This window comes from Phasianus colchicus, chromosome 30, assembly GCF_987193195.1.
Source record: "Phasianus colchicus chromosome 30, bPhaCol1.hap1.1, whole genome shotgun sequence".
Classification (NCBI taxonomy): Eukaryota; Metazoa; Chordata; class Aves; order Galliformes; family Phasianidae; genus Phasianus; species Phasianus colchicus.
Window position 1 is genome coordinate 925,503 of NC_143465.1, and position 135,824 is coordinate 1,061,326.

The 135,824-nt window shown below is 56.9% G+C and overlaps 11 protein-coding genes across 16 annotated transcripts in view; 5 read left to right on the forward strand and 6 right to left on the reverse strand.

Moving 5' to 3' along the window:
• Positions 1 to 4,582: 4,582 nt before the first annotated feature.
• On the forward strand, positions 4,583 to 19,236 carry MEX3A (mex-3 RNA binding family member A). Its single transcript, XM_031609169.2, has 2 exons — positions 4,583 to 5,086; positions 18,091 to 19,236. Exons 1-2 carry the CDS (start codon positions 4,606 to 4,608, stop codon positions 19,194 to 19,196), a joined length of 1,587 nt encoding a protein of 528 aa, XP_031465029.1. The 5' UTR covers positions 4,583 to 4,605; the 3' UTR covers positions 19,197 to 19,236.
• A 10,645-nt stretch (positions 19,237 to 29,881) lies between these two features.
• LOC116239138 (ras-related protein Rab-11A-like) lies at positions 29,882 to 36,149 on the reverse strand. The gene is made up of 5 exons (XM_031609162.2): positions 35,908 to 36,149; positions 33,444 to 33,639; positions 33,172 to 33,365; positions 32,262 to 32,342; positions 29,882 to 30,287 (listed from the first exon to the last, which is right to left on the reverse strand). Exons 1-5 carry the CDS (start codon positions 36,026 to 36,028, stop codon positions 30,151 to 30,153), a joined length of 729 nt encoding a protein of 242 aa, XP_031465022.2. The 5' UTR covers positions 36,029 to 36,149; the 3' UTR covers positions 29,882 to 30,150.
• A 119-nt stretch (positions 36,150 to 36,268) lies between these two features.
• Positions 36,269 to 42,484, reverse strand: RAB25 (RAB25, member RAS oncogene family). Its single transcript, XM_031609160.2, has 5 exons — positions 41,980 to 42,484; positions 40,534 to 40,729; positions 38,594 to 38,787; positions 38,428 to 38,508; positions 36,269 to 37,134 (listed from the first exon to the last, which is right to left on the reverse strand). The coding sequence occupies exons 1-5, from the start codon at positions 42,017 to 42,019 to the stop codon at positions 37,004 to 37,006; spliced, it is 642 nt and encodes a 213-aa protein (XP_031465020.1). The 5' UTR covers positions 42,020 to 42,484; the 3' UTR covers positions 36,269 to 37,003.
• Positions 42,485 to 42,609: 125 nt separating this feature from the next.
• On the reverse strand, positions 42,610 to 46,825 carry LAMTOR2 (late endosomal/lysosomal adaptor, MAPK and MTOR activator 2). Its single transcript, XM_031609161.2, has 4 exons — positions 46,668 to 46,825; positions 46,368 to 46,530; positions 43,161 to 43,250; positions 42,610 to 42,817 (listed from the first exon to the last, which is right to left on the reverse strand). The coding sequence occupies exons 1-4, from the start codon at positions 46,733 to 46,735 to the stop codon at positions 42,761 to 42,763; spliced, it is 378 nt and encodes a 125-aa protein (XP_031465021.1). The 5' UTR covers positions 46,736 to 46,825; the 3' UTR covers positions 42,610 to 42,760.
• A 127-nt stretch (positions 46,826 to 46,952) lies between these two features.
• Positions 46,953 to 58,264, forward strand: UBQLN4 (ubiquilin 4). Its single transcript, XM_031609159.2, has 11 exons — positions 46,953 to 47,125; positions 49,096 to 49,247; positions 50,899 to 51,104; positions 51,424 to 51,686; positions 52,912 to 53,070; positions 53,692 to 53,917; positions 54,240 to 54,379; positions 54,843 to 54,926; positions 55,444 to 55,559; positions 56,153 to 56,330; positions 57,048 to 58,264. Exons 1-11 carry the CDS (start codon positions 46,976 to 46,978, stop codon positions 57,198 to 57,200), a joined length of 1,827 nt encoding a protein of 608 aa, XP_031465019.2. The 5' UTR covers positions 46,953 to 46,975; the 3' UTR covers positions 57,201 to 58,264.
• A 10,579-nt stretch (positions 58,265 to 68,843) lies between these two features.
• GPATCH4 (G-patch domain containing 4) lies at positions 68,844 to 75,897 on the forward strand. 2 transcript variants are annotated; one of them, XM_090126936.1, is made up of 7 exons: positions 68,844 to 69,002; positions 69,070 to 69,143; positions 69,224 to 69,316; positions 70,825 to 70,932; positions 71,965 to 72,089; positions 72,165 to 72,215; positions 72,316 to 75,897. In XM_090126936.1, exons 1-7 carry the CDS (start codon positions 68,927 to 68,929, stop codon positions 72,731 to 72,733), a joined length of 945 nt encoding a protein of 314 aa, XP_089983062.1. In that variant the 5' UTR covers positions 68,844 to 68,926; the 3' UTR covers positions 72,734 to 75,897. The 2 variants fall into 2 exon arrangements, with proteins under 2 accessions (XP_089983062.1, XP_031465024.2); XM_031609164.2 differs by having other exon boundaries at positions 71,965 to 72,071.
• Positions 73,086 to 77,080, reverse strand: NAXE (NAD(P)HX epimerase). The gene is made up of 6 exons (XM_031609165.2): positions 76,893 to 77,080; positions 76,175 to 76,283; positions 75,976 to 76,086; positions 75,784 to 75,897; positions 73,390 to 73,537; positions 73,086 to 73,288 (listed from the first exon to the last, which is right to left on the reverse strand). The coding sequence occupies exons 1-6, from the start codon at positions 77,063 to 77,065 to the stop codon at positions 73,086 to 73,088; spliced, it is 858 nt and encodes a 285-aa protein (XP_031465025.2). The 5' UTR covers positions 77,066 to 77,080.
• A 3,879-nt stretch (positions 77,081 to 80,959) lies between these two features.
• TTC24 (tetratricopeptide repeat domain 24) lies at positions 80,960 to 83,679 on the reverse strand (the record flags this gene model as incomplete). The annotated part of the gene is made up of 7 exons (XM_090126857.1): positions 80,960 to 81,224; positions 81,472 to 81,536; positions 81,618 to 81,688; positions 81,869 to 82,086; positions 82,216 to 82,344; positions 82,417 to 82,629; positions 83,064 to 83,679. Coding segments are annotated over 7 exons (1,464 nt in total), but the record flags the coding sequence as incomplete, so codon positions are not given.
• A 10,830-nt stretch (positions 83,680 to 94,509) lies between these two features.
• SV2A (synaptic vesicle glycoprotein 2A) lies at positions 94,510 to 119,554 on the forward strand. Its single transcript, XM_090126983.1, has 13 exons — positions 94,510 to 94,704; positions 97,554 to 98,268; positions 100,859 to 101,039; positions 101,117 to 101,268; positions 105,091 to 105,224; positions 105,679 to 105,768; positions 106,316 to 106,426; positions 106,506 to 106,594; positions 108,239 to 108,403; positions 109,763 to 109,896; positions 109,994 to 110,197; positions 111,453 to 111,612; positions 119,227 to 119,554. Exons 2-13 carry the CDS (start codon positions 97,689 to 97,691, stop codon positions 119,408 to 119,410), a joined length of 2,184 nt encoding a protein of 727 aa, XP_089983109.1. The 5' UTR covers positions 94,510 to 94,704; positions 97,554 to 97,688; the 3' UTR covers positions 119,411 to 119,554.
• A 2,282-nt stretch (positions 119,555 to 121,836) lies between these two features.
• On the reverse strand, positions 121,837 to 127,389 carry BOLA1 (bolA family member 1). 4 transcript variants are annotated; one of them, XM_031609158.2, is made up of 2 exons: positions 127,321 to 127,389; positions 121,837 to 123,285 (listed from the first exon to the last, which is right to left on the reverse strand). In XM_031609158.2, exon 2 carries the CDS (start codon positions 123,278 to 123,280, stop codon positions 122,897 to 122,899), a length of 384 nt encoding a protein of 127 aa, XP_031465018.1. In that variant the 5' UTR covers positions 123,281 to 123,285; positions 127,321 to 127,389; the 3' UTR covers positions 121,837 to 122,896. The 4 variants fall into 4 exon arrangements, with proteins under 4 accessions (XP_031465018.1, XP_031465017.1, XP_031465016.1 ...); XM_031609157.2 differs by having other exon boundaries at positions 127,318 to 127,388; XM_031609156.2 differs by having other exon boundaries at positions 127,289 to 127,373.
• A 5,474-nt stretch (positions 127,390 to 132,863) lies between these two features.
• The window catches only part of LOC116241893 (COUP transcription factor 2-like), an 11,463-nt gene continuing 8,502 nt past the window's right edge, over positions 132,864 to 135,824 (forward strand). Inside the window, exon 1 of one of the 2 annotated variants that reach the window (XM_090127037.1) lies at positions 132,864 to 133,170. In XM_090127037.1, coding sequence (XP_089983163.1) covers positions 132,864 to 133,170 — 307 coding nt within the window. The remainder of the gene's footprint in view (positions 133,171 to 135,824) is intronic. The other variant, XM_090127038.1, reaches the window with a different exon arrangement.

Consider the following 135,824-nt stretch of genomic DNA (forward strand, 5'->3'; position numbering starts at 1 on the left):
CAACAAACCCACTCCACTGGATTTGCAATGTCACAAAGTGCAAAGGGCTGCCCCACACGTGCCCTACAGACCCAAACCCTCCCCAGTGGCTTTGCAATGCAACACCCAAAGGGCTGACGCAACAAACCCACCCCGCTGGCACTGCATGGTGCAAAACCCAAGGCCCAACACAGCAAACCCACCCCGTTGGCTTTGCAACGGTGCAAAATGCAGAGGGCTGATCCACCCCTGTCCTACAGCTGCACCGAGGGCAGCAAACCCAAACCACTGGCTCTGCAATGGTGCAGCACCCAAAGGGCCGACCCACCCGTGCCCTACAGCCACACTGGGTGCAGCAAACCCACCCCACTGACGTTGCAGTGGTGCAAAACCCAAAGGGCCGACGCAACAAATCCGCCCCAGTGGCATTGCAAAGGTGCAGAACCCAAAGGGCTGATGCAACAAACCCAAATTATTGGCTTTGCAGTTTAGGATGGAGAGAATAAAGCAGGCGGGGCAGACAGCGACCTGCTCAGCCCCACATCTATGGGGCTGCCAACGTCCCAGCACCAGCACTATGGGGCCGGATCGTTCCTATGGCGCTGATGTCCCCATTCAGGCTGCCACAGGGGGCAGCTCCCACACTGCAACTCGCAGCCATTGGGATCCACACCTATTTGGGATGTGAACCCCTTTGGGATCTGCACCCATTGGGATCCACACCTATTTGGGATGTGAACCCCTTTGGGATCTGCACCCATTGGGATCCACACCTATTTGGGATGTGCACCCATCTGGTAGCTGAATCCATTGGGATCCATACTGATTTGGGATGTGAACCCATCCGAGAGCTGAATCCATTGCGATCCACACCTATTTGGGACCTGCACCCACTGGGATCCACATCTATTAAGGACCCACATCAGTTTGGGATCCACATCTACTTCAGATCCACACCTATTTGGGACGTACATCTATTTGGGATCCACACCTATTTGGGATGGGCACCCATTTGGGAGCTGCACCCACTGGGATCCACACCTATTTGGGATGTGCACCCATCTGGGACATGAACCCGCTTGGGACCTGCACCCATTTGGGATCCACCCCCATCTGGAATGTGCACCCATGCAGGATTTGAACTCATTTTGGACCTGAACCCTTTTGGGACCTGAATCCATTTGGGACCCACACCCACTTGGGGTGTGCATTCATTTGGGACCTGCACCCATATGGGGCCTGCACCCTTTCAGGACCTGCACCCATTTGGGGCCTGCACCTTTCAGGACCTGCTCTGCAGCAGAGGGAACTCCCCTTTTTCTGTCCCACAGTGGGGTGAGGGGATGTGGGGGCTGGGCTATGGGGCTGTGGGGCGCAGGATATGGGATGTGGGGTTTGGGATGTGGGGTTTGGGATTTTCAGTGCCCTCGATCACTCATTTCAATGCAAAGAGCCACACGGAGGGGTGGGGCTGTGCTGTCCCCCCCCCCCCCCACGAGCAGCCCCACTTTGTGTGGGGCACTGCACGGCCTCGGGGTGTGGGGACCCCCCCCACTGCTGGGTCCCATCTCCATCCTTTGTGTCCCCATTTCCTCCCTGTCCCACGAGTGACCCCCTCCCACCCCCCCCCAAGCACCCACGTGGGTGGGAGCGCCCCACACACCCCCTCCCACCCGGGGGGCACTCAGTGGGGGTCCCCACATGACTCCTTCCATGGGGGACCCCTAATGACCCCCACCCGTGTCCCAGACCCCCAAACCACTCCCATAACACACGGCGCCCCCCACTCGTGTCCCAGACGACCCCACACGATCCCCTCCACCCACACAGCAGGGACCCCACGCTGTGCCCCACCCATGGCCCACAGGGACCCCCACAGCCCCCTCCACTCATGACACAGCAGCCCCCCCTCCCCCCATGCCACCCCCACTTGTTTTCCAGCTTCCCCACTCCATCCCCATAACCCGTGCTCCAAAGTCCCCACTGCATCCCCCCACCCGTGTCCCTGCTCCCCACTTTATCCACCCACCCGTGTCCCACGTTCCCCACTTTATCACCCCACTCGTGTCCACTGCTCCCCACTTTATCCCACCCCCCCCTCCCCCACACTGTCCCCCCACCTGTGCCCCAGAGTCCCCACACTGTCCCCCCACTCATGTCCCAGCTCCCCACGGCATCCTCCCACCTGTGTCCCCCACCCCCCACTTACACCATTCCACTCCCCCCACCCGTGTCCCATTTCCCCACTCGTGTCTGTGCCTCCCCACTCTATCACCCAAACCTGTGCCACAGTCCCCACTTTGTCCCCCCACCCGTGTCCCACGTTCCCCACTGCATTCCCCCCACTCGTGTCCACTGCTCCCCACTTTATCCCAGCCCCACCTCCCCCACGCTGTCCCCCCGCCCTTCCCCACTTTAACCCCCCCCTCGTGTCGCAGCTCCCCACTGCATCCTCCCACCACGCCCCCAAATCCCACCCGTGTCCCACCCCCCACTTACTCCATTCCACTCCCCCCACCCGTGTCCCATTCCCCCACTCGTGTCCCAGGCTCCCCACTCTATCCCCCTAACCCGTGCACCAGAGTCCCCACTCCATTCCCCCACCCGTGTCCACTCCTCCCCACGCTCTCCTCCTGCCCCACACCGCCACCCATCCGTGTCCCTGCTCCCCACGCTGTTCCCTCACCCGTGTCCCACGTTCCCCACTTTATCCCCCCACTCGTGTCCACTGCTCCCCACTTTATCCCACCCCCACCTCCCCCACGCTGTCCCCCCACCTGTGCCCCAGAGTCCCCACTCTGTTCCCCCACTCGTGTCCCAGGCTCCCCATGCAGCCCACCCCACCAGTGTCCCTGCTCCCCACTCCACCCCCCCACCCGTGTCCCACATTCCCCACTTTATCACCCCACTTGTGTCCATTGTTCCCCACTTTATCCCACCTCCCCCACACTGTCTCCCCACCCGTATCCCAGCTGCCCCACTTTATCCCCCCACTCGTGTCCCAAGTCCCCACTGCATCCTCCCACCCACGTCCCCCACCCCCCACTTACACCATTTCACCCCCCACCCGTGTCCCATTTCCCCACTCATGTCTGCGCCTCCCCATGCTCCTCCCCTGCCCAACACTGCCACCCACCCATGTCCCTGCTCCCAACACTGTCCCACCCACCCATGTCCCACGTTCCCCACTGCATCCCCCCACCCGTGTCCCCACCTCTCCATGCTGTTCCCCCACTCGTGTCCCAGCTCCCCACTGCATCCTCCCCCCACACCCCCCACTCCCACCCGTGTCCCTCCCCCACTTACCCCATTCCACTCCCCCCACCCGTGTCCCATTTCCCCACTCGTGTCCACGCCTCCCCACTCTATCCCCCTAACCCGTGCCCCAGAGTCCCCACGCTGTCCCCCCACCCGTGTCCCACGTTCCCCACTGCATCCCCCCACTCGTGTCCACCACTCCCCACTTTATCCCACCCCCCACCTCCCCCACACTGTCCCCCTGCCCCTCCCCACTTTATCCCCCCACTCGTGTCCCAGGCTCCCCGTGCAGCCCATCCCACCCGTGTCCCAGGTTCCCCACTCCATCCCCCCACCCGTGTCCCTGCTTCCCACTTTATCCCCCCACCCGTGTCCCACGTTCCCCACTTTATCACCCCACTCGTGTCCACTGCTCCCCACTTATTCCTGCCTCCCACCTCCCTCACGCTGTCCCCCCACCCATGTCCCAGGTTCCCCATGCAGCCCATCCCACCCGTGTCCCACGTTCCCCACTTTATCCTCCCACTCGTGTCCACTGCTCCCCACTTTATCCCATCCCCCCTCTCCCCCACGCTGTCCCCCCACCCGTGTCCCAGGCTCCCCATGCAGCCCATCCCACCCGTGTCCCACATTCCCCACTTTATCTCCCCACCCGTGTCCCACATTCCCCACTTTATCTCCTCACCCGTGTCCCACATTCCTCACTTTATCCCCCCACTCGTGTCCCATGTCTCCCCCCACACCCCCACTCCCACCCGTGTCCCACCCCCACTTACTCCATTCCACTCCCCCCACCCGCGTCCCCCTCCCCACTCCGTTCCCCCCCTCCCCGCCCCGTTCCCACGCGTGTCCGCTCTCGGGGGGCGGTGCGGGCCGGCGGACTACATCCCCCAGCATCCCACGGCCGCGCAGCGCGGTGTGGGGGGGGTTGGGGGGGGGGGAGGTTTGGGGGCCGCCTCCCACCTTCAAACAAAAGAGTTTTTCCCCCCGCGGCGCTGCGCTCCGTTCCGCGCCCTCCGGGGGCTCCGCGCGGCGCTCCGGGCGCTGGGAGAGGAGTCGGGGGGGGGGGGGGGTCGGGTGCGGGGTGGGTGGGTGGGGGGGGTCGGACCCCGCGGGTGGGGAGGGGGTGTGCGGGGGGGGGTCGGGTTACAGCGGGAGGGGCGGGGTGAGGTGGGCGGAGGGTCCTTTTCTCTCTGTCTGTTCCTTTTTTTTTTTTCCCTTTTTTTTTTTCCCTCCCTCCTCCCGAGCTCTTTGTGTCCCCCCCCACTCACACACACTCGCACACTCACACCCCCCCCCCATCCCCTCCTCTCCCCGCTCGCCCCCCCCCGGCCCCCCCCCCGGCCCCCTCCCAGCTCTTTGTGAGCCATGCCGAGCCTGCTCGTCCCAGGGATAATGGAAAGGAACGGCGGCTTCGGCGATTTAGGCTGTTTCGGTGGGAGCGGCAAAGACAGAGCTCTGCTGGAAGATGACCGGGCGCTGCAGCTCGCCCTGGACCAGCTCTGCCTGCTGGGGCTCGGAGAGCCTTCCTCCTCCTCCTCTTCCTCCGCCGCGGTGTTGGTGGAGGACAGCAACAACAACAACAATAACCCTCCGCCGCCTCCTCCTCCGCAGCAGCCGCCGCCGCCGAACCCACCGCCGCCGCCGCAGCCGCAGCAGCAGCCGCCGCCGCCGCCTCCGCCTCCCCCGGCCCCGAAGGGTCCGTCCGCCGCGGGCGGAGGGGCGGCGGAGCCCAAGTTGTGCGCGCTGTACAAAGAGGCCGAGCTGCGGCTGAAGAGCAGCTCCAACACCACCGAGTGCGTGCCCGTGCCGAGCTCCGAGCACGTGGCCGAGATCGTGGGGCGCCAAGGTGAGCGGCGCGCGTGGGGGGGTGTGGGGGTCGCGCGTGGGGGGGGAGACGGGTTGGCGGGGGGCGAAGAGGGAGCGGGGGGGGGTTCTTTTGTCGCTCGGAGCCGCCGGCCGGCCCGCGTCGTTCGGAGCGTGGGGGGAGGGGGTCGCGCGTGGGTGTGGGGCCCGTGCGGGGGGGTGGGTGCGTGTAGGGGGGTCGCGAGTGGGTGTGGGGCCGTGCGGGGGTCGCTCCGTCGCGACGCGCTCGGGACTGCCCCGCGCCGCTCCGCCCGTCGAAGCGTGGGGATGGGGGGCGTGTGGGGGGGTCGCGCGTGGGGTGGGAGTGACGGCTGGCTGCGGGGGGTCTCTTTGTCGAGCGCTCCGAACTGCCCCGAGCCGTCGCTCCGCTCGCATTGTTCGGACCCCCAAAGGGGGGTACGGCGCCGGGGCGCGGTTCGGGTGGGGATCGCGCGTGGATGGGTCGCGAGTGGGCTGGGTGTCGCGGGTGGGCGCTGGGGATCGCCGGTGGGTGCGGGGGTTCCTTTGTCGAGAGGGTGCTCGGAACTTCCTCGCGCCGCCACTCCCCCTCGCATTGTTCGGGCCCTCAAACGGGGCGCGAGGAGGGTCGTGCGTGGGGTGGGGGGGTCACGGATGGGATGGAAGCTCACGTGTGGGTGTGGGGTCACGGGTGGGTGCGGGGGGTCCCTTTGTCGGGGGGTGCTCGGAACTTCCCCGCGCCGCCGCCCCCATCGCATTGTTTCTCTGCCGGGGAAGGGGGTACGGGAGGGGGGGAGGGGGGCCACCGCTCCCGGACTTTCATTGTGGGGTCGTGATGGGGGGGAGGAGGGGGTTGTCTGTGGGGTCTCCGTGGATCAGCATCCATAGGAATGTCTGCGTGGGTCCGGCCGCCGAGCTTCCCCACCCCCCACGCCCCCCGGCCCCGTTTTGTGCCCCCCTCACCCCCACCGCCCGCCACCCTTAAAGACCCGCAGAGGGCCGCGGTGGGGGCAGCGGGGCCGGGGGCTGCCGACCCCCCCTCCCCCCCCATCTCCCTCCGGAACGGCGACGGAGCGGGGGAGAAAAATCCCCTTTGTGTCGGGAGCGGCGTGGAAGCGAGGGGGGTGTGGTTGGGGCTCCGGATCGAGGATCGGATCCGAGCGAGCGGAACTCAGTTCTGAGCAACGCGTGGGTCCCCGTCCCCGCTTCGGTCCCCGTCCCCTCCTGGGTCTCCATCCCCTCGTGGGTCCCCGTCCCGCGTGGGTGACGGCACCGCTTTGTTCTCCTCGCGGCTCCGCGCGGAGCGAGGTGGGATGGAGGAGGGCTTTAAAAAATTATATATATATATCTGTAGTGAGAGAGAGAGAGAGACGCGCACACCACACCCACCCCTCGGTCACCCCACGCCCACCCCCACCCTTCCACGAGTGGGGTCCGCGGGAGGCGCAGGGCTGGGGGGGATATGGGGGGGTTGGGGGGTGCGCGCACACACTTTGTGGGGTTGGTGGAGGGGGAAAATGGAGCGGGGGGAGGGGGAGGATGGATGAGTGAGCGGAAAGTCGGAGTGCGGTGGGTGCAGAGTGCGGCTCCTGGGATCGGGGGAGGTGGGGGGCTAAGGGGGGGTTATGGGGGGGGGGCCGTGGGGTGGGGGAGGCCGCTGTCAGTGGGGGACAGACAGAGGATGGGGGACGGGAACGGCCGTGCATCGCTGTGCTCAGAACAATGGGGCTGGGGTGCATTTAGGGCACGGGGGGGGGGGGGTTGGGGTTCGGTTCGTCCTCCACCCTGAGAGCTCAGCGCCGCTGGGGGGGCACCGTGCGGGGCTTCCCTTTGTTTGGGAAAGTTCAGAAGGAGAGGAGGAGCCGTGGAGGTGAGGGTGGGGATGCTGACTGGCGGTCCCGACTCGTTCCCCCCCCATTGGGTCCTGCTGCCACCCCACGGCGGGGGCCGCGTTTGGTGTCAGCCTGCGATGCGTGGAGGTTCCTTCCACCATCTTTTGTGTGCGTGAGGGTTTTCCCACATCTGGGAAGCGTTAGTGGTCGGGTCAGGCCGTGCCCCACACCGGGGGCTGCATCCCGTGCTGCCCCTGGCAGAGGGGGACCCCCCTCCGCACCCTGGCCATCTGGCGATGGGCAGAGCATGGGTGGGGGGTACCGATTTCTTACCCCCCCCCGTTGGAAAAGGGGAAAGGGGGGGAGAGAGGAAGCGCCACCAAAATGAAAGTTGGGTGAAGGCTTTCGGCGGTGGCACGGCGGAGTTTTCTTCGTGCTTTTGGTGCTTTGTGGTCTGACGGAGCGCTCCGTTCCTTCCTGGTGGGGCGGCGTGGCTCCCACCTCTGGAGGTGGAACTGGGGGAGAGCTCTGGGCGTGGGGACTCTCCCCTGTGCCCCCATTTGTGTGGTGCCATCGACGAAGATGCCCTTGGCGGTGCTGGAGGGGTCTGTGGGCACTTGGGGCACAGCTTGGCTCCAGATATTTGGGTCAGTGCGGCTGTAAAGTGTGGGTGGTGGGGAGGTTGGGTTGTGGGGGGGCTCTGTTTTGTCTGAAGGCGCTGCACGACTCAGCTTGAGCTCGGTGCCTTCAGCTTGGGTTGGCCGGAGACCCGTCGACCGTAGGCCGTGTTGGCTCTCGACCTTCGACTGCATCGACCTTGGAGCCCATGGGCCACGTCCACCACGTCCATCATATCCATCACCTCCGCCACATCCACCACGTCCGTCACATCCACCACCTCCACCACATCTACCATGTCCATCACCTCCACCACGTCCACCGTCATCCACCATCATCCACCACATCCATCACATCCACCACCTCCACCGCCTCCATCACGTCCACCACATCCACAGAATCACAGAATGACAGAATTGTAGGGGTTAGAAGGGACCTCCAGAGATCATCGAGTCCAACCCCCCTGCCAAAGCAGGTTCCCTACACCAGGTTGCACAAGTAGGCGTCCAGGCGGGTCTCATCCACCACCTCCACCACGTCCACCACCTCCACCATATCCATCATATCCATCACCTCCAGCACATCCACCATGTCCACCACATCCACCACATCCACCACCACCTCCACTATGTCCATCACATCCACCACCTCCTCCACATCTATCACGTCCACCACGTCCACCACGTCCACCACATGCATATCCACTGCATCCACCACATACAGCACATCCATCGCATCGACCACATCCACCATCATCCACCACATCCACCATCATCCACCACATCCACCACTCCACCACATCCACCATCATCCACCACGTCCACCACGTCCACCACGTCCACCACGTCCACCACGTCCACCATCATCCACCATCATCCACCACCTCCACCACCTCCACCACCTCCACCACATCCACCATGTCCACCACCTCCATGTCCACCACGTCCACCACGTGCATATCCACTACATCCACCAAATCCACCACATACAGCACATCCATCGCATCGACCACATCCACCATCATCCACCACATCCACCACCTCCATGTCCACCACCTCCACCACTCCACCACTCCACCACATCCCCCACATCACCACGGGTTGCACTGGGCCTGGCCCACGTTCACCATGGACCGTGTTGGCTGTAAACTTGCGACTGTGCGTCACGTTGACCGTAGACCACATTAACCATGAACTGCATTGGCTGTAGCCCACATTGACTGTAGTCCTCATGGGCCATAGGTTACGTTGACCATAGACTGCGTTAAACATAAATTACGTTGGCTGTAGGCCGTGTTGACAGTAGACCATATCTGACTGTAGAGCACGTTGGGTTGGCCATAGGCTTTGTTGACTGTGGACCACGTTGGTTGTAGACCACATTGCCCAGAGCACTCGTGGAGCTGTGTGGTAGCACTGGGACGGGCGCTGATCTCAAACGGTGCTTCTGCCTCTCCCAGCCTCCGTGATTTTATGGTTCCCAGTGCTGCTGGGTGCTGTGGGGTCTGCACTGGGACAGCGTGGAGTCCTGACCCGGGGCGGCTCGGGGGATTCGGTTGGAGGCATCTGGAGCTGCTCCGCCGTGGTGCTGCTGCCAGAGTGGGGGGCTGGAGGGAAGGAATGAGGAGGGGGCGGTCGGAGCAGCGCCGTTGTGTGATGTGTGACCTCTTCCCTCTGCTCTGGCCGAGGTGAGTGATGGCTGAAGGGAATTTCACCTCCACGTGTGCCCTCTTCTTCCTCGGATGTCGGCTGCAGGCTGGTCTCGGAGGTGACGTGAGCTCCAAAGCCTGCAGGGCACTCCGTGTTTCCATCCCTTCCAGTTGGGCACCGACCCCTCCCCAGCACCCGGAGCTGAGCGGTGGGTTTGTCAAAATGCAGCACCGAAGCACCTGAGCGCCTCGCAGGTGGTTTGGGCTGTGGTTTGGGATGAGGTTCCGGGGCAGAAGAGGTGGTGAGACCCTCCTCCATCGCACCCCGAGGGTGTGGTTGTGCTGCCGGTGCCGGGAAGGGTCACAGCGGTGTCACACGGGGAGATCCCCAAAGCAAAGGAGGTGCGGGTGGGCGCGAGGGCGGCTCTGCTCTCACTTTGCTGCTGGGCTGCGCTCCGCTCCCTCTGACCCATAGAGCTGGGATGGCCGTGGGGCTCCACGGGGAGGGCTGGGGTGGGGGTTCCTTTGTGCGTGGGGAGAGGGCAGCGGCCCCTTCGGCTTTCTGCTGCTGGGAGCGCGGCGGGGCCCGCAGAGCCTTCCCACCGGGTGGTGATGCTGCTGTCACCAGCGGCCGCGTCCATTGTCACCCGGAGCCGGAGCCGCCCTTCGGAGGAGCGTCTCCCAACCCATTGTCAGTGGGAAGGAGCTCCGCATCGGGAGCATCGCTCCTTCTTGGCAAGGTGAAGCCCAGCAGAAGCCCCGCTGACCCCGCTCTGGGGGCTCTTTGTGTCCCCCCAGCCCCACTCCGAAACTCCCAGGGAATGCCGGGGGGGGGGTCCGAGCGCAGCTCCCACCCCCGTGGGGATGGGCGGAGGGGACGGAGGGCGCTCAGAGGGGCGCATCGCAGCGGGTGCGTGGCGGGGCCGATGGCCAACGCCGACACTCGCTGCGCTCCGACGGTTGGGGATGGGTGAGCGGAACCGCGCTCGGTGTCGGGCCGTGGCTGGGAAGAGATGCTGAGGGATCTGTCCGAATTTCCACCGGGGAAAAGTGCGGCGCCGCGGGAGCGACTTCGAGCCGCTCCGACCGGAGGTGGGAGGAGAAAATGGGGCTGGGAGGGAAACAAAGGGAACGCTGCAGGGAGACGGCGCGGAGCGGAGCCGGGCTCGGGATGCCGGAGCCCAAATGTAGGGCAGTGGGGGAACGTGCCCCCCGCCCCCACCCCCACCCCCCGCCCCTTCCGCCGCCTTTGTCTGGCGGTTTCCCCCCCTCCCAGCCCCCCTCCCAGCCCCACTCGTGTGCGGCGGTCGCGTCGCATCGCATCGCATGGCGTGGCATCGCATGGGGCCGTGGGCACACCCACCCGGTGCGGGGCGATGCGGGGCGATGCGGTGGGACGCTCGCATCCCCCCCCCCCCTCCCCCCGGCACAAACAAGGCGCCGATTGTCTGCGGGGTCGCGTTCTGTTGGGTTCTGCGTTGGTTTTTTTTTTTGGTTTCTCGTTTTTAACACAACTTTCATCCAACTCCCGGCGCCGCCGCACCGCGATCAGCGCTCCCTCATTTTCCTGCCGTGTCGATTCAATTTTTTCCGATTGTTTTCCCTCTCTAACTTTTTCTTCCCCCCCCCCCCCCGGTCCACCCCCCTCGTAAGCACAACTCATGGCATCATCAGCACCGCGGACCCCGAGCAGAGGGCTATCAGTGGCCTCACCCCGCACGCCTCCGCTGGGGTCTTTGTGTTGCCTTCGATGGCAGAAGCGCACCCACCTCGCTGGGGACGTGGGGTGGCTGTTTGTGTTGGGGCCCTCTTTCATTTCATGACATAACAGCAAAAAAAGAGTGAACCCTGGTCCCTAGAGGTCCCTGGAGGTGTTCAAGGCCAGGTTGGATGGGGCCCTGGGCAGCCTGGGCTGCTGTGAAATGCGGAGGTTGGTGGCCCTGCGTGTGGTGGGGGGTTGGAGATTCATCATCCTTGAGGTCCACTATGACCCAAACCATTCTGTGATTCTGTGATTCTGATGTGCCCACAGGCTCCTTTTTACCACCCAGCGACGTCAGAGCGCCGTCTGTGGGATCCTACAGGCAGAGTGGTGGGAAGGAGCCCCGGTGTAAATGAGAACCCCAAACCTTTTGTCTGTACGGATGGTTTTCTATCCCACAAAAGGAAGAAATCCACCATCCTGCAGTGATTTGTGCGATAGGAAGAGTGGGGGGGGCTGTGCCTGCTGCTCACCGCTGGGACCCACCAGGGGGGTGCGGACCCTCCAGCTGTGCCACCTGCCTGGGTTCTGCCCCTCCAGCACCAGGAGGGATGGGCTCAATGGCTTGGAGCTGAATTGGCACCCAGTGGAAACGTCTGCTGGAAACACTCCGTGGGAATGTCCGTGTTTCTCACTGCGCCGTCCTTCTGCTGGCACTGGTGTTGTGTGTTCCCACTGGTGTTGTGTTGTGTGTTCCTATTGGTGTTGTGTTGTGTGTTCCCACTGGTGTTGTGTTGTGTGTTCCTATTTCCCATTGGCATTGTGTGTTCCCACTGGCATTTTGTGTTCCCACTGGCGTTGTGTGTTCCCATTGGTGTTGTGTGTTCCCATTTCCCATTGGTGTTGTTGTCCCTATTGGTGTTGTGTGTTCCCATTTCCCATTGGCATTGTTGTCCCTATTGATGTTGTGTGTTCCCATTTCCCATTGGCGTTGTTGTCCCTATTGGTGTTGTGTGTTCCCATTTCCCATTGGCATTGTTGTCCCTATTGGTGTTGTTGTCCCTATTGGCATTGTGTGTTCCCATTGATGTTGTGTGTTCCCATTTCCCATTGGCGTTGTTGTCCCTATTGGTGTTGTGTGTTCCCATTTCCCATTGGCGTTGTTGTCCCTATTGGCGTTGTGTGTTCCCATTTCCCTCTGGCGCTGTGCGTTCCCATTGCACTGCACATCCCCGTTGGCTCAGTCCTGTTGGTGCTGCCTGTTCCTGTTGCACACGTCCGCACTCAGGATGTGCTCGGGGGCCTTTCCCCACCTCATTGCAAACGAGGTCCTGTGGAATCCTGTTGGCTTTGTGGTGCTCTGAGCATGGAAGGGTTTGGGATGGGACACGTCCCACACCCACGTCACCCTGTGAAGCAGAGAGGGCTCCTCGATCCTTCTCTGTTACCTTCGATGGATTTGTTCACTCCTCATTCAGGGGCAGAGTTTGGCTCTGTGTCCCAGTTGCCCCATTCTGCCCTTTCCCAGTTTCCTAGGACTTTGGCATTTGGGAGGGAACCACGGGGATCTTCACATCCGACTCCACTTTGGTGATGTCTCCACCAGGTTTATCCACTTCTAGACGGGTTTGGTCATTTCCAGACAAGATTTATCCATTTCAAGACCAGATTTGATCATTTCTAGCCCAAATTTATCTATTTCTAGACCAGACTGAGTTGTTTCTAGTCCAAATTTCTGCATTTCTAAGGCAGATTTCTGCATTTCTATGTAAGATTTGCCCATTTCTAGATCAGGTTTCTGCATTTCTTTGTTACCGGTGCTGCTCAGGTCCTGGTCCCGGTTGGGTCGCTGTGTTTCAGGTTGGAGTGTTTGTGGATCTCTATGGGAAGTGAGCAAACACGTTCACTTGGAGTCTGTTGGCCAAAGTCAAAAAAGAAAAAAGAAATCACACGAAACGTGAACCAGTTTGGGACCTGTGCTGCCAGCAAGGAGAAAAAAGGGAACAGAACAGAAGGGAAGGATCTGGGCAGTGGAAACACCACTCTTCTCCTCTTTGCTTCGTGTTTCTGTGCCGGCCCCGAGCAAAACCGCTCCGCTGTGTTGGTTTCAGCTCCGCACAAAGAAACGTTTGCTGGGGAAAAAACACGGACGGATGTGGGGGGAAGCAGGGAGCTGGGAGGAGGGGGCTGGTTTCATTCGGATGGAGCACCGAGGGGCCCTCGTCTGCTCTGCTGGGGATGGGGGGGGTGAGGGAGGGGGGGCTCAGCACTTGGGGTTTTATGATGGGGGCTGCGATGCGGAGCAGTGGGTCAGATCAGGGAGGGTGGATCAGATTGGGACGGGTGGATCAGATCAGGGTGGGTGGATCAGATCAGGGAGGGTGGATCAGATCGGGGAGGGTGGATCAGATTGGGGTGGGTGGATCAGATCAGGGTGGGTGGATCAGATTGGGGCAGGTGGATCAGATCGAGGAGGGTGGATCAAATCAGGAAGGGTGGATCAGATTGAGGAGGGTGGATCAGATCAGAGTGGGTGGATCAGATTGGGGAGGGTGGATCAGATCAGGGTGGGTGGATCAGATTGGGGAGGGTGGATCAGATCAGGGTGGGTGGATCAGATTGGGGTGGGGATTCAGATTGGGGCAGGTGGATCAGACTGGGGAGGGTGGATCAGATTGGGACGGGTGGATCAGATCAGGGTGGGTGGATCAGATCGAGGAGGGTGGATCAAATCAGGAAGGGTGGATCAGATCGGGCTGGATGGAAATCAGTGCAGCCCTGTGGAAGTTGTGCTGTGCGTTGCCCACCTGTGCTGTGGCTGTGCCGGAGCAGCGCGCTGCTCCCCATCCCCACGGGGTCATTCTCCTGCACAGCACGGCGCAGGATCCCCATCTGTCTGCCTGCACAAAGCCGCCTTTCCTGTCTGCAGGGCCGCGCCGACCCTCCCTCCTCCTCCTCCTCCTCCTCCTCCTCCTCCTCCCCCCTCCCCGCTCCTCACACCACCGCTGCACCACGCGTCCTTTTGTCCGCCGCTCCATCTTCCCTCTCTCCTCTCACCAAGCTCTCTCCCTCTCGTTCCCTTTTTGGGGTCCCCCGTTGCCCCCCGCTCCCCCCATCCTCTCCCATTTGCTCTGGCCCTCCTCCCCCTCATTCCCACCACCATTCCTCCATCCTTCCCACCGTCGCCCTCACTCATGTGTGTTCCCACCGCTCCCCATCTGTCCCCAGCTCGGAGCCCCCGTCCTTTGTCACCGCTCTGACCCTCAGCGTCACCTCCACGATTGTTCCCCATGCTGCTGAGCTCAGATTCCTCTTCCCCCGACATGGGCATTGTCCCACGGCTTTGAAACCCCCCCCCCCAACCCCAACAGCGCGTACCTGCAGCCCTCAGAAGAGGGATTCGTGCAAACCCTCCACCCTGGGGAGAGCAAACGGGGGTCACCCCCAGCACAGTGATCTCCCCTTCTGTCCCCATGCAGTGCTTTGGTGCTGCCCTGCGGGGAAATGGTGGCATTTGGTTCATCTCCCTAAGACAGATCTCCATCCTCGGAGCCGGCACTGCAGGTGTGGGGCTGATGTGCATCCCCCTACCTGGGCATTGCAGACCCCAAACCTCCCCAGGGCAGCCTTTGCACTGTGAGTTTGCTCGGTGTTTGCATCGCAGGTGGTGTCAGGCCTGATGTGTGCCGTTCTCTGCTGGAGTTTCCCAAGTCCCAGCAGCACAGTGCTGCAGATAACCGCCGGTCCGCAGCAGCTGCTGCAAAACTTTCGTAGAGAAAACAGCACAGATGGATTTTGGAGTGTGAGCTCAGTGTGGAGCAACGCGTCGGCTGCGTGGGGTTGGGTTGGGTTGGGCTTTGGGATCGTCTTCCTAAGATGCATCTCCATCCTTGGATCCAGCATTGCAGCCGTGGGGCTGACACATGTCTCCCTGTGTCCTGTATGAGGTTGCAGTGGCCATAGATGGCCCCATCCCATTTTTCCTGCTCCCTGTTGGAGCCATTCCTCCATGATTTTGCCCTCACTGCACAGCTGTGTCGCACGCAGCGCTGCTCTTTGCTGGAGTTTCCCAAGTCCCAGCAGCAGAACACTGCAGATAACCGCCGGTCTGCAGCAGCTGCAAAACTTCCCTGAAGAAAACAATGCAGATGGATTTTGGGGTGTGAGCTCAGTGCGGAGCAACGCGTCGGCTGCGTGGGGTTGGGGCTGACTTGGGTTTTGGGATCGTCTTCCTAAGATGCATCTCCATCCTCAGATCCAGCAATCCTAAAGAAAACAGCATTGATGGATTTTGGGGTGTGAGCTCAGTGTGGAGCGACGCATTGGCTGCGTGGGGTTGGGGTTGGGTTGGGCTTTGGGCTTTGCTCTTTCTCTGCAGCAAATCCCACATTTCCAAGCCCCAGCAGTGTGAGATCAGTGCCCCGGAGATGCGCTGAGTGCAGCAGTGTCACCGCGTTTGGTATTGCGGCTTTTGGCACAGCTCAGGGCCGTCCTCTCCATCGTGCAGCAAAGGAACGGGCACTCAGTGCATGGAGATAACTGCCAGGAGTTAAAGTCGTGCCGGGATTCACCCACACGTATCGTGCGTTCCCCACCTGTGCCAGAGCTCCATGAAGGCATTTTGGAGCGGAGTGCCATCACTGCAGTGCCCTCCTGCAGTCGACGCGGCGTTGTGAGTGCGATGTGACCCGTGGGGCTGTGCACCGTGTGGCCGGAGCTCTCGGCTGTGCCCCGTGTGGGGGACGATTCCTGCTGGCTGTAACGGCGCGGGGTTCTGATTTTATCCCCAAAGGATTTCTTTTTGGTCGTGATAATCGATGGGATCGTTGTGTTCCTGCACAGTGTCACAAATTGCACCCCAGGAGATGAATGCTGAGCGAGCATCAGCCCCGGACAGCCATCGGGGAGAGGTGGTGTTGTTAATTGGGGTCTGGGTAATATTGGGGTGTGCGATAACCCCATGGCCCACCAGATGAGGAATCCAATTTTCTTGGTTGTAGAAGCATCGTTGGTGGATATCTTTTGTGGTAGAAGTGTGGTGGTAGCGTGCTGTTGGGTGGGTGGAGGAGAGAGAAGATGGGCTGCTTCTGGGGAGAGGATAACCAGAGAATTGTTCAGGTTGGAGAAGATATCCAAGATCATCAAGTCCAACCCAACCCATCCCTGCCGTGCCCATGACCCAAAGAATCATCGAGTCATTCAGGTTGGAGAAAAGCTCTGAGATCATTAAGTCCAACCCAACCCATCCCTACTGTGTCCATGACCCAAAGAATCATCAAATCATTCAGGTTGGAGAAAAGCTCTGAGATCATCAAGTCCAACCCAACCCATCCCTACTGTGTCCATGACCCAAAGAATCATTGAATCATTCAGGTTGGAGAAAAGCTCTGAGATCTTAAAGTCCAACCCAACCCATCCCTACTGTGTCCATGACCCAAAGAATCATCGAATCATTCAGGTTGGAGAAAAGCTCTGAGATCTTAAAGTCCAACCCAACCCATCCCTACTGTGTCCATGACCCAAAGAATCATCGAATCATTCAAGTTGGAGAAAAGCTCTGAGATTTTACAGTCCAACCCCAGACCGTCCCCAGTCCTGTGCCCACTCAAGGATCACAGAATAGTTATGGGGGGAAAGACGCCCAACATCATCTGCTCCAACTGCTCAATCCCCCAGAGTCACCCCAACCCCACGTCCCTCAGTGCCACATCTGCCTTTTCCTTGAACCCCTCAGGGACAGTGAACCCACACCCCTCTGCAGCCGTTCCAATGCCTCACCGCTCTGGTTGTCACTCAGGAACTGGTAGTTGTGTAGGAATGGGCAGTTGTGTACAGACCAGTAGTTGTGTACAGACCAGTAGTTGTGTACAGACCAGTAGCTGTGTACAAACCAGTAGCTGTGTTGGGACTGATAGTCATGTAGGAAATGGTAATTGTGTAGGGACTGGTAGTCATGTAGGGACCGGTAGTCACTCAGGAACCAGTAGTCGTGTGGGAACGAGTAGTTGTGTAGGAACAAGTAGTTGTGTAGGAACAAGTAGTTGTGTAGGAACAAGTAGTTGTGTAGGGACTGGTAGTCACTCGTGTAGGGGCTGGTAGTTGTGTAGGAACTGGTTGCCATTTAGGGACCAGTAGTTGTGTAGGAACTCGTATTTGTGTAGGGACCGGTAGTCACTTAGGAACCAGTAGTCATGTAGGAACTGGTAGTTGTGTAGGAACAAGTAGTCGTGTAGGGATTGGTAGTCACTCCTGTAGGAGCTGGTAGTTGTGTAGGAACTGGTTGCCATTTAGGGACCAGTAGTTGTGTAGGAACCAGTGGTCATGTAGGGACCAGTAGTTGTGTAGGAACAAGTAGTCGTGTAGGGACCAGTAGTCACTCGTGTAGGGGCTGGTAGTTGTGTAGGAACTGGTAGCCATTTAGGGACCAGTAGTCACAGAGGGACTGATTGTCACTCAGGAACCAGTAGTTGTGTAGGAACTGGTAGTTGTGTAGGGACTGGTAGTCATATAAGGACTGGTAGTGGTGTAGAGACTGGTTGTCACTCAGGAACCAGTAGGTCTGTAGGAACCAGTAGTTGTGTAGCAACTGACAGTCTTGTAGGAACCCATAGTTGTGTAGGAACCAGTAGTTGTGTAGGAACCCGTAGCTGTGTAGGAACTGGTGGTTGTATAGGAACTGGTAGACGCACTGCTGCCCTCAGGGAAAGCACCACAGCACACTGCACAGCCCTGTTTGGGGGAGCAGAAGGACGTTTGCAGGGCTGTCAGGAGCAGAGGGAATAGTGTTGGTGGGCTCCAGGGGGTCAGCAAGTGGACAACGTGGTGAGCGGCCATCAGTGCTCAGTGCCCAAAAATGGGGGACACCCTCCATCCTCAGCAGCTGCCATAGGGCCTTCAGCAAACAGTGGGGTCTGGAGGGAGGCAACACAGTGAGCAGCGGGGTTTTGTATGGTTTGGTGGGAGGGGACACGTCGTGTGTTGAGGGGCAGTGCACAAAATGGCAGCGCCTTCTGGGGACAGTGGGGATGGCGATGGGAAAACCTTCCTCCGGCATTTGGCTACGTGTTTTGCTGCCGGGCATTCACCCATCGGTGTTGGGGGGACCGAAACCTCTCTGCCACGCTCCGTGCCCCTGAGCCACGGCTGCTTTATGCTGATTCCCCGTGGCGGAGGGCTGGCGTTGGTCAGCCGTCCTGACCCTTCTTTTCTCTTTTCCTCTCTCCTCCAAGGCTGCAAGATCAAAGCCCTGCGGGCCAAGACCAACACGTACATCAAGACGCCGGTGCGGGGCGAGGAGCCGGTCTTCATGGTGACGGGGCGGCGCGAGGACGTGGCCATGGCACGGAGGGAGATCATCTCGGCGGCCGAGCATTTCTCCATGATCCGCGCATCGCGCAACAAGGCGGGCACCACGTTCGGCAGCGCGCCCACCTTGCCGGGCCAGGTCACCATCCGCGTTCGCGTCCCTTACCGCGTGGTGGGATTGGTGGTGGGCCCGAAAGGAGCCACCATTAAGAGGATCCAACAGCAAACCAACACCTACATCATCACGCCCAGCCGGGACCGAGATCCCGTCTTCGAGATCACCGGCGCGCCGGGCAACGTGGAACGCGCGCGGGAGGAGATCGAGACCCACATCGCGGTGAGGACGGGGAAGATCTTGGAGTACAACAACGAGAACGATTTCCTGTCCAGCAGCCCCGACTCCAGCATGGAGAACCGCTACTCGGAGGCCTGGCGGGTGCACACGCCGGCGCCGGGCTGCAAGCCGCTCTCCACCTTCCGGCAGAACAGCCTGGGCTGCATCGGGGACTGCTCGGTGGACCCGGTCTACGAGACGCCGCGGCTGAACGACCAAAACGACTTCAATTACGGTTACCTCTTCCCCAACTACGGCGTCAACAAGCAAGATCTGTACTACGGAGTGCCAGAATCGGGCGCCCCGATGTGGGCCGGGCAGGAGAACACCAACCCGGTCTCGGTGCTCTTCTCCAAGCAGCAGCGCTCCAGCAGCACCGGTGCCATCCACCCCAACTCCCACCGCTCGCCGTCCTCTTCCATCCAGGAGCCCAACCTCTCCGCCCTCCCCCGGCGATCCCAGGGGGAGCCGCTCCAGGGATTTTCCAAACTGGGGAGCACCGCCGCTGCCCGGACGTCCGTCTCCAGCAGCCGCGAGTGCATGGTGTGCTTCGAGAGCGAAGTGACGGCGGCGCTGGTGCCGTGCGGCCATAACCTCTTCTGCATGGAGTGCGCCGTGAGGATCTGCGAGAGGACTGACCCGGAGTGCCCGGTGTGCCACGCTGCAGCCACTCAGGCCATTAGAATATTTTCCTAAAGAGACAGAGCCAGGGCGGGGGGTGGGGGTGGGAGCGTGGGGAGGAGGGGTCGTAGGATGGGGGGGGAGCCAGGAGAGAGAAACGAAGGTAATAATAATTAATAATAATAATAATAATAACGAGACCTGAAGAACAAACGAAGGAAAGGATAAATTAATTTAAAGGAGAAGAAGTAAGGGAAAAGGAAAAAAAAGAAAAAAAAAAAAGATTATTTTACGAGCGACGTACGTTATTTTTTACAAAAAAAAAAGCTAAAGAAAAAAGAGAAAGTGAATGATACAGTGGAAGCGAATAGCAAAGCCAGAAATCGGGGAGGGCAGAGGATGCTCCACCTGCAATGTCTTCTCTGAGGACAAAAGCTCGGAACGCACACTCGCATCTCGGAAGCAAAGCGCATTTCGGTCGGTTCCTTGGGGGTGGGATCGGGGCTCATCAGCGTTGGCCATTGGATGATGGAGGACGGGGGGGGGTCCCGCCGACCCTTCCCCACCACTCGAAGCCCCCACTGTCCTCCCTGTGCCACCCCTGAGGGACTCAGCTCAACCGGGAGCTCAGAAACGGAGAGAGAGGGAGAGAGAGATGAGAACAGCCGTCGGGGATTGGAAGAGAAAAAGGAAACAAACAAACAAACAAAATAATAATAATAATATTAAAAAAAAAAAAAAAAAAAAAAAAGAAACCACCGACCTCTGGGAACCTGTTCGAACGAGGGCACAACTGTATTACCTCAAAGATTTAAACAAAAAAAAAAAACACAAAACCACAGCAGCTAAAGAGAACTTTGATCGTTTTCCTTCTTTCTTTTCTTTTTTTTTTTTTTATTTGTCACTTTTCTAAAAAAAAAAAAAAAAAAAAGCGAAAAAGAAAAAAAGGCAAAAAAAAAAATTTTTTTTTTTTTTTTTTTAAACGATAAAAAAATAATAAGAGTGAGAAGAACAGCGTCACGCCGGTGATACTGAAGAAAGGTTGGAAGGAGCCCTCGGGCCGATCCGCCTCTTCTGTTCCTCTGAGCCACCGCGGAGCGCGGCCGCCTTGCTCCTCCTCTTCCTCCTCCGCGCAGGGACGGATCCGTCCGACGGAGCCGGAGTTGCTCACAGGGTATTTCCACACACGGTGCTTTCCTTTCCCTTTCCCTGCGCCGGAACCGAAGAGAGACGATGGCGCGGGAGAGCGGCGCATCCCGACGGTAAAGCAAAAACAAAAATAAAACACAACGACCGAGTGCAAAACCCGGGTTTTACAGAGATATAATTTTGTTGTCGTCGTTTTTAAGCCGGACCAAAAGTTTCGTTACCCGACGCCGAGTTCGGGGTGGGGGGGAATAAAAAGAAGAAAAAAAAAAAAAAATACAAAAGTATTTCTTTATGGACCAAAACCTCTTCAGCTGTCCGTTGCGTGGATCTTCCTGAGGTTGGCCGCTTTTATATATTCTATTTTTTTCAGAACGAAACAGAAAAAAAGAAAAAAAAAAAAAAAAGAAAAAAAGAATTGCCTTGTTGAACATCCTTTGGTCATTTCAAGACTGCTGGTTCCGTTCGCTCCGATCCTTTGGTTGGCCGTTGGGAAGTGGGGGAGGATGGGCGTCGCTGGGCGTCCATTCCGGTTCGGTGCCCAGCGATGGACGGCTGGCAGCGTTGGGTTGGTTCAGCTGCTCTCCGGACACCAAAATGCCTCAGTGGTAAAGATGTGTGTTGGACTGACCCAGCAAACACCCGAACCCTCACCGCCGACACCGCGTATATGTATATATAGGCACTTTGCTCAGCGAGCACCTATATGTATGTATATATCAGTGGTATCTCTCGTTTTCTCCCACCCCGTTTCCTGCCCCTCACAGATCCCAGACCCCAATTTAGAGCTGAACCAACAAGTTGCACAACTTGGCTGAGACAGTTCTACAGCAAAAAAAAAAAAAATAATAATAATTGTCGTTATCGACATCGCCCACGATTCTTTTCTTTCCCTTGGGTTTCAGGAGACTTTCATTCCATCGTAACGATGTTCCTGGGAACGTTCCCTCTTTGCTCAGTTTCGCCCTCCGGATGTGGGTGGATGGGCACCAAGTGGTTTACCTCCACCATTTGGCATCAGTGGTAAAATTATGACCGTAGGCGGCGAGAGCTGGACGGAGGGGTGGGCTCTGCTCCTGGGTTCTGCAGTGGATGCTGATATTATGGAAAAAAAAGAAAAGAAATGCTGTGCTGAAGGGATGCTGTCAGGTCGGATGTGTGCTCGCCTCCTCCCCAGAGCTTTCAGAACCCTTTGGTTCCCCACGTGCTGCGCTGTGTGCCCGGAGCAGATCGGGATGTGAACATGTGCTGGGGTGGGCACAGCCTTGGCCACGTCCTTCCTAAACCTGGTTCTTGTTCCAAGTCTGGCTTTGGTTTAGTCCCCACAAGGGGGTTTTGGACACTTGGGGGCATTATGGTGCTCTGAGCCCTCCGCGCCAGCACCTGCATTGCATCTGTGCCCCCGGGTTGCTTTGGAGCCCAATGGTTGCATTGAAACCCCATGGTTGCGTCGGAGCCCCAGTGGTTGTGTCAGAGCTCCATGGTTGCATTGAAGTCTAATGGTTTGTTGGAGCCCCATGGTTGCATTGGAGCCCCAGTGATTGCGTTGGAGCTCCAGATGTTGTGTTGGAGCCCCAATGGTTTCATCAGAGCTCCACAGTTGCGTTGGAATCTCATGGTTCATTGGAGCCCCATGGTTGCATTGGAGCCTGGTGATTGCATTGGAGCTCCAATGGTTTCATCAGAGCTCCATGGTTGCATTGAAGTCTAATGATTTGTTGGAGCCCCATGGCTGCATTGGAGCCCCAATGACTGCGTTGGAGCTCCAATTGTTGCATTGCAGCCTGATGATTGCTTTGGAGCTCCAATGGTTTCATCAGAGCTCCACAGTTGCATTGAAGTCTCATGGTTTGCTGGAGCCCCAATGGTTTCATCAGAGCTCCACAGTTGCGTTGAAGTCTCACGGTTCATTGGAGCCCATGGTTGTGCTGGAGCCCCATGGTTGCATAGGAGCCCCAATGATTGCGTTGGAGCTCCAATTGTTGCATTGAAGCCTGATGATTGCGTTGGAGCCCCAATGGTTTCATCAGAGCTCCACAGTTGCGTTGAAGTCTCACAGTTCATTGGAGCCCCATGGTTGCATTGGAGCCCATGGTTTGTTGGAGCCCCATGGTTGCACTGGAGCCCCAATGATTGCGTTGGAGCTCCAGTTGTTGTGTTGGAGCCCCAATGGTTTCATCAGAGCTCCACAGTTGCGTTGAAGTCTCATGGTTTGCTGGAGTCCCATGGTTGCATTGGAGCCCCAATGATTGCGTTGGAGCTCCAGTTGTTGCATTGGAGCCTGATGGTTGCGTTGAAGCTCCAATGGTTTCATCAGAGCTCCACAGTTGCATTGAAGTCTCATGGTTTGCTGGAGCCCCAATGGTTTCATCAGAGCTCCACAGTTGCGTTGAAGTCTCACGGTTCATTGGAGCCCCATGGTTGCGTTGGAGCCCGTGCTTTGTTGGAGCCGCATGGTTGCACTGGAGCTCCAAGGGTTGTGTTGAAGCCCAGTGGTTGTGTTGGAGTTCAGTGGTTGCATTCGAGCCCCAGTGGTTGTGCTGGAGCCCAGCAGCGCGTTGGAGCCCAATGGTTGCGAAGAAGCCCAGTGGTTGCACTGGAGCTGCACGTTGCGCCACGCTCTCCTGCTGATGGGAATAGAGTGGTTGGGCTGTGGGGCTCCAGCCACCGTTCCGAGGGGCGTTCGGACCTGTTCTCTTTGGCAGCAGAGGGGCTGGAGCAGGAAATGTGATGATGGCTGAAGTGCTTCCCCGGCCGAGCACCCGGAGGCCGTGCTGTTAGTTGAGTGACTATAGTCGTTATTGGCTGAGTGAAGTCTGTTCGTGGTAATGTGAGCAAGTTTTTGGTCAATGTCTTTCTTTGATGCCAGGTTGTGAAGAGGTGGGTGGGAGTGGGGAGGGGGGAAGGAGAGATCTGGGGCGGGGGGGACCCGTGCTAGCACTGACCCTGGGGAATGGGGCGGGGGGAGGTGAGGGGCTCCTTGGCTGCTCCTTTTGTCGCCCCCCTTCCCATAGCAAGCAAAAGCGATGTAAAAGCCTCCTGCATGCTGGAAAAAATAAATGGTAGAGAAAAGGAAAAAAAAAAAAAAAAGGAAAAAAAAAAGAAAAAAAAAAAAGAAAAAGACTTTAAAAAAAAAAATTAAAATTAAAATGTAATGATAAAATAAAATATGTAAAGGAATGAGGACCCAAACAAACATCCACGCTTGCTGGTGGGAACCGGGGGCTCCGTCTGTCCGGGGGGGTTCCTGCTCCAGTCTCCAAGTTGGCCTTGAATAAAACCTTCAGTTCCAGTAACCTTTATATATATATATATATATGCATATCTATATACATATACATATATATCGAAAGAAAGCTTGATGTAGCAGCTCTAGTTTGAAACGAATAGAAGCCGTTGGGCCCCCAGTTTTGTGTTGGGTGTCCCCACCCCCCCCCCCCCCCCCCAACCCCTCACCTCCACCCCCTCCCCCTTTTCGATGTAGCAGCTGTGCAAGAAAGGAATCCAGGCGCTGTAGTGCACCGCAATACCTCTGACCCCGGGGGGGGAGGGGAGGGGGGGGAGGGGAGGGGAGGGGACACCCCAATTGCGGGGGGCTTCGACAACAAAAATTTGCCTACTTTTTTTTTTTTTTTTTTTTAAATATATGTATATATATATATATATATATATATCGAAAAAAAAAATTAAAAAAATCTAAAAAAAAAAAAAAGAAGAAGGGGAAAAAAAAAAAAAAAAAAAAAATTGCCCATGACCTTAATGAAGCATCTGCTCTGAGTTGGATCTCGGCGGAGAGGCGAGGCGGCGGCTCGCTGGGCTCTGTTCACCAGCAATAACGTTCCCACCAGCTCAGCCCTCTGCCGCCCCACCCCCTGGGTGCTGCGGGTCCCGGTGGTGGCAATGGGTGCTGGAGGGGGGGTTGGATTTGGGGGGGGGGGGCTCATCCTGCCCGCGATGATCCGGGTGATGGGAATGGGTGCAGAGGGCTGGGGTGGTGGCGGGGGGCCGGGGGTCCCACGCCGTCGCCATCCGTGTGAACCGTGGAGTCGTGCGTGTCGCAATGCACAGCAAAAAGAGAACCAAAATTGGAGTTACACGTAACGGGGAGACCCGATGGGGAACATCTCCCCCCCTCCCCTCCCTTCCCTTCCCTTCACCCCCCCCAGCTCCCAGACGTATTTTGCAGCTCGGAGGGGAAGCCGTGATTTTTCTTTTATTTTATTTTTTTTTCTCTTTTCTTCCTTTCTGAACAAAGAAAATCTCCGTACGTCCAAAGGCTCAGACTGTTATATCCATGGACCGGAACGCTCCGCCGCCGCTTCGGCGTCCGAAAGGGTTTATTTTGGTGTTTTTTAAAGAGAGGGAGAGAGAGGAGGGGAAAAAAAAATAAAAATAAAATAATAAAAAATAATAATAATAATAATAAGATGAAGATTTTAAAAAATTAGAACATTTCTTTATAATTTAATATTCTATTTTAATAAAGGCATTTATTACGTGTAAATGTAGCAAGGAACTGGGCTCATAAAAATACTTTTTATTAGGTAATTTATTATGAGAAAAGAAAAAAAAAAAAAAAAAAAGGATATTTTATTTTATGATAAAAGTGATCCTTAAAAGTTTAGAAGGTTTAGAATATATGTAGGTTAAAAAAAAAATAAAATAATGATAATAATAATACGTTTGTATCCAGAGTATCGCTTACAAAGTGTTTCTAATATATGTTTCCTTTGGTTGTGTGCGTGAGTCGCGGCGGCGGTGCAGGCAGCCCTTGCAGGAGTCATCGACACCCGTGGATGAGTCGGAGGGATCCAGAAGAAAGAAGTGAAAAAGGCCATTCCCAACCGCAGGAGCGAAACCGCCGTTTTGGGGAGAAAAAGGGGAGAAAAAGGGTTGTTTTCTTTTCTTTGTGGAGGAGAGCAGAACGAAAGAAGACCTCTTTGGTTTTGTTTTTTTTCTTGTTTTTTTTGTTGCCACCTCCACTGCGGCTTCGGCCCCGCGGCCGCTTCTGCTCTTTGCCTTTTAGAGAAGGATTGGATACGAAAAGGTGATTTCTTTTTTTTTTTTTTCTTTCCGTTTGTTTTGAACCAAAAAAAAAAAAAGGAAAAAAAAAAAAAGGAAAAAAAAAAAAAGGAAAAAAAAAAAGTTTTGAGTTGATGGGTATTAAAAAAAAAAGAAAAAGTTAAAATAATAAGAATAATAATAAGAAGAATAAACGCTCAAATTTATTTCATATAATCTTAGAGTAAAGAGTGAAATGAAATGAACTAGTCGGAATAGTAGATGTTACCCTTATTGTTTGGTCTATGGTAGATCCGGGCGGTCCCGGGCAGAGCAGAATGTAACAGAACCCACTGATGAGATCACGCCGCGCTGCGCCGGGAGCTCCGTCCTTTTTGCTTTGTTTGGGTTTTTTTTTTTTTGGTGCTGTTTTTCGGAGCGCATTGAGGGACCGTTACCTTCCCACAAACCCTGAGGTTATTCTTATAGAGGGGGAAAAAGTATTAATAATTAATAATGGGATCTAGTCATATGTATTTTTTTAATAAGATGCATTTTGCGTTGATGGCGGTCTTCTTTTTGTTGTTTTTGTTGTTGTTGTTGGTTTTTTTTTTAAGAAAAAAAATCGGAGGATTTGGCTTGTTGCTGAGCAGAAATGAGAAGGTTTGAGGCCATTCTTTGTTGCCTTATTCCCACCTCCAGCCCTGAGCAGCAGAGCTTTCAGTGGAACGTTCTGAGTGGGAATTCCTTTACCATTCCATCCGTGTGCTCTGCAGTGCCGCCGGCTCCCCCGTGGTGTTGGGAATCATTTGGGTTGGATGAAACTCTAAGATCATCCATTCCAACCCCAACTCGTCACCACCGTGCCCATGTGTTGAGTCACTGAGGTTGGAGGAGACCTGTAGGGTCATCAAGTCTGACCAACCCATCCCCATTGTGCCCAAGGTTGAGTCATTGAGGTTGGAGGACACCTGTAGGGTCATCAAGCCCAACCAACCCGTCCCCATTGTGCCCACATGTTGAGTCATTGAGGTTGGAGGAGACCTGTAGGGTCTTCAAGTCCGACCAACCCATCCCACTGTGCCCACAGGTTGAGTTAATGAGGTTGGAGGAGACCTGTAGGGTCATCAAGCCCAACCAACCCATCCCCACTGTGCCCACAGGTTGAGTTAATGAGGTTGGAGGAGACCTGTAGGGTCATCAAGCCCAACCAACCCATCCCATCTCTGTGCCCACTCGTGGGATCACAGCACCATAGAGGGCAATCTTAGAGGTCTCCTCCAAACCTTAATGATTCTAGGACTTAATGACTTAATGACTCCTAGGAGTCACGGTGGCCGTGGCGTGGGGTCAGACTGGATGAGCTTGGAGGTCTTTTCCAACAAATCCAACCATCCACCTACTGCCAGTATCGCCCATTGCGCCGTGTCTGTTGGAAGGGTCCGACTGGAAGGCTCCGTCTAATGGGAAGGACTGTTGGGTGCAGTTGGTCCCTCAGAGTCATCGACTCATAAAATCCTTTGGGTCTGAAAGGACCCTTGGGGGTCACCTTGTCCAACTCACAGAGTTGGATGTGGGCCACGCGTCGGCATCCCACCCCGTGCTTGGGGGTGAGTTAGGGCGAGTTCGTTCCCTTCGCTTTTGGGGTTTGGATTTATGGCACTGTGGGTTTTGGATTTGTGGCACTGGGGTCACGTTGTGGGGAAGGACCTCCGAACCCTCTCGGTGTGTTTCTTCAGGGCTGCGTTCCGCCGCACTGCGCTCGGTGTAATGCCGCACCCATGCCTGCTGTCATCCCGTGGTTCTGGGGGGGTCACACCCGGTGTCATCCCGTGGTTCGGGGGGGTCACACCCGGTGTCATCCCATGGTTCTGGGGGGGTCACACCCGGTGTCATCCCGTGGTTCTGGGGGGGTCACACCGGCCCGGTGCTCACCTCTTGCCCCGACCCATTGCGTCATGGCGCGGCGGGCGCTGTCCCCCATTTCAGGAGGTTCCCTTCGTTTCCCCCCCCGGGGGTCCCAAACTTTTCCCCAACCTCTGTCATCGTCGGGGGGGGAGGGAAGGGGGGGAGACGGGGCGGCCGCTCCCAGCACTCAGCAAAGCCATGCAGTAGGGTTAGGGCAGGAAGCGAAGGCGCTTCTCCTTCGGTTTCTGCAGATAGCACTGTGAATTGGACACCCCTCGCTGCGCCCGCCCTGCCAGCCCCCTCCCCCCCCCCCCCCCCCGGGGCAGCGAGCGGCCTGTTTCCTCTTTTCCTTTTCGTTTTACCTCATTTTGGGTTGTTTTTAAATTTTGTTGTTGGTTGTTTTTTTTTTTTGGGGGGGGGGGAGGGGACGGGGTTTGATACTTGAAGAAAAGCCAGTGCTTGACATTGGGCAGCTGGGCCGGAGGGCGGATGCACTTCATGGGTATTTGGGTACAAATGGGGGGGGTCGCATCCTTCAGGAGCCACATTGCACAGTGAAGGTCACCCCCAGGAGAGTGACACCGATGGGAAATCTGGAGTCATCCCATTGGATTGGGGGCAAGAAAGGAAATCACTCCAGTGGTGGCACCAGGTCTTTGGGTGGCTGATGGCAGAATGCAGCCCGCTCTGTGGCACTGCTTCTGGGCCACCATCCCCCTCCTGTGCCACCTTCCTTCTGCATCACCTGTGCCACCTTCCTTCCATGCCACCCCCCTGTGCCACCATCTTTCTGTATCACTTCCTGTCCCACCTTCCTTCCATGCCACCCCGTGCTGCCGTCCTTCCACGTCACAGCAGTTCTGTGCCACCGTGCTTAGGAGCAGGCAGAGCGTGGTGGATGGGGGAGGTTGCGGCCCTTTAGCCGTGGGACCACCAGCATTCCTTTTTCCTCTTTCCTCATGAATTCTGCTCAAGAATCATTAAAAAAGGGGGGAAAAAAACCCAAAAACCCAACCACGGTAGGGTCAGCACCCACCCCGTGGCGTTGTGCATCCGCTCTCCGGTGGCTCCGCACGCCCTCCTGCCCCACGGTGCTGCCCCTCCGCTCACAACCCATTCCTCGTTTCCTTGGGTTGTGTTTTCCTTATTTTATTTTATTTTATTTTTAATTACCGTTTCTTTTAACGTCATAGGAAGCCTGTAGTCGGGATTGTTACTATTGGAAACCGATCGCGCGTTCCATCCAGGTATTCCCATCTCTCTGGCATTACGCAAAAAAATAAAGGCCTGAGAGAGGTATAACCGAAGCTAGAAGTAGAGGTAGGCTCGTTGTCTGAGTTTTGAGGCATATAGTATAAGGGGAGAAGGAAAAAAAAAAAATTAATAATAATAATTAAAAAAAAAAATTAAAATAATGATGTTGCACAACTTGTAGAAAACAAAGAAGGGAAAGGGTTAATGTATTAAATGTGCTAAAATTACATTAAGAACTTAATTTTATTAAAGTATTATTACTTAAGAAAGTCGGCGTCTGCTCTCGTCTGTCTGTCTGTCTGTCTCTCTGTTTTTGGGGGGGTTCTGTCTGCTTCCTGCCCTGGGTGCCACAGCCACGCTGCTCTGCTCTTCCTCCCACCCTCCTCCTCCTCGTGCCCTGCTCCTGTGTGGGCACGGAGCTGATGTGATGCCCACGCTCTAACGAGGACCATAATGACCAGAAAGAGCCTCCAGAAAAACGGACCAGCAGGAGGAACCTCCAGGACCGTAACGACCAGCAGGAGTCTCCATAACCAAAATGACCAGAAGTCTCCATAACCAAAATGACCAGGAGTCTCCATAACCGAAATGACCAGAAGTCTCCATAACCATAACGACCAGGACCGTAAAAACCAGCAGGAGTCTGCAGGACTGTAAAACTAGGAGGAGCCTCCAGAAGCACAGTGAGCAGGACCGTAACGACCAGCAGGAGTCACCAGGATTGTAACGACCTGAAGGGATGTCCAGGACCGTAACCACCAGCAGGATCCCCCAGGACCATGATGACCTGAAAGAGCCTCCAGGACCGTAACGACCAGGACCATAATGACCAGCAGGAGCTTCCAGGACCAGACTGACCAGGACCGTAACAACCAGGACCGTGACGACCAGCAGGAGTGAGTCTCCAGGACCATAACGACCAGCAGCAACCCCCACACTAACTTCACACTGGGCTTCGTCCCACATTCCCACGTCACCCACTTCATCACACCCAGCCCAGATGTCAGCAGGGACAGAGGGACCTCCCAACTCCCCCTACCCACAGCCCACAATGGGGATGCACTCCTGGGTCCCCCCTGCCCCCCCTGGTGGGGAAGAAACCCAGCAAGTGGTTCCATCCAGGTATTCCCATCTCTCTGGTTCCTTTGTAGGGACTGCTGGAACTGCTGTGACTGTAGCAGAAGGACACGAGGACATGGGGGTGACATGGGGCATAGGGGGGTGACATGGGGGGTGATGCGGCCCAAACCCCAGCAGGAGGGTGTAGATCCCACAGAAACACAGGGATGTTTCTCCCGCCCCTTTTGTGTAGGTCCTACATAAATGCAGGGACAAATTAGAGATGTTTCTCCCCTCCCTTAGTGTAAGTCCTACATAAACGCAGGGATGAGGAAGAGATGCTCTCCTGTTCTCTTTTGTGCAGGTCCTACATAAATATGGATATAAATAGGGATGCTTCTCCCTTCCCTTGGTATAGGTCCTACATAAGCACAGGGACAAAGTAGGGATACTTCTCCCCTCCTTTTGTGTGGGTCCTACATAAATACGAGTACAAAATAGGGATGCTTCTCCCTTCCCTTGGTGTAGGTCCTACATAAACACAGGGACAGAACAGGGATGCTTCTCCCTTCCTTCGCTGCAGGTCCTACATAAACACGGGGAGGAAGGCAGCACACAGCAGCGTCCCGCAGTGTCGGTGTGGAAGGTGCTGAGCAGAGGCTCAGATGCTCTGACAGCACTGCGTCTGGTGGCCGTCCTGCGTGGGCAGCACCTGGATGGGCTCCACGGAGCTGCTGGGGCTGAGCTGCGCCTCGGGCTGCGCCGCGATCTGCCGCTGTGCCGCACTGCGATAGATCTCTGCCGGCAAAGGGAGGGGAACAGCAGCACTGCTTAAATGTCTGATTCCCAGCGAGGGGTCTGCCAGACCCACAGTGTGCAGCTCAGGGCTGGCGTTGGGGTTGGGATTAGGTTGAGGTTGGATTGGGGTTGGGTTGGGTTAGGTTGGGGTTCAGGTTGGAGTTGTGTTAGGGTGAGGTTGGGTTAGGTTGAGGTTGGATTGGGATTGGGTTGGGGTTGGGTTAGGCTGAGGTTGGGATTAGGTTGAGGTTGGGTTGGGGTTGGGTTAGATTGAAGTTGGGATTAGGTTGAGGTTGGGTTGGGGTTGGGTTGGGGTTGGGTTAGATTGAAGATGGGATTAGGTTGAGGTTGGGTTGGGGTTGGGTTAGATTGAGGTTGGATTGAGGTTGGGTTGGGTTAGGTTGGGGTTGGGGTTGGAGTTGTGTTAGGGTGAGGCTGGGTTAGGTTGAGGTTGGGTTGGGATTGGGTTGGGATTGAGGTTGGGTTGAGGTTGGGTTAGATTGAAGTTGGGATAAGGTTGAGATTGGGTTGGGGTTGGGTTAGGTTGGGGTTGGAGTTGTGTTAGGGTGAGGTTGGGTTAGGTTGAGATTGGGGTTGGGGTTGGGTTGGGATTGAGGTTGGGTTGGGTTGAGATTGGGGTTGGGGTTGGGTTGGGATTGAGGTTGGGTTGGGGTTGGGTTAGGTTGAGGTTGGGGTTGAGGTTGGGTTGGGGTTGGAGTCAGGTTGATGTTGGGTTGATGTTGGGTTGAGGTTGGGTTAGGCCGAGGTTGGGTTGGGATTGGGGTTGGGTTGGGGTTGTGTTGGGTTGAGGTTGGGTTGGGGTTGAGGTTGGGGTTGGGTTGAGATTGGGTTAGGGTGGGGTTGGGCTTCGGTTGGGTTTGGGTTAGGTTGAGGTTGGATTGAGGTTGGGTTCGGTTGGGTTAGGTTGGGGTTGGGTTGGGGTTGGGTTAGGTTGAAGTTGGGGTTGAGGTTGGGGTTATGATTTGGTTTGGGGCAGGGTTAGGGTAGGGTAGAGGTTGGGGTTAAGATTGGGTTTGGGATTAGAATTAGGTTACGGGTTGGGGTTGAGATTAGGTTAGGGTTGGGTTAAGGTTAGAGTTAGGGGGAGGGTTGGGTTGGGTGAGGGTTGGGTTTATGATTGAGTTTATGATTGGGTTTGGGGTTAGATTTAGGTTAGAGTAGGAGGTGGGTTAGGGTTAGAATTAGGTTAGGGGAGGGGTTAGAGTTAGGGTTGGATTTGGGGTTAGAATTAGGTTAGGATTGGGTTTGGGGTTGGGTTTGGCGTTAGAGGTAGGTTAGGTTTGGGATTAGGTTAAGGTAAGGGATTGGGGAGAGGGTTGTGTTGGGGTTAGAGTTAGTTTAGGGCAGAGTTTGGGGTTAGGGTTGGGTTTGGGGTTAGAGTTAGGTTAGGATTGCGATTGTGGTTAGAGTTAGGTTATGGTGGGGTCTAGGGCTGGGTTTGGGGTTACAGTTAGGGTAGGGGTTGGAGTTGGGGTTAGAGTTAGGTTGGGGAGGGGTTGGTGTTAGGGTTGGGTTTGGGGTGAGAATTAGGGCAGGGCAGGTGTTGGAGTTCCCATAGCATTACTGTTGGGATTGAGAGTAGGGTTAGGTTTAAGGTTAGGGTTCAGGTTAGGGCTGGGATTCAGGTTGAGGTTAAGGTTGGGATTCGGGTTAGAGTTATTGTTGGGTTTGAGGTTGGAGTTAGGATTAGGATTAAAGATTGAGTTGGGGGTAGGGTTGGGGCTGGGTTAGGTTTGGGGTTAAGGTTGGGGTTAGGATTAGGGTTGGGATTAAGGTTGGGCTTGGGTTGGAGTTTGGTTAAGGATTATTGTTAGGATTAAGGTTGAGTTAGGTTCGGTGGGCTGGGAGAGCCCACATCTCCCCATGGCAGTGTGCAGGACCCAACCCCACAGCTCACAGAATAGATTCCGGGGGGACACGACCCCAAACCCACCTCACCCCCCCCATCCTTACCGGAGAGGATGTTGTGGAACGCCATCTCCACGTTGGTGGAGTCCAGAGCCGACGTCTCAAGGAAGGAGAGCCCATTCTTCTCTGCAACAACGGGGAGAGCTCATGGGGTGCAACCATTGAAGGGCTGAGGTTGGGGGGCACCTTAAAGCCCACCAGAGCTCATGGGATGCAACTATGGAACAGCTGACGCTGGAGGGCACCTTAAAGCCCACCCAGCTCAAACGTGAGCTGATTGTTCCCCAAAGATCAGGCCACCCATCACCCCATCCAACCCAATGACGGCACTGCCACACGTGCTGGGATCAATGGGGAGATGAATTTACAGAATCACAGAATTGCCAGGGTTGGAAGGAATCCCAAGGATCATGAATCTCCAACCCCCTGCCACACGCAGGGCCACCAACCTTCCCACCTAATGCCAGACCAGGCTGCCCAGGGCCCCATCCAACCTGGCCCTGAACACCTCCAGGGACGGGGCATCCACAGCCTCTGGGCAGCTGTTCCAGCACCTCACCGCTCTCATAGTAAAGAACTTCCCCCTGATGTCCAACCTAAATCTCCCCTCCCTCAACTTAAAACCATTTCCCCTCGTCCTGCTGTCATCTCCCCTTTCAAAGAGTTGATTCCCCTCCTGTTTTTGGGCTCCCTTTAGTACTGCAGGCTGCAGTGATTCACCCCGCAGCTTCTCTTCTCCATGCTGAACAAGCCCAGCTCCCTCAGCCTGTCCTCACAGGGGAGGTGCTGCAGCCCCTGCTCATCTCTGTGGCTCCTCTGGCCCCTCTCCAACAGCTCCCTGTCTTTCTTGTCCTGGGGCTCCACACTTGGGCGCAGTGCTGCAGATGGGGCTCACAAGAGCAGAGCAGAGGGGAACAATCCCCTGCCTGTCCCTGCTGGCCACCCCTCCTTTTACCTGCAAAGCTCCGGGCCTCGTCGGTGGGCACGGCGCGCAGGTGCCGCAGGTCGCTCTTATTGCCCACCAACATGACGACGATGTTGGCGTCGGCGTGGTCCTGCAGCTCCGTCAGCCAGCGCTCGGCGTTCTCATACGTCAGATACTTGGCGATGTCGTACACCAGCAGCGCTCCCACCGCCCCGCGGTAGTACCTGGGGGGCAGCGATGGGGTGGAGGGGGGGTCAGAGCCCAGGTTATGGGGCGCGGGAGCGGGGCGGGGGGGCACTCACGCGGAGGTGATGGCGCGGTACCGCTCCTGCCCGGCCGTGTCCCAGATCTGCGCCTTCACCGTCTTGTTGTCCACCTGGATGCTCCGGGTGGCGAACTCCACCCCGATGGTGCTCTTGCTCTCCAGGTTGAACTCGTTGCGGGTGAAGCGGGACAGCAGGTTGCTCTTCCCCACGCCGGAGTCCCCGATGAGCACCACTGGGGTGTAAGGAGCGCAGCGTCAGTCCCCCCCCAGAGCATCGCCATCCAACTTGAGTGGGGAACCGCCAGAGCCCAACACGAGTGGGGACCCATCAACCAGCAGGGTGGGTTATTGGGATCAGCCCAACAAGGGGCTGCAGGGGAGAACCCCATAAACACAGAAGGGGCTTCAGGGGGGAATCCCATAAACACAGTGGGGGGCTCCAGGTGGGAACCCCATAAACACAGCGGGGGGGCTCCAGGTGGGCACCCTATTAACGCAACAGAGGGCTCCAAGTGGGAACCCCATTAACACAAAAGGGGCTTCAGGTGGGAACCCCATAAACACAGCAGGGGGCTTCAGGGGGGAATCCCATAAACACAGTGGGGGGCTCCAGGTGGGAACCCCATAAACACAGCGGGGGGGCTCCAGGTGGGCACCCTATTAACGCAACAGAGGGCTCCAGGTGGGAACCCCATTAATACAGCAGGGGGACTCCGGGGGGGAACCCTATTAACACAGCAGGGGGCTTCAGGTGGGAACCTTATTAACACAGCACCACTGGGGTGTAAGGAGCGCAGTGTCAGTCCCCCCCCAGAGCATCACCATCCAACTTGAGTGGGGAACCACCAGAGCACAACACGAGTGGGGACCCATCAACCAGCAGGGTGGGTTATTGGGATCAGCCCAACAAGGGGCTGCAGGGGAGAACCCCATAAACACAGAAGGGGCTTCAGGGGGGAATCCCATAAACACAGCAGGGGGCTCCAGGTGGGAACCCCATAAACACAGCGGGGGGCTCCAGGTGGGCACCCTATAAACGCAACAGAGGGCTCCAGGTGGGAACCCCATTAATACAGCAGGGGGACTCCGGGGGGGAACCCTATTAACACAGCAGGGGGCTTCAGGTGGGAACCTTATTAACACAGCACCACTGGGGTGTAAGGAGCGCAGCGTCAGTCCCCCCCCAAAGCATCGCCATCCAATTTGAGTGGGGAACCGCCAGAGCCCAACACGAGTGGGGACCCATCAACCAGCAGGGTGGGTTATTGGGATCAGCCCAACAAGGAGCTCCAGGGGGAACCCATTAACACAGCGTGGGGCTCCAGGTGGGAACCCCATAAACACAGCAGGGGGCTCCAGCCCATCTCCAGCCCCGAGGGCACCCAACCGAGGACCCAAACTGCGGTCCGGATGCACCACCCTGAGCCGTAAGTCCCGGGGTGTGGGCCAGAGGTGAGCGCATTGTCGGCACCGTTCCCGTAGAATGTGGCAAAACAGGTTCTGGGACATTGCTCGTGTTCCTCCCCTGTCGGGTTTGTCGAGTTGGTGACTCACCGGGTTTTTGATTTTATTTACTTTTCATTCCCCAACTGCCTGTGTCATCGTCCTCCAACACCCAGATGCAATCGAGCCGGGATGGGAGGAGGGGTTTCACCAGGACTGACCCACAGCCCCCGCTCATCACAGCGGGGCCGAGCAGCCCCCCCCCCAGCACGGGGACAGCGGGGAAATGGAATTCAGTGAGCAGCAGAAGGCACCGAAAGCTGTGGGGCGTTCGGGGAGACCCCCAGAACGGCCCTGGATAGGATGCCCGTAGGAGGAGCTGACTCATAGTGGGGAGGGGTCAACCCCGGTTGGTGCTGCTTGGAGGGGGGGAGGGGTTTGTTGGCTGCCCCCTGCCCCGATCCTGCTGCGAGTACCCTTGTGCTGCCCCATGGGGAGCGCCATCCCCATCTCCATCCCCAGCCGCATTCCTGTGTTCGATCCCAATCCCACTCGCATCTCCATCCCCAATCCAACCACAACTCCACCCCCAACCCAACTCAACCCCATCCCCAATCCCATCTCCATCCCCAATCCAACCCAACCCCATCCCCAACCCAACCCAACTCAACCCCATCCCCAATCCCATCTCCATTTCCATCCCCAACCCAACTCAACCCCATCCCCAACACCAATCCCATCTCCATCTCCATTCCCAATCCAACCCAACCCCATCCCCAACACCAATCCCATCTCCATCTCCATTCCCAATCCAACCCAACCCCATCCCCAACCCAACCCAACTCAACCCCATCCCCAACCCCAACCCCATCTCCATCCCCATCCCCAACCCCAACCCCATCTCCATCCCCATCCCCAACCCCAACCCCATCCCTGTGCCCAAATCCAACTCCGACCCCAATCCAGACCCCATCCCCATCCCAGTGTCCAAACTCCAACTCCAACCTCAACTTCAACCTCAACCCCTTCCCCAACCCCATCCCCGTCCCCCCACACACCCTTGAAGAGGAAGTCGTACTCCTCATCCTTGCCCCGCATCCTGCACAGTGCGGCGGCCGCACTGGGAACGGTGGCGATTTCCGCCCCGCTCCGCCCCGGGGGGCAGCCCCGCGCTCCCATTGGTCCCGCAGCTCTCTTTCCTCCGCAGCCATTGGCTGTCGGTGCCGCCCGTCACCGCCCAGGTGCTCACCTGGGGGCAGGTGGGGGGGGCTGCGAGGTGGGAATGGGACGAGATGGAGTGGGGAGGAATGGGATGGGAACAGGGATTGGAATCGGGATGAGAGGGGAATACAATGGGGTGGGGATGGGATAGGAACAGGAATTAGAATAGGGATGGGAATGGGAATAAAGCTGGGGAAAGGGATGAGATGAGATGGAGTGGAATAGAGTCAAAAGGAAGGGGATGGGAACAAGAACTGGAATGGGGATGGTAGTAGGGAAGGGATAAGAATAGGGATGGGAGTACAGATGGGGCTGGAGATAGGACTGGGATGTGCATAGGGATGCAGATGGGATGGAATGGGGATGGGAATAGGGTTTGGGATACGGATGGGATGGGAATACAGACAGGCTGCATGGGGGAAGGAACACATGTGGGGCTGGGCCGTGAGCCCAGGTGGGATACTGGGGACCCCGAGCAGTCAGCAATCCCAGCCCAGCACAGCTGCCTTTCACAGTCCTTTAATGGCTGGGCACCGAGCCGCGCCGGGCGAGCAGAGGGACCGCGGGCTGCGTTCTGCTGTCGGACGGGCCCACGAAACACTGAGATGGGGACAGAGGTGTGTAGGGTGGGCACAGCTGCTTCCCCCGTTAGGGTTCTTTCTTAGGGCCCCGTCGGGCTCGGGATGCAGCGACCCCCGAGCGGTTCCCAGCGGGGATGGAGAGCGGCGGGGATGGGCGCATCCGTGGTGCGCGGCACCCAGCGCATCTGCGCCGCGGGGACGGACCGACACCGCGCAGAGCTGCGGCGGTGCTTCGCGCTGCTCACGGCAGAGCACGGCCGAGCTCCGGGCTGCCGCCGCGCCGGGACAACGGGCGGCACGGCGGGTCGGTCGCCACCCAGCTGTGCCGGCGGCTACGAGCCCCGGGACGAGCTCAGATGGCCACGCAGCACGGCCGCTTCTCTGCCTGCGCTGCGACCGCGCCGTCGGGGCTCTCGCTGCCGAGTGACACTGTGCTGCTTTGGCTGCTCCTCTGCTTCTGCTTCTGAACTTTGCTGAAGATCTCTGCGGAAACACAAAGCGGGGCCGGAGCCGCGTCTGAGTGGGGCACCGGCACGGCTCGGTGCTCGGCAGGCGCAGCGCTGGGGGTCCACTTCCCCTCTGCGCAGAGGGACGACGTGGAGGATGGCGACCGCTGTGTGGGGGGAAGCTGTTCTCCGTCCGGTTGCATCCCCACGGCCGAGGCGAGGGGACGGGGAGCGCCCTGCAACTTCCCCTGCTTCCCTCGGCTTCCCTCTGGCCCCGCGGGGATCAGGGCTGGAAGCTCGTGGTGATGGTGCAGCACGGCACGGCACGGCATAGCACAGGATGGCACAGCTCAACAGGGCACAGTACAGAACGTCAAAGCGTGGCACAGCACAGCACAACTCAGCACAGCATCGCAGCATGGCACACTAAGGCACAGCTCGGAATGCCATGCTGTGCCATGCTGTGCCTTGCCAAACTGTGCTGTGCCATGGCACAGCATGGCGTGACATGGCACAGCACAGCGTGGCACAGCACAGCATGTCAAAGCATGGCTTGGCACAGCATGGCACAGCACAGCACAGCATACCAAAGCATGGCACAGCATAGCACAACACAGCACAGCACGGCACAGCACAGCACACCAAAGCCTGGCACGGTACAGCACATCAAAGCCTGGCACAGCACGGCACAGCACAGCTTGGCAATGCACAGCATGGCATGGCACAGCAGGGCAAAGCATGGCACAGCACAGCACACCAAAGCCTGGCATAGTACAGCACATCAAAGCATGGCACAGCATGGCACAGCACAGCTTGGCAAGGCACAGCATGGCAAGACACAGCATGACATGGCACGGCACAGCACAGCATAGCACAGCATGGCATGGCACAGCAGGGCATAGCATGGCACAGCACAGCTTGGCAAGGCACAGCATGGCACAGCATGGCATGGCACAGCACAGCACAGCATAGCACAGCATGGCACGGCACAGCAGCGCACCCTGAGGTGCCCCTGCCCTACATTTCCATTCCTGGGGAGATGCTCCCAGCTGAGCATTGCCCCCCTCTGCCCCACATCCCTGCGGGTTGCTCCGCAGAGTGCTGGAGACACTGAGTCAGGAGCTCCTGCGGCACATCCGGACCGAGACCATGGATTACAGGGGGAGAAGGAGCCTGTGGTGCTGCCTGGGGCCCAGGCAATGAAACCAGAGCGGAACGCCCAGCACAAAGAGCCGGAAACCCAACCAGCCAGAAAGACAACACCAAAACCGGGCAGAGAGCTCAGGTGGGGCAGGGTGGAGGAGAGGCGGGGAGCATCCCCAGCACCCACCCTTCAGGACGGTCTCAAACGCCTGCTCGACGTTGGTGGAGTCCAGCGCCGACGTCTCAATGAAGAGCAGCCCGTTGTTCTCTGCAAGGACAGCGGTCCCAGAGACCCTGCAGACCCCACTGGGTTCCCTTTGGGGTCCCCAGGTCGGGGTGGCACAATGCCGTACCTGCAAACATTTTCGCCTCCTCTGTGGGCACCTCCCGCGCCTGCGCCAGGTCGCTCTTGTTGCCCACCAGCATGACCACGATGCTGGCCTCGGCGTGGTCATAGAGCTCCTTCAGCCAGCGCTCCACCACGTCGTACGTCTGGTGCTTGGTGATGTCAAAGACGACCAGCGCACCCACAGCCCCACGGTAGTACCTGGGGGAGCAGCCCATCTTTGCCCCGTGCTCCAGGCAGCCTTGGAGCATCCTGACAGGGATGTGAGCATGGGGCATCCATCCATGGGGCAACCACTGGGATATGCGTCCATAGGGCATTCATTCATCCATGGGGCACCCATCCATGGGGTACTCAATGGGGCACCCATCTATGAGACACCTATCCACCCATAGGGCACCCATCCATCCAAGGAACACCATCCAACCAAGGGGCACCCAGTGGGACCTGAATCCATAGGGCACTCATTCATCCATAGGACACTCATCCATGGGGCACCCATCCATCCATGGGGCACTCAATGGGACATCCATCCATAGGATAACCATCTATTCATAGGGCACCCATCCATCCACAGGGCACCCATCCATCCATGGGGCACCCATCCACCCATGGGGCACCCAATGGGACATCCATCTATGGGGCATCCATCCATCTATAGGTCACCCATCCATCCATGAGGCACCCAATGGGACATCCATGCATGGGGCATCCATCCATGGGGCACCCATCCATCCATGGGGCATCCATCCATCCATGGGGTACCCACCCATGGGGCACCCATCCATCCATGAGGCACCCAATGGGCCATCCATGCATGGGGCACCCATCCATGGGGCACCCATCCATCCATGAGGCACCCAATGGGAGATCCATCCATGGGGCACCCATCCATCCATGGGGCACCCATCCAACTATAGGGCACCCATCCAACTATAGGGCACCCAATGGGACATCCATGCATGGGGCACCCATCCATGGGGCACCCATCCATCCATGAGGCACCCAATGGGCCATCCATGCATGGGGCACCCATCCATGGGGCACCCATCCATCCATGAGGCACCCAATGGGCCATCCATGCATGGGGCACCCATCCATGGGGCACCCATCCATCCATGAGGCACCCAATGGGCCATCCATGCATGGGGCACCCATCCATGGGGCACCCATCCACCCATGAGGCACCCAATGGGACATCCATCTATGGGGCATCCATCCATCTATAGGTCACCCATCCATCCATGAGGCACCCAATGGGACATCCATGCATGGGGCATCCATCCATGGGGCACCCATCCATCCATGGGGCATCCATCCATCCATGGGGTACCCACCCATGGGGCACCCATCCATCCATGAGGCACCCAATGGGCCATCCATGCATGGGGCACCCATCCATGGGGCACCCATCCATCCATGAGGCACCCAATGGGAGATCCATCCATGGGGCACCCATCCATCCATGGGGCACCCATCCAACTATAGGGCACCCATCCAACTATAGGGCACCCATCCAACTATAGGGCACCCAATGGGACATCCATGCATGGGGCACCCATCCATGGGGCACCCATCCATCCATGAGGCACCCAATGGGCCATCCATGCATGGGGCACCCATCCATGGGGCACCCATCCATCCATGAGGCACCCAATGGGCCATCCATGCATGGGGCACCCATCCATGGGGCACCCATCCATCCATGAGGCACCCAATGGGCCATCCATGCATGGGGCACCCATCCATCCATGGGGCACCCATCCATCCATGAAGCACCCAATGGGACACCCATCCATAGGGCACCCATCCATCCATGGGGCACCCATCCACCTATAGGTCACCCATCCACCCATGAGGCACCCAATGGGCCATCCATCCACGGGGTACCCACCCATGGAGCACCCATCTATCCACAGGGCACCCTCGGGTGCCATCCATCCTTACGCGGAGGTGATGGCGCGGTACCGCTCCAGCCCTGCCGTGTCCCAGATCTGTGCCTTCACCGCGGCGTCTCCCACCAGGACGGTGCGGGTGGAGAACTCCACGCCGATGGTGGTGCGGCTGTCGTGGTTGAATTCGTTGCGGGTGAAGCGGGACAGCAGGTTGGTTTTGCCCACGCCGGATTCCCCGATCAGAACCACTGAGGAGGGAAGAGAGACCCCACCGGACTTCAGATCAGCTCAGATAACCCTTCCCGGCCTCAACCAGACCCACCAGCACCCCACCGCTGCGACACTGCAGCACTGGGACGTCCCCGCTGCCACGGGGTGCACAGACACCCCTGGGAGCCTCATAGAAAAGAAAGAAAAAGGAGAAAAGCAGCCCCCTGCCCACCCTGCCCCCTGTGCCCGAGCAGGCCCAGGGATGGGCAGACAGATGGGTTCAGCCCCAGCACGGTTGATCCTTAAGCACACGGAATCCCCACCCCATGCTGGGAGCTCTCAGCCCCTCTTGGGGATCTCCATCAGCCCTGCACTTCTCAGGGTGTCCCAGCTGCAGGAGCGGGGTGAGGGAGCTGCAGAGCCACGGGGACATCGCTGCGGTGGCACCCAGGGCCCTGGGTTGGTGTTCCTCAGGGGTGGGCACAGAGCACAGGACGGCTGCGGCAGCCCCCCTCCTGGGCATCGCAGCAGGATGACTTTGGAGCCCGCTGCTCCCAATCTGCTGCTGTGGCAGCTGCAGATGTGTGTGTGTGTCCATCCGTGTCCCTTCTCTGCCTGCTGGTGGCTCAGGGTGGCTGAAGGTTCCCTGTACTTCCAGGTAGCACCCCAACCTGGCATGGGACGCCAGTGCCGCGACCTCCTCACCAGCACGATGGGACACCAGGCAGCACCCTGACCCCACCAGCACTATGGGACATCAGGCAGCACCCTGACCTCCCCACCAGCACCATGGGACACCAGGTAACACCCCGACCTCCCCATCACCACTATGGGACACCAGGCAGCACCCTGACCTCCCCACCAGCACTATGGGACACCAGGCAGCACCCTGACATCCCCACCAGCACTATGGGACACCAGGCAGCACCCTGACCTCCCCACCAGCACCATGGGACACCAGGTAGCACCCCGACCTCCCCATCACCACTATGGGAAACCAGGCAGCACCCTGACACCACCAGCACTATGGGCAGCACCCCAATCCCACCACTATGGAACACCAGGCAGCACCCCGACCCCACCACCATGGGAAACCCCAACTCCCTCCCAGCTATGGGACACGACTGAGGCCAGCGTGTGCCCCCCTGGTCCCAAGACCCTCTGCAGTGCCACATCAGCCACAAGCCCTGGTCCCACCCTGCTTTGGGAACCCACAGCCTGGGGAGGGGCACTCCGGAGCCGGGACCCCCCACGTCCTCCTGCCCCATCCTTCTGGGAACCGCCTCACCTTTGAAAACAAAGTTGTAGTCCTCCTCGGCACTGCTCATATCTCCCAGCTGCCGCCCGGTTTCCTCCTTCCCTCTGCCCCAGGTTTCCTCCTTCCCTCTGCAGAGCACGGAGCGGGGCGGGCTGCAGGGAAGTGATACGGGGGCAAAGTCTCCTCACTGCTGGGGTGTGAGCGGGGTCCCAGCAGGGGGTGGGGTCCCAGCGGTGATGGGGGTCCCAGCGGTGAGCGCGGTCAGGGAGCGAAGGCGACGCGGGCGGCGTTGGAGGAGCAGGGAGGCCCAGGCTGGCTGACTCCAGGCGTGGGAGCGGCGGCGCAGGTTGGGCAGGTAATGTCACCCCTGGGACCGTCACGGGGCACCCGGAGGAGGAGCCGAGCCCGGTCCTGGCTGCCAAGGCCACGCGGCGCAGGGCAGGCTGGGGCAGTGGGGCCCTGGGCTCAGCGCAGAGCTGGCCGGGCACCAATGGCCTTCCGCACCTCTGCTGGGAGTGATGGGAAGAGGGGGGAAGCAGCCCCAGCAGGAACAGCACTCCTAGCAGTGCTGCACCACAGACCCTCAGCCCGCTTTGCCGGGCGCACGACCGCCCCTGTCCCACCCTCACACCCTGCATTGATCTGAGAGAGACTCAGAAGGACACGAGCACCAGACGTGGTTTTATTCCCCCTTCCTCGCCGCCCAGCAGCACAGCCGGGCTCCCACCGTGGTTCCCCCCATGCAGGCGTTGCTGCTCAGCCGTGGCACCGCGGTTCCGTGCTCAGGATGCAGCTCAGGATGCAGCTCAGCTCAGGATGCGGCCACCTGCGTCAGCGGCTCCTCCAGGTACTGCACCAGCGCCTGCGCCTGCAGGCAGGGATGGGTGTTGAGGGGTGCTGAGCACACGGGGCCGCACCCCCCAGCACCCACACACCATGGGCAAACCCCCGTCCTGCCCCAACACCGATCTGGGATCCGCGCAGACGCTTCTCATTTTGATTTAAATTTCACTGCAGAGCCTTCAAAAAGTGCAGCTTTGTGGCTGAGCTGGCGTGGGACACCTCAAAACCTCTGCACGGAGGAAGGAGGCATCGCCAGCATGGCCGCTTCCCCCCACTGCTCCCATCCTCTTCCTCCCAGCACTGACCCCGTGGCTCTTTCACACCTTGCATGAATGCAGCTCCCCCCCTCTCCCACCCCATCCCCTCACCTTGGCTTTCAGCATCCCAAATCCGACCGTTTCCTTGGCATACATGCACAGCAGGAGGTTTGCCACGCGGGTGATGGCCACGCGCCCCTCCTGCCCGGAGAGAATCGCAGCATGGTTGGGTTGAAGGGACCTCAACGATCATCTGCTTCCAACCCCACGCCGTGGGCTGCCCGCCCCCCCACTCCAGCTGCTCAGAGCCCCTCGGGCACCTCCAGGGATGGGGCACCCACAGCTCTGAGCAGTTCCAGGGCCCTTCTCACACCCCCCTGCACCCTCCTCCTTTCATTCAGACCCACACCATGTTCCCATCGCTCCCCTCCTGTTCCCAACCCCCGGAGCAGTGCACACTCAGCTCCCCATGGAGCCCCTCCATCACAGAGCATCCCGGCCAGCCCCACTGCCACAGCTCCATGCCATCCACTCTGTGGATGCACTGCTCGGGATGGGGCCTCACAACGGCAGAGCAGAGGGGGATGGTCCCCTCTGTGCCCCACTGCCAGCCCCTGATGCAGACTGGGGGCTTCAGGCTCCGAGCACACACTGCTCTCACATCAGGTTTCCATGCAGCCCCATGGTGACCCCCAGCAGGCTCTCTGTGGGACCCCCAGGGTCTCCATGTGGGACACCCAGCAGGTTTCATTCAGGACCCCCAGTGGGACCCCCAGTGGGCTCTGAGGTGTTCACCAGCAGGCACCATGTGGGACCCCCCCAAGGGCTCTGTGTGACCCCCAGCAGGCTCCATGTGGGACACCCAGCAGGTTTCATTCAGGACCCCCAATGGGACCCCCTGTGGGCTCTGAGGTGTTCCCTAACAGGCTCCATGGTGACCCCGTGTCCCCCAGCAGGTTCCATGTGACCCCCAGCAGGCTCTGTGTGGCCCCCAGTGGGCTCCATGTGGGACCCTCAGCAAGTTCCATGCAGGATCCCCAGGGGGACCCCCAGCAGCTCCATGGTGACCCCCAGCAGGCTCTGTGCAGGACCCCCAGTGGTCTCCATGCAGGATCCCCAGCAGGCTCTGTGGGACCCCTAACGGGACCCCCAGTGGGCTCTGAGGTGTTCACCAGCAGGCTCCATGTGAGACCCCCCCCCAAGGGCTCTGTGTGACCCCCAGCAGGCTCCATGGTGACCCCCAGCAGGCTCTGTGGGATCCTCAGCAAGTTCCATGCAGGATCCCCAGCAGGACCCCAGAGCACCAGGACGGCACTGAGCCCACTGGGGGTCACACAGAGCCTGCTGGGGGTCACATGGAACCTGCTGGGGGTCACACGGAGCCCTTCGGGGGTCCCGCATGGTGCCTGCTGGGCATCCCACGTGGAGCCTGCTGGTGAACACCTCAGAGCCCACTGGGGGTCCCGTTAGGGGTCCCACAGAGCCTGCTGGGGATCCTGCATGGAGACCACTGGGGGTCCTGCACAGAGCCTGCTGGGGGTCACCATGGAGCTGCTGGGGGTCCCACTGGGGATCCTGCATGGAACTTGCTGAGGGTCCCACATGGAGCCCACTGGGGGCCACACAGAGCCTGCTGGGGGTCCCGCATGAAGGCTGCTGGGGGACACGGGGTCACCATGGAGCCTGCTGGGGAACACCTCAGAGCCCACAGGGGGTCCCACTAGGGGTCCTGCATGGAACCTGCTGGGTATCCCACATGGAGCCCGCTGGGGGTCCTGCATGGAGCCCACTGGGGGTCACATGGAGCCTTCAGGGAGTCCCACATGGAGCCTGCTGGGAGTCCCACACAGACCCCAATGGGGGTCCCACAGAGCCTGCAGGGAGTCCTGCATGGAGCCCTATGGGGGTCCCACGCGGATCCCAATGGGAGTCCCACACAGATCGCTACGGGAGTCCCACACGAATCCTGCCAGGAGTCCCACATGGATCCCTAGGGGGTCCCACACAGACCCCAATGGGGGTCCCACACGGATCCTGCTGGGGGTCCTGCATGGAGCCCAGAGAGGATCCCACATGGATCCCTACAGGGGTCCCACACGGATCCCAACGGGGGTCCCACAGGGACTGCAGGGAGTCCCACACGGATCCCTACAGTGGTTCCACACGGACCCCAATGAGGGTCGCACATGGATCCCAATGGAGGTCCCACATGGACCCCAACGGGGGTCCCACACAGATCCCAATGGGGGTCTGACAACGATCCCTACAGGGGTCCCACGGAGCCTGAAGGGAGTCCTGCATGGAGCCCTACGGGGGTCCCACATGGATCCCTACAGGGGTCCCACAACGATCCCTACAGGATCCGCATGGAGCATGCCAGGAGTCCCACACGGATCCCAGTGAGGGTCCCACACAGATCCTGCTGGGGGTCACAGGGAGCCTTCAGAGAGTCCTGCATGGAGCCTGCCGGGGGTCCCACATGGATCCCAGTGAGGATCCCACACAGATCCTGCCGGGAGTCCCACACGGATCCCTAGGGGGATCCCACATGGATCCCAGAACAATCCCTACAGGGGTCCCACATGGACCCCAACAGGGGTCCCACACGGATCTTGCCAGGAGTCCCACATGGATCCCAATGGGGGTCCCACAGAGCCTGCAGGGAGTCCCACACGGATCCCAATGAGGGTCGCACATGGATCCCAATGGAGGTCCCACATGGACCCCAACGGGGGTCTGACAACGATCCCTACAGGGTCCCACGGAGCCTGCAGGGAGTCCTGCATGGAGCCTGCCGGGGGGCCCGCATGGATCCCAGTGAGGATCCCACATAGATCCCTACAGGGGTCCCACAACGATCCCTACAGGATCCGCATGGAGCCTGCCAGGAGTCCCACATGGATCCCAGTGAGGGTCCCACACGGACCCCAACGGGGGTCCCACAGAGTCTGCAGGGAGTCCCACACGGATCCCTACAGGGGTCCCATGGAGCCTGCAGGGAGTCCTGCATGGAGCCCTACGGGGGTCCCACACGGATCCTGCCAGGAGTCCCACACGGACCCCAATGGGGGTCCCACATGGATCCCAGTGAGGATCCCACATGGATCCCTATGGGAGTCCCAAACAGATCCCAACGGGGGTCCCACAGAGCCTTCAGGGAGTCCTGCATGGAGCCCTATGGGGGTCCCACACAGATCCCAATGGGGGCCCCACACGGATCCCTACGGGGCCCCACACGGATCCCTACGGGGCCCCACACGGACCCTAACGGGGGTCCCAGGCGGACCCCTGCTGTGAGCCCCGCGGAGCCCGGCGTACCATGCAGTCCATGAGGATGAAGCGCAGGTTGTCCTCGTTGAAGGCGTGGTGCCCGTTCTTGTCGTACGCCACCCAGATGTTGCTGGCGATGGCCGCCGTCACGCGGGCGTCCGTGTCCCCGTAGCCCGAGTAGGCCAAGAGCGAGCCCTCATTGTTCAGCAGCCTGGAACAGAGCGGCGCCGCCGAGCTCCCAGACGAGCTCGCTAATGAGCCCGCTAATGAGCCCGCTAATGAGCCCGGTAACGACCGCGGGCTCACACCCCGACGTCCCCCCCCCCGCCGCCCCCCGGCCCCGCTCACAGCGTGCTCTGGACGCCGCCGGTGTTGGCCTGGCTCAGCACCTGCGTCAGCGCTTTGGGCCGCAGCATGGCAGCCCGCGGGGCGCGGCGGGGCGCGGGGCCGGCGCTCGGTGCAGGCGGGGCCGGCGCTCGGTGCAGGCCGCGGCGCTGGGCGGCTCGGCGTAGCGCGGGCCGAGGTTCCGCTCCGCGCTCCGGCAGCTCTCGGTCCTCCGCGCCGCAAGGGGGCGCTCGCCGGCGACGCGGGCCGTGGCGGCGCTCTGTCCCCGCCTTTTTCTCTGTCGGCCCGGGCTGGCGGGGCGGGCGGCGAAGATGGCGGAGCCGAGCGGCGGCGGCGGCGGCGGGCCGGGCCCCGGCGGGCCGGAGCTGGGAGGTCCTGGCGGGGCCCTCATCCGCGTCACGGTGAAGACCCCCAAGGACAAGGAGGAGATCGTTATCGCGGACGGCGCCTCCGTGCGCGAGGTGGGGGCGGGACGGAGGATCGGGCCTAGGCCTTGGCGCTGAGAGGGGCCGGAGGGGAGCCGGGCCGGGGGTGGGCGGTGGGAGGGGGCGGGGGGGGCGGGACGGGGGGGAGGAGGAGGACGAGGAGGAGGAGGCTGAGAGTTGGAGGGGAGGAACTTCGGGGGGGTGTGAGGAGCCGGGAAGCGGGGGGGGGGTGGAAGGTGAGGGGGCGGGGAGCGGCGCGGGGCCGGAGTGGAGCTGGGGGGGTCGGGGGGGGCTGGGCTGCGCTGCAGCTGCGTGGCGGCCGGCGTTGGGCTGAGGAGGGGGCTGGGGGGGCTGCCGGGTCCGGGGGGTCTGGGCTGGGCTGCGTGACGGCGAGCGTTGGGTTGAGGGGGGGGCTGGGGGAGCTGAAACCCGCGGAGGGGTGAGAACGCGGCGTTGTCGGGGCTGTGCTGGAGGGGGGGTTTGGGGCAGTGCCGGTGGAACGGGATGTGGGGGCCGGGAGGGGTGTGAAGGCTGGGGGGAATGGGGGGCACGGCCCTGGGCTGTGCTGCTGCGGGTGGGTGTGATGTGGGGCAGCGGGTGGAGGGAGCTCGTTTCGGGCCGGGAGATGTCTCGGGTCGGGGGAGGTGGGGGCACGGCTCCTTTCGGGCCAGGAGATGCCTCAGATTGGGGGAGATGGGGACGGGGGGGGACGTGGCCCTGGAGCTGTGCTGCAGGGAGGTGTGGGGTGCTGCAGGGCAATGGACAGGTGGTGTGTGGTGGGGCTGAGGCCGGAGGTTCCCTCCTTCCCTCCCTCCTTCCCTCCCTCCTTCCCTCCCTCCTTCCCTCCCTCCTTCCCTCCCTCCTTCCCTCCCCTCTTGGGTCTTTGGAGCAAAGGTAGGGTGAAGCAGAGAGAACATCAGACATGTGAGGGTTTGCTCCAGGCTGGGAGCTCCACAGAGCACTGTGCATTTGGAGGGCAGGAGGGGATTGATGAGAAGAGCTGTGCAGGTGTTGGCGCCCACTTGGTGCAAGGTGTCAGCGGTGTGGATCTTGGCTTTGCGTGTGCTTTGCTGTGTGCTTTGACGTGGGCTTTAGGACACGAGGTTGTGGTGTGCCAGAGCTGCTGGGAGCTGGGCAGGAGCTGTGTGCTGTGCGTGGCCCTTCTGCTGCTTCCCAGCCCTCTCCTGTGAGTGTGCAGAGCAGTGGGTGAAGCTTTGCAGCCCGGATCACCTCAGCTCCAGCAGTCTGTTCCTCCCAGGCAGTTTTTGGGGAGTTCTGGTGTCAGAGCTGCGAGCTGCCCCAGGAAAGGTGTGCCCTTCTGGTCCTGACTTTTCCATGAGAATTTCCTGAAGTTTGTGGCTTCCAAATGCAAAGTTTTTTTGTTTTTTTTTTCCCCTCAACCGATTGACTCGGGAATGCCCAGCTGAGCTGGCATTGACAACTTCATTGGTGGGTGCTGAACCCTCCCCATCTCACAGCACAGAGGAGATGTTGGTGTTGAGTGGTGTGGATGCTCACAGGGAGAACAGTCACAGGAATAGGAATTAGAGAAGACCTAGTTTGCATCCATTGGCTGATAAAGGACCGTGCCCTTTTCTGCGGAGCTCCGTCCTGTATTAAATCAGAGTTGGGCTTTCCTTGGGGAAAAAATAAGATGAGCAGAGAGGAATAAAGCTCAGTTATCCCGCAGATAAGCAGTGGGTTTGGATCAGGCCTCAGGGGCACGCTTGCTTTGGAAGCCTTCAGTTCATCTTCAGGTAACCGTTCTGAAGTTTTCTCCCCACGTTTTGAAGCAGTGCGGTGCTCGCCTTTGCTTTCTCCCCTCGTGCCTCAGGCACTCAGCAGCTGGAGCTGCGTTGCTGCCTGCATGGCTCCGTTCTGTTAGGTTGCTGAAGCTCTTTTGGTTCCTTTTGCCATTTGTGCAGTGAGTGTTGGGTATCTGGAGCGTTACCTTCAGATTCCTGCCTTCGCTCTTCTGCCTGAAAAACGCCGCGTTTGTTTTTCAGTTCAAAGAAGAGATTTCCAGGCGGTTCAAAGCCAAACAGGATCAGCTGGTTCTGATCTTCGCTGGGAAGATCCTGAAGGATGGAGACACTCTGAATCAACACGGGATCAAAGATGGGCTGACCGTGCATTTGGTCATTAAGACTCCACAGAAGTAAGAAACTGTTCCGTGGCGGGGGGGACTGGGAGTGAGCGGGTGGTGAGAAGAAAAGCTCCGGCACATGAGCTCTCCTTGCTGCAGCGCTGCTGCACAGCTCTGGGTTTATCCTTTGGCCCAGCTTTTCCCTGGGTTATGCACCTGTGTGAGCCCTTGGGGGGGAGGTGAAGGCATCCTTAATGCAATTAGTATACGTGGCTTTGTGTGTGCAGAGCCTTCACAACTGGCAGTCTGGGAAGAAACCATTGGAACGTGGTTGTGTCCTCGATCTGATAACGATGACTCACTGTTAGCAGAAATTACCTTCCCAGCAAGCTAGTAGTAATGCTGAAAGCAATACTCAGGGTTTATTTCACTTCCTGCTGTTTACCCTCACCCTGCAAACTGCGGTACCATCTCCAAAGGTAACGAGAGCACTGTCCTGGCTTTTCATTTTGTTCTCTACCCGCCGTAGGGAAGTGCTCTCTGAAGGCATTACAGCCCCTTCCTGTGCTGAGAGAAACCAACTGCTCGTTCTCCTGCTTCCTCCTTCCTTCTTTGGTTAAGCTGCCTGTCTGCTTTGTCCTCTGCTCCTGCTCAGGGGTTTTCAACATCGCTCAGATGGGTCTGGAAAACACAAAGGGAATTTCGGGTTTGGTGTTCAGAACTCCTGGAATACATGTGGGAAGGGAAAGGGATGCGGAGAAGGGAATCCTTCTGGGTTTGGGAAAAAGGAAATAATGTACTCTTTGTTATTTGGAGTGACATAATGTTGTTTCTTAGTTGAGGTGAGTAAAGGGAATGTTGGATTCTGTCCCATTTGAAAGCTCCTCAGTGTTCTTGAGCCCAGGACTGTCGCTGTCATGACTGCAGATGCTTCAGAGAACCATTTAAAAGCTCTTTTTTTTTAAAAAAAGGCCTGTGAAAGTCCTGAGGGAGAGCTATGATTATGAGGTACTGCTGGGGTTGGTTAACTGAGCAAAGCCGATGTGCTGCATCTGCTGCTCTGTGGCTTGTGGAGCTGTGTGTGCCTGGTGAAGGGAGCTGTGCTAAACTTGTGCTGGAATGAGAAATCTCCTTTATGAGGGACGGCCAATAAATAGCAGAGGTGAATTCGTAGCCACTTGGACAGAAATACTGTGCAGCTCCATGGGATGCTCCCTGCCTTCTGCCTTGTGTTCTCTGTCTGTACAGTAAGACAGGGACTTATTTGCCCCAGTGAACACGATAATAACATTCAGCACACGAGAAGCTGCAGCCAGGCCAGCTGCTGTTTACCCCTTGCAATAGCCCTGCTGTAACCTCCTGTGGTTTCTGTGGGAGCTGCAGGAGGATTTTCCTGTTTGGAGCAAACTCGTTGCTCAAGGATACGGCCGAGGTAAACAGTTCGACGTGGTTCAGACCGGAGCTCATACGGCTCAGAGTGAGAGCAGTCGGGCTGCTTCGTGTGGGCCGGGATGAAATGTGAGGGCTGTTGTGCAGCAGGGTGGGAGGCAGGTCCTGGCAGATGGAAGGCAGCTGGGAGCCACGGCCGTGCATCCATACAGATGGGAATGGGAACAGCCTGAAGGAGCTGCCTGCTGCAAGCTCAGAGGGAAGCCTGCCCAGAGAACGCTGCTCAACTCTCCCAAATCCCGGAAGCGTAACGGCTTGTTTTGTTTCTTTGTAGGGTCCAAGATCCAACATCTGCTGCTTCTGCCCCTGGTGCTGCTTCTGCCCCCACCACAACGTCCCCTTCTCCTGCTGCCGCATCTCAGCCTTCCACATCCAGCAGCGCCACTCCGGACGCGGGGAGCGGCGGCCGACGGAGCAGTGGGTCGGGGACTCTGGGAGGTCCTGGAGATGGAGGCCCCAACAGTGCCACGTCAATCCTTTGTAAGTGGGGACCACGAGAAAGTCAGGAAAGAAGTGTTTCTGAGGTGTAGATGGAGGAGTTGGGGTTTTTGACCCTGTGATTGTTTCTCCTGCTTACCTGAGTCATTTTCCTCAGCACGGCTTGGTTTGCCTGCTCAGGATAGCACCCAAACCCTTTGTGCGGGGGGTGTCCTCCCTGAGAGCTGCCTGCTGCAGGATCAGGGCACCCCCAGATCAGCGTGGGCGCAGTTCAGCCCACGCACATCCTCTCCTGCTGCTGCTGCTGCCATCAGTTCCTGACCTCCGCTCTCTCCTCCTTCCCGTGTTGTTCCCTCTGCAGCTGGCTTTGGTGGCATCACTGGGCTGGGCAACCTGGGCATGGGCTCTGCCAACTTCATGGAGCTCCAGCAGCAGATGCAGCGACAGCTGATGTCCAACCCAGAGATGCTCTCTCAGATCATGGAGAACCCCTTGGTGCAAAACATGATGTCGAACCCCGATCTCATGCGGCAGATGATCATGGCCAACCCACAGATGCAGCAGCTGATGGAGCGAAATCCGGAGATCAGCCACATGCTGAACAACCCGGAGCTGATGAGGCAGGTGGGTCAGCGCGCCAGGACTGATCCGAGCACATCCCACAGCTTTGTGGTGGATCAGCTTCAGAGCTGGCTCTCAGCAGGGAGCGTGGGAATACCAGAACGGTGAATTTAGGGATCTCTTCCTTTTCCTTCCCACTGTAAACCCCTCACAGACAGATGGTGGTCTCGAGTGAAGTAAACAGCGATTGCTCAGCCCACGTGCTTGCGGCTCTTATCTCCCTTTCAGAGCTGCTGAATCTATTGTTTGCAGGGCAAAAAAGGATTCTTGGATCACTGTAGTGTGCTGCACATGAGGCTGCTGTGTTCTGATCCGTGCATGGGAGCAAAAGGAGTCACGGAGAAGTGAAGCTGCCATGAATGTGTTCTGCTCTTCTCTTTTTCTGCTGGTAGATTAATACAGAGATTAATACAGACTGCACGGCTGTACAGCTCTGTTGTGGTATCAGTAAAATATTGCACTGCTGATGGGCCGGGTCCTGGAGGGCTTTATTTTCTGTACAGCCCCAGAGGAGAGGTGGAGGACACGGGGAGGCAGCATGAGGGAAAAATGAGAGCCTGAGCGTTATGTAGCCCTCAGCAGGGCTCTGCTGCTCCCCAGGAGGACTGCTCTGGATGTGTTTCCGTGTGGCTGCTGAAGGAGCCCAGTTTCCATGCACTTCCCATTATCTTTTTTTAATTTCAGCTCTGTCAGCCCCACGTGAGATTGCAGAGTTGCAGGGCTAAATTGTGAACGTTTCGTATTTATGCAGCTCAAAGGATGTCCGAATGCTCCTTGAACAGGAGGGAGCTGTCAGGAGCCTGGAGCTGATGAACTGCTTTTCCTCTAGCAGGAAGGATCCCAGCTCTTCCATCTTAGGTTTTTGAATGCAGTCCACCTACTTTGAGTGGGAACATGTGGCTGTTAGATGTTTGGGTGTTCCGATACTGCTTAGAAATCAGACAATCCCATAGAGCTGAATTGAGGTTATAAAGGCAGAGAGCTGAGCGAGGTGGGAGGAGCCAGCATCCCCGGGCTCTCTTTGCTTGGATAAATGATCTCTCTGCTCCCCGGCTGTGAAACGGGTTTAATTATACTCTTCCTTCTGGGAGCTGAGAGTTAACTCTTTCAGTGCTCGGCTGGCAGCTCAGTGTTGCACTGCTGGGCTGCACACAAACCTCTGGGTGCGCTTTGCTCTGCTGCGGTGCACACAGGCCCAACTGTTCCACGTTCTCCTCTTCTCTGGCAGACAATGGAGTTGGCTCGTAACCCCGCCATGATGCAGGAGATGATGAGGAACCAGGACCGTGCTTTGAGCAACCTCGAGAGCATTCCAGGAGGGTACAACGCCCTGCGCCGCATGTACACGGACATCCAGGAGCCCATGTTCAGTGCTGCCAGGGAGCAGGTATGGAGCACACCTCTGCAGCACAGCATAGCACGCTGAGGAGGGAAGCTGCTTGTTCCTTCTCCAACCACAGCTCCCGGTCCTCTCCCTCTGGAGATGATGAAAGCAGCTGGTAGGAGAAGGAGGTGTGGTGCTGGCTGCCTGCTTTCAGTGCACGGGTTGGGGATGTGAGCAGGGACCTGCTGCTGCTCCTATGCTCTCCAAGTAGGCAGGATGCCCAGCGTCGCTGTAGCTCCGTTAGCACAGTGGAGCTCTCTGCATTAGCTCCAGCCTGACACCTTTGGGTTGGTTTTGGAGCACGGGAGGAGCGAGCGCAGGTCTGTCTGCAGGCTGTGCAGACGTCCTCCAGGCTGACATCACCTGTGGGTATGGCTGGGTGCTGATTGCACGTGGCTGTTTGGAAGCCCAGTCTGGGGCTCTGGCCGTTTCTTGAGCTGGGGGTTTCTCTGAATGTGGCGTGTTGTGGATTGCACGCTTCTCAGGAGGCAAATTCTGGTGTGTGTTTAGCAAACTGAGTATGAGTGATGGGGTGAGTCCGGCTTTCCCCATTCAGGCTGACTAATTAGGCTGTTTCTTCTCTCTCTCTCTCTCTCTCTCTCTCTCTCTCTCTCTCTTCCCTAGTTTGGCAACAACCCCTTCTCTTCCTTGACGGGGAACTCTGAGAGCTCCAGCTCTCAGCCTTTGCGGACAGAAAACAGAGAGCCGTTACCAAACCCCTGGAGCCCCAGCCCCCCTGCTTCACAGAGCCAGGCGCCCAGCAGCGAAGGGAGCACTGGCTCAGGAAGCACCCAGAGCACACCGACTGTGTCCAACCCCTTTGGGCTCAATGCTGCTAGCTTTGGGGCAGGTACATAACAAGAGAGGGACCAGGGGGGTGCAGATGGCACAGACCAGCCAGGCGTTGGTGGGGGTTGCTGCAGAATGGGGCTGCTCTGCAGGCAAATGTTACTGCAACTGGTCCAAAATTGTTATTTCTTGTGTGCCTGTGGAGGAGCACTTCAGGAGCTCCACTGTCCCTGCAGCCCTTGAGAGCACAGGAGAGAGGGAAAGTGTTCCCTGTTGGCCCGTGGGTGAAGCAAAGGTGTTGTTGCACTTCAGGCACGGTGGCACTGCTCTACATTGCACTGTAAGGAGTTTTCCTTTGTTTTCTCTTTCCTTTACCCTTGCAGGCATGTTTAACAGCCCGGAGATGCAAGGTCTCCTGCAGCAGATTTCAGAGAATCCTCAGCTGATGCAGAACATGATCTCTGCCCCTTACATGCGGAGCATGATGCAGACCCTTGCGCAGAACCCAGACTTTGCAGCACAGGTAAAAGTGTTGCAGTTGTATCTGCTATTTATTATCAGATTATTTGTATATTTATTATTATTATATTGTGAGAACGGTCTGCTCCTGTAGTCAGAGAGGTTTGTCTTGCAGAAAGCTGAGAGCTGAGTGAGTGTAGACAATTCTGTTTAATTTCTCTGTAGCTTGAAGGCAGACACAACAGTGAGCCTTGTGTTTTAGAAGAGCCACTAACAGGAAGAGGTGGCTTTCAGGGGAGCATAGGAGTGGCCCTTCTCTTTGCCCGTGGGTCCCGTTCAACAACGCTGCCAGGAACTGAGCTGTCTTGTGTCAGTCTTTCAGTTCCCATAGGCAGGAAAACATGATGAAAGCCTGGGGAGAAAGCTGGGGGCATGAGTGTCATGTTCTCTGTGGCTTAGTTATGTAGAGTGTAACAGCCATGGGATGCAATGCTCTAAACCTCCCTGTGTGTGCTGTCTCTTGCTAGATCATGGTAAATGTTCCTCTCTTTGCTGGGAATCCACAGCTTCAAGAACAGCTCCGCCTTCAGCTCCCAGTCTTCCTGCAGCAGGTAACAGCCCCTGTCTGGCCCTGTGGGCTCGGGTGGGTTGGGCTGCGACAGCGAGGGGTTGGCACAGGGGAAGGAGAGGAGAGCTTGTTTGGACAAGGCAATGTAAACGAGGCAATCTAAATTACCTCGAGGTTGACTTGAAGTGAGACGAGTTCAGCTGCATGAAACCCCTGTGTGGACGCTCTTTCCTAGTAATGAGTTTACGAAAATTAGACTGGCTAATTGCTCTTGAGCAGCTGGTTCACTCAAGTGGATCAAAACAGCTTTAATTCTGGAGGCACGCGTGCCCCGTCCTAATCTGATTCTCCTACTTTATGTAGGAAATCTGATCGAAGCTCTTGGAGTGTGTCTGCGCAGATGAGCCCGGTGGTGTAGGGACGGAAGGAGAGCCCAGACCTGTGGCTTGGCTGTGGCTGCAGCGCTGTGCTGATGGCTGTTCAGACTGCCAGCTGGTGGAGCACGGCCTGCAGGAGCTCTCACTGCTCACCACTGCTGTCTCCCTCTCTTTCATTCCCAGATGCAGAACCCAGACTCCCTGTCCATTCTCACCAACCCCCGCGCCATGCAGGCGCTCCTCCAGATCCAGCAGGGACTCCAGACGCTGCAAACGGAGGCCCCAGGACTCGTGCCAAGGTAACGAGTGCTCCTTGGAGGGGGATGCTGCAGGCAGAGCCGGCGTGCTCGATGCCAGCAGGCAGCCTGGCTGCCCGTTTACCCAGCAGATCTGCTCAGGGAATGCTCTGTGTGTGCCTACCTGTGGGCTCCAGCTGATGGGCACTTTTTGTTTGTTTGCACTTCATGCGGAAAGTCCTTCAAATTTTCTTTTTGGGAAAAGATTTGGGAACCGTTTTGTCCCTCCTCTGTCTTTTGTTTGAGGTATTTAAGTGTCGGGTGGACTCAGTTTTACTCTGAGGAATGGTTTGAGATGCACGCTGTGGGGCTGTGTGGCTAAGTTAGGGCACACTGCATTGCCAGGTGCCCTCGGGCCCTCTGCTCGTTGTCCATATGGGTCACGCTCAGTCTCTGCAGTTTTTTGGGGCTGTGCCTATGTTAGGATGGCTCGCTCCCAGTGGTGCTGTGGCTGGGATACGAGCACAGGCAGTCATCGAGCATGACCAGCCTGGCTGAGCCTGCTGGCGCCCCGTGCTGCCTCGCTCTCACAAGATAGGCGGGGGACAGCCAGAAGTGCCAGCTCGCCTCTGAGCAAACCCTGCCTTCCTCTGCAGCCTCGGCTCCTTTGGCATGCCTCGAATGCCCCCGTCCTCCACAGGAGGAAGCACAATCCCGGAGAACCCCGTTCCCTCCGCTTCGACGCCGGCCAGTGCCTCTCCAGCCGGGGGTGGTAACCCCCAACAGCAGCTCATGCAGCAGATGATCCAGCTGCTGGCCGGAGGAAGCTCTCAAGTATGTAATCGTGGAGTCATAGAATGCCTTAGGTTGGAATGGATCTCAAAGATCATCCACTTCCAATGCCCACGCCGTGGGCTGGCTGCCCACCCCAGCTTTGCATGCCCAGGGTCCATCCACAGTCTCAGGCACCTCCAAGGATGGGGCACCCACAGCTCTGGGCAGCACTGCCACAGCACCAGTGCCCTCCAGTAAAGAATTTCCACCTAACATCTGAAATCTCCCCTCCTTTACTTGAAAGCCTTGTCCTGTCACCATATGCCCACACAGATCACTCTCCCTCCAATTTATGAGCTCCCCCTAAGTCCTGGATGCCCATTTATGTGCTGGTGGGCTTCTCTGGGACATCTTTGGGGTGAGCTCAGGGTTGTCCCGGTCCCGTCCTGCTCCCACCCTGCTCCAGGGCCGTGGTTCTGCAGCAGGCTTCTTTGGCTCTGTTGCTTTCTGCTGAGTTTGCTGGCTTTGGTCCCAGGCCAGGTTAGTTCTTTGGGCTTGAAACTAAGAGTGCCGGCCATCCTGGTTGCTGCAGGCATGGAACTGGCCCTGTGTGCAGGCGTGGCTGCTCTGCCAAAGCCACTGATGATCCGGGGAGGTGGATAACACGGCTAAACACATCTCAGGAATTTCAGTGCTGCTGCAGCAGTGTCCCCGCTCTGCCCTGCTCCCCGGATGTGTGCCGTCTGCAGCTGAGGTCTCTGTCCTTTCCCCCTGCAGGCGCAGAGTCCTGAAGTGCGATTCCAACAGCAGCTGGAGCAGCTGAATGCCATGGGCTTCATTAACCGTGAGGCCAACCTCCAGGCTCTTATTGCCACGGGCGGGGACATCAACGCAGCTATTGAGAGACTGCTGGGCTCCCAGCCTTCCTAAGCTCCCGTCAGCCGCCCCGCAGATGTCAGCACACGCATCCATTCACATGCGCAGGGGGATCTTTCAGGAAAGCCCGCCGTCATTTTCATATCTGACAGCTGTCCATGTATTTAAAACAAAAAAGATACAGCTTAACCCCTGACCTTCCTACTAAGTTAAGATTTCATGTTGAAATGCTCTTTAACTGGCTTGTATGTGGATTCCAGTTCTCATCGTGGCCACAGAGACTTCAGATGTGTATTTTTCCTCAATATGCCCTCTGTTTCAGACACTCTTCTCTCTCTCTCTAGATGGTAGAGGCGATACTCCTAGTTATTTACCTGAATGATTGTGTTTTGAGTAGCTTGATTTTAACTGTACATGATTCCCTCCCTTCGCCCTCCTTTCAGGCAAATATTTAAAACTTGAGCCAAGTTTGCTTTCCGGTTCTTTCTCCCGGCATCTTCTTGGGGATAATAGAGCAAAAGAAAAAATCGCAGCGACTTGGAAATTTCTGATGTCGTTTGTCTTAATAATTCCATGGGACGAATGGGGCCCTCGGCACGCCGGGGGGCTGCCACCTCCTGCTCCAGGGTTGGCCTGCGTGCAAACCACGCCTGAACTGTGGTCTCTTTACGCAGTTGGGATGGCGTCACCCAGCCCGGCGGCCCTTCAGGGATGGGGTTTGCTGTCGTGGAAGCCGAGCTGAAGGTGCTGTGCAGAAGAAGGCGTTGCAGAGAGGCGTGCTGCTGCCCCAGCGCTCCGCTCCTCGCGCGGCCGCGTCAGGCGTTCGGTGCTCTTCTGCTCTGCGGGTTCAATATCTGTAAAAACAAAAGGAGATAAGGAAAGATAAGATCTCTCCACTGGAAAGCGTCGGTGTCTGTGTGCTTCCCAGCCCGGAGCCATCCTCATTTCTCACCCCCCCCCCCCTCCCCCTGTTGTGGTGCGTTTGAACCATGCTGCATTCCGTGGAGGACCAACAGGGCCGTGCTTTCCCCAGGTCTCCGGGGCCGTGTGGTTTGCAGACCAGGTTTATCAACGAGAAAACAACAACAAATAATAAATGCGCACAACCATCCGTCTCACCTGCGCTCTGTGTATCGTCCTTGGAAATTTCTGATGTCGTTTATCTTAATAATTCCGGGGCACGAATGGGGCCCTCGGCACGCTGGGGGGCTGCCACCTCCTGCTCCAGGGTGGATTGAGTTTTCCTCGTTAACTCCTGATGAATTTCTCACCCTTAGGCAGAGGGTGGGGGTCGGTGCAGCCCCCACCTCTCCATTCCTCCTTCACAGAATCACAGAATGGCCAGGGTTGCGAGGGACCTCAAGGATCATGACTCTCCAACCCCCCTGCCACATGCAGGGCCACCAACCTCCACATTTAACACCAGACCAGCCTGCCTGGTCCTTCCCTTTGCCGCAGCAATCCCACATTTAATGTAATTCTTCCCTTTTTTCAGTAGGAGAGGATGGGGGCAGCACTCCATAGCTGCAAAACAAAGTGCATCGGGGTGAGCAGCACCGCAGCGTGGAGCTGAGGCTGCAGGAGCTGGGGAGGCGTGTGGGGCCTGGGAGTTTGTCCCAGGCAGAGCTCCGTGGGGTTCCAGACTTCTATCCCACGCTCTGTTCTGCCTCCCGATGTCCTTGCAGCGCAGTCCCAGCCCAGCCAGCAGCCCCTGCCTTCATCCCACGCTCTTCCTCGCTTGCCCTATGGATGAGCTCTCCTCACTGACTCAGAAGGAGAGTTACAATGATGAGTAAAGCGTTGGTGCTGAAATCATAACCTATCACAGAGCTGTAGGGGTTGGAAGGGACCTCCAGAGGTCATTGAGTCCAGCCCCCTGCAGAGCAGCTCCTGCAGCAGGCTGCGCAGCGCGGCGTGCAGGAGGCTCTGCAACATCTGCAGAGAAGGAGAACCCACGGCCTCCCCGGGCAGTTCAGTGCTCCATCACCCTCACCGTGAAGCAGCCCCTTCCCACATTGGTGCAGACCTTCCCAGGCTCCAGTTTGCGGCCGTTTCCCCTCGTCCTGTCCCCACAGACCGCTGAAAAGAGGCCGCGTCCCTTTGGCTCCCACACTTCAGAGATTTACGGACGCTGATCAGATGGCCTCCCATCTTCCCTTCTCAGGGCTGCACAGCCCCAGGTCGCTCAGCCCTTCCTCACAGGGAGATGCTCCAGGCCCTGCATCACCTTTGTGCCCTTCGCTGCACTCTGCCCAGGAGATCCCAGTCTGTTTTGTGCTGGGAGCCCAGAACTGAGCACAGTGTCCCAAACGTGGCCTCACCAGGGCAGAGCAGAGGGGGGGGATCACCTCCCTTGCCCTGCTGGCCACGCTCCTCTTAATGCTGTTAACGCACCCCAGGTCCCCTCGGCCCTCTTGGCCACCAGGGCACACACAGCCAACCTGTCGCCCACCAGGACCCCCAGGTCCCTCTCTGCAGAGCTCCTCTCCAGCAGCTCAGCCCCAATGCAGTTACTCCTCCCAGCTGCAAGACCCTGCACTTGCTCTTGTCCAACCCCATCTGGTTTCCTGCTGCCCAGCTCTCAGCCTGCCCACGGCTCGTAGCTCAGCACTCAGCCCTCATTTCGGAGCATCCAATCAGTCTGGCTGCTGTCCTTGGGTGATACCCAGGGGGCGGTGGGAGATAAGGAGGATGGAGGGGAATCTCTCTGCCCATCGCATCCCACCAACATGCTTGGCCTCGGGTGGAGGCCCGGCTGCTTCTCTCTTCCATTACTGTGTTTCTCCTGCTGAAGATCCCTTGTTGGAACAGAATGCCTTCCAACCTGCCTTCTAGTCTGTCATGCTGCATCCGTAACCAGCCGTAATATCTGCAAGCTGCTGCAGCTCTGCAAGTGAGAGCTCAGCGCGTAATGCAGCGATGCAACAGCTCTGCTCCTACCAACGAGCCACTAGAAGGCGCTGTGTGTCTGCAGCTTCAAAGCACCGCACGGTGGATGGGAGAAAACGCTCTTCCTGAAGGCAACCACAGCCAGAGGGTTAACGGGGCCGCTGCAAAGTGCAGCGTCTGTTCGTGGTGCGGAGCACTTCACACCGTGCTGGATTTGTTTTCCTCGTGTGTCTGCAATTTTCGCTCTTTCCATGAAAGTGCACCACCCCAAAAGCATGTTTAGCATCTGTCTGTGTATTTCAGCCTTCTGAGCAGGTCACAGAATCACAGAATCACAGAATGGCCAGGGTTGGAAGGGACCTCAAGGATGATGAATCTCCAACCCCCTGCCACACACAGGGCCACCAACCTTCCCACCTAATGCCAGCCCAGGCTGCCCAGGGCCCCATCCAACCTGGCCTTGAACACCTCCAGGGATGGACGGGGCATCCACAGCCTCTCTGGGCAGCTGTTCCAGCACCTCACCGCTCTCTCTGTAAAGAACTTCCCCCTGATGTCCAACCTAAATCTCCCTTCCCTCAACTTAAAACCATTTCCCCTCATCCTGCAGTTATCAACCCTTCCCAAGAGCTGACTCCCCTCCTGTTTTTGGGCTCCCTTTAGTACTGCAGGCTGCAATGATTCACCCCGCAGCTTCTCTTCTCCATGCTGAACAAGCCCAGCTCCCTCAGCCTGTCTTTGCAGGGAGGTGCTGCAGCCCTGCTCATCTCTGGGGCTCCTCTGGACCCTCTCCAACAGCTCCCTGTCCTTCTTGTGCTGGGGGCTCCACACTTGGACACAGTGCTGCAGGTGGGGCCTCACAAGAGCAGAGCAGAGGGGAACAATCACCTCCCTGTCCCTGCTGGCCACCCCTCTGCTGATGGAGCCCAGGATCCCATTTGCTTTCTGAGCTGTAATCACGCCCTGCTGCCTCACGTTCAGTTTTTCATCCCTCAGGACCCCCAGGTCCTTCTCTGCAGGGCTGCCCTCAAGTCCCGCTCCTTCCAGTCTGTAGGGATGCCTGCGATTCCTCCATCCCAAGTGCCAAACTCTGCACTTTGCTGTGTTGAACCTCATCAGGTTCACCCAGTCCCATCTTTCCAGCCTCTCGAGGTCCCTCTGAATGGCATCCCTTCCTTCCTGTGTTGGCCGCACAGGTGACGGCTGTGCTTGGATTACCTCGGCAGTAGCAGTTACTGCACATCCCGCATTACGTTCCCTTGTCTCAGAAAAGCGCTTCCATCCATGAATCCTCAGCATCTCCCAGTGGTGCCCCCTGTAGGTCTGGCCCACTGGCACAGTCAGCCTCCATCAGTCACACTGCTGGCTCAGCGCTAGCTCCCTGTTGGTGCTCTGGGAGTCTGGCAAATTGCTTCCTTCCTTCTCTTTCATCAGTGGAGCTCTCCGTTGAGAAACTTGATGGCCATTCAAACCAAGAGATTCAGCAAACTCACAGCCCATTGCATGCAGCCCTCTCTCATTATTGTGGCATCCGCAATGTACTGCTGGAAAGTTCCACCCTGGGATGGAGGCACCCACATCTCAGGCTCACGAACTGACCGGTTCTCACAAATCATTGGGTAGATGATGGTTTTGCAGTAGAAGCTTCCAGCTTCCAGGATTTTCTGTACGTAGTATTGGCCTTTCCTGAACTTACGTGTGAAATAGTTGTTGTTTTTTCCACTAAGAAAGTTACTGAACAGAGTAAAAAGTTAAAGATTTGGGGTGCTCTGACTGCGGTAGGTTTGAGCCAGGCACAAAATAAGGCAAATACAGAGGGTGGAGAGAGAGCCCAGCATGGGACAGAACAAATGTGCTCATTCTTGGAATTATTGCCCTCCTATCTCCATGGGAAAGTACAAATCATACCAAAGAACAGGTTGGTAACAGGCCTGATAAGGAAATGTATCACAGCAATGGCATCGGGGAGATTGTGAGCCTGAGATGCTCAACCACTGAGCACCACGAGAGCCTTACCTGTGCTGGGTTCAGGGTAGGTCACAGGATGATTTCACTGCCCAGGCACAATTCGCCCCCTGCCAACAGGGACCACGTGCCCAATACTGCAGTAATGAATAAACGTTGCTGCTATCACCAAGATCCTTGCCTAAATCGAAATGTTTGACTCTGATTTTCTCTCACCCTGGGTAACAGTGCCCAGGTCAACTGAGTTTTTTCTCCCCGTATCGGGGTTCTCAAACTCAAAGGCAAATAATCCTGGGCTTCACCAGGCAAAAAGGCACCCTTCAAATCCAGAAGGCGAACCCCAGCTACTCGCTCCTTCACTTGGCTGATGGCTTTGCTACCACTGGCTGCGTATCTTCAACAGTTCTATTACCTGCCCCCCAATCTTGTGCCAAACTGCAGCTCTTGCCATGCGATTTTTCATCGGCAAGACTGGGGTGCTGCATTTGGACTCACATTCAACGAATAATCCAAACTCCAAAAAGTGTTGTTACTTCTTTCATCCTTCCAACATCTCGTGTCCTCGAAGGGCACCCTGACAAAAAGCCTCCTGCTTTTAAGTTCCCTTCTATCGGGCTGCATTTCGGCTCTGCCAGCCGTCCCCGATGCCCCGATGTTGGATGAACCCAATTCAAGATTGGTACAATGTTGTTCTTCCCAGCTTGAAGCCAGACTTAAAATTTCCAATCTGTTGATCTTGCTTTACCCTCAGCCCCGTTTTTTATTTTTTTATCTTTAATTTTGTATTTAATTGATAAGATTTTTTCTTGTTGGCCAGCAGCTCCTACTGCTGTTACAAAAACCACCTCCGGATGGTAAATCTTTGGTAGCAGATGGTAATGCTTTGGTAGCCAGGCTCAGCCAGCCTGCTTGTGGGAATGGAATGTTGCTTCTGCATTTGATATTAAAAAGAGCAATTGGTTTGAAGAAGTAGGACGTCATGCATTTGTATCCTGTCACTCATCCTTAGAAACAGTTGATCTAAGAAGTAAAGCATTATATATGTTAGCAGCATGTTTTAGAAACATTATTACTGAATTATGTGATTAATTCTTTCTTGCAAAACTGGAGTAGTTGTTAAATGCTCCAAACAATGCGAGTGTAGTGTTAGGGATTAGAAAACGTATTGCAGAGCTGTTCTGTTAGGATAGGAAACTCCCAGCAAAAGGAAGGCAGAGTTAGCAAACATTGAAGAAATTGGGGCTGTACACAAGGCTGAACTGATGCTGTGATGCTGTGATTCTGTGATGCTGTGATTCCCTGATTCTGTGATGCTGTGATTCTGTGATTCTGTGATGCTGTGATTCTGTGATACTGTGATGCTGTGATTCTGTGATGCTGAGATTGTGTGATTGTGTGATTGTGTGATGCTGTGATGCTGTGATTGTGTGATTGTGTGATGCTGTGATGCTGTGATTCTGTGATTCTGTGATGCTGTGATTCTGTGATACTGTGATGCTGTGATTCTGTGATGCTGAGATTCTGTGATGCTGTGATTCTGTGATGCTGTGATGCTGTGATTCTGTGATTCTGTGATTCTGTGATGCTGTGATGCTGAGATTCTGTGATCCTGTGATTCTGTGTTTCTGTGATGCTGTGATTGTGATGCTGTGATGCTGTGATGCTGTGATGCTGTGATGCTGTGATGCTGTGATGCTGTGATGCTGTGATCCTGTGATGCTGTGATGCTGTGATTCTGTGATGCTGTGATGCTGTGATGCTGTGATGCTGTGATTCTGTGATGCTGTGATGCTGTGATGCTGTGATGCTGTGATGCTGTGATGCTGTGATGCTGTGATGCTGTGATGCTGTGATGCTGTGATGCTGTGATGCTGTGATTCTGTGATGCTGTGATGCTGTGATGCTGTGATGCTGTGATGCTGTGATGCTGTGATGCTGTGATGCTGTGATGCTGTGATGCTGTGATGCTGTGATGCTGTGATGCTGTGATGCTGTGATGCTGTGATGCTGTGATGCTGTGATTCTGTGATTCTGTGATGCTGTGATGCTGTGATTCCGTGATTCTGTGATTCTGTGATGCTGTGATGCTGTGATGCTGTGATGCTGTGATGCTGTGATTCTGTGATGCTGTGATGCTGTGATGCTGTGATTCTGTGATGCTGTGATGCTGTGATGCTGTGATGCTGTGATGCTGTGATTCTGTGATTCTGTGATGCTGTGATGCTGTGATTCCGTGATTCTGTGATTCTGTGATGCTGTGATTCTGTGATGCTGTGATGCTGTGATTCCGTGATTCTGTGATGCTGTGATGCTGTGATTCCGTGATTCTGTGATGCTGTGATTCTGTGATGCTGTGATTCTGTGATCCTGTGATTCTGTGATGCTGTGATTCTGTGATGCTGTGATGCTGTGATTCTGTGATGCTGTGATGCTGTGATTCTGTGATTCTGTGATTCTGTGATGCTGTGATGCTGTGATTCCGTGATTCTGTGATTCTGTGATGCTGTGATTCTGTGATGCTGTGATGCTGTGATTCCGTGATTCTGTGATGCTGTGATGCTGTGATTCCGTGATTCTGTGATGCTGTGATTCTGTGATGCTGTGATTCTGTGATCCTGTGATTCTGTGATGCTGTGATGCTGTGATTCCGTGATTCCGTGATGCTGTGATGCTGTGATGCTGTGATGCTGTGATTCTATGAACTGTCTCACTCCGTGAGAAGGTTGGGGTGTGAAGGCAGGCACCAGGATCCTCCCCTGTCTTTCTCCCTTTGTAGAAAGAAGGACCAGCAGGTATCCGCAAAATGATGCTCAGCTGTGGAATAAGTTAATTAATTAATGACTGGAAGTGGTGTTGAGGGACATGGTTTAGTGGGAGCTATTGGTTCCAGGTGAACGGTTGGGCTGGATGATCTTTTAGGTCTTTTCCAACCTTGGTGATTCTATGATTCTATGATTCTATGATTAATTAACTACGGATTTGCGCTTATGCAGCAAAAATTTGTGTTTGTCCCGTGTTTCCACGTTTAGTGAAGCGTCGAGAAGATTGTGAACCTAAAGCACTCGGCCAATGAGGAACCGGGGGAGAGGGAGATAAGGAGAAGAGGAGAACAGATGTAACTCTGGGTGCACTCCTGCTTGCAGGATGCCCGCCATTGCAATTGCGAATAAAATCCGCTTTATCAGAGATACCCTCCTAGAAAATTATTTGGATATTCCCCACGGGCTGAGCCTGCAGGTTTTGCCGTGAAATGGCGACAGCCGCTCCGTTGTCGCCGCCGCCGGCGCTGCTCGCTCCTCCCTCCGAGCCGCCGGGTTGGGGCTGCCGGCTCCGCCTGCTTCCCTTCGGAAGGACTCAACCCCTCTTCGGCTCCGGGTTTCGCTGTGGTCCTCAGCGGAGCCAAACGCAGCCGAGGCAGCGCAGCCTCCCGGCGCGGCTCTGCAAGCTGTGCTTTAATCGGGTGCTTTCATCTTTTGCATCTTGCCTTGCAGTGCGTGCGATTGCTGAGCTGCTCCCTGTAGCTCGCTGACCTGCTGCACTTCGCAGTAAAATCCTCCCCGGTCGAGGATGTTATTGCAGGAAACACAAACCTGGGCGTAATCTCCTGCAGCGATACTTTGCTTCCTTCTTTGGCTTCATTGGTCCTGAGGGAATGCTTCCGCCACCCTCAAAAGGTGCAGAATCACGGAATCACAGAATCACAGAAACACAGAAACACAGAAACACAGAATCACAGAAACACAGAATGACAGAATGACAGAAACACAGAATCATAGAATCACAGAATCACAGAAACACAGAATGACAGAATGACAGAATCGCAGAAACACAGAAACACAGAAACACAGAATGACAATCATAGAATGACAGAATCTTAGAATGACAGAATCACAGAAACGCAGAATCACAGAATCATAGAATCACAGATACACAAAATCACAAAATCACAGAAACACAGAAACACAGAATCATAGAATCACGGAAACACAGAATCACAGAATCACAGAATGACTGAATGACAGAAGCACAGAAACACAGAATCACAGAATCACAGAATCACAGAATCACAGAATCACAGAAACACAGAATGACAGAATCATAGAATGACAGAATGACAGAATCACAGACACACGGAGTCACAGAATCACACAATCACAGAATCGCCGAGGTTGGAAAGACCTCCAAGCTCACCCGGTCCAACCACCACCAGCAGCTCTCACTCATCCACGTCCCTCAACACAAAATCCAAACCTCGAACACCTCCAGGTGACTCCATCGCTCCCTGTGCAGCCCATTGCAGTGCCTGACCACCCTTTCAGACAAGCCTGAATATTTCACTCGTTCAGGCTGGATATTTCCTAACATCAGCCTGAATCTCCCCTGGCGCAGCTGGAAGCCATTCCCTCCGCTGCTCTCACTGTCACACGAGAGAAGAGGCCGACCCCCAGCTCACTGCAGCCTCCCTTCAGGTGGTTACAGACAGCAATAAGGTCTGCCCTGAGCCTCCTCTCCTCCACACTGAAAAGGTTGCACTGGTTACAACCAGCATAGAATGAAACCCTCCTTTTCCCTGGCAGTTCTGAAAAAGATCCATTTGCCGTGGATCTTTTTTTTCATCCTTCCAACACCTCGTGTCCCCAAAGGGCACCGCTTTACCCTGAAAAAAAGCCTCCTGCTTTTAGCTTCCCTTCTATCGGGCTGCATGCCCTGGAAGGTTCCCTTTCCTAACGGTGGTTGACACGGTTGAAGGACGGGATGCCATTCAGAGGGACCTCGAGAGGCTGGAAAGGTGGGCCCGGGTGAACCTGATGAGGTTCAACACAGCAAAGTGCAGAGTTTTGCACTTGGGACGGAGGAATCGCAGGCATCCCTACAGACTGGAAGGAGCGGGACTTGAGGGCAGCCCTGTGGAGAAGGACCTGGGGGTCTTGACAGACGAAAAACTGAACATGAGCCAGCAGTGTGCCCTTGCGGCTCGGAAGGCAAATGGGATCCTGGGCTCCATCAGCAGAGGGGTGGCCAGCAGGGACAGGGAGGTGATTGTTCCCCTCTGCTCTGCTCTTGTGAGGCCCCATCTGCAGCACTGTGTCCAAGTGTGGAGCCCCCAGGACAAGAAAGACAGGGAGCTGTTGGAGAGGGTCCAGAGGAGCCCCAGAGATGAGCAGGGGACTGGAGCACCTCCCCTATGAGGACAGGCTGAGGGAGCTGGGTTTGTTCAGCATGGAGAAGAGAAGCTGCGGGGTGACCTCATTGCAGCCTGCAGTACCTAAAGGGAGCCTACAGACAGGAGGGGAATCAACTCTTTGAAAGGGTGAGTGACAGTAGGACAAGGGGAAATGGTTTTAAGTTGAGGGAGGGAAGATTTAGGTTGGATGTCAGGGGGAAATTCTTTATGGAGAGAGTGGTGAGGTGCTGGAACAGCTGCCCAGAGAGGCTGTGGATGCCCCGTCCATCCCTGGAGGTGTTCAGGGCCAGGTTGGATGGGGCCCTGGGCAGCCTGGGCTGGCATTAGGTGGGAAGGTTGGTGGCCCTGTGTGTGGCAGGGGGTTGGAGATTCATCATCCTTGAGGTCCCTTCCAACCCTGGCCATTCTGTGATTCTGTGATTCTGTGAACAGGCCCTGTTCGTACCCTGCTCCTGCTACCAGGTTCCTACAACTACTTGGCAGTGTCTGTTCCCTCTGTGTGTTTTATTATGTTCCCCTAGGATCAATTTCCATAAAATACTCAAGGGCAGCACAGCGCGTCCACCTGCATATGCAGCCATCTGTCAGCTTGCTTTCCTCCCTTCTAAATCATTCATTAGATTCCTGTCCTCTCTAAAATGCTTGAATAGAATCATAGAAACGCAGAATGGCCTGGGTCAAAAAGGACCATCACCAAACTGAGCCAGGGAGGTTTAGGTTGGATATGAGGAGGAAGTTTTTCACCCAGAGGTGGTGAGGCACTGCAACAGGTTGCACAAGGAGGCTGTGGATGCCCCATCCCTGCAGGCATCCCAGGCCAGGCTGGATGTGGCTCTGGGCAGCCTGGGCTGCTGGTTGGTGACCTGCACACAGCAGGGGTTGGAACTGATGGGCATTGGGGGCCTTTGCAACCCAGGCCATTCTATGAGTCAATGATTCTATGGTACCCTATGGCGCCCTATGGGTTCTCAGGGCTGCCTTGTCTAGGGGTTGGCAACCCTGCACACAGCAGGGGTTGGAATTGATGAGCACTGTGCTCCTTTTCAACCCAGGCCATTCTATGAATCAATGATTCTATGGGTCCCTATGGCATCCCGTGGGTCTCTATGGCACCCTATGGATCCTTATGGCATCCCATGGGTTCTCTGGGCAGCCTGGTCTGGTGGCTGGTGACCCTGCACACAGCAGGGGGTTGGAACTGATGGGCATTGGGGGCCTTTTCAAACCAGGCCATTCTATGAGTCAATGATTCTATGGCACCCTATGGGTTCTCAGGGCCGCCTTGTCTAGGGGTTGGCAACCCTGCACACAGCAGGGGGTTGGAACTGATGGTCACTGTGCTCCTTTTCAACCCAGGCCATTCTATGAGTCAATGATTCTATCGGTCTCTATGGCACCCTATGGCACCCTATGGATGCTTATGGCACCCTATAGGTTCTCTGAGCAGCCTGGTCTGGTGGTTGGTGACCCTGCACACAGCAGGGGGTTGGAACTGATGGGCATTGAGGTCCTTCCAACCCAGTCCATTCTATGAGTCAATGATTCTATGGGTCCCAATGGCGCCCTCCGGGTCTCTCCGACTCTCGGATTATGCGCATGCGCACACCCGGAGGAAGGCGCGCACGCGCACGCGCAGCACTCGCTCCACCCCCTTCCTTCCGCCAAGGGGGCGCTCTACGGAGCGTGCGCGGCGCATGCGCACAGAGCGGCGCGGCCGGGCCGTGAGGAGATCGTGGCCGCCATGAGCGCGGCGGAGCCGCTGGGCGCCGGGCTGCGCTTCGCCGAGCGGCAGCTGAGGCGGCACGGATGGACGCAGGGTGAGCGCCGGCACGGCTGCCGCCGCTGGACCGGCGGGGCGCGGCTGAAGGGTCTCTCTATCCGCAGGCCGCGGGTTGGGGAAGCGGGAGGACGGCATCGCGCGGCCCATCCGCCCGAGCGTCAAGTGCGGCACCGCGGGGGTGAGCGCGGCCTGCAGCCCCCCCCCCCCACCGGCCCGCCGCCCCTCCTCACCCTCACCGCCATCTCCTCCCCCCCGCAGGTGGGGCACGACGCTGCCGAGCAGTTCTCCTTCCATTGGTGGGATCACGTCTTCAACGAGGCGGCGGCCAACATCGCCGTGCGGGACGGGCAGGTGCGGGAATCACTGCAGCCCCTCCCGAGGGGTGCAGCCCCTCCCCGTGAGCTCGCAGTGCTGCCTGGAGCCCCACCCCACCCCCCCGCTGCGACCCACAGCCCCCAGTGCCTCCAGTGCCACCCCCAGCCTCTCCCACAGCCCCCAGTGCCTCCAGTGCCGCCCCCAGCCTCTCCCACAGTCCCCAGTGCCTCCAGTGCCACCTCCAGTCTCCCCCGGTGCCCCCAGTGCTGCCTCCAGCCTCTCCCAGTGCCACCCCCAGCACTGCCCAGTGCCCCCAGTGCCACCCCCAGCCTCTCCCAGTGCCCCCAGTGCCGCCCCCAGCATTGCCCAGTGCCCCCAGTGCCACCTCCAGCCTCTCCCACTGCCTCCAGTGCCACCTTCAGGCTCTCCCAGTGCCCCCAGTGCCACCTCCAGCCTCACCCAATGTCTCCAGTGCCATCTCCAGATTCCTCAGTACCACCACTAGCCTCTTCCATTGCCCCCTGTGCCACCTCCAGCCTCTCCCAATGACCCCAGTGCCACCTCCAGTCTCTCCCAGTGCCTCCAGTGCCACCTCCAGCTTCTCCCAATGCCCCCAGTGCCACCTCCAGCCTCTCTCAGTGCCCCCTGTGCCACCTCCATCCTCTCCCAATGCCCCCATGCCACCTCCAGCCTCTCCCAGTGCCCACTGTGCCACCTCCAGCCTCTCACAGTGCCCCCAGTGCCACCTCCATCCTCTCCCAGTGCCCCCAGTGCCACCTCCATCCTCTCCCAGTGCCCCCTGTGCCACCTCCAGGCTCTCCCAGTGCCCCCAGTGCCGCCTGCAGACCCTGAGCATGCTCCCAGTGCCACCCAAAACTCCCCACAGCCCCCCCACTGCCATCTGCAGCCCCTCAATAGACCTCTGTTGCTGCCCCCCCCCCCAGTACTGCCTCGAGCCCCTCCTCGTCCCCCCCAGTACAGCCTGCAGGCCCCAAGCACGCTCCCAGTGTTCCTCCAGTACTGCCCAGAGCTCCACAGTGCTGTCTGGAACCTTTTAGCACAATCCCAATGCTCCCCACTATTGCCCAGAGCTCCTCCCAGTGCCCCCAGTACTGCCTGTAGCTCCCCAGTGCCCCCCCAGTGCTATCTAAGATGTCCTAGCATGCTCCCAGTGCCCCCATGTACTGCCTATAGGATTCCAGTGCCCTCCAGTACTGCCTATTGGATTCCAGTGCCCCCCAGTACTGCTTATAGGATCCCAGTGTCCTCCAGTACTGCCTATAGGATTTCAGTGCCCCCCAGTACTGCTTATAGGATCCCAGTGCCCCCAGCATCCCCCAGGGCTGCCTAGAACCCTGTAATACAAAGCCACATGCCCTGCCCTCCCCCCTTCACCCCCCCCAGTACTGTCTGGGTTCCCCCTATGGCTTTCCAGAGCTCCCAGTGCCCCCCGTTGTGCCTAAACCCCTCCATAACAGTTCAGTGAGGCTCTGGGCTGTGACCAAACGCTCCGTTCCCTCTCTCTGCCCCCTCCTCACCCCCAGGACGGGGTCTGCGTGGAGGCACGTTCAGAGCAGCGCTTTGGGGTCAGCACTAAGAAGCCCCACAAGGTCCCCCCCCCAGGCAGCACGCTGTATGGCCACTTCATTAAGGTAATGACCCTGGAGCAGTGCTGCTTCCCAGCCTGCTGCTGCTTGCACCCCCTCCCATTTCCATACCCCCCCTTCCTCCTATTTCCATGCCCCCCTTTTCCATGCTTTCAGTTCCACACCCACCTTTTTCCCAACCCGTTTCCATGCTTTCCCATCCCCCCTATTTCCATGTCCCCAGTTCTGTGCCCACCTTCTACCTTCCACCTTTTTCACCTCACCATTTCCACGATCCCTTATCTCCCCTATTTCCATGTCCCCCCCAATCCCTTCCATTTCCATGCCCCTCAGTTCCACACCTGCCTTTTCCGTCCCATTTCCATGCTCCCATATCCCCCCCGATTTCCACACCCTTCTGTTTCCAACCTCCCCTCTCCCCTTATTTCCACGCCCCCTATTTCCATACCCTTCTTTTCCCACTCACTATTCCCCCCATATCCATGCTCCCAGTTCTACACGCACCTTTTCCATCCCACCATTTCCATGCCCCCTTTCCTTCCCATTTCTTCATCCCCCATTTCCATGCCCTCCCATTTCCATGCCCTCCCATTACCCCATCCCCCTCCCTTTTCCACACCCTCCATTTCCATGCCTTCCCCTTTCCATGCTCCCCTATTCCCCCAATTTCCATTCTCCTCAGTTCCACATCCACCTTCCCATCCCACCATTTCCATGCCCCCTATCCCTCCCATTTCCATGCTTCCCATTTCCACACCTTCCCATTTCCATGCCCCCCTGCCCCCCTCCCTTTTCCACATCCTCCATTTCCATACCCTCCCCTTTCCATGCTTCCTTATCCCCCCCATTTCAGTGCCCCTATTTCCACACCCACCTTTCCCATCCTTGTTTCCATGCTCCCCTATCTTCCCCATTTCCACACTCACCTTTCCCATTCCACCTCTTCTTCCCCTATTTCCTTGTCCCCTGTCCTCCCCACTTCCATGCCCCTTTTTTCCATGCCCTCATTTCTTCCCCTCTCTTCTGACTCCCCTTATTCCCACCCCCCCAATTCCCACGCTCCCCTTTTCCACACAGGCAGCCACGCTCACGGCCCATGGGGAGGAGCCCACCAAGCAGCAGGGGGGCTCTGAGAGCAGCGAGGAGGAAGAGGAGGACAAACTGGACCGCTCTTCGGCCAGGAGGCACTGTAGCATTGAAGCGTGGGGGGAGGGAGTTGGGGGCCATCCTGCTGCCACCTCCTTCCTGGTGACACTGTGTCCCCTCTGTCCCTGCAGGCTGACAGATGAGGAGCTGGTGCGGGTGTGCGGGGGTCGCACGGCACACAAGTGAGTGGTTGGTTGTGGGGGTGGGGCTGGGGGGGGAGTCTATGTGCTCCCTGCTCTGGGGAGGGGGGGCTCATTCCCCACTGTGTCCCTGTTGTTGCAGAGGTGCACGGCACGGGCTGACCATGAGCGCCAAGCTGGCACGGCTGGAGCAGCAGGAGCGTGCCTTCCTGGCTGCTAAACAACATGGTGTGGGGGGGCAACCTATGGCCCCCCAGAGCAGCCCCCCTGCAGAGCTTCAGGACAGCAGGAAGAAGAAGAAAAAGAAAAAAAGGGAACTGTTGGTGGATGGAGCTGATGTGGAAGGGCTGCAGAGCCAGGAGGCGAATGGAGGAGAGGAGGAGGTAGGAGAGGAGGAGAGGAGAAAGAAGAAGAAAAAAAAGAGGAAGGAGAAGGTGGAGGAGGTGGTTGAGATGGAGGTACCTCCAGAGGACACTGGTGGGCCAGAGGAGGCTGAGCACCACCCTGGGGTGGAGAGGAAGAAGAAGAAGAAGAAGAAGAGGCGGAGGGAGGCAGAATGAATGCAGCCACATGGCTGGGGGGGTCCGGAGCCCCCTGTGGTGCATTGGGTGCTCAGAGGAACCTGGGGAGCTCTGTGTGCCCCATGGAATCTGCCTGCTGGCTGGGAACCCAGCTCCCACCCAGCCCTGAGGATGGGACCAGTTTGCCGTCAGCCCATGGTGGAGCAGTGCGAGGCCAGAGCGATGCGAGGGCAGAGCCTGCACAGTACTGGGTTCTCCAAAGGGTTTTTTGTCTTTTCTAATACATTTTTATTGCAACCAAACAATCCTGAAGTGTGAGACGCAGCCCTTGGTGCCTGGCTCTGTACCTGGAAGCACTCGATGGGGCTCCGACCACCCCAGCACTGAGCCCCTACGGCAGCTGCAGGACGCACTCAGTGCCCGGGTACGGGGGGAGGTTGAGGCCGTACTTCTCCTGCAGCGCTGCGGGCACAAACCGCCCCCCCAGGAAGTGGTAGCGCCCCGAGAAATGCACAGCTGCCTTCTTGGGGGCCGTCAGTGAGATGAGCATGTCGGGCCTCAGCCCATCCGCCCGTCCCTTCTCCACGTCCCAGCCTGCAACACAGCCCGTGTTGGAGCACGCTGCAGTGCTGCAAATGCAGTGTGCTTCTCCCCCCTTCCCTCCCCCTCCCAGCGGCGGGTCTGTCCGTACTCACCTGAGGGGATGTCGATGCTGGCGATGGGCACTGTGACGCTCTGCAGGGTGCTGAGGATGCTCCCAAACGGCTCCCGCACCGCTCCCTTGAAGCTGAACCCAAAGATGGCATCCACCACCAGCCCATACAGCCCATCGATGAGCGCAGCCTGCGGCGGGGGGAGGAGCAGTGCGGGGTGAGGAATGGCAGTGGGGTTGGATCCAGCAGCAGGGTAAGGATGGGCAGTGGGGTGAGGAGCAGTGTGGGGTGAGGAGCAACACGGGGTGAGAAGCAGTGTGGGGTGAGGAGCACTGTGGGGTGAGAAGCACTGTGGGGTGAGAAGTAACTGTGGGGTGAGAAGTACTGTGGGGTGAGGACCAGTAGGGTGATGAGCACTGGCAGTAAGATAATCAGTACTGGGGGTAGGAGCAATATGGGATGAGGAGCAGTGTGGGGTGAGGACCAGTAGGGTGATGAGCACCGACAGTAAGATGATCAGTACTGGGGGTAGAAGCAATATGGGATAAGATCCAGCAGCAGGGTAAGGATGGGCAGTGGGGTGAGGAGCAATATGGGATGAGAAATGGTGTGAGGTGAGGAGCAGTAGGTTGATGAGCACTGACAGTAAGATGATCAGTACTGGGGGTAGAAGCAATATGGGGTGAGGAACAGCAATGGGATGAGATCCAGCAGCAGGGTAAGGATGGGCAGTGGGGTGAGGAGCAATATGGGGTGAGAAATGGTGTGGGGTGAGAACCAGTAGGGTGATGAGCACTGGCAGTAAGATGATCAGTAGTGGGGGATGAACAATAATGGGGTGAGAAGCAGTATGGGGTGAGGACCAGCAGTGGGTAAGAACCAATATAGGATGATGACCAGCAGTGGGGCAAGGACCAATATGGGTTGAGAACCAGCAGGGTGGTGAGGACCAATATGGGCTAAGAACCAGCAGGGGGCTGAGAAGCAGTATGGGATGGGTACCAATATGGAATGAGGACTAGCAGTGGAGTGAGAATCAGTAGGGTGGTGAAGAGCAGTGCGGGGTGAGGACCAATACAGGGTGATGATGACAACTGGCAGTAGGGTGAGGAGCAGCAGGGTGGTAAGGAGCAGTGTTGGGTGAGGATCAGTATGAAGTCAGGCCTGGCAGAGGGTGAGGAGCAGCATGGGGTGAGGAGCAGTATGGGGTGAGGAACAGTGTGGGTTGGGGACTAGCAGTGGAGTGAGAACCAGGGGGGTGGTGAGGACCGATACAGGGTGAGGAGCAATATGGGGTGAGGACTGGCAGTGGGGTGAGGAGCAGTATGGGGCGAGGACCAATATAAGGTGATGACTGGCAGTGGGGTGAGGAGCAGCAGGGTGGTAAGGAGCAGTATGGGGGGGTGAGGATCAATATGGGGTGAGGCATGGCAGTGGGGTGAGGACCAGTATGGGGTGAGGAGCAGCAGGGTGGTAAGGAGCAGTATGGGGGGGGTGAGGATCACTTATGGGGTGAGGCCTGGCAGAGGGTGAGGAGCAGCATGGGGTGAGGAGCAGTGTGGGGTGAGGAGCAATGTGGGTTGGGGACTAGCAGTGGAGTGAGAACCAGGGGGGTGGTGAGGACCAATATAGGGTGAGGAGCAGCATGGGGTAAGGAGCAGTGTGGGATGGGGACTAGCAGTGGAGTGAGAACCAGTGGGGTGGTGAGGACCAATATAGGGTGAGAAGCAGTATGGGGTGAGGAGCAATATGGGGTGAGGACTGGCAGTGGGGTGAGGAGCAGCAGTGGGGGGAGGACCAATATAAAGTGATGACTGGCAGTGGGGTGAGGAGCAGCAGGGTGGTAAGGAGCAGTATGGGGGGGTGAGGATCAATATGGGGTGAGGCCTGGCAGCGGGGTGAGGACCAGTATGGGGTGAGGAGCAGCAGGGTGGTAAGGAGCAGTATGGGGGAGTGAGGATCAATATGGGGTGAGGAGCAGCATGGGGTAAGGAGCAATGTGGGATGGAGACTAGCAGTGGAGTGAGAACCAGTGGGGTGGTGAGGACCGATATAGGGTGAGAAGCAGTATGAGGTAAGGAGCAATATGGGGTGAGGACTGGTAGTGGGGTGAGGAGCAGCAGTGGGGGGAGGACCAATATAAGGTGATGACTGGCAGTGGGGTGAGAAGCAGCAGGGTGATAAGGAGCATTATGGGGGGGTGAGGATCAATATGGGGTGAGGCCTGGCAGCGGGGTGAGGACCAGTATGGGGTGAGGAGCAGCAGGGTGGTAAGGAGCAGTATGGGGGAGTGAGGATCAATATGGGGTGAGGCCTGGCAGCGGGTGAGGAGCAGCATGGGCTGAGGAGCAGTACAGGCTGAGGCCCAGCAGTGGGTCACTGAGGCTCGCCTGCAGGACGCAGCCACGGCCCCAGCAGTGTCTGCTGTCTGCTCACCTCCGCTGGGAACTCGGTGAGGAAGGGGATGTCCATCTTCTGGCACTGCGTGGTCAGCCCCTCAAAGAGCGGCTTGTTGGGTCTCTTGGGGTAGTGCACGGTGGGGTGATATCCCTGTGGGGACGGCGGTGCTCAGCACTGAGCTGGGGGGGATGCGGACCCCCGAACGCAGCCCCCCTTTGGGGCACTCACAAACATTTTCAGGTGCCGGGCGCACACCAAACCGTCACCGCCGTTGTTGCCCGGCCCGCAGACCACCAGCACGGCAGGGGGGCTCGTGGGGAAGGAGCCTGGGGGGTACGCCTGGAGGAGGGGGGACACGTTGGGTTGTGCAGGGCGGTGGGGGGGGGAGGTCACCCTGCAGCCCCCTCCTCCCCCTCCGTGCTCCCACCTTGGCGATGGCGGTGGCACAGCTCAGCCCCGCCAGCTCCATCAGTTGGTCCACGCTGAATTTATAGTCGGTGAAAAGCTCCTGGTCGATGGCCTGAGCCTCCTCCTGCCTGGGGGGGTGGGTGAGAGTGGGAGGGGGGGCACGTGAGACCCCAGTGCAGCGGGGTCACAGCGCTGCCCTCCAGCAGCACAAAGCACCTGGGGTTGGGGGTCCTCCGCATCCTGTACCCCCTCTGCTCCTCCCACAGTGTGGCCCCCACACCCACCTCTGTGCCCCACATATCCAAAGAAGCACAGACCCCCTCCCCCCCACCATGTACCCCCCCATACCCGGGAAAGCATGCCCTATGCAACCCCCCCTACACCCCCACTGCCCCATCCCTGAGCAAGCACGGCCCCCCACCTGTCTCCCCCTGCACTCCCCTACAGCCCCCCCGGCCCCATATTCGAGATACTGCGGCCCCCCCCGCACCCTTATGCACCCCTTCGCACTCCCCCGTGCCCCCATTACCCGAGGCCACGCGTTCCCCCCGGACCCCCCTATGCACCCCCCTATACCCTCCCATACCCCTCACCTTGCCCCATACCCGACCTACCGCGGACCCCCCACGTACCCCCCCCCGTCCCATCCCTGAGGAAGCCCCATCCCCCCGCACCGCCTCACCCTGCTGCCCCCTATGCGCACCCCCGTACCCCCACGATGCCCCCCCGTCCCATACCCGAGGTAACGCGGTCTCCCCTCGCTCTGTCCGTGCATATCGCGCTGCGGGGAGCGGCCCCAGCCCCACTCCGGACCCCAGACCCGCCTCGGGCAGCGGCCCCCCGCCGCCACCAGCAGCCCCAACCCCCAGCCCAGCCCCCAACCCAACCCCCAGCCCAGCCGTGCCCGCATACGGCAGAGAGGAGCGGGGACGCGCACGGCGCACGCGCGGAGCGGGCGGAGCTGCGGGGAACGACGCGGTGCTGCCCCGCAGCGGTCGGAGGCGGGCGGGGCTCCGCTGCGCTGTGCTGCGCTGCGTTGCACTGTGTTGCATTTCGTTGCATTGCAGTGTTGTTTTGCATCGCTTTGCATTGCACTGTGCTGTGTAGCACTGCATTGCACTGTGCTGTTTTGCAATGTGTTGCATTGCACAGTGTTGTTGCACTGCATTGCTTTGCATTGCATTGTGCTGTGTTGCACTGTGTTGCTTTGCGTTGCATTGCAGTAATGTTCTGTGCTGCATTGCTTTGCATTACCCTGTGCTGTGTTGCACTGTGTTGCATTGCATTGCACTGTGCTGTGCTGTGTTGCACTGCATTGTGCAGTGTTGTTTTGCACTGCATTGCTTTGCATTGCACTGTGCTGTGTTGCACTGTGTTGCTTTGTGTTGCATTGCAGTGTTGTTTTGTGCTGCATTACTTTGCATTGCACTGTGCTGTGTTGCACTATGTTGCATTGCATTGCACAATGTTGTTTTGCACTGCATTGCTTTGTATTGCACTGTGCTGTGTTGCACTGTGTTGCATTGCATTGCGCAGTGTTGTTTTGCACTGCATTACTTTGCATTACCCTGTGCTGTGTTGCATTGTGTTGCACTGCATTGCACTGTGCTGTGTTGCACTGTGTTGCTTTGTGTTGCATTGCAGTAATGTTCTGCGCTGCATTCCTTTGCATTGCACTGTGCTGTGCTGTGTTGCACTGTGTTGCACTGCATTGCATTGTGCTGTGTTGCACTGTGTTGCATTGCGTTGCATTGCACAGTGTTGTTGCACTGCATTCCTTTGCATTGCACTGTGCTGTGTTGCACTGTGTTGCACTGCATTGCATTGCATTGCAGTGTTGTTTTGCGCTGCGTTACTTTGCATTGCACTGTGCTGTATTGCACTGTGTTGCACTGCATTGCACTGTGCTGTGCTGTGTTGCACTGTGTTGCACTGCATTGCACTGTGCTGTTTTGCAATGTGTTGCATTGCACAGTGTTGTTGCACTGCATTGCTTTGTATTGCACTGTGCTGTGTTGACCTGTGTTGCTTTGCATTACATTGCAGTGTTGTTTTGCATTGCTTTGCATTGCACTGTGCTGTGTTGCACTGTATTGCACAGTGTTGCACTGCGTTGCATTTCATTGCATTGCAGCATTGTGTTGCGCTGCATTGCACTGTGGCTGTGCTGTGTTGACTGTGTTGCATTGCATTGCAGTGTTGTTTTGCACTGCATTGCTTTGCATTGCACTGTACCGTGTTGCACTGCTTTGCATGCATTGCACTGTGCTGTGCTGTTTTGCACTGTGTTGCACTGCATTGCACATTGCTGTGTTGCACTACATTGCTTAGCATTGCACTGTGCTGTTTTGCAATGTGTTGCATTGCACAGTGTTGTTGCACTGCATTGCTTTGCATTGCACTGTGCTGTGTTGACCTGTGTTGCATTGCATTGCACAGTGTTTTGTGCTGCATTGCTTTGCATTGCACTGTGCTGTGTTGCACTGCTTTGCACTGTATTGCACTGTTATGTTGCCCTGTTGCCCTGTGTTGCACTATGTTGTGTTGCACTGCATGGCATTGCAATCTGTTGCACTGTGCTGCATTGCTCTGTGTTGCACTGTGTTGCAATGTGCTGTGTTGCGCTGCAGTGCTCTGTTGCACCACATTGTGCTGCATTGCTCTGTGTTGCACTGCACTGTGTTGCATTGCAGAGTTGCACTGGTTTGCTCTGCGTTGTACCACATTGTGTTGCATTGCTCTGCTGTACCACATTGCTCTGTGTTGCACTGTGTTGTTGCATTGATCTGTGTTGCACTGCATTGTGTTGCATTGCACTGTGTTGCACCACATTGCTCTGTGTTGCATTGCTCTGTGTTGCATCACATTGCATTGTGTTTCACTGCATTGTGTTGCACTGCACTGCTTTGCTCTGTGTTGCACCACATTGTGTTGCATTGCACTGTGTTGCACCACATTGCTCTGTGTTGCACCACATTGTGTTGCATTGCTCTGTGTTGCACTGCACTGTGTTGCATTGTTCTGTGTTGCACCGCTTTGCTCTGTGCTGCACCACATTGTGTTGCACCACACTGCTCTGTGTTGCACCACATTGTGTTGCATTGCACTGCATTGCACCACATTGCTCTGTGTTGCATTGCTCCGTGTTGCATCACATTGCGTTGTGTTGCACTGCATTGTGTTGCATTGCACAGTGTTGCACCGCATTGTGTTGCATTGCACTGCTTTGCTCTGTGTTGCATTGCATGGTGTTGCACCGCATTGTGTTGCACCACGTTGTGTTGCATTGCACTGTGTTGCACTCCATTGCTCTGTGTTGCACTGCATTGTGTTGAATTGCATTGTGTTGAATTGCATTGTGTTGAATTGCATGGTGTTGCACCGCATTGTGTTGCATTGCACAGTGTTGCACCGCATTGTGTTGCATTGCACTGCTTTGCTCTGTGTTGCATTGTATTGCGTTGCACCGCATTGTGTTGCACCACGTTGTGTTGCATTGCACTGCGTTGCACCGTGCTGGTTTGCAATGTGTTGCATTGCACAGCGCTGTTGCACTGCATTGCTTTGCATTGCACTGTGCTGTGTTGCACTGTGTTGCTTTGCGTTGCATTGCAGTAATGTTCTGCGCTGCATTACTTTGCATTACCCTGTGCTGTGTTGCACTGTGTTGCATTGCACTGTGCAGTGTTGTTTTGCACTGCATTCCTTTGCATTGCACTGTGCTGTGTTGCACTGTGTTGCTTTGCGTTTCATTGCAGTTCACCGATGGTTGGCCAGTGACTGACCAATGGTTGACCAACGATTGGCCAATGATTGATCGGTGATTGACAAATGATTGACAGATGGTTGACCAACAGTTGACAAATAGTTGACCAGTGGTTGGCCAACTGTTGATCAGTGGTTGACTGATGGTTGGCCAATGATTGACCAATAGCTGACCAATGGTTGACCAATGTTTGGTTGGCCAATGGTTGACCAACAATTGAGCAGTGGTTGGCCAATGGTTGACCAGCAACTGACCAGTGGTCGTCCAATGGTTGACTAACCATTGACCAATGGTTGACCAGTGGTTGGCCAACGGTTTGCCAATGGTTGACCAACAATTGACCAGTGGTTGGCCAATGGTTGACCAGCAATTAACCAGTGGTGAGCCAGTGGTTGACCAACAATTGACCAGTGGTTGGCCAATAGTTGACCAACCATTGACCAATGGTTGACCAGTGGTTGACTAATGGTTGGCCAACGGTTGGCCAATGGTTGACCAACAATTGACCAGTGGTTGGCCGATGGTTGACCAACAATTGACCAGTGATCAGCCCATGGTTGACCAACCACTGACCAATGGTTGACCAGTGGTTGGCCAACGGTTTGCCAATGGTTGACCAACAATTGACCAGTGGTCGGCCAATGGTTGACCAGCAATTGACCAACGGTTGGCCACTGGTTGACCAACAGTTGCCCGTGAGCCAGCACTGTGCCCAAGTGGCCCAGAAGGCTTTTGGGATCCTGGCTTGTGTCAGACTCTATGTGGCCCCATGAGGGTCAGCCTCTGCTCATAGGTAACAATGATGGGACAAGAGGTGGTGGCTCACACTGTGCCAGGGGAGTTGGGTTGCATCTTGGAATTAATTTCTTCTCCTAGAGAGCAGTCACTGAAACTGCCCAAGAAGGGGAAAGGGGTCACTGTCCCTGGAGACGTTCAGGCACCACAGAGATGTGGCAGGTGGGGATGTGGTTTGGGGGGATGGGTTGGGGTTGGGGATGGGGCTCTTGGGGATCTTTTCCAACCGTAATGATTCCACGATTCTATGAAAGCACACCTTTATGGAGGGAGATCTTACAGCACAAGGAGAGCAGTCGGCTCCGTGCCGCGTTGGGTGGTGGAAGCGCAGCTCTGCTCCGTGTTCCTCCCGGTGCTCACAGCAGACTGCAGAACTGAGACAGCACCGTGCAGCCCCCCAGATCCTTGGGTCCGGCCCTGGTGCTGCGGGGGGGGTCGGGGGCCGTTCGTAGTGCTATCACTGCGGGGATGGAGGGTGGGAGCGCGGGGGGATGGCGAAGCTTTGGTGCTGGGGAAACGCATCGTTATGGTTTGCAGGAGGTTCCTCGTTGGATCATTGTTTGGGTGGGAGAGGGGGGTATTTTACTTCTAGCCTCTCCCACCCCGTTCAAATTGCCCACCTCCATCTCTGGAAGGAAAATTTCTTTCCAGGGCTGTGCCTAGGATGGGATGAACACAGCACTTCCCCATGCATGGGTGGGCTCCATCCCCCATGGCAATAACCCCACGCACTCCGGCCCTGCACACCCCCTTACCTGACCCCACGGGTGGTGCCCTCGGTGCAGCTTCACCCCCATCCTGCCCTGTGTCCCGGAAGGACCTGCAGGGGATGCAGGAGGGAAGATTTATGGGCGATGCTGGGATTGCCCCACAGAGGAGCTCAGGGCAGAATCCTACTCACACTGTGCGTCTCCGTGGCTGCGTCCCACTGATGTGGGGCAGTGGGGAGCAGAACTGCAGCGGGACAAGGTCCTGTGGGCAGCAGCATGATGATGGGGTGGCATGGGGTCTGTGCATGACGTCCCCATCCACCAACCAACCAACCCCCCCTCAGTGCATGCAAGCACGGCTCAGGAGCGTGCAGAGCTTTGCTGCTGTCCCCATACCCCACCAGCCCCCCGATCCCGACCCCCGTGGTGGGGGGCTGCTCACCAGGGCCGGGGTGGGCCGGAGGCAGAGCTGCATCTGGAGGGTGCGGGTCAGCCCAGTCACAATCCTCTCACCATCTGCCCTGGGGGTGCCCTGTACCTGGCAGCGGGACAGCAGCCTCAAGGCCTCCTGGTAGTGCCTGACGGCCCTCTGGAGGTCCCCCAGGTGAAAGCGGGCAGCCCCCAGCCCCTCACATGCTTTGCACTGCCCCAGCACATCCCCTGCGTGCCAAAGGGTTGCATCAGTTCTGGCTGCATGGTGAAGCATCACGGGGCTCGCTGCAAGCTCTGCTGGCTGCTGCACAGCTCCGACACGTGGCACCGGGGTGTCCTGGGGATGCTGCCCCTTACCCGAGTCCCGGAAGGCCTGCAGGGCGTGCAGGTAGTTCTCTGCAGCGGCCTCGTGCTCCCCAAGCTGGCTGAAGGCGTACGCCAAGTTCCCAAAGCACTGCCCCTGCGCCCTCCGGTTCCCCGCAGTGCCTGCAATTCATCACCGGGGTTCATTTTTGTACCACCACCCCCCCCGCACAGAGTGAGGCTGTGATGCCGTACCGTGCAGCGCTGCCGCTCGCCGGTGTGGGGCCAGGGCTGCGCTGAAGTGTTGCAATGCATTGCGGGCAGCACCCAGGTTCTGCAGCACTGCAGCCTCCCCGCTGCATCCTGGTGCTCTGCGGCATGCGGCGAGCGCACGCTCAAAGCTCTCTGCAGCCAGCGGGAAGATGAGCAGCTGGGAGTAGCAGAGGCCGATGTCGTTGTAGAGCTTCCCTGGGGGGCACAGGGGGAGCGTTGGGTTGGGGTCAGGCATCCATGCAATGGGAGCAAAGGGTGGGGTTGGGGTCATGCACCCATGCAATGGGAGCAGAGGGATGGGTTGGGGTCTTGCATCCATGCAATGGGAGCAGAGGGATGGGTTGGGGTCGTGCATCCATGCAATGGGAGCAGAGGGATGGGGTGGGTCGTGCATCCATGCAATGGGAGCAGAGGGATGGGTTGGGGTTGTGCACCCATGCAATGGGAGCAGAGGGATGGGTTGGGTCATGCATCCATGCAATGGGAGCAGAGGGATGGGTTGGGATCTTGCACCCATGCAATGGGAGCAGAGGGATGGGTTGGGGTCGTATATCCATGCTATAGGAGCAGAGGGATGGGGTGGGTCGTGCACCCTTGCAATGGGAGCAGAGGACCCGGTGTGGAGTTACCCTGCAGGGCTGGATCGGAGATGCTGTCACAGAGCGCCCAGCACCGGGCGAGGGTCCCCGCGACTTCGGCGGCCCCGAATCGGCCGCTCTGCAGCATGGAGCCGCTCGCTCTGCTCAGCGCCACGGCGGCCGCGTCGGGGCAGTGGACCCCCGCGTAGCCCCGCGCCGCCTCCAGGAAGCAGCGGGCGGCTCTTTCGGGCTCCCGCATGCCCAGGTAGCAGCAGCCCATCGCCACGCTGCTCCCCGCCCCGTCGGAATCCCGCAGAGCCTCCGGGAAATCCCGCAGCCCTTCGTGAGCCGCAGCGACGTCGAAACGGAGCCCCTCCGGCCGTTCCCCGTCCGAGGGTCGGGATTTGAGGAGGAATTTCAGCCCCTTTCCGGGCTTCCCGGCCTCCACGTAGGCGGCCCCCAGGCGGAAGGCGCAATCCCTGCGCAGCCATGGGCTGGGGGTGCGCAGCGAGAGTCCCACCGCCCTCCTGAAGCAGCCCAGTGCCTCCCGCGTGTCCCCCAGCCCCAGCGCCCGGCACCCGGCCCGCGTCAGCCCCTCGATTTCAGCCACCCGCCCCGCTCCATCGTCCCCGTCCTCCCCGTTGTCCCCCTCCCCCGAAACGGGTTTCTCCTTCCCTTTCCTCCGACGTTTCCTCCCGGGGGCTGCGGGGGCCGGGGGGATCGTGGGCTCCTCGGAAGCCATGGGCAGAGATGAGCCGACGGCTGTGGGGGGAGCAGCGGGGGTCTGCCTGGAGACAAGTGAAGGGGTGTAGGGTCATTAAGGTGAGAAGACAGCTATACAACTGAGTCCAACCATCAGCCCATCCAAGCCGGGAGCATGATCACGGAATCACTCCGGTTGGGAAAGACCCCCCAGGGCCACCCCATCCAGCCATCCCCCCCGTACCGCACCCCGCACCCACTCATGGAATCGTTCTGTCTGGAAATACCTCCGAGATTGCCAAGCCCACCCATTGACCCGTGGGCACCCTTCTCACTCATGGAGTCATTAGGGCTGGAAAAGACCCCCACCCCCACCCCATCCCCCTAAGCACGTCCCTGTGTGCCCCATCTCCGCGGTGCCTGGACTCTTACAGGGACAGTGAAACCCCTCTCCCCCCCCAAAAAAATGGAGCAGTTCCAACGACCTCTCTTCCTGAGGACAAACGGACCCCAACACCCGACCCGAACCCCCGGCTCAATGTGAATCCAGTTTGCTGCCAAAACGGGAGGAGAGCCGCCTTCCTCCCCAGAGGTGCCCGAGGCTGGGGGCTGTGAGCAGCGGATGGAGCCGCGGCTGTCCCCTGTCGCGGCGCACCGCGGCAGCTCGGAGTCCCCCCCAGCCCCAACCACCCCCTCTTGCTTTTCCCTGTGCCGTTTACTCACGGATTTGAGGAGGGGGCGATCGTGGCTGCGGTGCCTGCCCCTCTCTCCCCCCAATCCCAGGGGAGGGTCTCCGGAGCGACCCCAACCCCGCAGCCTCCGGGCGGTGTTGTGAGCCGTGTTAATGTGCGCTCCTAGGAGGGCTCCCCTGGAGATGGCCACGGTGGCTCCGGTTACCGTTCCGTCACCGTGCCGTGGTGAGCGGCTCCAGCGGGCTGTGCTGCGTGACACAGCCCGACTGTGGGAGCGGGGCTGAGCAGCTCTGATGGGCGACATAAGTGTGACCAGGACACAGCTGTGCTGCGTGACGCGGCCGGACCATGGGAGTGGGGGCTGTGGGAATTGAATGTTGTTTCTGCATCAGAACAAAATGAGAATTTTGTTAATTTCATGGCCTCTGCTATCGCTTGGGTCCTTTTTTAGAACTAACAGTTCTTTTCAAGGGCCTTTCTGCTTTACTGGGGTTCTCTGATTAGTTTTCATTGCTAATCTTTATCAGTGACATCGATGGCGGAATCGAGTGCACCCTCAGCCAGTTTGCTGAGACACCAAGCTGAGTGGTGTGGTTGACACGGTGGAACGAAGGGATGCCATTCAGAGGGACCTCGAGAGGCTGGAAAGGTGGGACTGGGTGAACCTGATGAGGTTCAACACGGCAACGTGCAGAGTTTTGCACTTGGGCCGGAGGAATCCCAGGCATCCCTACAGACTGGAAGGAGCAGGACTTGAGAGCAGCCCTGCAGGGAAGGACTTGGGGGTTCTGAGGGATGAAAAACTGAACGTGAAGCAGCAGGGTGTGATTACAGCTGGGAAAGCAAATGGGATCCTGGGCTCCATCAGCAGAGGGGTGGCCAGCAGGGACAGGGAGGTGATTGTTCCCCTCTGCTCTGCTCTTGTGAGGCCCCATCTGCAGCACTGCGTCCAGGGCTGGAGCCCCCAGTACAAGAAGGACAGGGAGCTGTTGGAGAGGGTCCAGAGGAGCCACAGAGATGAGCAGGGCTGCAGCACCTCCCTGCAAAGACAGGCTGAGGGAGCTGGGCTTGTTCAGCCTGGAGAAGAGAAGCTGCGGGGTGAATCATTGCAGCCTGCAGTACTAAAGGGAGCCCAAAAACAGGAGGGGAGTCAGCTCTTGGGAAGGGGAGATGAGAACAGGACGAGGGAAATGGCTGGAATTGAGGGAGGGCAGATTTCAGCTGGGTGTCAGAGGGAAGTTGTTTGCTGTGAGAGCGGTGAGGTGCTGGAACAGCTGCCCAGAGAGGCTGTGGATGGGCATCCATCCCTGGAGGTGTTCAAGGCCAGGTTGGATGGGGCCCTGGGCAGCCTGGGCTGCTGTGAAATGTGGAGGTTGGTGGCCCTGCATGTGGTGAGGGGTTGGAGCTTCGTCATCCTTGAGTCGTAGAGTCATAGAATCATAGAATCAATAAGCTTGGAAAAAAACCCACAGGATCATTCAGTCCAATCATTCACCCTTCACCAATGGTTCTCACTAAACCATGTCCCTCAACACAACATCCTGGGTTCCAACCCTTTCCATTCTGTGATTCTGTGATTCTAATCCCCTGTATAAATCTTCCCCAACAACACATACTCAGTATGTAAGTAATATGTATATATATATATATCCATAGAGGTTAGGTAGATGGAGTAAATTCTAAGCACAAAGACTGAAGCTCCTGTCTGTCCAGCCATCTGAAAAACTTCTGGGCCTTCAGTGAAAGGCAAGCTAGATGTAAGAAATATCTTTACAGATCAGAAACCCCTTGATGCTGGAAAAGTAGTAGCTTTTGGTGCTGGATCGACAGGACCTGAGTAATAGAGAACTAAAGGAGGAGAAGTTAAATCATTAAAAACGTACATATCTAAGCCAGTAACAACTTATGGATAGCCAGCGTTGGAAATACAGATGTCACGCACATTGCAAGGGTATCCTGTGCAAATTAAAAGGACAATCAGTGATGTACCTCAGGGAGTGCCTGAGGAAGGTATTGAGGAAGATGGGGGCACTTCCCTCCCTGCTCTTTGTTTAACAAAGACTCCGAAGAAAATCACCATATGAATATGAACAAGAAGAGTGTTGGGACATCTTGGAGATGAGGGACTGACACCAGATAACAAACGAATTAACAAGTAATTAACAAATGTAAGCCTTCTGTTAAGATTGTGAACCTGGAGTGCCCAGCCAGTGGGGAAACAGGGGAGGGGGGGGAAACGAGGTGTAAAAACTGTCATGTTGTGTCCATAAGGTGCTCTCCTGCTTGCGGGATGCCTGCCAGTGCAATCGTGAATAAAATCTGCTGCTATCAGAGATACCGTCCTGATAAAAATTATTTGGATATTTCCAACAGGGTGACACAGCTGTGATGGGTGACAGGGTTCTGATGGGTGACACAGCTGTGATGGGTGACGGAGCTCTGATGGGTGACACAGCTGTGATGGGTGATGGAGCTGTGATGGGTGATGGAGCTCTGATGGATGGGTGACACAGCTGTGATGGGTGACAGAGCTGTGATGGGAACACAGCTGTGATAGGTGACACAGCTGTGATGGGTGACGGAGCTCTGACGGATGGGTGACAGAGTTGTGATGGGTGATGGAGCTCTGATGGGAACACAGCTGTGAGAGGTGACACAGCTGTGATGGTTGACAGAGCTCTGATGGATGGATGACACAGCTGTGATGGGTGATGGAGCTCTGATGGATGGGTGACACAGCTGTGATGGGTGACAGAGCTGTGATGGGAACACAGCTGTGATAGGTGACACAGCTGTGATGGGTGACGGAGCTCTGACGGATGGGTGACAGAGTTGTGATGGGTGATGGAGCTCTGATGGGAACACAGCTGTGATGGTTGACACAGCTGTGATGGTTGACAGAGCTCTGATGGATGGATGACACAGCTGTGATGGGTGATGGAGCTGTGATGGGAACACAGCTATGATAGGTGACAGAACTCTGATGGGTGACACAGCTGTGATGGGTGATAGAGCTCTGATGGTTGACAGAGCTGTTGATGGGTGACACAGATGTGCCGGGTGACACAACCGACCTGCAGCTGTGACGGTAACACAGCTGTGATGGCTGACATCATGGTGACAGTGACACAACTGTGCTGGGTGACACAACCAGCCTGCGGCTGTGACGGTGACACGGCTGGGCTGGGTGCTACAACAGGAGCCACAACCATCATGGGTGACACAAGCAGACCGGGCTGTGATGATGACACAGCTGTGCCGGGTGACACAACTGTGACAAGGATGCAGCTGTGCCGGGTGACACAACCAGCTGCTGTGAGAGGCGGGTTGTGTTTTGGCAGAGGGAGAGGTGGCCCAGGTAATGGTGATATGTAGTGTGGGAATCAAATGTTGTTTCTGCATTAGAATTGGATAATGTTTTTATTTCATGAACTCTGTTGTCATAGTTCCCTTTGGGAGTCCTTCTACTTGACTTGGGGAAGAACTCTGATAGTTTACATCGCTTATCCTCTAGACAAACCTTCCCAGGAATGCACGCTCTGTATATAGGTGTATATATGTATATTTTGTCACACACATTGCAAGAAGATCCTGCACGAGATCAAACTAGAGAACAAAGCATGGTATGCCGAGGAAGCCCTGAAGAGACATCTGAAGGCCTGGCATCATCCCCCCCCCCGGTGCTCTTTGTTTAATGAAGACTTCGGAGACAATCACCATTTCAATACAAGAAGAGCACCGAGACATCTGGGAAACAACAGGATGGCTACACCAGATAACACACGAATCAACAAACGTCAACTGATAAGATTGTGAACCTGGAGCACCCAGCCAATGGGGAAACAGGGCAGGGGGATGGATAAAGGGAAAAACAGGGTATAAAGACTGTCATCTTGTGTCCATAGGTGCTCCTGCTTGCGGGACGCCCGCCATTGCAATCGCGAATAAAATCTGCTTTTATCAGAGATACCGGCCTGACAAAAAGTATTTGGATGTTTCCAACAGTAGGGAACTTCACAGAGAGGTGAAGCCCAGGGTCCATCAGAGGCACAGCATCACACACACAGGTCAGCTGTGTCTGTGCATCGTGTGCATCTATTCCTTCTCCCTCAATGCTTTTCTGTCGTAGTGATAAAAAGGCAGCAGGTGAGAGGAGCGGGGCAGAGCTTGGCTCAGAGCCTGGCCAGCAGCACCCGGCTGAGCAGCTGGAAAAGGAAATGGCATAATTTCGGGGAGAAAAGTGGTATTTCTGGGGGAAAATGTCATAATTTTGGTGAAAAAAGTGGTATTTCTGGGGGAAAATGTCATATTTTGGTTGAGAAAACAGGTATTTCTCGGAGAAAATTTCCCATTTGGGGGGAAAAACTGGTATTTCTATGGGAAAATGTCATATTTTGGGGGGAAAACTGGTATTTCTGGGAGAAAAAGTCATATTTCTGGGGAGAAAACTGGTATTTCTGGGGGCAAATGTCCCACTTTTGGGAGAAAACTGGTATTTCTGGGAGAAAACGTTATAATTTTGGGGAGAAAACTGGTATTTCTGGGGAAAATGTACCATTTTGGAGAGAAAACTGGTATTTCTGGGGGAAAATGTCATATTTTCATTGAGAAAGTGGTATTTCTCGGAGAAAATGTCCCATTTTGGAGAGAAAACTGGTATTTCTGGGAGAAAATGTCATATTTCTGGGGAGAAACCTGGAATTTCTGGGGGAAAATGTCATATTTTCAGGGAGAAAACTGGTATTTCTAGGGGAAAATGTCTTATTTCTGGGGAGAAAACTGGCATTTCTGGGGAAAATGTCCAATTTGGTGAGAAAACTGGTATTTCTGGGAGAAAATTTCCCATTTCGGTGAGAAAACTGGTATTTCTTTCGGAAAATATCGTATTTCTGGGGAGAAAACTGTTATTTCTGGGAGAAAATGTGTTAAATTTGGGGAGAAAACTGGTATTTCTGGGGAATATGTATTAAATTTGGGGAGAAAACTGGTAGTTCTGTGGGAAAATGTCATATTTTGGGGGGGAAACTGGTATTTCTGGTAGAAAATGTCCCATTTTTGGGAGAAAAATGGTAGTTCTAGGAGAAAATGTCATATTTTTGGTGAGAAGACTGGTATTTCTGGGAGAAAAAGTCATATTTCTGGGGAGAAAACTGGTATTTCTGGGGGAAAATGTAATAATTTTTGGGGGAAAACTGGTATTTCTGGGGGAAAATGTCCCATTTTGGGGAGAAAACTGGTATTTCTAGGAGAAAATGTCATATTTCTGGGGAGAAAACTGGAATTTCTGGGGGAAAATGTAATAATTTTGGGGAGAAAACTGATATTTCTGCGGGAAAATTTCATATTTTTGGGGCGAAAATTGTTTGTTCTGGGAGAAAATGTCCCATTTTGGTGAGAAAACTCTTATATCTGGGAGAAAATGTCATATTTCTGGGGAGAAACCAGGAATTTCTGGGGGAAAATGTCATATTTTCAGGGAGAAAACTGGTATTTCTGGGGGAAAATGTCTTATTTCTGGGGAGTAAATTGGTCTTTCTTGGGGAAAATGTCAAATTTTTGGGGAGAAATGTGGAATTTCTATGGGAAAATGTCATAGTTCTGGGGAGAAAACTGGTCTTTCTGGGAGAAAATGTCATAATTTTGGTGAGAAAAGTGGTATTTCTGGGAGAAAATCTCATATATTGAGGGAAAACTGGTTAGGAGTAGGGTTGGGGTTCGGGGTAGGTTTAGGGTTAGGGCGAGATGAAGTTTATGTGCTTCTCTCCAGAAATATGACATTTTCCCCCAGAAATTCCAGTTTTCTCCCCAAAATGGAACATTTTCCCCCAGAATTGCCAGTTTTCTCCCTAAATTATCACATTTTCTCCCAGAAATACCAGTTTTCTCCCCCAAATTAGGCATTTTCTCCAAAAAATACAAGTTTAGGTCAAAAAATGTCATATTGTTGGGGAGAAATCTCATATTTCTGGTGGAAACTGTCATATTTTCTGGAGAAAACGGATATTTCTAGTACAAAATATCATGTTTTGGGGAGAAAATTGTGATTTCAGGGAGAAAATATCGTATTTATGGGGAGAAAAACTGGTATTTCTTGGTTAAAATGTTGTATTTTCTGGATAGAACTGGTATTTCTGGGAGAAAATGTCCCATGTTGGAGAGAAAACTGGTATTTCTGGGGGAAAATGTCATATTTTTGAGTGAAAACTTGTATTTCTGGGAGAAAATATCATTTTTTTAGAGAAAACTGGTATTTCTGGGAGAAACACGATACTTTCTGGAGAGAAAACTGTTTTTTCTTGGAGGATATTTTGTATTTTTTAGGGAGATATCTGGTATTTCTGGTAGAAAATGTTGTATTTTGGGGAAGAAAACCGGTATTTCTGGGGGAAAATGTCCTATTTTCTGGAGGAAACTGGTATTTCTTGTAGACAATGTCATATTTTTGGGGATGAAAAGTGGTATTTCTGGTAGAAAATGTCGAATTTTGAGGGAGAAATCTGGCATTTCTGGGAGGAAATGTCCCATTTTGGGGTATAAATCTCGTATTTCTATGAGAAAATGTCCCGTTTTGGGGGAATGAACTTGTATTTCTGGGAGAAAATATCCTATTCTTTGGGGGAAAATGTCATATTTCTGGGGAGAAACCTGGAGTTTCTGGGAGAAAAAGTCATATTTCTGAGGAGAAACCTGGATTTTCTGGGGGAAAATGTCATAAATTTGGGGAGAAAACTGGTATTTGTGGGGAAAATGGCAGATTTACTGGGAGAAAACTGGTACTTCTTGGGGAAAATGTCCCATTTTGGTGAGAAAACTGGTATTTCTGGGGGAAAATGTCCCTTTTTTTGTGATAAAACTGGTATTTCTAGGAGAAAATGTCATGTTTTTGGAGAGAAAATTGTTTGTTCTCGGAGAAAATGTCCCATTTTGGTGAGAAAACTCTTGTATCTGGGGGAAAATGTCATATTTTCAGGGAGAAAACTGGTATTTCTGTGGGAAAATGTAATATTTTGGGGGTGAAAACTGGTATTTCTGTGGGAAAATGTAATATTTTGGGGGTGAAAACTGGTATTTCTGGGGGAAAATGTCTTATTTCTGGGGAGTAAATTGGTCTTTCTTGGGGAAAATGTCAAATTTTTGGGGACAAATCTGGAATTTCTATGGAAAATGTCATAGTTCTGGGGAGAAAACTGATCTTTCTGGGAGAAAATGTCATAATTTTGGTGAGAAAATTGGTATTTCTGGGAGAAAATCTCATATATTGAGGGAAAACTGGTTAGGAGTAGGGTTGGGGTTCGGGGTAGGTTTAGGGTTAGGGCGAGATGAAGTTTATGTGCTTCTCTCCAGAAATATGACATTTTCCCCCAGAAATTCCAGTTTTCTCCCCAAAATGGAACATTTTCCCCCAGAATTGCCAGTTTTCTCCCTAAATTATGACATTTTCTCCCAGAAAAATACAAGTTTAGGTCAAAAAATGTCATATTGTTGGGGAGAAATCTCATATTTCTGGTGGAAACTGTCATATTTTCTGGAGAAAACTGATATCTCCAGTACAAAATATCATGTTTTGGGGAGAAAATTGTGATTTCAGGGAGAAAATATCGTATTTATGGGGAGAAAACTGGTATTTCTTGGTTAAAATGTTGTATTTTCTGGAGAGAACTGGTATTTCTGGGGGAAAATGTCCCACGTTGGAGAGAAAACTGGTATTTCTGGGGGAAAATGTATTAAATTTGGGGAGAAAACTGGCATTTCTGGGGAAAATGTCCCATTTTGGTGAGAAAATTGGTATTTCTGGGAGAAAATTTCCCATTTGGGGGAGAAAACTGGTATTTCTGTGGGAAAATGTCATATTTCTGGGGAGAAACCTGGAAATCCTGGGAGAAAATGTCATAAATTTGGTGGAGAAAACTGGTAATTGTGGGGAAAATGCCAGATTTACTGGGAGAAAACTGGTACTTCTTGGGGAAAATGTCCCCTTTTGGTGAGAAAACTGGTATTTCTGTGGGAAAATGTCCCTTTTTTTGTGATAAAACTGGTATTTCTGGGAGAAAATATCGTATTTCTGATGAGAAGACTGGTATTTCTGGGGGAAAATGTCATATTTTTGGGGAGAAATCTGGTATTTCTGGGAGAAAATGTCATAAATTTGGGGAGAAAACTGGTATTTCTGGGGGAAAATGTCTTATTTTTGAGTGAAAACTTGTATTTCTGGGAGAAAATATCATTTTTTTTAGAGAAAACTGGTATTTCTGGGAGAAACACGATACTTTCTGGAGAGAAAACTGTTTTTTCTTGGAGGATATTTTGTATTTTTTAGGGAGATATCTGGTATTTCTGGTAGAAAATGTATTTTGGGGAAGAAAACCGGTATTTCTGGGAGAAAATGTCTTATTTTCTGGAGGAAACTGGTATTTCTTGTAGACAATGTCATATTTTTGGGGATGCAAAGTGGTATTTCTGGTAGAAAATGTCAAATTTTGAGGGAGAAATCTGGCATTTCTGGGAGGAAATGTCCCATTTTGGGGTATAAATCTCGTATTTCTATGAGAAAATGTCCCATTTTGGGGGAATGAACTTGTATTTCTGGGAGAAAATATCCTATTCTTTGGGGGAAAATGTCATATTTCTGGGGAGAAACCTGGAGTTTCTGTGAAAAGATGTCATATTTTCGAGCAGCTGGCAGCTGCGCTGTTCTCAGGCTCATCAAATGGATGCGTGAGATGCAGGGAAGGTCCCAGCACTGTGATGGAGAGCTGATGGCAGACAGGAATCCATGCCAAACTCGGAATGGCCAAAACCAAGCAGCCGCAAGCGAAACCCAGAGCAGCTCCAGCAATGAAATGAAAAGCTTTCCTGGAGTGGAAGCGACCGTGCCAGGGAGAGGCAAAGTGCCACCCATCGATTGGACCTGGATCCACGCGACTCCTCGGTGCTGCAGCTGGGTCACCTTGCCTGCTGAGGAGGTGCTCCTCTCCAAAGCGAAGCTCCATAGAAGCTCCGGTGCAGGATGTTGCATCCTCCCATTTGATGCCATTTGCAGCTCAGCCTCGGGTTGATTTTCACAGCCACCTCAGCCCTGCCTCTCTGGTTAAGCTGATGTGATGCGTGCGTGTGTGCATGGAGTTCTATTTTAGTGCTGTTCCTGGCAAAATAACTAACTAAATAAATATATAGATGTCTTCTCCCTCCAGGATAGGGAACAGCCGTGGTCCAGGCTGGGTGGGATCAGAGCCCCCTCCCCACTGTCTGCATGTTGGGGATTTGAGGGAGCCTGGCTGGGATGAGTGGAAGATGGAGCTCTGCAGCTCGCCTTGGCTGTGCTTGAGCTCCTTCAGTTGGGTTACAGATCCACAGTGCATCATTTGGGGGTTATTTCCAATGGGAGCTCAGTTCTTTTCCAGCTCCATCCTTCCCTATGCTGCTCCCACTGCGTGCCAGCCTCAGTTCTGTGCCTCCAACCCTTGCTCTGTGATCTGAGAGTCTGTGCTGCTCCAGTGCCAGTCTGGGGACTCTCTCCAACCCTCGCTGTGCCCGTGGCAGACTTCAGCCTCGTGTGCGCCCACATCCTTCCTCATCCTCTGCTTGAAGGACGTCGGGGTCCTGTAGGGCTCTGCTGATGGCTCTGGGGCTGAGCTCCCGGGGCTGAGGCTGGCTCAGCTCACGGCATGTGGGAAAGCGTTGCTTTGTGTCCCCCCACCGCCCCAAAAAGCCGTCGGAGGGCTCTGTGCCGTATCCTGATGGAGGGCCGGGCCTGACCTGTCCAGGCGGAGAAAATCTGATCTGAAGCAATCGAAATTCACCCCTGAGGAGGATGTGACTCAGATCTGCCTGGCTGTGCTTCCATCTGCCCGCGGCCGTAGCGAGAGCAGGGGGAGAAGCTGCCAAAGCGATTCTGAACGCCGTGAAACCCCCACCGCGGGGCCGGGACCCACTGCTCACACCCCACAGAACCATCCCAGCACCGGAGCCCCGACCCCGAGGGAGCTCCAGGCACCCGGCAGAGCGTTGCATCCCTTCGGCTCTTCTATAACCAAACGAACCGAGAGCCCCCCCCCGCCTCTCACCGTTACCCCCCCCCCCCCCCCCGCCCCGCTGTAGCACAGCCCTCCCCATCGCCTCCCTTCTCAGGCTGTCGCAATGGACTCTCCCAGCGCTCGGTGCGTGTGGCGGAGGCTGCAGCGCTGACGCCGGGCTGGTACCCGCGGGCTGCTCCTGCTGGATCCCCACGAGCATCCTTCCTCCTCGGAGCATCCTTCCTTCTCACAGCCAGTGCTGGAGCAGACCACGCGCTGACACAGGTAAGGAGAGGAGGATGCCTCTATAAAGCGTTTCCCCCCCTCCCCCCCTCCCCCTCCTCCCATCTGCTTTTAATTAGCATCCTCGGGGTTGCTAGCTGACGGGGAGTTCTCCTTCTCCTTCCCATCGCTGTGGCCATTTTGTCCTGAAAATCCTTGCCTCCGCTTCACTCTGCTTTTTCTCTGCGTGGTCGGGAGCCCCTCGTTACCGCTCAGCGCTGCGCACAGCAGGGATTGCATTATGGGGATGGATAACGACCCCAGCGGGTTTTGGGGAGGGGGAGTGCCACAGCTCCCCGGGGTGGGGGCTGGGGGTGACCTTGGGCACTGGGGAGTGCCAACTCTTCCCCCCGTCGCCATGTTCGTGGTGTTCTGTGAAAGGGGGTTGCAGGGGGACCCTAATATGGGAACCCCCCGGGAGGGGGGTTGGGGCATGCAGTGATGTGGGGCCGCACTGATCGGGTGTTTAGAGGGAGGAAAGGGGTCTGGATCCCATAACCTTGTGCAGGGCCAGCGGTGGTGGCCAGGGCTGACATCAGGGATGGGGTGGCTGAGCCTTTATGCAGCCAGGAGAGCATTTTTAGGAAACCCCCATCTCCACACCCCATCTTGCCAGGCTGTGATCTGTGCCATTTCTGCCTTCCTTGGGAAAGCAGAACCCTCATCCTAAAAGGATCTGCCGTTGCTGTGTGGCGACCCGATGCTGTGCGGCCCCCAGCTGTGACCTGCAGGTGCTTATACCCCCCCCACAACCTCCATGCTCCCCCCTCCCTTTGCCGGATCCCTATTGCCAAAATGCGTCACAGCCCCGTGGAAGCGGCCCCGCACCAGATGACCTTGGTGGTGGTGGTGAAGGCCGCAGACCGGCTCCTTCCAAGGCTGCTGGGATTCCACCCGAGGAGGGCAGCGGGTGATGAGGATTTGATGCCCGGGGATGGAAGTTGGAGGAGGGGGAGGGGATTGGGATTGCGGGGGGTGGGGAGGGTTGGTGTTGTGCCGCAGCGCCAGCACCGCACTGTCCCAGGGTGTCTGCGCAGAGCCGGCGTGGGTTGGGTGCCCGCCCCGGGGGGAGAGCTGCCGCCAGCCCCGGATATTTTGGAAAGGCCAAATATAGCTCTACGCTGCGCCCCAGCCCTGCTCTTACAGGGGGGAGTCGGGGGGGGGAGACACGCTGTGACGGCTGCGTCCTCCCTGCGGCACAACTCCTGAGTCGCGGCCACTGCTGCCTGGCGGGTTCGTGCTGCCAGAAGTAAAAATAGCCCGTTTTGGGGGGGGGGGGGGGAGGGAAGGGGGCGGGGGTTCATGCTGGGTCAGCGGTGCCCATTCCCGCTGGGGGCTGTGGGTCTGTCCCTGGCACGCATTGTGCCGTGCTTGGCAAGGGGCAATGTGGGGTGATGCCCACGGCCTGGTGGGGCTGGGGGATTGGACACCCCAGGATGGGGGCCTTTGGGGTGTATCCGGACCCCCCTTTCCTCCCAAAAGTCAGATGCAGTGGTGGTCAGAGTGTGCCCGGCTCTGCCTCAGGCTCTCAGCTTTGGCCAGGGGCTCTGATGGAACGCACCTGCAGCCAGCCTTTTTCTGGAAGCCTCCCTGGGGTGGGCACGCGAGGTCCCCATGCCTGCTCTGCACCCACTGCCACCTCTGGGCAGCTGGGTTGGTGCTGGGCGAGCCTGCATACCACCCTAAGGGTCCCCCAACACAAACCTCACTTCACACCCTGCCTGTGGATGGCTACCAGAGCCATCCTGGAGCCATCCTGCTGCGCTGGGAGGTTTGGGGACCCCCATGTCCCTGCGGCCTGCTTCCCTCACCGTCCCTCTGAGGCAAGGTGACAGCGTCGCTCGGTTCCCAAAGCACTGGCGCTTTCTGGGGGCCTCCTGCTGTCCCACTTCTTGGTGGTGACCCCACAGCGTCTTCCAGCTTCCTTATCCTCTGGCCCTCATGGCGCTGACCCACAGGGCCGCCTGTCCCCAGGCCCTCGCTGTCACCGGCGTCCTGCCAGCCTGAGGGATGCTGCGTGCCGTGCTGGGGTCAGCATCCCCCCCCGGGGTCTCGTCCCAGCGCTGGGACCCCCCCACCCACCCTGCGCGGAGGTGGTGGGAGCAGAGGGCGGGCTCCTGCGTGGCCACACCCTCCGAAGCTCATTGGCTGAACGGCGGGGCCGTGCCCCTCCAGCCCCATTGATGCAAGTGGGTTGGCCACGCCCCCTGCAGCTCATTGGTTCGTGGCCCAGCCTCGTATTCCCAGCCCCATTGAGAGGGCGGTGGGGCTTTTTTTTTTTCAATGGGCTGGGCGGCCTGGTAGGGGGCTGCGGTGGGGACAGGGGCGTCCTCGCGGGCTGGGGGCCTTGGCTTGTCGGTGGGGGGCTGTGGGTCCGTGCTGGGGATCCTCCATCCCCATGAGACTCTGGGGTCGCAGACAAGGCTGAGATGTGGCCCCCCCTGACATCCTGCTGGGATGGAGGTGCCCCACCATGCGGGCTTTGCTTCTCCGAATGGAGGGGATGTGGGGAGGGCTCTGGAGCTGCTGTGTCCCTCCATACCCAACCTTTTCAAGTCCCAGTTCCTACGTGCCTCCATGGGATATCTTCTCCCGTTTCCCATATCCGATGTGTCCCTCAAGATCCTATCTGCTCACGTTCCCCACACCTGTGGGTGCCTGACCCTACACTGGGTTCTTGCTATGCCCATGTCCCTGCAGCCTTGCTGCGGGGCAGAGGTGCCCCCAAATCCTCCAGTTTCCATCCAAATGCTGCACACCGAGCCCCACGCTGGATGTGCAGACCCCGGGGTGAGGTGGGACACGAGGACATCCCCACCTTAACACGGGCACTGTTGTGTCTGGGTCCCCAGGTGTGGGCCACGCGGATGGGTAGCACTGCTGCCCGGCCCTCCGCATCCAACCGCGGCCCCTGGGCGTGAGGGCTCAGTCCCGACTCAGAGACCCCCCCCCAAAGCCCCACGCCGCCGTCCCATCCCAACGTCACCATGGATGAGAGCTTCCGAGACCGGACGGCTTTCATCCGCGGCGCCAAAGACATCGCCAAGGAGGTGAAGAAGCACGCGGCCAAGAAGGTGAGCAAGGGCATGGACCGCGTGCAGGACGAGTACACCAAGCGCTCCTACAGCCGCTTCGAGGAGGAGGACGACGACGAGGACTACGCGCCGCAGGACGGCTACTACCGGGGTGGTGAGGGGGCGGCCGAGGAGGAGGGGGCTTCCAGCGATGCCACCGAAGGGCACGACGAGGAGGATGAGATCTACGAGGGCGAGTACCAGGGCATCCCGAGGCAGGACTCGCTGAAGGGCGGTGAGAGGCTGGGGGGCGAGGTGACCCCCGGGGCCTTCGATGACAGCGAGGGGCAGCGGCGCAAGGACAAGGAGGAGCTGGCGCAGCAGTATGAGCTCATCCTGCAGGAGTGCGGCCACGGGCGCTTCCAATGGAGCCTCTACTTCGTGCTGGGACTGGCGCTGATGGCCGACGGCGTGGAGGTGTTCGTGGTGGGCTTCGTGCTGCCCAGCGCCGAGAAGGACATGTGCCTCTCCGACTCCAACAAGGGCATGCTGGGTGAGTCGGGAGAGGGGATGGGCTGGGGTGGGTGTGGGGAGGTGGGCTGAGGTTTGCAGGGGATACCTCAAGTATCAGAAGCAGGTGGGGTATGGAGGGACACGTGGGATGTAGGGGGCGGGGGAAGTAACAGTGTGGAGGGACACAGGTGTGGGGACGTGGGAAGATGGAGAAGGGGGGACACGCGGGATATGGGGGACAGGAGCAGGCAGAGCGTGGGGACGTGAGAAGATATGGAAGGACTTGTGAGATATGGGGACATGGACAAGTGGGGAGTGCAGGGATACTGCTATGGGGGATGTGAACAGAAGGGATATGGAGAGACCCCAGAAGGACGTGTGGGATATGGGGGACAGGAGAAGGCGTGGTGTGTTAGGAACAGGTGTGAGGATGTGGGTTGGTGGGGTATGGAGGGGTACATCTATGGGGACAGGAGCAGGTAGGGCAATATTGAGGGACACAGGTGAGGGGAGCATGGAGGGAATGGGGACGTGAGAAGATAAGATATGGAGGGACATATGGGATATGGGGAACAGGAGCTGGTAGGGTGTGGAGGGACTCAGGTGTGGGGGCACGTGAGGAAACTGGGGGGAGATGGAAGGACATGAGGATAGGAGGGGACATGAGCAGACAGGGGACATTGTGGGACATGGCATATGGGGGACACAGGAGTGTATGTGCAGACGGGAGCACAGAGGGGCACAGGGCTGTGGGGCACACAGGTAGGTGCACGCAGATGGAGCTGTGGGAGTGGGTGGGGGTGTAGAGGGGCATGGGATGGGGGGGGGAACATCACCACATGGGGGAACATGAGAAGCTATGGGGGAATATAAGGATGTGGGGGGCACAGATGGAAGGGAGCACCAGAAGGGAACCAGGAATCCTCCCCCCCTCCCTGGACCCCTCCCTGTGGGTTGTGGGGGTCTCAGTGCAGCAGCTGATGGGCTGAGCACCGCAGCACAACTCCGCAGTGCCTCATGCCCCCCTCCGGCCCTGCAGCCCCTGGCTTATCTCTGTGCTGCAGCCCAACTGCTGCCCGCTGCTGATAAGGGGATGCTGCGAGCGGCTCTGGGGGGGGGGGGGGGGTGCTGCAGGGACTGCAATTGGCTGCACTGCAGTGCGCTCCCCCCTTCTGTGGGGTGCCCCACCCCCATCCCAAATTTGAATCCATTGCACCCCAAGACCTGGCAAATCAGTGCAGGCGTGGGGATGGATGTGGACAGCTGGGGGGGCTCTGGGCTGGCAACCCAGGAGTCCTCTGGATCTGGGGGATCCCTCAGCCCCCCATCCCCCATAGCATCACCGATGTGGTACTGGGGGACCCCTCAGCCCCCCATCCCCCATAGCATCACCAATGTGGTACTGTGGGACTCCTCATTCCCCTCCATCTTATATGGCATCATTGATGTGTTATGGGAGACCTCTTAGCCCCCCATCCCACATAGCATCATCAGTGTGGTACTGAGGGACCCCTCAGCCCCCTATCCGCCATAGCATCACCAATGTGGTACTGGGGGACCCTTCAGCCCCGATCCGCCAGAGCATCACTGGTGTGGTACTGGGGGACTCCTCATTCCCCTCCATCTTATATGGCATCACTGATGTGTTATGGGGGGACCCCTCACCCCCTCCATCCCCCATAGCACCACCGATGTGGTACTGGGGGATTCTTCATTCCCCTCCATCTTACATGGCATCACTGATGTGATATGGGGGACCCCTCAGTCCCCCATCCCCCATAGCATCACCAATGTGGTACTGGGGGACTCCTCATTCCCCACCGTTTTACATGGCATCACTGATGTGTTATGGGGGATCCCTTCACCCCCTCCATCCCCCATAGCATCACCAATGTGGTACTGAGGGACTCCTCATTCCCCTCCATCTTACATGGCATCACTGATGTGATATGGGGGACCCCTCAGCCCCCCATCCCATATAGCATCACCAATGTGGTACTGAGGGACTCCTCATTCCCCTCCATCTTACATGGCATCACTGATGTCTTATGGGGGACCCCTCAGCCTCCCATCCCATATAGCATCACCAATGTGGTTCTGGGGGACTCCTCATTCCTCTCCATCTTACATGGCATCACTGATGTGATAAGGGGGGACCCCTGCAGCTCCCCATCCACTGTAGCATCACCTGTGTTGTACTGGGGGATCCCTCCACCCCATATCATCCAAACCAACACCTATGTGGTACTGGGGGACCCCTCAGACCCCATCCCCCATAGCGTCACCAATGTTGTACTGGGGGACCCCTCAGTCCCCCATCCCCCATAGCATCACCAATGTGGTACTGGGGGGACCCCACATCCCCCTCCACCCCCGTAGCATCTCCAATGCGGTATTGAGGGACCCCTCAGCCCCCCATCCCCCATAGCATCACCAATGTGGTATTGGGGGACTCTTCACTCCCCTCCATCTTACATGGCATCACTGATGTGTTATGGGGGACCCCTCAGCCCCCCATCCCCCATAACATCACCGATGTGGTACTGGGGGACCCCTCAGCCCCCCATCTGCCATTGCATCACTGATGTGGGTCCCTGGTACCCAGGGCTGACACCGCTGTCCCCCCCCAGGGCTCATCGTGTACCTGGGCATGATGGTGGGCGCGTTCCTGTGGGGCGGGCTGGCCGACCGCCTGGGCCGAAGGCAGTGCCTCCTCATCTCCCTCTCCGTCAACAGCGTCTTCGCCTTCTTCTCCTCCTTCGTCCAGGGCTACGGCACCTTCCTCTTCTGCAGGCTGCTCTCAGGCGTGGGGTAAGGGCACCCCACGGGGACGGTGTGCTGACGTCCCCCCCTTTCCCTCCCTGATGCCCCCCTATTTGCGCCCCCAGCATCGGCGGCTCCATCCCCATCGTCTTCTCCTACTTCTCCGAGTTCCTGGCGCAGGAGAAACGCGGTGAGCACCTGAGTTGGCTCTGCATGTTCTGGATGATCGGCGGCATCTACGCCTCCGCCATGGCCTGGGCCATCATCCCACACTACGGTAAGGGAACGGCAACACCGGGCGTGCAGGGAGCTCTGTGGGACCTCAGCCCCATAACCACGTGTGCACTGAGCTCTGTGTGTTCTCAGCCCCATAACCATGTGTGCACTGAGCTCTGTGTGTTCTCAGCCCCATAACCATGTGTGCACGGAGCTCTGTGTGTTCTCAGCCCCATAACCACGTGTGCATGGAGCTCTGTGGGACCTCAGCACCATAACCACGTGTGCACTGAGCTCTGTGGGACCTCAGCCCCATAACCACGTGTGCACTGAGCTCTGTGTGTTCTCAGCCCCATAACCATGTGTGCTTCGAGCTCTGTGGGATCTCAGCCCCATAACCACGTGAGCAGGGAGCTCTGTGTGTTCTCAGCCCCATAACCATGTGTGCTTCGAGCTCTGTGGGATCTCAGCCCCATAACCATGTGTGCATGGAGCTCTGTGTGTTCTCAGCCCCATAACCATGTGTGCACTGAGCTCTGTGGGATCTCAGCCCCATAACCACGTGTGCACGGAGCTCTGTGTGTTCTCAGCCCCATAACCATGTGTGCACTGAGCTTTGTGGGGTCTCAGCCCCATAACCATGTGTGCTTCGAGCTCTGTGGGATCTCAGCCCCATAACCATGTGTGCACGGAGCTCTGTGTGTTCTCAGCCCCATAACCACGTGTGCACGGCGCTCTGTGTGTTCTCAGCCCCATAACTACGTGTGCACGGCGCTCTGTGTGTTCTCAGCCCCATAACCATGTGTGCTTCGAGCTCTGTGGGATCTCAGCCCCATAACCACGTGTGCACTGAGATCTGTGTGTTCTCAGCCCCATAACCACGTGTGCACGGAGCTCTGTGTGTTCTCAGCCCCATAACCACGTGTGCACGGAGCTCTGTGTGTTCTCAGCCCCATAACCATGTGTGCACGGAGCTCTGTGTGTTCTCAGCCCCATAACCATGTGTGCACGGAGCTCTGTGTGTTCTCAGCCCCATAACCACGTGTGCACGGAGCTCTGTGTGTTCTCAGCCCCATAACCACGTGTGCATGGAGCTCTGTGTGTTCTCAGCCCCATAACCACGTGTGCACGGAGCTCTGTGTGTTCTCAGCCCCATAACCATGTGTGCTTCGAGCTCTGTGGGATCTCAGCCCCATAACCACGTGTGCACGGAGCTCTGTGTGTTCTCAGCCCCATAACCACGTGTGCACGGAGCTCTGTGGGATCTCAGCCCCATAACCACGTGTGCACTGAGATCTGTGTGTTCTCAGCCCCATAACCATGTGTGCACGGAGCTCTGTGTGTTCTCAGCCCCATAACCATGTGTGCACGGAGCTCTGTGTGTTCTCAGCCCCATAACCATGTGTGCACGGAGCTCTGTGTGTTCTCAGCCCCATAACCACGTGTGCACGGAGCTCTGTGTGTTCTCAGCCCCATAACCATGTGTGCACGGAGCTCTGTGTGTTCTCAGCCCCATAACCACGTGTGCACGGAGCTCTGTGGGATCTCAGCCCCATAACCACGTGTGCACTGAGCTCTGTGTGTTCTCAGCCCCATAACCACGTGTGCACGGAGCTCTGTGGGACCTCAGCCCCATAACCATGTGTGCACGGAGCTCTGTGTGTTCTCAGCCCCATAACCACGTGTGCACGGAGCTCTGTGTGTTCTCAGCCCCATAACCATGTGTGCACGGAGCTCTGTGTGTTCTCAGCCCCATAACCACGTGTGCACGGAGCTCTGTGGGATCTCAGCCCCATAACCACGTGTGCACTGAGCTCTGTGTGTTCTCAGCCCCATAACCACGTGTGCACGGAGCTCTGTGGGACCTCAGCCCCATAACCATGTGTGCACGGAGCTCTGTGTGTTCTCAGCCCCATAACCATGTGTGCACGGAGCTCTGTGTGTTCTCAGCCCCATAACCACGTGTGCACGGAGCTCTGTGTGTTCTCAGCCCCATAACCACGTGTGCATGGAGCTCTGTGTGTTCTCAGCCCCATAACCATGTGTGCTTCGAGCTCTGTGGGATCTCAGCCCCATAACCATGTGTGCACGGAGCTCTGTGTGTTCTCAGCCCCATAACCACGTGTGCACGGAGCTCTGTGTGTTCTCAGCCCCATAACCATGTGTGCACGGAGCTCTGTGTGTTCTCAGCCCCATAACCACGTGTGCACGGAGCTCTGTGTGTTCTCAGCCCCATAACCACGTGTGCATGGAGCTCTGTGTGTTCTCAGCCCCATAACCACGTGTGCACTGAGATCTGTGTGTTCTCAGCCCCATAACCATGTGTGCACGGAGCTCTGTGTGTTCTCAGCCCCATAACCACGTGTGCACGGAGCTCTGTGTGTTCTCAGCCCCATAACCACGTGTGCACGGAGCTCTGTGGGATCTCAGCCCCATAACCATGTGTGCACGGAGCTCTGTGGGATCTCAGCCCCATAACCATGTGTGCACGGAGCTCTGTGTGTTCTCAGCCCCATAACCATGTGTGCACGGAGCTCTGTGTGTTCTCAGCCCCATAACCACGTGTGCACTGAGCTCTGTGTGTTCTCAGCCCCATAACCACGTGTGCACTGAGCTCTGTGTGTTCTCAGCCCCATAACCACGTGTGCACGGAGCTCTGTGGGATCTCAGCCCCGTAACCACGTGTGCACTGAGCTCTGTGTGTTCTCAGCCCCATAACCACGTGTGCACGGAGCTCTGTGGGACCTCAGCCCCATAACCATGTGTGCACTGAGCTCTGTGTGTTCTCAGCCCCATAACCATGTGTGCACGGAGCTCTGTGTGTTCTCAGCCCCATAACCACGTGTGCACGGAGCTCTGTGTGTTCTCAGCCCCATAACCACGTGTGCATGGAGCTCTGTGTGTTCTCAGCCCCATAACCATGTGTGCTTCGAGCTCTGTGGGATCTCAGCCCCATAACCATGTGTGCACGGAGCTCTGTGTGTTCTCAGCCCCATAACCACGTGTGCACGGAGCTCTGTGTGTTCTCAGCCCCATAACCATGTGTGCACCGAGCTCTGTGTGTTCTCAGCCCCATAACCATGTGTGCACGGAGCTCTGTGGGATCTCAGCCCCATAACCATGTGTGCACTGAGCTCTGCAGCATCTCAGCTGGATCACTGTGCATGTCCTGAGCTCTGTGGGGTCTTAGACCCTGTGCCATACGTGCACTGAGCTCTGCGGGGTCTCAGCCCCTCTGTCACGCATTCACTGAGCTCTGCAGCTTCTCAGCTGGATCACTGTGCGTGTACTGAGCTCTGTGGGGTCTCAGCCCCACCACCATGTATGCACTGAGCTCTGTGGGGTCTCAGCTGGGGTCTCACCATGCACCAAGCTTTGCAAAGTCTCAGCCCCGCTCCTATGCGTGCAACAAGCTCTCGGTGTCTCAGTCCCTCTGCCATTCATGCACCAAGCTCTGCAGGGTCTCAGCCCCACCGCCATCCATGCGCCTGCAGAGCTCAGGTCTCAGCCCCACCACCATGTGTGCACTGATCTCTGTGGGGTCTCAGACCCGTATGTACCATGTGTGCACCGAGCTCTTCAAGTTCTCAGCTCCCACCATGCATGCACTGAGCTCTGTGGAATCTCAGCCCCCACCATGTGTGCACTGAGCTCTGCGGTGTCTCAGCCGTGTCACCATGCATGCACTGGTCTCAGTCCCTCCCTCCGCCATGCGTGCACCGAGCTCTGTGGGGTCTCAGCCCTGTCACCGTGCGTGCACCGAGTTCTGTCGGTCTCAGCTCCACCACCATGTGTGCATCGAGCTCAGTAGGGTCTCAGCTTCCACCATCCATGTGTTGAGCTCTGCGGGGTCTCAGCCCCCTTCCATGCCCTCTCCTCACAGGCTGGAGCTTCCAGATGGGCTCGGCGTACCAGTTCCACAGCTGGAGGGTCTTTGTCCTGGTGTGCGCCTTCCCCTCCGTCTTCGCCATCGGAGCGCTGACCACCATGCCCGAGAGCCCCCGCTTCTACCTGGAGGTCAGCCTGGGGCTGGGGGCTATGGGTGGGGGTGGGACTCCCATACGGATGCTGGGGTGGGGGTGAGACCCCCAAATGGATGCTGGAAATGGAGCGGAGACCCCCAGGTGGCAGCTGAGGGTGGGAAAGGGACCCCCAAATGGATGTTGGAGTTGGGGTAAGGACCCCCAGATGGATACTGGCGTTGGGGGCAGGGGGGTGCTGGCAGGTGGGTGCTGGCAGTGGCATAGGGACCCCAGGGGGCTGCTAGGATGGAGCAGGGACCCCCATAAAGGTGCTGGCGATGGGATAGGGGCACTCACATGGACATGCGGATGGGGCAGGGATCCCAGGTAGATGCTGGGTGTGAGGCAGGGACCCCAGGAAGGTGCTGGGGGTGGGGTGGTGCCCCCCAAATGGATGCTGGGGGTAGGGCAGCGTTGGTCCCAGGGTGACCCCTGGCCCTGCCCTGCAGAATGGCAAGCACGACGAGGCCTGGATGGTGCTGAAGCAAGTCCACGATACCAACATGCGGGCCAAGGGCCACCCTGAGAGGGTCTTCTCGGTAAGGTCCAGCCCCCACCAGCACTGCCACCAACCCTTGCCCAGTGCCACCAGTCCCATCTGGATACCATCATCCCAGAGCCATCAGCCCCATCCTGCTCTCATCTGTCCCAGTGCCATCATCTCTACCCCGGTGCCATCAGCCCCATCTGAGTGCCCCTATACCAGTGCCATCAGCCCCATCTGAATACCCCCAGACCAGCATCACCAGCCCCACACCAGTGCCACCAGCGCCATCGGAATACCCCCATACCGGTGCCATCAGTCCCACCTGAATAACCCCAGACCAGTGCCATCAACCCTGTATCAGTGCCATCAGCCCCATCTGAATACCCCCAGACCAGCGCCACCAGCCCCAACCAGTGCCACCAGCCCCACCCCAGTGCCATAAGTCCCATACTGGTGCCACCCACCCCCATACCAGTGCATATCCCCCCACTCCCGCTGCTTCCCCTGCCAATTTCCACCTCGGGGAGCAGCATCGCTTGATGGGGGCGGGGAGAGGGGGGTGACAACGGGTGGGGAAACTGAGGCACGGGCGCCTGCAGGTCACCCACATCAAGACCATCAAGAGGGAGGATGAGCTGATTGAGATCCAGGCGGACACGGGCGCGTGGCACCGCCGCTGGTTGGTGCGCTGCCTCAGCCTCTCGCAGCAGGTATGGGGTCAGGTTCTGCCCCACAGCCATGGGGTCCCTGCTTTGTCCTTGTTGTCCCACCTCTCATCCCGCCCTCCAGGTTTGGAGCAACTTCCAGCAGTGCTTCGCGCCCGAGTACCGCCGCATCACGCTGATGATGATGGCTGTGTGGTTCACCATGAGCTTCAGGTGGGGTCTGGGTGGGTCCCTGGGATGGGGGCATTGGGCTGGGCACAGGAGTGATGGGGTGGGGTTGGGAATGGGGCTGGGGGCAATGGGGTGGGAACAGGAGAGATGGGATGGGGCTGGGGGCACTGGGATGGGAACAGGAGAGATGGGATGGGGCTGGGGGCATTGGGATGGGAACAGGAGAGATGGGATGGGGCTGGGGGCAATGGGGTGGGTACAGGAGAGATGGGATGGGGCTGGGGGCACTGGGATGGGAACGGGAGAGATGGGATGGGGCTGGGGGCACTGGGATGGGAACAGTAGCAATGGAACTGGAATGGGAATGGGGCTGGAGGTAAAGGGATGGGAACAGGAGTGATGGGATGGGACTGGAGACAACAGGACAGGACTGGGGGCATTGGGATAGGGCTGGAAATGAGGCCAGGAGCAATGGGATGGGGCTGGAGGCATTGAGATGGGAACAGGAGTGATGGAACTGGACTGGGAATGGGGCTGGGGGTAATGGGACTGGGCTGGGAGCATTGGAGTGGGAACAGGAGCAATGGGATGTGGCTAGGAATGGGGCTGGGGCAATGGGATGGGCTGGGGGCTTTGGGATGGGGCTGAGAATGGGGCTGGGGCAATGAGACCAGGCTGATGATACTGGTATGGGACTGGTGATATTGGGATGAGGTTGACAGCATTGGGACGGGGCTGGTGGTGCTGGGATGGGGCTAGTGGCACCTGGATAGGGCTGATAGTACTGGGACAGGACTGGTGGTACCAGTATGGGGACTGGGGGCTCTGGGACTGGGCTGATGGCACTGGGATGGAACTGGTGATACCAGTATGGGGGCTGGTGGCATCAGGATGGGACTGCTGGTACCAGTGGAAGTGGGTGGCAGCAGTATGGGACTGATGGCAGCAGGACTGAATGGGTGGCTCTGGGATGGCACTGTTGGTGCTGGGGTGGGGCTAGTGGCGATTGGATGATGGTGATGGCATTGGGATGGAGCTGGGGGCACTGGGATGAGACTGATGGCATTGGGATGGAATTGGTGATACTGGGGTGGGGGCTGGGGGCACTGGGATAGGGCTGATAGCATTGGGATGGGATGGGGGCACTGGGATGAGACTGATGGCACTGGGATGAGACTGATGGCACTGGGATGGAACTGGTGGTACCGGTGTGGGAGTTGGGGGCGCTGGGATAGGGCTGATGGCATTGCGATGGGGATGGGGGCACTGGGATGAGACTGATGGCACTGAGATGGAACTGGTGGTACTGCTGTGGGGGCTGGGGGCACTGGGATAGGGCTGATGGCATTGCGATGGGGATGGGGGCACTGGGATGAGCCTGATGGCATTGGGATCTGGTGGTACTGGTATGGGAGTAGGTGATGCCGGCACGGTGCCGGTGGGATTGGGATGGGACTGGTGGCATTGGCCACCCAGGGAAGGGTGGGTAGCTCTGGGCTGGGGCTGATGGTTCTGGGCTGGGGCTGATGGCAGCAGTATGATGGTGGGTGACAACAGCATGGGACTGGTGGTACTGGGAGGGGGCTGATGGCACCGGGATGGGGGTAGGCAGCATCAGAATGGAGCTGATGACATTGGGACAGAGGCGGGTGCACGGTGCCAGGCTCAGCTCCTCTCACCCCACAGTTACTACGGGCTGACGGTGTGGTTCCCAGACATGATCAAGCACCTGCAGAACATCGAGTACGCCTCACGCACCAAACTCTTCACCCGCGAGAAGGTCCGGCACTTCACCTTCAACTTCACCCTGGAGAACCAGATCCACCAGGGCGGGGAGTACTTCAATGACAAGTGGGTGGTGGGGGCAGTGGGATGGGGCTGGGGGCACTGGGGTGGAAACAGGAGCAATGAGATGGGGCTGGGGGCACTGGGACAGAGCTGGGGGCGTAGGGATGGGGCTGGAGGCATTGGGATGAGGCTAGAGGCATTAGGACAGGGCTGGGGGCTTTGGGATGGGGCTGGAAGCATTGGGACAGGGTTGGGGACACTGGGACAGGGCTGGGGGCATTGGAATGGGGCTGGAAGTATTGGGATGGTGTTGGGGACATTGGGACAGGGCTGGGGGTGTTGGGATGGGGCTTGGGGGCTTTGGGACAGGGTTGGAGGCATTGGGATGGGGTTAGGGACTCTGGGACGGTGCTGAGGGCATTGGAATGAGGCTAGAGGCATTAGGACAGGGCTGGGGGCGTTGGGAGGGGGCTGGAATCATTGGGATGGGATTGGGGACATTGGGACAGGGCTGGGGGCATTGGGATGGGGTTGGGGGGGCTTTGGGACAGGGCTGGAGGCATTGGGATGGGATTGGGGGAGCTTTGGGACAGGGTTGGAGGCATTGGGATGTGGTTGGGGACTCTGGGATGGCGCTGGGGGCATTGGAATGAGGCTAGAAGCATTAGAACAGGGCTGAGGGCATTGGGATGGGGCTGGAAGCATTGGGACGGGGTTGGGGACACTGGGACAGGTCTGAGGGCATTGGGATGCGGCTGGAAGCATTGGGATGGGATTGGGGACATTGGGACAGGGCTGGAGGCATTGGGATGGGGTTGGAGGGGCTTTGGAACAGGGCTGGAGGCATTGGGATGGGATTGGGCCCTCTGGGATGGCGCTGGGGGCATTGGAATGAGGCTAGAGGCATTGGACAGGGCTGGGGGCATTGGGATGGGGCTGGAAGCTTTGGGACGGGATTGGGGACACTGGGACAATGCTGAGGGCATTGGGATGGGGCTGTGGGGGCTTTGGGCCAGGGCTGGAGGCATTGGGATGGGGTTGGGGACTCTGGGATTGCACTGGGGGCATTGGAATGAGGCTAGAGGCATTAGGACAGGGCTGGGGGCTTTGGGATGAAAACAGGAGCAATGAGATGAGGGCTGGGTGCACCGCGATGGGGGTGTTGGGATGGGGTTGATGGTACCAGTATAGGCTAGGTGGCACTGGGATGGGGCTGGGAGCACTGGGATGGAAACGGGAGCAATGGGATGGAGCAGGTGGCACTGGGACACAGCTGGGAGCACTGGGATGGAAATAAAAGCAATGGGGGTGTTGGGATGGGGCTGATGGTACCAGCATGGGGTGAGTGGCACTGGGACAGGGCTGATGGCATTGGTGGTACCCACATGGGGCTGATGGTGCCGGCTGTCCCCCCCCGTCCAGGTTCATTGGGCTGAAGATGAAGTCGGTGACGTTTGAGGACTCGCTGTTTGAGGACTGCTACTTCGAGGACATCACCTCCAGTAACACCTTCTTCAAGAACTGCACCTTCATCTCCACCGTCTTCTACAACACAGGTTTGGGTTGAGGGAGGGGAAGTGAGGTGGGAGAGGGGGAAATGGGAGCGGGGGAGGGCAGCCTCCAAACCCCCCCCGTCTGTCTGCCTCCCCCCAGACCTCTTCAAGTACAAGTTCATCAACAGCCGCATGCTGAACAGCACCTTCTTGCACAACAAGGAGGGCTGCCAGCTGGATTTCAGCGACGACAACAACGCCTACATGATCTACTTTGTCAGCTTCCTGGGCACCCTGGCCGTGCTGCCTGGGAACATCGTCTCAGCGCTGCTCATGGACAAGATCGGCCGCCTCCGCATGCTGGGTGGGTGCTGCTGCCTCAATGTCCCCCTCTCCTGCATCCATTTCCCCCTTTCCTCCCCCATTTTCCCCTCTCCTGACTCAGCGTGCCCCTCTCCTGCCTCAGTTTCCCCTTCTGCTGCTCCATTTTCCTCCCTTCTGCCCCATCTCCTCCCCTCTCCCGTCCCATTTCCCCCCTCTGGTGCCTCAGTTTCCCCCTCTCTTCCCCCATTTTTCCCCTCTCCTGCCTCAATTTCCCCCATATTTGCCTCAATTTCCCCTTCTACTGCTCCATTGTCCTCCCTTCTGCCCCATTTCCCCCCTCTCCTGTCCCAGTGCCCCCCCCCCTGGTGCTTCAGTTTCCCCCTCTCCTCTCCCCATTTTCCCTTCTCGTGCCTCAGTTTCCCCATACGTGTCTCAGTTTCCCTCTCTGCTGCCCCATTTTCCCCCCTCTCCTGTCCCAGTGTCCCCCTCTGGTGCCTCAGTTTCCCCCTCTCTTCCCCCATTTTCCCCTCTCCTGCCTCAGTTTCCCCTTCTGCTGCTCCATTGTCCTCCCTTCTGCCCCATTTCTCCCCTCTCCTGTCCCAGTGCCCCCTTCTGATGCCTCAGTTTCCCCACGTCGTCTCCATTTTCCCCTCTCCTGCCTCAGTTTCCCTGAATTTGCCTCAGTTTTCCTCTTTGCTGCTTCATTTTCCCCCTTTCTGCCCCATTTCCTCCTCTCTCCTATCCCAGTGCCCCCCTCTGGTGCTTCAGTTTCCCCACCTCATCCCTATTTTCCCCTCTCCTTCCTCAGTTTCCCCATATTTGCCTCAGTTTCCCTCTCTGCTGCTTCATTTTCTCCCTTCTCCTGCCCCAGCACCCCCCTTCTGGTGCCTCAGTTTCCCCCTCTCCTCCCCCATTTTCCCCTCTCCTGCCTTAGTTTCCCCATATTTGCCTCAATTTCCCCTTCTGCTGCTCCATTGTCCTCCCTTCTGCCCCATTTCCCCCCCCTCCTGTCCCCATACCCCCCTCTGGTGGCTCAGTTTCCCCCTCTCCTCCATTTTCCCCTCTCCTGCCTCAGTTTCCCCCATCTCCTGTCCCAGTGCCCCCCTCTGGTGCCTCCATTTCCCACTCTCTTCCCCCATTTTCCCCTCTCCTGCCTCAGTTTCCCCCCTCTCCTGTCCCAATACCCCCCTCTGGTGCCTCAGTTTCCCCTTTTCCTCCCCCATTTTCCCCTCTCCTGCCTCAGTTTCCCCCCCTGCTGCCTCACTTTCCCCCCCTGACACTCTGTCCCCCGGCAGCCGGCTCCAGCGTGATGTCCTGTGTGAGCTGCTTCTTCCTCTCCTTTGGGAACAGCGAATCTGCCATGATTGCACTGCTCTGCCTCTTCGGTGGCGTCAGCATCGCCTCCTGGAACGCCCTGGATGTGCTCACTGTGGAGCTCTACCCATCCGACAAGAGGTGCGTGGGGTGCTGGGTGCAAGGGGGTGGGGCTTGGGTACAAAGTTTGGGGTCTGGGTGCAAAGGTTTTGGGGACTTGAGTGCAGGGGTTTGGGGGCAGGGTCCAAGGTTTGGGGTTTCAGATGCAGGGTTATGTGATGGGTGCAAGATTTTGGGGTTTAGGTGCAAAGGTTTGGATGAAGGGAGGAAGATTTTGAGTTTCAGTTGCAAGGTTTTGGGTTTTAGGTGCAAGTTTTGGGGGCTTTGGTGCAAGATTTTGGGCTTTAGTTGCAAGGTTTTGGGTTTTAGGTGCAAGGGTTGGATGAAGGATGGAAGATTTTGAGTTTGAATTGCAAGATTTGGGTTTTTAGATGCAGGGCTTTGGGTGCTGTGTGCAAGGAGTGGGTGCAGGTTGCAAGGTTTTGGGCTTTAGTTGCAAGGTTTGGGATTTTGGATGCAAGGATTGGGTGATGGGTGCAAGATTTTGGGTATAAGATGCAGAGTTTTGGGGGCTGGGTGCAAGGAGTGGTTGTAGGGTGCCAGGTTTTAGGTTTTAGATGCAGGATTTTGGGTCATGGGTGCAAGGATTTGGGGACTTGAACGGAAGGGTTTATGGGCAGGGTACAAGACTTTGGGTTTTAGATGCAAGGTTTTGGGTTTTGGATGCAAGGGGCTGGGTGCAAGGATTGGGTGAAGGGTGCACGGTGTTGGGTTTTAGGTGCAAGGTTTTGGAGTTCTGGGTGCAAGAATTGGGTGCAGGGTCCAAGGTTTGGGGTTTCAGATGCAGGGTTATGTGATGGGTGCAAGATTTTGGGGTTTAGGTGCAAAGGTTTGGATGAGGGGAGGAAGATTTTGAGTTTCAGCTGCAAGGTTTTGGGTTTTAGGTGCAAGGGTTGGATGAAGGGTGGAAGATTTTGAGTTTCAGATGCAAGGATTTGGGGTTTTCGATGCAAGGCTTTGGGTGCTGTGTGCAAGGAGTGGGTGCAGGTTGCAAGATTTTGGGTTTTAGTTGCAAGGCTTTGGGGGCTGGGTGCCAGAGTTAGGGGCAGACTGCAAGGTTTTGGGTCTGGGTGCAAGGATTTGGGCTTTAGTTGCAAGGTTTGGGATTTTGGATGCAAGGATTGGGTGGTGGGTGCAAGATTTTGGGTATAAGATGCAGAGTTTTGGGGGCTGGGTGCAAGGAGTGGTTGTAGGGTGCCAGGTTTTAGGTTTTAGATGCAGGATTTTGGGTCCTGGGTGCAAAGATTTGGGGACTTGAACGGAAGGGTTTATGGGCAGGGTACAAGACTTTGGGTTTTAGATGCAAGGTTTTGGGTTTTGGATGCAAGGGGCTGGGTGCAAGGATTGGGTGAAGGGTGCACGGTGTTGGGCTTTAGGTGCAAGGTTTTGGAGTTCTGGGTGCAAGAATTGGGTGCAGGGTCCAAGGTTTGGGGTTTCAGATGCAGGGTTATGTGATGGGTGCAAGATTTTGGGGTTTAGGTGCAAAGGTTTGGACGAAGGGAGGAAGATTTTGAGTTTCAGTTGCAAGGTTTTGGGTTTTAGGTGCAAGGGTTGGATGAAGATTTCAGTTGGAAGATTTGGGGTTTTAGATGCAGGGCTTTGGGTGCTGTGTGCAAGGAGTGGGTGCAGGTTGCAAGGTTTTGGGGGCTGGGTGCCAGAATTAGGTGTAGGGTGCAAGGTCTGGGGGACTTGAGTAGGGTTCAGGGGCAGGGTGCAAGATTTTGGGCTTTAGTTGCAAGGTTTGGGATTTTGGATGCAAGGATTGGGTGATGGGTGCAAGATTTTGGGTATTAGATGCAGAGTTTTGGGGGCTGGGTGCAAGGAGTGGTTGTAGGGTGCCAAGTTTTAGGTTTTCGATGCAGGATTTGGGGTCCTGGGTGCAAGGATTTGGGGACTTGAATGGAAAGGTTTATGGGCAGGGTACAAGACTTTGGGTTTTAGATGCAAGGTTTTGGGTTTTGGATGCAAGGGGCTGGGTGCAAGGATTGGGTGAAGGGTGCACGGTGTTGGGTTTTAGGTGCAAGGTTTTGGAGTTCTGGGTGCAAGAATTGGGTGCAGGGTCCAAGGTTTGGGGTTTCAGATGCAGGGTTATGTGATGGGTGCAAGATTTTGGGGTTTAGGTGCAAAGGTTTGGATGAAGGGAGGAAGATTTTGAGTTTCAGTTGCAAGGTTTTGTGTTTAGATGTAAGGGTTGGATGAAGGGTGCAAGATTTTGAGTTTGAATTGCAAGATTTGGGTTTTTAGATGCAGGGCTTTGGGTGCTGTGTGCAAGGAGTGGGTGCAGGTTGCAAGGTTTTGGGCTTTAGTTGCAAGGTTTGGGATTTTGGATGCAAGGATTGGGTGATGGGTGCAAGATTTTGGGTATAAGATGCAGAGTTTTGGGGGCTGGGTGCAAGGAGTGGTTGTAGGGTGCCAGGTTTTAGGTTTTAGATGCAGGATTTTGGGTCATGGGTGCAAGGATTTGGGGACTTGAACGGAAGGGTTTATGGGCAGGGTACAAGACTTTGGGTTTTAGATGCAAGGTTTTGGGTTTTGGATGCAAGGGGCTGGGTGCAAGGATTGGGTGAAGGGTGCACGGTGTTGGGTTTTAGGTGCAAGGTTTTGGAGTTCTGGGTGCAAGAATTGGGTGCAGGGTCCAAGGCTTGGGGTTTCAGATGCAGGGTTATGTGATGGGTGCAAGATTTTGGGGTTTAGGTGCAAAGGTTTGGATGAAGGGAGGAAGATTTTGAGTTTCAGTTGCAAGGTTATGGCATTCCAGTTGCAGAGATTTAGGGTTTTTGGGTGCCAGATGCCAGATTTGGGAGCTCCAGGTATCACATTGAGGAGGAGCAGGTTTTGGGGCTCCGGTTGCAATGTTTTTGGGGATGGAGTGCTGACTTTTGGGTTCCAGTTGCCAGAGTTTGGGGTGCTAGATGTGAAGTTTTGGGGAGACAGGTGCAGATTTTAGGGTGCCAAGTTTTGGGGATGCAGTTGCAGTGTTTTGGGGTTTCAGATGCCACATTTTGGGGTGCCAAGTGCAATGTTTTGGGATACCATATGCCAGATTTTGGGGTTCCAGTTGCCAGGTTTTGGAGTGCCAGGTGCTCAATTATGGGGAGCCAAGTGCACTTTTGGTGGTGTCAGATTTTGGGGACACAGTTGCAAGGTTTTTGGGTTCCAGTTGCAATGGTTTGTGGTTCCAGTTACAAAGTTTTGGTGTGGCAGACGTGAGTTTCTGGGGAGTCAGGTGCAGATTTTGGCATCCCAGGTGCCAGAGTTTTGGGGTGCCAGGTTTTGGGGTGCCGAGTGCCATAGATTTTGGGGTTCCAGTTGCCAAGATTTGGGTGCCAGGTGCTCGGTTATGGGGAGCCAGGTGCAGATTTGGTGGCGTCAGGTTTTGGGGACCCTGTTGCAATGGTTTGTGGTTCCAGTTACAAAGTTTTGGGGTGGCAGACGTCAGTTTTTGGGGAGTCAGGTGCAGATTTTAGCATCCCAGGTGCCAGAGTTTTGGGGTGCCAGGTTTTGGGGTGCCGAATGCCATATTTTGTGGTCCCAGATGCCAGATTTTGGGGTGCCAGATTTCGGGTTTTGGAGAGGCAGTTGTAGATTTGGAGTGCCAGGTTTTGGGATGTTATGGCATTCCAGTTGCAGAGATTTAGGGTTTTTGGGTGCCAGATGCCAGATTTGGGAGCTCCAGGTATCACATTGAGGAGGAGCAGGTTTTGGGGCTCCGGTTGCAATGTTTTTGGGGATGGAGTGCTGACTTTTGGGTTCCAGTTGCTGGAGTTTGGAGTGCTAGATGTGAAGTTTTGGGGAGCCAGGTGCAGAATTTGGGTTACCGAGTTTTGGGGATCCAGTTGCAATGTTTTGGGGTTCCAGGTGCAAAGTTTTGAGGTGCCAGATATCAGGTTTTGGGGTGCCAAGTTTTGGGGTTCCAGTTGCAATGTCTTGAGGTTCCAGTTGCAGGTTGTGGGGTGCTAGGTGCAGATTTTGATTGCCAGATGTCAGGTTTTGGGGTGCCAGATGCCAAGTTTTGAGATGCACGTGCAGATTTTGGACTGTAAGGTTCTGTTGTGGGGTTCTACTTGCAATGTTTTGGGGTTTCAGATGCCACATTTTGGGGTGCCAAGTGCAATGTTTTGGGATACCATATGCCAGATTTTGGGGTTCCAGTTGCCAGGTTTTGGAGTGCCAGGTGCTCGGTTATGGGGAGCCAAGTGCACTTTTGGTGGTGTCAGGTTTTGGGGACCCAGTTGTGAGGTTTTGGGGTTCCAGTTGCAGTGGCTTGGGGTTCCAGTTACAAAGTTTTGGGGTTGCAGTTTCCAGATTTCGGGGTGGCAGACGTCAGTTTCTGGGGAGTCAGGTGCAGATTTTGGCATCCCAGGTGCCAGAGTTTTGGGGTGCCAGGTTTTGGGGTGCCGAGTGCCATAGATTTTGGGGTCCCAGTTGCGATGTTTTGGGGTGCCAGGTGCTCGGTTATGGGGAGCCAGGTGCAGATTTGGTGGTGTCAGGTTTTGGGGACCCAGTTGCAATGGTTTGTGGTTCCAGTTACAAAGTTTTGGGGTAGCAGACGTCAGTTTTTGGGGAGTCAGGTGCAGATTTTGGCATCCCAGGTGCCAGAGTTTTGGGGTGCCAGGTTTTGGGGTGCCGAGTGCCATATTTTGTGGTCCCAGATGCCAGATTTTGGGGTGCCAGATTTCGGGTTTTGGAGAGGCAGTTGTAGATTTGGAGTGCCAGGTTTTGGGATGTTATAGCATTCCAGTTGCAGAGATTTAGGGTTTTTGGGTGCCAGATGCCAGATTTGGGAGCTCCAGGTATCACATTGAGGAGGAGCAGGTTTTGGGGCTCCGGTTGCAATGTTTTTGGGGATGGAGTGCTGACTTTTGGGTTCCAGTTGCCAGAGTTTGGGGTGCTAGATGTGAAGTTTTGGGGAGACAGGTGCAGATTTTAGGGTGCCAAGTTTTGGGGATGCAGTTGCAGTGTTTTGGGGTTTCAGATGCCACATTTTGGGGTGCCAAGTGCAATGTTTTGGGATACCATATGCCAGATTTTGGGGTTCCAGTTGCCAGGTTTTGGAGTGCCAGGTGCTCAATTATGGGGAGCCAAGTGCACTTTTGGTGGTGTCAGATTTTGGGGACACAGTTGCAAGGTTTTTGGGTTCCAGTTGCAATGGTTTGTGGTTCCAGTTACAAAGTTTTGGTGTGGCAGACGTGAGTTTCTGGGGAGTCAGGTGCAGATTTTGGCATCCCAGGTGCCAGAGTTTTGGGGTGCCAGGTTTTGGGGTGCCGAGTGCCATAGATTTTGGGGTTCCAGTTGCCAAGATTTGGGTGCCAGGTGCTCGGTTATGGGGAGCCAGGTGCAGATTTGGTGGCGTCAGGTTTTGGGGACCCTGTTGCAATGGTTTGTGGTTCCAGTTACAAAGTTTTGGGGTGGCAGACGTCAGTTTTTGGGGAGTCAGGTGCAGATTTTAGCATCCCAGGTGCCAGAGTTTTGGGGTGCCAGGTTTTGGGGTGCCGAATGCCATATTTTGTGGTCCCAGATGCCAGATTTTGGGGTGCCAGATTTCGGGTTTTGGAGAGGCAGTTGTAGATTTGGAGTGCCAGGTTTTGGGATGTTATGGCATTCCAGTTGCAGAGATTTAGGGTTTTTGGGTGCCAGATGCCAGATTTGGGAGCTCCAGGTATCACATTGAGGAGGAGCAGGTTTTGGGGCTCCGGTTGCAATGTTTTTGGGGATGGAGTGCTGACTTTTGGGTTCCAGTTGCCAGAGTTTGGGGTGCTAGATGTGAAGTTTTGGGGAGCCAGGTGCAGAATTTGGGTTACCGAGTTTTGGGGATCCAGTTGCAATGTTTTGGGGTTCCAGGTGCAAAGTTTTGAGGTGCCAGATATCAGGTTTTGGGGTGCCAAGTTTTGGGGTTCCAGTTGCAATGTCTTGAGGTTCCAGTTGCAGGTTGTGGGGTGCTAGGTGCAGATTTTGATTGCCAGATGTCAGGTTTTGGGGTGCCAGATGCCAAGTTTTGAGATGCACGTGCAGATTTTGGACTGTAAGGTTCTGTTGTGGGGTTCTACTTGCAATGTTTTGGGGTTTCAGATGCCACATTTTGGGGTGCCAAGTGCAATGTTTTGGGATACCATATGCCAGATTTTGGGGTTCCAGTTGCCAGGTTTTGGAGTGCCAGGTGCTCGGTTATGGGGAGCCAAGTGCACTTTTGGTGGTGTCAGGTTTTGGGGACCCAGTTGTGAGGTTTTGGGGTTCCAGTTGCAGTGGCTTGGGGTTCCAGTTACAAAGTTTTGGGGTTGCAGTTTCCAGATTTCGGGGTGGCAGACGTCAGTTTCTGGGGAGTCAGGTGCAGATTTTGGCATCCCAGGTGCCAGAGTTTTGGGGTGCCAGGTTTTGGGGTGCCGAGTGCCATAGATTTTGGGGTCCCAGTTGCGATGTTTTGGGGTGCCAGGTGCTCGGTTATGGGGAGCCAGGTGCAGATTTGGTGGTGTCAGGTTTTGGGGACCCAGTTGCAATGGTTTGTGGTTCCAGTTACAAAGTTTTGGGGTAGCAGACGTCAGTTTTTGGGGAGTCAGGTGCAGATTTTGGCATCCCAGGTGCCAGAGTTTTGGGGTGCCAGGTTTTGGGGTGCCGAGTGCCATATTTTGTGGTCCCAGATGCCAGATTTTGGGGTGCCACATGTCGGGTTTTGGAGAGGCAGTTGTAGATTTGGAGTGCCAGGTTTTGGGATGTTATGGCATTCCAGTTGCAGAGATTTAGGGTTTTTGGGTGCCAGATGCCAGATTTGGGAGCTCCAGGTATCACATTGAGGAGGAGCAGGTTTTGGGGCTCCGGTTGCAATGTTTTTGGGGATGGAGTGCTGACTTTTGGGTTCCAGTTGCTAGAGTTTGGAGTGCTAGATGTGAAGTTTTGGGGAGCCAGGTGCAGAATTTGGGTTACCGAGTTTTGGGGATCCAGATGCAATGTTTTGGGGTTCCAGGTGCAAAGTTTTGAGGTGCCAGATATCAGGTTTTGGGGTGCCAAGTTTTGGGGTTCCAGTTGCAATGTCTTGAGGTTCCAGTTGCAGGTTGTGGGGTGCTAGGTGCAGATTTTGATTGCCAGATGTCAGGTTTTGGGGTGCCAGATGTCAAGTTTCGAGATGCACGTGCAGATTTTGGACTGTAAGGTTCTGTTGTGGGGTTCTACTTGCAATGTTTTGGGGTTTCAGATGCCACATTTTGGGGTGCCAAGTGCAATGTTTTGGGATACCATATGACAGATTTTGGGGTTCCAGTTGCCAGGTTTTGGGATGCCAGGTGCTCGGTTATGGGGAGCCAAGTGCACTTTTGGTGGTGTCAGGTTTTGGGGACCCAGTTGTGAGGTTTTGGGGTTCCAGTTGCAGTGGCTTGGGGTTCCAGTTACAAAGTTTTGGGGTTGCAGTTTCCAGATTTCGGGGTGGCAGACGTCAGTTTCTGGGGAGTCAGGTGCAGATTTTGGCATCCCAGGTGCCAAAGTTTTGGGGTGCCAGGTTTTGTGGTCCCAGATGCCAGATTTTGGGGTGCCACATGCAGTTTTCAGGGTGCCAGCCGCACTGTTTGCTGCACAACGCACCCTCAGGGCTGTGTCACACTGCCACCCCCTTTTAACCCCCCCTAAATTTCCACTCCTCCCCTCCAGGACGACGGCGTTTGGGTTCCTCAATGCGCTCTGCAAGCTGGCAGCCGTGCTGGGCATCAGCATCTTCACCTCCTTCGTGGGCATCACCAAAGCTGTGCCCATCCTGCTCGCCTCCGCTGCCCTGGCCCTGGGCAGCTCCCTGGCCCTCAAACTGCCCGAAACTCGTGGGCAGGTCCTGCAGTGAGGGAGGAGGGGGGAAGGGGGGTGGGTCACCCCACGAACCCCCATCTCAACTTCCTTCCTGCCACCTCTTCCCTCTCCCCTCCCCCCCCCCCCCTTTTCTGTCCTCGTTAGACACTGTGAAACGTCTTCTTGGAGCATCTGGGATTTTATTTTGATTTTTGATTTTTGATTTTTATTCATTTGCACATCCCCTCCCCCCCCCCCCCCATCCCTCCGGTCGCTTTTCCTGTACCCCAAATCTGAGCCGCCCCCTCCCCCTCAACCCCCCCCCCATCCTCCTCCCTCCCCCCTCATTTCATCTCCTCTGTGCAACGCTGCTCGCTGGGGGGAGCAGGGGGTCCCCACGTCCCCGTGGGCTGGGATGGGGGGGGGGAGGAAGAGGAGGAGGAGGAGGAGGAGGAGGAGGAGGAGGAGGAGGAGGAAGGCTCAATCCCCACCATGCAGTGTGTGGGGTTCTGTGCCTCAGTTTTTCCATCTGTGGGGCCGTGGTGATGCTGGGGGGGGGGGGAGGGGGAGCACAGACCCCCCCCCCCCTCCAGGAAGAGAATAGGGGGGGGTGCACCGTAGGGTGCACGGAACATTGGGGTGCACAACGTTTTGGGGTGTGCTCAAGGCACAACATCCTGGGGGTGCATTGGATGTTGGGGTGCACGACCTCACCCCAATTTGGGTGCTTGGATCAGTGGGGGGGGGGGGGCAAGGAGCGGGGGGGGCGAGGGGGGTGCACCACATTTTGGGTTGCTCAGTGCATTGGGGTGCATGCAAAATTGGGGTGCACGACCCCCCCCCCCTTGGTGGCACCGTATGTTGGGGTGCACGGAGCAGCGGGGTTGCATGGGGGGGTGGGGGGAGGCACACAACACCGTGCGGTGTAACAACCTTGAAGGTGAGAAGCTGCTGGGGGGAGGAGGGGGGTGTGGAGGGGGGGCTGGGGGTGAATGTGGTGCCCACCCCCCCCCCCACACACCTTTCCTGCTTTGGGGGGGGGGGGGGGGGAAGGGAGGGGGCTGTGCATGGGGCTGCAGCCTCCCCCTCCCCCCTCCCCCGGCTGTGAGCCCCATAGCAGCAGATAGGGGGGGTGGGGGGGGGGACACAACGGGGTCACCCCCTCCTGACCCCCCCCCGCCCCCCCCCCCAATAGTTCCTTTATTTTTCTTTCAATGATTTTCCTTTTGCTGCAGCGGGGGGAGCGGAGGGGGGGGCACCTAAAACCCAAATCCCTCCCCCCCCCCTCCCCCCCAAGTCAGCCCCCAAACCCTCAAAACCAGCATTGGTTTGCAAAGCACAAATACAGCGCTGGGACGTTCCCCCCCCCTCCCTCCTTATAACCCCCCCTGACCCCATAACCCCACACCCTATAACCCACTATGGGGGCATGTAGGGGCGGGGGGTCCCAGCGCTGTGCCCCCCCCTCCCCCCCCACCCCCCCGAGGCTCAGTCCCAGCGCAGGACGGGAGCTGAGCTCTATGCAAACAGCACTTTGCAGCCCCCCCCCCCCCCAGAACGCGAGCAGCCCCTCCCTCCGTCCGTCCGTCTGTCCGTCCCCCCCCCCTTCCTTTAGCCCCCCCCCCCCTCCGCCTCGGTGTCGCTGGTCCGTGAGGAGCGCGTCCGTAGTTCTGTCCGTGCGCAGTCGTGCCGTGCTGTAGTTTTTAGATGTTTGTAAAGAATTAAAAAATGACACACAGAAAAAAAGGGAAAATGTCCCCAGCCCCGGGTCTGCCCCCATCCATCACCCCATATCTGCCCCATATCTGCCCCATATCTGCCCCATATCTACCCCATATCCATCTGCCCCCATACATCACCCCATATCTGTCCCAAATCCATCGATCTGCCCCCATATATCACCCCATATCTGCCCCATATCCATCTGCCCCATACATCACCTCATATCTGCCCCATTTCCATCTATCTGCCCCCATATATCACCCCATATCTGCCCCAATATCCATCTGTCCACATACCTCACCCCATATCTGCCCCATTATGCATCTGCCCCCATACCTCACCCCATATCTGCCCCATATCTGCCCCATATCTGCCCCATATCCATCTGCCCCCATCCATCACCCCATATCTGCCCCATATCCATCTGCCCCCATCCATCACCCCATATCTGCCCCATATCCATCTGCCCCCATCCATCACCCCATATCTGCCCCATATCTACCCCACATCCATCTGCCCCCATCCATCACCCCATATCTACCCCATATCTGCCCCATATCCATCGATCTGCCCCCATCCATCACCCCAAATCTGCCCTCACATCTGTCCCAAAAGACCCCAAATCCCCCAATTCTGCTGCAGTGGCTACAGTGACGCAGCACATATTGCGATGACGCAGCATTTATTACGACTCAGAATATATCGCGACGGCACAGCAGCTATCGCAACGATGCGTCTGTCGCAATGACACCACATCCATCAGCATGACGCAGTGTCTGTCACGATGACACAGCATTTATTCAAGTGACACAGCAGCTGTCATGACACTGCATTTATCACGATGACGCAGCATTTATTGCAATGACACAGCGTTTATCGCAATGACGCAGCATTTATCACAATGTAGTGATATCGTGATGATGGCATTTATCACAATGACACAGTGTTTGTCACAGTGACACTGCATTTATCGCAATAACGCAGCATTTATCACGATGTCACAGCATCTGATGTGATGACAATGCATTTATCACAATGACGCAGCATCTGCCACGATGACATGGCAGCTATCGTGACACTGCAGCATCTGTCGCCAACACACCGCATCTATCACGATTCACACCTATCATGAAGACATTGCATCTATCATGACACTGCAGCACCTATCACAATGACGGTGCATCTATATTGACACTGCAACAGCTATCACGATGACACATCTATCGTGACACTGCAGCACTATCACAACACAGCATCTACCGTGACACTGCTGCACCTATCGCGACGACAGTGCATTTATCGTGATGCTGCTGCACCTATTGTGATGACACAGCGTTTATCGTGACACTGCAGCACCTATCGCGATGACACTGCATCTATCATGACAGTGCTGCACATATCATGATGACACTGCATCCATCGTGACACTGCAGCACCTATTGTGATGGCACAGCATCTATCGTGACACTGCTGCACATATCATGATGACACTGCATCTATTGTGACACTGCTGCACCTATCACGATGACACAGCATCTATCGTGACACTGCTGCATATATCACGATGACACTGCATCTATCATGACACTACAGCATCTATCGTGACGACACTGCATCTATTGTGACACTGCTGCACCTATTGCGATGACAGTGCATCTATCATGACACTGCAGCAGCACCTATCGCGACAACACTGCATCTATCGCGACAACACTGCATCTATCGCGACACTGCTGCACCTATCGCGATGACAGTGCATCTATCATGACGCTGCAGCACCTATCGCGACGACACTGCGTCTATCGCGACACCGCAGCACCTATCGCGGCGCCGCGGCGTCCCCCTCAGCCTCGCGCTTCTCCCGCTTGGACCCCCCCATGCACGGGGGCGGCTGGGGCAGCCGGGGGTCCTCCTCCCACTGCTGGGGGGTGCGGGCGACGATGCTGAGCGCGTGCAGCGGCCCCTGCAGCTCGGAGCACAGCACGGCGTGCACCAGGCGGTGCCGTTGAATGGGGCTGAGCCCCTCGAAGCGTCCGCTGACCACCAGGAGCCCGAAGTGCGTCTCGGCGCCGGGGGGGCCGCCGTGGCGGGGGGAGTGGTCCTCCAGGTGGAGGTGGGTGGGCTGCAGGGCTGCCGTCAGCTTGGAGAGGATGGCGCGGGCGATGGGGCCGGACGGCAGCGCTGAGAGGGGCGGGGGCGGCATCGGGGCTGAGAAGGGAGGGGGGGTCAGAAAGGGATGGGGGTGAGGGGGGGTGGGTGGTTGGGAGCTGGGAAAGGGGTCGGGGGGTGGGGTTCTTCTGAGGGATTGGACGCTATAAATGGGGTATGGGGGGTTATGGGGTCGGGAGGTTCAGGAGGGGCTGCAGGATCAGAGCTCGTTTATAGGGTGGGGTATGCAGTTATATAGAGAGGGTTTATGGGGTGGGGAGGTTTTGGGGGGATTCTGAGGGACTGGACCCTATAAATGGGAGTATGGGGTGTGTGGGGTGGGGAGGTTCAGGAGGGGCTGCAGGATCAGACCTCGTTTATAGGGGTGGGGGTATACAGTTGTATAGAGAGGGTTTATGGGGTGGTATGGAGGGTTTTGTTGGGGTTCTGAGACAACAAACCCTATAAATGGGGGTATGGGGGGTTGACGGGGGGAGGAGGTTGGGGGGAAGGGGGGATGTAGGATCAGACGTCGTTTATGGGGTGGGGTATGCAGTAATATAGTGGGGGTATATGGGGTGGGGAGGTTTTGGGGGGGGTTCTGAGGGACCAGATCCTAATAACGGGGTATGGGGGGGTGTGGGGTAGGGAGGTTCAGGAGGGGCTGCGGGATCAGAGCTCATTTATGGGGGGGGGTTATACAGTTATACAGTGGGGGTAGATGGGGTGGGGAGGTTTTGGGGGGGGTTCTGAGGGACTGGACCCTATAAATGGGGGTATGGGGGGGTAAGGGGTAGGGAGGTTCAGGAGGGGCTGCAGGATTGGACTTCGTTTATGGGGGGGTATGCAGTTATATAGAGAGGGTTTATGGGGTGGGGAGGTTTTGGGGGGATTCTGAGGGACCGGACCCTATAAATGGGAGTATGGGGTGTGTGGGGTGGGGAGGTTCAGGAGGGGCTGCAGGATCAGAGCTCGTTTATAGGGGTGGGGTATGCAGTTATATAGTGGGGGTATATGGGGCGGTATGGATGGGGGTATGGGGAGTTAAGGGGTGGGGAAGTTGGGGGGGAAGGGAGGGGGGATGCAGGGTCAGACGTCATTTATGGGGTGGCATATGCAGTTATATAGTGGGGGTATATGGGGGGGGAGGTTTTGGGGGAATTCTGAGGGATTGGACGCTATAAATGGGGTATGGGGGGTTATGGGGTGGGGAGGTTCAGGAGGGGCTGCAGGACCAGAGCTCGTTTATGGGGGGGGTATGCAGTTATACAGTGAGGGCATATGGGGTGGGAAGGTTTTGGGGGGGGGGGTTCTGAGGGACCAGATGATAAAAAGGAGGATATGGGGGGGTATGCAGTGATATAGTGTGGATTTTTGGGGTGGGGAGGTTTTGGGGGGGTTCCGAGGGACCGGACCCTATAAATGGGAGTATGGGGTGTGTGGGGTGGGGAGGTTCAGGAGGGGCTGCAGGATCAGACCTTGTTTATGGGGGGGTTATACTGTTACACAGTGGGGGTAGATGGGGTGGGGAGGTTTTGGGGGGGGTTCTGAGGGACCGGACCCTATAAATGGGAGTATGGGGTGTGTGGGGTGGGGAGGTTCAGGAGGGGCTGCAGGATCAGAGCTCGTTTATAGGGGTGGGGTATGCAGTTATATAGTGGGGGTATATGGGGCGGTATGGATGGGGGTATGGGGAGTTAAGGGGTGGGGAAGTTGGGGGGGAAGGGAGGGGGGATGCAGGGTCAGACGTCATTTATGGGGTGGCATATGCAGTTATACAGTGGGGTTATATGGGGGGGGAGGTTTTGGGGGAATTCTGAGGGATTGGACCCTATAAATGGGGTATGGGGGGTTATGGGGTGGGGAGGTTCAGGAGGGGCTGCAGGATCAGAGCTCATTTATGGGGGGGGCATGCAGTTATATAGTAAGGGCATATGGGGTGGGGAGGTTTTGGGGGGGGTTCCGAGGGACCGGACCCTATAAATGGGAGTATGGGGGGTGTGGGGTGGGGAGGTTCAGGAGGGGCTGCAGGACCAGAGCTCGTTTATAGGGGGGGGTATGCAGTTATATAGAGAGGGTTTATGGGGTGGTATGGAGGGTTTTGTTGGGTTTCTGAGACAACAAACCTATAAATGGGGGTATGGGGGGTTGACGGGGGGAGGAGGTTGGGGGGGAGGGGGGATGTAGGATCAGACGTTGTTTATGGGGTGGGGTATGCAGTAATATAGTGGGGGTATATGGGGGGGGGAGGTTTTGGGGGGGTTCTGAGGGACCAGATCCTAATAACGGGGTATGGGGGGGTGTGGGGTAGGGAGGTTCAGGAGGGGCTGCGGGATCAGAGCTCATTTATGGGGGGGGGGTTATACAGTTATACAGTGGGGGTAGATGGGGTGGGGAGGTTTTGGGGGGGGTTCTGAGGGACTGGACCCTATAAATGGGGGTATGGGGGGGTAAGGGGTAGGGAGGTTCAGGAGGGGCTGCAGGATTGGACTTCGTTTATGGGGGGGTATGCAGTCATATAGTGTGGATGTATGGAGGGGGGGGGGGAGATTTTGGGGGGTTCTGAGGGACCGGACCCTATAAATGGGAGTATGGGGTGTGTGGGGTGGGGAGGTTCAGGAGGGGCTGCAGGATCAGAGCTCGTTTATAGGGGTGGGGTATGCAGTTATATAGTGGGGGTATATGGGGCGGTATGGATGGGGGTATGGGGAGTTAAGGGGTGGGGAAGTTGGGGGGGAAGGGAGGGGGGATGCAGGGTCAGACGTCATTTATGGGGTGGCATATGCAGTTATACAGTGGGGTTATATGGGGGGGGAGGTTTTGGGGGAATTCTGAGGGATTGGACCCTATAAATGGGGTATGGGGGGTTATGGGGTGGGGAGGTTCAGGAGGGGCTGCAGGATCAGAGCTCATTTATGGGGGGGGCATGCAGTTATATAGTAAGGGCATATGGGGTGGGGAGGTTTTGGGGGGGGTTCCGAGGGACCGGACCCTATAAATGGGAGTATGGGGGGTGTGGGGTGGGGAGGTTCAGGAGGGGCTGCAGGACCAGAGCTCGTTTATAGGGGGGGGTATGCAGTTATATAGAGAGGGTTTATGGGGTGGTATGGAGGGTTTTGTTGGGTTTCTGAGACAACAAACCTATAAATGGGGGTATGGGGGGTTGACGGGGGGAGGAGGTTGGGGGGGAGGGGGGATGTAGGATCAGACGTTGTTTATGGGGTGGGGTATGCAGTAATATAGTGGGGGTATATGGGGGGGGGAGGTTTTGGGGGGGTTCTGAGGGACCAGATCCTAATAACGGGGTATGGGGGGGTGTGGGGTAGGGAGGTTCAGGAGGGGCTGCGGGATCAGAGCTCATTTATGGGGGGGGGGTTATACAGTTATACAGTGGGGGTAGATGGGGTGGGGAGGTTTTGGGGGGGGTTCTGAGGGACTGGACCCTATAAATGGGGGTATGGGGGGGTAAGGGGTAGGGAGGTTCAGGAGGGGCTGCAGGATTGGACTTCGTTTATGGGGGGGTATGCAGTCATATAGTGTGGATGTATGGAGGGGGGGGGGAGATTTTGGGGGGTTCTGAGGGACCGGACCCTATAAATGGGAGTATGGGGTGTGTGGGGTGGGGAGGTTCAGGAGGGGCTGCAGGATCAGACCTTGTTTATGGGGGGGTTATACAGTTACACAGTGGGGGTAGATGGGGTGGGGAGGTTTTGGGGGAGGTTCTGAGGGACTGGACCCTATAAATGGGGTACGGGGGGGGTATGGAGGGTTATGGGAGGGGGGGCTCTGAGGACTTGGCCCAGATCTGTTCCCCCAGAGCCCCACCCAAACCCCCGCTACACCAGCCCCCCTCCCCCCCCAGCATCTGCCCCCCCCAGACCCCCCGATGCTGCACCTCCCCCGGACCCCTCCACGACCCCATCCCTCAAACCTCCCCCCCATAACAATCCAACCCAATATTCCCGTCTATAGGGTCCGGACCCTCGGAGCCCCCCCCAAGCCCCCCTGTGCCCCCATCCACCCCCACACCGCCCCCTCAGCCCCCCCCCCATATAGGACCCACCCCCAACCCACCGCACTGGGTGCCCTCACCACCCTTCGCGGCAATCGCGCTGCGCCGCGGGGCACGATGGGAAATGAAGTCCCACCGCCCACTTCCGCTCCGTCACGTGGTCCCGGCGGAACTACAACTCCCAGCGGCCCCCGCGGCACCGGATCCAACAAAGCGGGCGGAATGGGGAGGGGGGTTCCGACGGGGGTGGCAGCGTTACCCACGGGTGGGGGGGCAACGGGGCTGTCACGGGGGATGTGACACGGCGGGGCTGTGACACCAGTAGGGGGTGACACGAGTGGGAGTGTGAAACGAGTGGGGCGTGACACCAAGCTGCACCATGGAGTGGAGCAGCCCCATAAAGCCCCCACCCCAGAAATGCCCCCCGCCCCATAAATCCCCCCAACCACACCGACCTGAGCGCGGCTCTTGCTGCCGGCAGCTGAAAGCCCATGAATTTGACCTAAAAGGAGTTCGGGGGGGATTTATGGTGCGTCCCCACCCCCCAACCCTGCTGGGAATGCAGAGTTTATGAGCAATCAGAGAAAGCTCTGATTTAGGGCCGCCTGTGCCCCAGCTCTCCTGTCCCTGTCCCCAGCCCCGTCCTTGTCCCCTTGCCCTATGGGGCTGTGTCCCATGACCCCCATCCCCGTCCCTCTCCTCATCCCTTGGCCCCACCCCGTGTCTCCATCCCCTGATCCCATTGAGGTCCTTATTTTTGCCCCATTTCCCCCTCTTATAATCTACCTAGACTCCAGCAAAGCCTTTGACACTGTGTCCCACAGCATTCTCCTGCAGAAGCTGGCAGCCCGTGGCTTGGACGGGTGCAACTTGGCTGGGTAGGGAACTGATGGTGGTGAATGGAGTTAAACCCAGCTGGTGACCGGTTAGGAGTGGAGTTCCCCTGGGGTCGGTGCTGGGTCCCGTCCTGTTTAATATCGTTGTTGATGAGCTGGAAGAGGGCACTGGGTGCACCCTCAGTACGTTTGCAGATACACCAAGCTGGCTGGAAGCGTCGATCTGCCTGGGGGTAGCGAGGCCCTGCAGAGGGATCTGGACAGGCTGGAGAGCTGGGCTGAAGCCAACGGGATGAGATTCAACCAGGCCAAGTGCCGGGTCCTGCAATTTGGCCACAGCAACCCCAGGCAGCGCTACAGGCTTGGGGCAGAGTGGCTGGAAGACTGTAGAGGAAATGGAGCTGGGGGTGTTGATTGATGCTGGGCTGAACACGAGCCAGCAATGTGCCCAGGTGGCCAAGAAGACCAATGGCATCCTGGCTGGTATCAGAAATAGCGTGACCAGCAGGAACAGGGAAATAATCGTCCCCCTGTACTCAGCACTGGTGAGGCTGCACCTCGAGTGCTGTGTCCAGTTTCGGGCCCCTCGCTGTAAGAAAGAAGGGCAACTAAGCTGGTGAGGGGACTGGAGCACAATGGGGTCCTATGAGGAGCAGCTGAGGGAGCTGGGGTTGTTCAGTGCGGAGGAGAGGAGGCTCAGGGCAGACCTTATTGCTGTCTATAACCACCTGAAGGGAGGTTGTGGTGAGCTGAGGGTCAGCCTCTTCTCTCGTGTGACAGTGAGAGGAGTGGAGGGAATGGCTTTGAGCTGCACCAGGGATGGTTCAGGCTGGACGTTAGGAAATACTGCTTGTCTGAAAGGGTGGTCAGGCGCTGCAATGGGCTGCACAGAATCACAGAATCACAGAATCACAGAATCGTAGGCGTTGGAAGGGACCTCCAGAGATCACCGAGTCCAACCCCCTGCCAAAGCAGTTCCCTACACCAGGTCACACAGGTAGGCGTCCAGGCGGGTCTGGAACATCTCCAGAGAAGGAGACTCCACCACCTCCCTGGGCAGCCTGTTCCAGTGCTCCGTCACCCTCACCGTAAAGAAGTTCTTGCGCACATTGGTGCGGAACTTCCTATGCTCCAGCTTCTGGCCATTTCCCCTTGTCCTGTCTCCACACACTGCTGAAAACAATCTGGCCTCGCCACTTTGCCCCCCACACCTCAGATATTTATAGACCTGGATCAGGTCCCCTCTCAGCCTTCTCTTCTCAAGGCTAAACAGACCCAGATCACTCAGCCTTTCCTCATAGGGGAGATGCTCCAGGCCCTTCACCATCTTTGTGGCTCTCCGCTGGACTCTTTCCAAGAGATCCCTGTCTTTTTTGTACTGAGGAGCCCAGAACTGGACACAGCACTCCAGATGAGGCCTTACCAGGGCAGAGTAGAGGGGGAGGATCACCTCCCTCGACCTGCTGGCCACGCTCTTTTTAATGCACCCCAGAATGCCATTGGCCTTTTTGGCCACAAGGGCACACTGCTGGCTCATGGCCGACCTGTCGTCCACCAGGACACCCAGGTCCCTCTCCGCAGAGCTCCTCTCCAGCAGCTCATCCCCCAACCTGTACCGGTGCATGCGATTATTCCTCCCTAGGTGCAAGACTCTACGCTTGCTTTCGTTAAACCTCACCTGGTTTCTTACTGCCCAGCTCTCCAGCCTGTCCAGGTCTCGCTGAATGGCAGCACAGCCTTCGGGTGTGTCAGCCAATCCTCCCAACTTCGTATCAGCAAACTTGCTGAGGGTGGCCACTATTCCCTCATCAAGGTCATTGATGAATGACAGAGAGGTGGTGGAGTCACCAAGCCTGGAGGTGTCCAAGGAACATCCTATTACTTCTCAGCTCCTTTATTTCTAGTCCGTTAGTCCTTGTACATGCATACATATCACTGTTGTGGCTCTTAATTATAAGGAGACATAGCTTTGAGGGTTGGACTAGATGATGAGGGTTGGACTAAATTATCTCTAGAGTTCCCTTTCAGCCCCTACCATTCTGTGATTCTGTGATTCTGTGATTCTGTGATTCTGTGAACTTTTGGATGTTGTGCTGAGGGACGTGGTTTAGTGAGAACCATTGGTGATGGGTGGATGGTTGGACTGGATGATCCTGTGGGTCTTTTCCAACCTCAGTGATTCTATGATGATTCCTGATACTCTCTCCCCTATAGGAATGTGACCCTGGGCTCTCTGTCCCCTGTCCCCATCTCCATCCCCTGTTCCTAACCGCTGTCCCTGTTCCCATCCCCACACCCGTCCCTATTATTTTTCCTCTCCCTGTCCCCATCCTGGTCCCCTCTCTCCCATAGGGATGTAGCCCCAGTATCTCTGACTCTATTCCCATCCCTATCGCCTTTCCTGTCACAATTCTTGTCCCTGTCCCCATCCCTGTCCCCATCCCTGTCCCCGTTCCCTCTGTCCCCATGCTATTCCCCGGCATGGGGATGAGGCCCTGGACTCCACGTCCCCTGTCTTCAACCCTGTCCCTATTTCTGGCCCCATCCCTGTCCCTATTTCTGCCCCCTGTCCCCATGCTCTGTCCCCACTCCCCGTCCCTATTGGTGTCCCTGTCCCTGTTCCCTTTCCGCCAAGCTCCGCCCACTTCGCTCAGGCCCCGCCCCCCACCAACTCCCTTACAGCCCGCGACACGCCCCTCATCTCGCCACGCCCCCTCCCTCCTGCTGATTGGTGGGCGCCTGGTGACGTCACGAAAAGCCCCTCCCCCTTATGACCATATATAGTTCGGCGATCCTTATATGGGCATGTGGGGGCGGGGCTTAAGCTCGACAGGCCCGCACGTGGGCACGCGCAGCGGGGGACACGCTGACGGGTTTGCACGAGCGTGTGCACACGCAGGTTCGTGTGAACCCGTTTTTCCACATGCACGCGCATGGGGGGGAGGTCCGCGCACACGTCCATGCACGCGCACGTGCACACAGATATTTACACACGTGTGCACGTCCGTGTGCAAAGATCGGTGCACGCAGACATGCATGCGCGTGTGCCCTTGCACTCACACACACACGTGTCCACGCACGCACTCGTGCACGCCTCACCACCCTCCTGGAGCCCACTGCACGCTCACACACACTCGTGCACACGCAGGAACCCATGCACCCACACGTGTCCTCGCACCCTCCCGGTGTGCACTGCACACTCACATCGCTGCACACGCACACCGTGCAGACCTCCACCCACGCGTGGATTCGCACACACCGAGCAAACGGACAGACGGACACCGGGACCCCGCGTGGGGCAGCTCCGGGTCCGGCAGAGCCTCAGGAGGAAGGGCGGCTCCGGGTCTCCATCGGAACCCCCCCGCCCCAACCCAACCCCGGGGAGCTGCCCCCGGAGCCGCTCCCCCCCAGGCGACCCTCGGGGAGGAGAATTTACTTTTCTCTCTCCTCCTCCTCCGGCTCTCCGTCCCCATCCCTCCGTCCGCACCGCACTCCTCCTCCCGTCCCCTCCTCCCGCCCCGTCCCCTCCCCGCGTCTCCCGTTCAGTTCCTCCCTTCCCCACCCTTCCCCTCCGAAGCCCCGTTTCTCCATCCCGGGTCTCCTTCCTCCTTCCCGGTTGCTCCAGCCCTTCTCCATCGCGGAGCTCCACTCCTCCATCCCGCATTCCCTCCATCCCCATCCTCTTCTCCCCTTTCCCATCCCGCAGTTCCCCGTTCTCCAACTCGGGCTCCTATTTCCAGCCCGGAGCTCCCGATTCCCATTCCCGGTCTTCCCTTCTCCCACTTCGGACCTCCCCGACCCCCATTCCCCGTTTCCCCCTCTCCCACCCTAAAGCTCCGGATCCCCATTCCCGGTGCCCTCTTCTCCCACCCGGGCTCTCCCCGTTCCCTATTCCCGGTGCTGCTATCCTCTCCCATCCCAAATCTCCCCTCGTTCAGTCCCCTTGCTCCCCTCTCCCATCCCGGAGTTCCCTTCTTCCATCTCACTTCTCCCTCCCACCCCGGAGCTCCTTTTCCATCCCCGATATCCAGTTCTCAATTCCCGGTGCCCCTCTTTCACCCCAAACCTCCCTTCCTTCCGTCCCATCTTTTCCCGTTCCCTATTACGGAGCTCCCTTCTCCCATCCCGGCTCTCTCCTTTTCTCCACCCCGGAGCTCTCTCCCCATCCCCTATAACCCGATTCCCATTCCCTGTGCCCCCCTCTCCTACCCCGGCTCTCCCCGTTCCCTATTCCCGGTGCTATCCTCTCCCACCCCAAATCCCCCCTTCTCCCACCCCGTTGTCCCCCGTTGCTCCTTTCCCCCGCCCCGCCCCCAGTTCCCCCCTTTCCCACCCTAAATCTCCCCTCTCCCATCCCGGAGCTCTTTCCCCATCCCGCCTCTCCCCTTTCCTCCATTCCCATCCCCTATCGTCCCTCTCCCACCCCAAACCTCCCCTCTTTCCACCCGGCTCTCCCCGTTCCCCATTCCAGGTGCCCCCCACTCCCATCCCGCTGCCCCTCATTGCTCCTCTCCCCCATTCCCACCCCCAGCTCCCCCCTCTCCCACCCCAAACCTCCCCTCTTTCCATCCCGGCTCTTCCCATTCCTTATTCCCGGAGCTCCCTTTTCCCACATCCCCCTTCTCCCCCACCCCAAATCTCCTCTTCCTCCATCCCAAACCTTTTTCTCTCCGCCCCCCGACTCTCCCCTACTACCACCCCCACCCCACGCAGCTCCCCTTATTGCCCTCTCCTCCATCCTCACCCCACACCTTTCTCCCCACTCCCCCCCCCCCCCCACATTCCCCGCTATGGCTCTGACCGCCGGTCCGTGGCCGGATCCCACTCAACCCCCCCCGGACGTTCCAAAAACGTCGGACAAAGGGGTTCCGGGGGTGGGGGGCGGTGAGTGCGTGGTGTGCGGGGATCGGGCGAGCGGACGGCACTACGGGCAACGAACGTGCGAGGGCTGCAAGAGCTTCTTCAAACGTTCCGTGCGTCGCAACCTGCGGTACAGCTGCAGGGGGGGCCGCGATTGCCCCGTGGATCAGCCCCACCGCAACCAGTGCCAGTACTGCCGGCTGCGCAAGTGTCTGCGGGTGGGGATGCGCCGGGAAGGTGCGGGGGGGGGGGATGGGAAAGGGGTGTGGGATGGGGGGTCGTGGGGGGTCGTGGGGGGCAACGGGGGTGTGGGGAAGGTGAGGAGGCATGGAGGAGTAAGGGGGGGTATGGGGAAGGTGAGGGGTGGGGGGGCGTGGGGGGCAAGGGGGGCATGGGGTAAGGTGAGGAGGCGTGGGGGGGAAGGGGGGGTATGGGGAAGGGGTGTGGGATGGGGGGGCGTGGGGGGCAAAGGGGGTGTGGGTAAGGTGAGGAGGCATGGAGGGGGAAGGGGGGGTATGGGGAAGGGGTGTGGGATGGAGGGGTGGTGGGGGGTCGTGGGGGGCAAGGGGGGTGTGGGGAAGGTGGGGAGGCATGGTGGAGTAAGGGGGGGTATGGGGAAGGGGTGTGGGATGGGGAGGCATGGGGGGCAAGGGGGGTGTGGGTAAGGTGAGGAGGCATGGAGGGGTAAGGGGGGGTATGGGGAAGGTGAGGGGTGGGGGGGCGTGGGGGGGTATGGGGGGGTGTGGGGAAGGTGAGGAGGCATGGAGGGGTAAGGGGAGGTATGGGGAAGGGGTGTGGGATGGGGGGGCGTGGGGGGCAAGCGGGGTGTGGGGAAGGTGAGGAGGCATGGTGGAGTAAGGGGGGGTATGGGGAAGGGGTGTGGGATGGGGGGGTAAGGGGGGGGGTATGGGGAAGGTGAGGGGTGGGGGGGCATGTTGGGGTAAGGGGGGTATGGGGGAGGGGTGTGGGGATGGGGGGGTGTGGGGGGATGAAGAGGGTATGGGGAAGATGAGGGGTGAGGGGGCATGGAGAGGAAAGGGGGGTATGGGGAAGGTGTGTGGGATTGGGGGGTGGGGGGGGTAAGGGGGGATATGGGGAAGGTGAGGGGTGGGGGGGCATAGGGAGGTAAGGGGGTATGGTGAAGGTGAAGGGTAAGGGGGCATGGAGGGGAAAGGGGGGTATGGGGAAGGGGTGTGGGATGGGGGGGTGTGGGGGGATGAAGAGGGTATGGGGAAGGTGAAGGGTAAGGGGGCATGGAGGGAAAGGGGGGTATGGGGAAGATGTGTGGGATTGGGGGGGTGGGGGGAGTATGGGGGGTATGGGAAAAGTGTGAGGTGGGGGGGCATGGAGAGGAAAGGGGGTATGGAGAACGTGTGTGGGATTAGGGGGTGGGGGGGGTAAGGGGGGATATGGGGAAGGTGAGGGGTGGGGGGGCATGGGGGGGTAAGGGGGTTATGGGGAAGGAGTGTGGGATAAGGGGTTGTGGGGGGGTTAGGGGGGGTGGGAGAGGTGCAGGGTGGGGGGACATGGGGGGGTTAAGGTGGGGTATGGAGAAGGTGAGGTGGGGGAGTGAATAAGGGGGAAAGAGAAGGTGGGCTATGGGGTAATGAGGGGCACAAGGAGGGGGGGATGTGGGGTAATGGGGTAAGGGGGGGGCAAAGGGAGGGGGGTATGGGGTGATTGGGGGCATAAGAACGGTGGGACTGGGGGAAATGTGCAGGGAAAAAAAGGGGGAGATGTGGGGAAATGGGGGGAGTGGTGGAAAGGGGAGGGGAAGGAAAAAGGGGAAAGTGATGGGAAGTGAAAGGGGAAGGGGGAAGGGGGAAGAGCAAAGGGAAAAAAACTCCTCGTTCCTTTTCCCCCCTTCCCACCTCTTGTCCCCTTCGTTCCCCAATCCCCGACCCCATTGCTATAGGGCAATATCCCCAAATGGGGCAGAATCCCGATCCCAAACCCGCCCCCAGTGTCCCCCCCCCCCCTTCCAACTCTGAGCTCTGTGGGGTCGACGTGGGGCAGAGAGGGGACGTGGGTGCAGGAAAGCAGGAAGGATTGGGAACACAACCCCTAAAAGAGGAGGAATTTGGTTTTGGGGGGCGGAGGGGGAGTTAATGGGGGAAATGGGGGAACTGAGGAAAAATGGGGGAATTGAGAGAAATAGGGGAAATTGGGGGAATTGGCGGAAATTGGGGTGTGGGGGGAAAGGGGGAAAACAGTGGGAATTGGGGGAAATGGGGGGAAGTGGGAGAAATGGGGGACGGGGGGGATTGGGAGAAATGGGGGGAAATGGGGGAACTGGGAGAAATTGTGGGATGGGGAGAAGTGTGTGAATTGGGGGAGATTGGGGGAAATGGGGGAACTGGGAGAAACTGGGGGTGAGAGGGTTGGGACTCTGGGGTTTGAGCTCTTTAGGATTTGGGATCATTGGGATTTGAACGCTTTCTTTGGGTTTTGGGGTGACTGAGGTTGGGGCTCTTTGGGGATTTGGGATTTTTGGTGTTTGGACTCTTTAGGGTTTGGGGTCATTGGGGTTTGAGCTCCCTCTTTGTATTTGAGGTTGTTGGGATTTGGGCTCTTTCTTTGGGGTCGTTTGGGCTCTTTAGGGTTTGGGACTGAAGTCTTTGGGGTTTGGGCTCTTTGGGGTTGTTGGGGTTTGGAGTCGCTGGGTTTGGAGTTTTTGGGGTTTAGGCACTTTCTTTAGGATTTGGGGTCATTGGGATTTGAACTCTTCCTTTGAGTTTTGGGGTGACTGAGGTTGGGGCTCTTTGGGGATTTGGGATTTTTGGTGTTTGGACTCTTTAGGGCTTGGGGTCATTGGGGTTTGAGCTCCCTCTTTGTATTTGAGGTTGTTGGGATTTGGGCTCTTTCTTTGGGGTCGTTTGGGCTCTTTAGGG

What these genes read in the sequence shown, in the direction of transcription:
- LAMTOR2 (XM_031609161.2), bottom strand. Translation starts at nt 46,735, where the DNA reads ATGCTGCGGCCCAAAGCGCTGACGCAGGTGCTGAGCCAGGCCAACACC. An exon ending in GGCGGCGTCCAGAGCACGCT is followed by an intron (nt 46,531 to 46,667) that starts GTGAGCGGGGCC and finishes GCTCTGTTCCAG; the next exon opens with GCTGCTGAACAATGAGGGCT. An exon ending in TCATCCTCATGGACTGCATG is followed by an intron (nt 43,251 to 46,367) that starts GTACGCCGGGCT and finishes CTCTCCGGGCAG; the next exon opens with GAGGGGCGCGTGGCCATCAC.
- GPATCH4 (XM_090126936.1), top strand. Translation starts at nt 68,927, where the DNA reads ATGAGCGCGGCGGAGCCGCTGGGCGCCGGGCTGCGCTTCGCCGAGCGG. An exon ending in TCAAGTGCGGCACCGCGGGG is followed by an intron (nt 69,144 to 69,223) that starts GTGAGCGCGGCC and finishes TCCCCCCCGCAG; the next exon opens with GTGGGGCACGACGCTGCCGA. An exon ending in AGGCACTGTAGCATTGAAGC is followed by an intron (nt 72,090 to 72,164) that starts GTGGGGGGAGGG and finishes CTGTCCCTGCAG; the next exon opens with GCTGACAGATGAGGAGCTGG.
- RAB25 (XM_031609160.2), bottom strand. Translation starts at nt 42,019, where the DNA reads ATGAGCAGTGCCGAGGAGGACTACAACTTTGTTTTCAAAG. An exon ending in TACCGCGCCATCACCTCCGC is followed by an intron (nt 38,788 to 40,533) that starts GTAAGGATGGAT and finishes CTGCTCCCCCAG; the next exon opens with GTACTACCGTGGGGCTGTGG. An exon ending in GTTTGAGACCGTCCTGAAGG is followed by an intron (nt 37,135 to 38,427) that starts GTGGGTGCTGGG and finishes GTGTTTCCGCAG; the next exon opens with AGATCTTCAGCAAAGTTCAG.
- UBQLN4 (XM_031609159.2), top strand. Translation starts at nt 46,976, where the DNA reads ATGGCGGAGCCGAGCGGCGGCGGCGGCGGCGGGCCGGGCCCCGGCGGG. An exon ending in CAGTGCCACGTCAATCCTTT is followed by an intron (nt 51,105 to 51,423) that starts GTAAGTGGGGAC and finishes TTCCCTCTGCAG; the next exon opens with CTGGCTTTGGTGGCATCACT. An exon ending in TCCCAGTCTTCCTGCAGCAG is followed by an intron (nt 54,927 to 55,443) that starts GTAACAGCCCCT and finishes TTTCATTCCCAG; the next exon opens with ATGCAGAACCCAGACTCCCT.
- NAXE (XM_031609165.2), bottom strand. Translation starts at nt 77,065, where the DNA reads ATGCGGGCACGGCTGGGCTGGGGGTTGGGTTGGGGGCTGGGCTGGGGG. An exon ending in CCCGGCACCTGAAAATGTTT is followed by an intron (nt 75,898 to 75,975) that starts GTGAGTGCCCCA and finishes CCGTCCCCACAG; the next exon opens with GGATATCACCCCACCGTGCA. An exon ending in TCACCGAGTTCCCAGCGGAG is followed by an intron (nt 73,538 to 75,783) that starts GTGAGCAGACAG and finishes CCCCCGCCGCAG; the next exon opens with GCTGCGCTCATCGATGGGCT.
- BOLA1 (XM_031609158.2), bottom strand. Translation starts at nt 123,280, where the DNA reads ATGCCGCCCCCGCCCCTCTCAGCGCTGCCGTCCGGCCCCATCGCCCGC.
- LOC116239138 (XM_031609162.2), bottom strand. Translation starts at nt 36,028, where the DNA reads ATGGGAGCGCGGGGCTGCCCCCCGGGGCGGAGCGGGGCGGAAATCGCC. An exon ending in TACCGCGCCATCACCTCCGC is followed by an intron (nt 33,366 to 33,443) that starts GTGAGTGCCCCC and finishes GCTGCCCCCCAG; the next exon opens with GTACTACCGCGGGGCGGTGG. An exon ending in CGAGGCCCGGAGCTTTGCAG is followed by an intron (nt 32,343 to 33,171) that starts GTAAAAGGAGGG and finishes CCGTTGTTGCAG; the next exon opens with AGAAGAATGGGCTCTCCTTC.
- SV2A (XM_090126983.1), top strand. Translation starts at nt 97,689, where the DNA reads ATGGATGAGAGCTTCCGAGACCGGACGGCTTTCATCCGCGGCGCCAAA. An exon ending in TGGTTCACCATGAGCTTCAG is followed by an intron (nt 106,595 to 108,238) that starts GTGGGGTCTGGG and finishes CTCACCCCACAG; the next exon opens with TTACTACGGGCTGACGGTGT. An exon ending in CACCGTCTTCTACAACACAG is followed by an intron (nt 109,897 to 109,993) that starts GTTTGGGTTGAG and finishes GCCTCCCCCCAG; the next exon opens with ACCTCTTCAAGTACAAGTTC.
- MEX3A (XM_031609169.2), top strand. Translation starts at nt 4,606, where the DNA reads ATGCCGAGCCTGCTCGTCCCAGGGATAATGGAAAGGAACGGCGGCTTC. An exon ending in CGAGATCGTGGGGCGCCAAG is followed by an intron (nt 5,087 to 18,090) that starts GTGAGCGGCGCG and finishes CTCTCCTCCAAG; the next exon opens with GCTGCAAGATCAAAGCCCTG.